Raw genomic sequence first — 134,195 nt, forward strand, 5'->3', positions numbered from 1 at the left:
CGGAAAGAGAGGATTTGATAGTTTCGATTTTTGGTCCCATCCGACGAACTACTTTAGGTCCTTATATTCTGTGTCCTTTCCTTCCTTCCTTTAATATCCCATATTTTCAAATATTATTATTATAATTATTTGGAATTATTTAAGTGAATTTTATGTGAATTTTTGTGAATTATCTGGTAATTGGAATTGATGCTTTGGATGTTTATATATGATATTATTTGAGTATTTTAATTTTTACATGTTTAGAATAAAATATAGATAATTGTGATATTTTCTAGTAATTTTTGGACTATTATATGATTTTATAATGATTTATGGATTTATTAATTATTTTATGAATAATTACAAAAATTATTTTATAAAGCCGAGAATCGTTCAAATTCAACCGTTTTTGCATTTTTACAACCCGAAACTCTTCCGAAAACTCCTTTCTAACCTAATCTGGTAATTCTGGACATTTTCCGTGTTTTGACTTTTTCGATCCGGATTACGGTTTAACCCGTGCGCGGCCCGGCGCAAGATTTTCGGTACGTTAACCATTTCGATAAATCAACAAAACCCGTATTCTCGAGAGACGGGATATTTTTACATTATTTTCGTATATGGTGTTTTATGAAAAGCTCGGTTTTGATAATTATCCAAATCTGGTATTAAATTGTATCGTTTTATAGTTACTTAACGGCTAAGTAAACTATTTTGGATCGTTTTGTAGTTACTTAGCGGCTAAGCAACTAATTTATCGATCCAAAATGAACCAATATTCCGTAAATATAAATAGCATATTTCTTATTTCGTTTATTCATTTGCAACCAGTTAAAATACAGTAAATGCAGAGAAAAACCCTAGAAACCGATACGTCCTAAAAATCAATCGTACGAATGAAGGCGTTATCGAACTCCGATTCGGGCGTGCAGCATATCAAAACGAAGCTCTCGAAATCTTCTTTCTGAATCAATCATCAATTTCAACCCAGAAACATCAGGTAATTTTCTGTTTAATTATTTTAATTCGAATTTATTAAGGATTTATATATGAATTTTTGTTCTTGAAGTTTTGATATGATTTGATGGCATAATCGTGTAGATAATATTTTTCTGATCATTTTGGTATATAATATGTGAGATTTTGAGCTTCGCATCACGTAGAATAGTGATTTTGATTCTCGGATTATGAAATTTAGGGGTTATATTCAAGAATATTTTCAATTAGAAATTAGGCGTTTTTGAATGGAGGGTTATTAGATGAAATTGAGGTTACAACTTGTAGATCGTCGAAAGACGAATCGAATGGTACCACTGGTTTTAACAGACGATCACTGGAAGGCTTTGATCGGAAAATTGGACCCAACCGGCGGCGGGATTTTTCCCATTCGTTTTCCCGTCGATTGGCTGAACGGTTTCCTGATTTGATAATATATTTGAGTTCCTGGTAAACTAAGCTACAAATCTGCACGTTCTTGTTAAGTTCTGGGTTCGTAGGAGATTTTCCGGCGAGCTCGAAGTCGCCGGCAATGGCGACGCCGGCGAACGTTGGGGAAGGTGGCAAAATTGCTACTTTGCCCCTGTAGTTTTGTAAATGTTACAAACCAGTCCTTCCTGTTTTCAAATTTATAAAAAAACGGATTTCTGTTTATAAAAACTTTAAAACTGATATTCTGTTTATTTTTAATTTTAGGAAAATTGTTTTAATTATTTTGAATTATAAAAATCATTATTTTTAATTCTGAATTTTTTTTTAATTCAAAAATAAATCCAAATTAATTAATTAATTAATTTTAGTTGATAACTAATTATTTAATTAATTAATTTAAATAATAATTGATTAATTAATTTAATTAGTTATTAATTAATTTTAATTGATTATTTAATTAGATTTAATTATTTATTTTTGATTTAAAAATTTCCGAAAAATAGTGTCGAGCTTTAAAATATTATTTTAAATTATTTTCCAGGCTCGATAATTCTTATAAAATTATTTTCGGGTGTTCTAGCCCTATTATGTAATTATTAAATGATTCAGAGTCCAATTTTTACTCCGAAAATGTTCAAAAATTCATAATAAATAAACCGTTCGTCCGTTTAATACGAAACGAACGCCTCTAGACTTAGAAAAATATTCCGCTTTCAATAAAAAATACTTTCAAGACCCAAATCCTTTTGTTTCGAAAGGTCATTTGTTTTACAAGTTATTCTGAGTCAAGTTTTGATCGATAAATTATATTTTTGACCCGATTTCAGTTTTAAGCATACCGACTCGACCCTTTTGATGAAACGAGACATGTGTTATATGAATTATGTGATACGTGAGTTATGTGTTTATGTGCTATGTGAATTACATGTGTATGTGGGTCAAGATTCCTGTATTTTATTATTATAGTTATGTGTGGGCTATCGTATGGGTAGACGATAAGCTGTTGAAGCGATGTTCGTTGAGTAATTATCGTTTAAACGATTAAAGTTGTATCTTTTAATTATAGATACGGATCGTTCGAGTGATCAGGACAGAGTGTTGAATAAAGAATGAGATGGAATAACATTGGATATCTGGCTTCTAGCAATCGCAGGAGCAGCATATCGGTGAAGTGTTGAAAAGAAAGACAGTGATATTTTAAGACAGAATGTCAGAATAGATGCGTCATTGCGAGTGTGACTAACTGCTAAAACCCAAAGGCAAGTACCCCTGACTTCACTTATCGTTCAAGTAACGTTTATTTCGAATCATACTATGCAAGTATCCATATCATCACTTATTGTTCAAGTGATATTTATCTTGAATCATATTATGCAAGTATTGCTTTCCCTATTCAGTTTATAATAGATAAATGTTTTACATATCGCTCAATTAAATAATTCTGTTTATGCAAATACTCATCTGCTATTATGTTCAGAATAGTCAAGTGATTTTACTTATCCAATTATCGGATTTATAAATGTTTTGGATTTTGAGAAAAGTGATTTGGTTGCGAATATTCCTACCCAAAAATTGGGGGAATAAAATTATTTCGGGTGTCGATTATTATGACCCCATTTCAATAAAAGGTTTTAAGATTAGATCATAATTGCGTAAGTGACCGGGACGGACGGTCCAACGGAGGGCTATTTCTAAGTGCCATATGGAATAATATGACACATTTTTTGCCACAAGCAGGTATATTGCCTTTTGTTTGAGTACTCGTGTTTTTTTGGGGTCACGTTTCTACGAATCATGACCTTATGCTATCACATGGGCTGATCAGCATGTGATAGTACGTCCGTCGGAGGATGATCCCAATCTAAATTATCATATCATTTTTTATATTCATAAGAATAAATGATTTATCAACTGTTTCTGTTTTGGAATAATGGTAAAATGCAGTTTTGATTCAGATTCTGATTTATGCTGATACTTACATTGTTGTTAAATATCAAAGGTGGTATTAGTATAGATGATTGATGTTGACTTCAGTATGGAATGTTGTGAGCATCAAAGTTCGTATTGATATCTAATTTGATATGATAGCAAAATAAGTATTAATTTTAAGAGTTCAGTTTTGAGTAAAGTTTATGATTCAATCCATAATCATTGTTTCATGTTATTGTGGTTTACGATATTTCCGTAAACACTGTTTTACGAGTTTTATTCTCGTCAAGATTCAAAGTATTGTTGAAGCATTTCGCTCAAAAATATCAAAATGGTTTGAATACAATTAAGGAATCAATTCTGGGATTCCTCAACTAAATTATTCTATTTCAACAATTATGATTTTAAAATATTCTGCACTATTGCAGATGTCGATTTTATATCAAAATGACCCGATATTTACTATAATGAACTTGCTGAGCATTTCTTCCGCTCATACTTGCCTATTTTTAAATTTAACCTCCAGTGAGGATTAGCTTGCGCTGTTTAGCTGCGTAATTCGAGGAAGTAAAGAATAAGCTTTTGGAAGGTGGTTGGTCCAGGGTTTGCGAACTAGTGTAAGTTCTATTGTGTAAAGTTGTTTATATTATATTATAATTGTGTTATTTTATAGTTGGGCCTAGTATACTTCTTTTCGAAGTTTTACTAGCGGGTTAATATTGAATTGGAATTTGTTGAAAAGAGTTTTAAAAGAAAGTAAAAGATTTATTTGTGAAATTTGGAATTCTTGTTTCTAGAACTGTAACCTTAAAAGATCTTGGATTAGTTTGGGGTCATAAATGATAAATATCTTCGGCTGACATTTATTTATTAATTTAACAGGTTAATTTGGATTGAGGTTTTATAGTGACGACCAAATACTCTGACCCCGGATTTGGGGGCGTTACACTTCCGGATTCCAGGTTTCTGAAGGAGTAGCGGCCTAAGCTAGAACTACACATGCGTGAATTCTTTGAAACGCAGGAGTTGAATGGTATACAAGACTATCGGCCTAAAGGAAAGTGTTTTCAAAAGGTATCCCTCTTCTATTTCGGTTTATGCTGCTTTTCTAGTTGAAACTGCCTGGAGATTCAAATCATTTTCATTCTCAACATCAAGAGAGATAAATCGTTTTTGTGTGGAAATGACGGGTTATGTGATTAATGATAAAATATATAAGGAATAAAAAATTATGAATTTATTATAATATAACTTTTTTCGATTATAATAGAAATGGGGTGACAGAGTAAGTAATATTTAGCGGAATCACATAATATGTAAGTTTTTTGTTATGTTAGTATTATAAATGAGAGTTTTTGAATGTCAATATTTAAAGTGAGTTGACAGCCAAACTTTAGGTACACTAAATATTTTATTTTTATCAGTATAAATTGAAAGAAAATCTCAATTATATGACAGAGGTGAAATATGAAATTGTTTCAATCATATAAAACATAACCATGTAGAATACCTTGTGTAAAAGTATTATTCAGGCTTTACAATTACAAATTATAATGTGTTAATTACATATTAAATCTTATTATTAAAAATATTTAATTGTTTTTCGAAATAAAAAATATATAATTTGTTAGGAAATACTCCCTCAATCCCGTCCAATTTTTATCATTTCTGAGAGAGTGTGCGACACACATTTTAAGATAAATATAAAGTATAGTTCTATAACGTTTTTTTAAAACTTTTTTTCTCTGAATAAAAATAAAATGTTTAAACTTATATTGAGATTTTTTTAAAGTTAAATTTTAATTCATCTCTGAAAACTACAACAAATTGGGAGGGTGGATTATAAGTAGAGCTGGCCAAATGGGCGGGTTTGAACCGCTCATTCGGGACCGGTTCGTACGGAAACCGTAAAAAATTCGGACCGAACCGGGCCGGTTCAAACCCGCACAGCTCGGTAAATTAGGTGAACCGAATACGATTACCAATTTTAGAACCAGGGACCGCACGAGCCCGCACGAGCCAAGCCCGCACGAGTCGCACGACCAGCCAACTCGCACAGACGAGCCCGCACAACACGCCCGCGGGTGTGCCTCACGCGCCAACGTCTTCCTCCTCTGCCCTACTTTCTGCCATGGCTCCAACGTTACACTCTGATTTCTGCAGGTTAACGTTACACCTGACTCCACCTCCAACTTCAAGGCTCCAACGGTACTCTAATTTCCTTATAAATATATACAAATAAACAATACTTTTATTCACAGTTTCTTCGACCTCTCTGTTTCTCTCAATCTCAATTTCTCCGACTTCTTTCTCCTTTCTCCGACTTTTTTCTCCTTTCTCCATCTACAAACATAACCCATTCGAATATAAAATTTACAATTCAATCCCCATTCGCAATTTTCAATTCAACAACAAAAATTCGAATATAAAAAAAGGTAACAGATATTCGCGAACAGGAAAATGAAACAGGGAAGAGGTAGCATTTCTTCTCAAGGTTCAACCCCGTCGGCTTCGATGCTCCCGCCTCGACCCGAATCCACGTTTAATACCGAAGAAGGTATGTTATTTTCCTGTCGATTTTAACCAAAAACTATGGGTTTCTGCTTCTGTGATGTTAGATTTTGTGTGTTTTTGATTGTATATATAAGGCGGCGCCGCGGCGGTTTTGTATCTATAGATTATAACTTATAAGTTTCTGATTCTGTTTGTTGGTGAACTGAATTCAGCTTACTAGTTACTACTAATTCAGCTTCTATAGTTTTATTCGTGTATTATATTTATAATAAATTGTTTATTCGTTTTGTAAATTTATTTTTTTAATTGATGGTTGTAATTTCGTTTTCTATTCGTTTTTATTCGTTTAATTGATGATTGTAATTTTTTTAATTGATGATTGTAATTTTTTTAATAGATTATAATTTTTTTATTCAATTTTAATTTTATTCATTTTTTAATTTCCGTAGGTGCTACGAGTTCGAGACAATCATCGCACGTGTGGACATATTTTTCGAAAGACGCTATGCCGGATAATCCGAATAGATTTAAAGTACATTGTTTGATTTGTGTACAAAATGGTAGACCACAACCACCATTTAGTTATGCTCGAGGGACCGGCACGGGAACACTAAGCCGACATTTGGAGAATATTCACTCTATTACGAAGGCGAGTCACGAAAGCGGAGAAGCACGAAGAGGTCCACAACAATCACAACTCGGTGGTTTTATGACATCAACGGGAGGTGGAGTTATGCCTTTTTTCTATAGTAGAGATAGAATGATATAAAGTTTTGCTACTTTTGTTACACTAGACGAGTTACCATTTTCTCACGGTGAAAGTGATAATTTAGAATATATGATGAAAACTACGATAAATCCGGCATTTAGAAAAATTCCTAGAAACACACTAAACCGGCACACAATAACACAATATCATTGCGCTAGAGCACAATTAATTGAATTTTTTCGAGAATTTGATGGTATGGTTTCGTTAACTAGTGATTGTTGGAGTTCGAGTTAAGGCGAGCCTTATATATGTGTCACCGTTCATTGGATTGGTGTCGATTATATGTTACAAAAACGAATTATTGCATTTGATGTTATGAACGAATCACACACCGGTTATAATATTATGTCTAGAATTTTAGATACAATTAAAGAATTTAATTTGTTTAACAAGGTATTCACAATTTCCTTAGATAATGCTGCTAATAACAACAAATATATTAATTATATTAGGACCGAAATTCCTTTAGTTTTTAGATGGAGTATTTTTACACATTTGATGTTGTGCTCACATAGTTACGGCTCAAGTAGGAATTCAACAAATAACTAATTTATTAGAACATATTAGGAAGGTAATTAAGTATTTACGTTTGACGGGTAAATATAGGTGTAGGTACAAGAAATTGTGTAAAAAAATGGACTAATGCAAAAAAAAATGGGGTATCAATTGTGCTGCAAAATAGAGTTCGACATATAAATTAGTTGTTGAAATTAAATATAAACCCATTATTACCGTCTTGTATAACGATCCAATTCACCAATACGGAAGAGGACGAGGAAGGGGGAGAGAGGAGACGAAAAGAGGCGGGGGGATGTCGACGAAGGTGGCGGTCGGATGTGAGGCGGTGGTGGGAAGCTTGACGCCTTCGAAGAAGAAAGAATACAGAGTTACTAACAGACTTCAAGAGGGTAAGAGACCTCTTTACGCCGTCGTTTTTAACTTCCTCGACGCTCGTTACTTCAATCTCTTCGCTACCGTCGGCGGCAATCGGGTAATATCTCACCCCTTCTTCATGTATATAAATCTCTCTCCCCCTCTCCTCTTTCTCCATTGTTAAGCACTTTGTTTTCTCACCTGCATATATAAATTGCTTTCAAACTGTTCGAATTTTACTAGGGAAATTGTGATTCAATGCAGTCTACTAAAAACTGTATTTATATAATTATACTGCAATGGGTTTTGCTGGAAAATGTTGGCACAAATCAGGATCAATCAGCCAAAATAAGTCATCAGAATCTATAGGCCAAAGTTTGGAGACTAATTATTCTATGTAGTAATGACCAATATGATTAAATAAATAACTATACTAGTAGGCCTAAGGGATTTTTTTATGCGTTTCTTCTTCGAAAGATTCTAATATCCATTATCGGTTATTGTCCACTCATAAATCATAATTTCCACTTTTCTGTACTTTGATGATTGTTGGACGCAAACATTAAGTTGCTGATTACGATTCCAAACCTTATATCCACGTCCCAATTCATACTGCCCGGTTACTTCTTATTAAATGTATTACATTTTCATTTTTAAACCTTACATTTATTGACTCCATTAGTTGAACTTCGGTTAGTGAAAATTCATTATCAAAAACTTTATATTTGTAATTTAATTATTTTTTTAAAAAACAAAATTTTCTTGCAATAAATAAAAGTGTGATTCTTAGAGTTTAATTTTGTTATCTAGTCCTACTTTTAATTTTGTTATCTAGTTCTATTTAAGTAGCAGAACCATGACCATGTGAATCTTTAATTAAATAATCTAAATCCGATGTTCCTACAGTGTACGAGAGTGATCGGTCTCTAATTAAATCGTAATTCTTAATATTTCTTTTTTTGAGCGTGAAAAGTGTGATTTGCTGCTTTTTTGGTGTAAAATAACAATCAGGGCTAACATGGCTAATTAAAACAAATGATCTATTTCTATATAAAAATAACTAAGAGTAGTACATCCTATTAGTGCTACCGCGTTCTGATAAGCCAATTAATTTCCAAAAGGCATCTTCACTGTTTGAAACACTGACTAGAAGGCACTGACTGATGTAGCTCGCACTGCTATAGAAGGGTGCAGCTGCAATTTACATTTTTGTCTATGTTTATGTCGTTAACTATTGTATGAAGTGCTCAGGTTAGAAATCACTTTTTTTTTCCTTGGAATTTTTTTCATTTCTGAGTTCTTTTTCTCTAAGATTTTTCTAGTATTATCTAGTTCTACCGTTTGGTTCCATTGTTTTCTCGCTTTTATTGGGAATGGCGTTATTATCTTATTTGGAATATTTCTTCTTCTTTTTTTCTAATTGCTATTTCCAGTTTGAAAGTATTTGATAATACATTTTGATTTTGATCCTCTATCCCAATTTATAAATTTATTTTTTTTTCCTAAATTTTTTATATGTTTACTTGTAAAAGGAGAGCTGCTCCCATCATTAAAAATTAACAGCATGTATTTATTTTACGGAATATTATAGGATTTATGTGCGTTTGGGTGTGCAGTGAGGGAGAGTATTGTATGTTTGATAATTAGGGTGGAATAGTTGTTTTTGTATACGTAGGATTTTTTTAATATTTTTCTATTTGTCTCTTTAGTTTTCATGTGCCGAAAGAGAGCCGAAAGAGAGGGATCTAAATTTCAGGCCTCTGTTTCTTTTTCTTAAGAAGAAGAAAGAAAAGAGAAGATGTGTATTTCAGGGGCTTAAATAAATGCATATGTTATAGAGGAAAGCAATGGAAGGAAAAGGGGTGGTGATTTTTAAGGGAGAGGACGAAGGATGATGTAGGATGTGAGGTGGTGAGGGTAAGCTCTACATCGTCGTAGAAGAGGAATAACAGACTGATAGAGAAGCCTTTGGATGGCAAGCGACCTCTTTACAACATCATTTAGTGAAACACCTAGAGGGGAGTGAATAGGTGTTATGGCTACCTATACCCAATTATAATAATTTAGCGAGTATTTAAGAACTGTGGAGACAACTTGCTCTTAAGATAATTATATGACAGTCGATATGCAATGCAGAAAATAAATAACAAGTGAATAACACATATAGTTTTAGCGAGGTTCGACCCGTAACCCTAGCAATCTACGTCCTGGTCTCTTAAAAACTCGGTCAGAGAATATATTATTAATCACTGATATGATACGATTACAGGATTCAATAATAAATCTCTTTTATGCCCTTGTCACTGAAAGTAGCTTCTGCAAGCCTGTTCACTTGAATCAAATGCTACCTAAGGTCTATACTAACCCAAGTATAATCTCCTCTTGCAAACTAATTCCCCGAACCCTTGTTTCCGAGGCTCAATAATCCAACCAACACTTGCACCTTGAACAATATAATTCGAATAGAAAAAATGTTAGTCAAACTATGAACTCCATATAAATATACGTAATTATAAACTAGAGCTCAAAATAAAAGATATTCAATTGATGCGAGTTGTGTTTTCAGAAAGTTATGGTGTATATCAGTTGTAAGAATGACTAGACCATAATATATTTATAGGCTATTTTAACTTTCGATAGTTAAGTATTTTACGTGTTCATATTTTTTTTTGTTGACCTACACGTAAAATACTCTTGTAAAAAATTTTCACTACATGTTTGTAACGTTGTTATAAGAAAACTCAATTCTGAATTTGAGAGCATGGTAGAAGAAATTGGAGAGTAAATTTGTAAGAGAGAATTTTAAATATTGATCTTTATGAGTCATACTTTTCCTATATATATGTATATATTATTAACAATTACAACCGAAAGATCAGGCAACAAATAAATTCAAAACCCGAGATTCTGAAAATGTATTGATATACTCTTTGGGTTAGCTTCTTTTCTAATTATTTATTCTTGGTTTTTTGTGTGTGTAGCTTATACTTTTCTTTTGTGGTAGGTGACTGTTTACCAATGCCTTGAAGGGGGTGTTATTGCTGTTCTGCAGTCGTATGTTGACGATGATGTAAGTAAATAGACGTTAAGTTATCAAGGTTTATATTTCGCAGCACATGTTTATATGTCCTTAGTTCCTGCATCAGATTATGTTCTAGTGTGAAAGTTCTGAGTAATTAACTTGCTTTGTTGAGTAGAAGGATGAATCTTTTTACACAGTGACCTGGGCTTGTACCCTTGATGGGGCACCATTATTGGTTGCTGGAGGAATTAATGGTATAATTCGAGTCATCGATGTTGGCAATGAGAAGATACACAAGGTATGTACATTTATATTTTCTCTTAATATTATACTTCTACAAGTGTGTACAAAACTGCATTTGCTATTTACCTACTAAATTAGCAATACCTAAACCTCAAAGCCCCAAAGTTTAAACTATTTTTGTATTGCCAATGGGAAAAAAATATATCCTTGTTTTAATTATTTGCTTTTTTTTCTTTTAAGAAAGTTATCTTGCGAAATTTTAACTTACCAGGCCCGATAAGTGTTTCATCCTTCCCACAACCATGTCATATCATGACCTTAAGAGATGAACGGGGACTTCTATCTTGGGACTGAACTAGTATTTAACACAGAAGAGTGTAGGTAGTCTATCATGTTTTGGGCATGGTTAAAGTAATTTGGACCCTTATATTGTTTGGAACATGGAAATATGTCAAGAGGAATCTGTTAGGTGTTAGAATTTCGATACTAGTATAGTTTCTGCACATCTACCCGAAGAGGGGAGAGACAGGTAATCTTCATACCATTTTATTTAATAATAAGAGAAGAGATCCTATTTCTTGACACATGCCCTTTGTTTACATGCTTGTTTATATGTGAATTTTCACCCACTCGCAGTCCTTTGTCGGTCATGGTGACTCAATAAATGAAATCAGAACCCAGATGTTGAAACCATCACTTGTGTTGTCTGCAAGCAAAGTAAGCATTGTGACTTTTGTCCTCTTTTCTATTTATCGACCTTTTTAACACCTTCTAAATAGTTCTCATAAATGTCATGTCTGATATTTTGGAATAGGATGAATCTGTTCGGCTATGGAATGTCCATACCGGAATATGCATTCTAATATTTGCTGGAGCTGGAGGACATCGAAATGAAGTCTTGAGTGTGGTATTGTGGGAATGCAATGACTTTTAGTCTCAATAAATTTGAATTACACGTCACTATCCTTTATTGAACCTATATATTTCCTATTGAGAGATGACTTTTGATTAACTTATGGTGGGTCTGGTGCTATTATTTCAGGACTTTCATCCTTCAGATATATATCGCATTGCAAGTTGCGGTATGGACAATACTGTCAAAATTTGGTCGATGAAGGGTAAGTCATCATGTTACTGTTTTTATCATATTATCATATTATAATATGTCAGAATATCAAACATCTCTTTACAATATCTCTTTACAGAAGGTTCTCTCTTATTTACATACATGCACACATAGAGTCCGCTAGATACAACCTTGTATATCAACAATATATAGAAGAATATATACTTTGTAATTATCAATAGCTAATACATGTCAAATAATAATATTTTTACTAATCTAAAATTCTATGTAGAAAAAACTCAATTTTTGATGTCCAAATATATATGTTACCCAAATTCCTTTTTATGCTATCTAGACTCCTAATTTTAGAAGTTTACACTTCTTTTAACCCGAAATAAAAATTATACTCTCTAGAATTATATTTAGAGTAATACATTCTTTTGAACTCAATTATATCTACAATCTAGACTTCTACTATAAAATTTTCATATTTATTTTGTAAGCCAATTATTTTAGCCGAATAATTTAAAGCGGCTTATAGGTCCAAATTATGCACGACCCATGATTGAAGATCTCCGGTCCACCAATAATAATATACTAGCCGATAATCCAAGATTAAAATAATAATATTAAAAATTTAAAAAATTTAAATTGCCGAGGATAAATATAATTAATAGTATTATTTAAATAGGTAGTTGAAGAGAATTGAACTTGAAATTAGGATGAAAGTCTATAACAAATATGCATTTGTAGTTATAAAGAATCGAACCTGGTGAAACCAAAGAAGTTTAAATTAAATATATAGATCTTGTATAATTATGCAGTTGCAGGGATTCAAACCCGAGTTTGAAGTGAAACTAATTAATTAAATATATAGTGATAACCAAAATTTGGTACGTTGGAACTATTGTTTTACTCCGAACAGTGTTTCACTTGTTAATATAGAGTATAGATTATATTTAGTATGGATAAAAGATAGATCTATGTGCTGGTATATGGGTTGCAACATATACATGTATACTGTCGAAGTATCAAAGTGTGTTAATTGTTACACTGTTAACTTCGTATTCCCACCGGGAAGAATTTATATGGTTTTACTTGTCCCAAATAGATGCTTTTTCATCATTAACTGATTTTATTATTCATAAGTCATGCTTTAACATCTTCCCAGTAAGCTACCTTAAGGTTTGAAATATATACCTATAATCTTACATATGAAAATGCCCTCCCTTAAATTATTGGGACAAATATTTGGAAATATATAAAATCAAACAAGGAGAATTGAATGACTTTTGTTGAGTCCAAAGGGACATTAAGAAAGTAATAAAGGAATTTGGCAAATAGGGAACAAAGTAAGTATAAAATGGTTGTGGGTGATTTGTCTGCTAGACAAACTTGCAAGAAAATAAATTTGTACCTAGACTCTTTTGTTGTCTGTGTTTGTTAGATGTTATATCTCTGCCTAACAACGATTTTACTCAAATAATTTTTGTAAGTTAATGGTTCTCACTGTCTGTGTCATGTTTTCATGTATTGCTGAATTTACAATTTCTACATAGGTTGGTGGTGTTAAGCACAAGCATAATCGTTACAGGCATGTCCAAACCTAATTGATGGGACATAAATATAGTAAATTACTTTCAAAATGAATCGAAGTGGTTGTCTACATCCTTATGGTTTTGGGTGAATAGTAGAAGTTTCGTCCAGAGGATCAAAACAAACATTCAAAAGATAAAGCTGAAAGTTTACCTACTCCACAGATGATGGAATAATCATACAAGATTCTTAGATGTATATTTATTTTTATTATCAATTATCTGTTGATTAGCGCTTTCCATTCATGAATTTATCTTTATGTAGAGTTCTGGACTTATGTGGAGAAATCTTTCACATGGACGGACCTTCCATCAAAGTTCCCTACTAAATATGTGCAGTTTCCAGTATGCTTCTCTTTCTATCTTTTTTTTCCTTCCCCACCCACATCAAGATGTTCACTAAAACAAATCTGACGTCATTTTATTGTTCCAGGTGTTTATAGCCTCAATACATACAAACTATGTTGACTGCAATAGGTGGCTTGGCGATTTTATCATGTCCAAGGTGCAATTGTAGTTCTATTTCATATTTCAAGTTCATAACTTTCAAGTTTGAGGGTATCAAGTAGTTTTGGTTACGAACTTTCTTACATGTCATTACAGAGTGTTGACAATGAAATTGTATTATGGGAGCCAATAATGAAAGATCAGTCACCAGGGGAGGTTAGACGCTTGTAATTATTATTTTCTCTTTTGTTTAGCAGAAGCGGATCTATTTGACATTTATACATGATAATTAAAATTTTTACTGTTCTAAATGCTTTTAGTTCATTCTGTGTAGGGTTCTGTTGACATCCTCCAAAAATACCCTGTTCCGGAATGTGACATATGGTTCATTAAGTTTTCATGTGATTTCCATTACAATACTGCCGCTATAGGTCAATACTAAAACAAGTTTTTAAACTTCCATGTTTTTCTAATACATCTTTAAAACACGGTAATATCAGAATTATTGAGTATATAACCTGTTTGCCAGGAAATAGAGAGGGGAAGATTTTTGTTTGGGAATTGCAGTCTAGCCCCCCTGTTCTCGTTGCAAGGTTGATATAAAGTTGTTATAGCTTCTTTGATATAGCATATATTTGAGAAACTTACTTAGTAGCAATAAGTTTAGGCATCTCTGATAACATACTTATGTGATTGTCAGGTTGTCTCATGGACAATCAAAATCTCCAATTAGGCAGACTGCAATGTCCTTTGATGGAAGGTAAGCGATATGCAGCTCCCCTGAACTGCATTCTAAAAATATTAGTGAGACCCGAGTCCTACAAAATGAATTAACATATCGTTTTCTTAGCTCACTATTGAATGTCTGCACTTGTTTAATTCAGCACAATCCTCAGCTGCTGTGAAGATGGAACAATATGGCGTTGGGATGTAGTTGCAACTTCATAGGCTCGCCTGGTATTAGATAACCAGAAATCGTCATTATTGTCAATTATGTTGGTCAAATTTTTTCAGTTTTTGTTGGAGCAGGCGATTATCCTGTGTGTGTTTGTTAATTGGTAGCAATTAATGTTTATAACTTAAATTATGTGGAGAGCAACCACCCAGGTTCCAAGGTAGTAAGGTTTACTAATCACATTCTTTAACCTAAACATCGACAAGCAATTTATGTGATCCGATCCAGGTAGTTATGTGAAAACAGCCTAGGCAGATGCCCCGAGGTAATTAATTTGTAAGTAGTAAAACCTTGCTACCTTAGAACTTAGAGTAGCTTTCCTGAGTTTAGATGTAGTTGCCAAACCACGGGCATGATGACTCATGAGCATAATAAGATGCTAATGACCGAAACTTTATCAAATAAACGGAAAGTCAGTGATACTAATTTATACAGGCACAAGTTAGCGGTAGGTAAGTAGTATTAGATTAGTAGTTTTGAGTATTGTTTGTTTTTTTGAACTATCGAGTTCTAAGTCGTTCGCCTTGTCAAAAAAAGTGGTTAGCTGTTCTAGAATTTCAACGTTACCGCATTTATCGACCCGCTTTTTTTCCCTGTTATTACACAGTTATTTTTATAATTAATTCCACCCGTTAAGCAAAGATCTTGACATTTAACTTTTTTACAAATTGAAATTTGATAAAGTAATAATATAGTTAAAATAATATTTTTTTCCGGTTCAAATATAATAAACACAATATACTATTGATAAAATAATAAATTTACTAAATTAATATTTTTTACTGATCTCTAACCCACCCTATTATCTTAAAAAGATTTAAGTGTGGTATCATTTAAAAACCAAAACTAATTTGATCAACCTGGGTGCATGCCGTTAATAAGATATTTATTCCTTTAAACTGAAATATCCAATTGTACGAAATTTTAACTCATTCTGAAATTGATATATTATGATTATTTTATGTCCATTATTTTAAAAATCGGTAATAAATTGGCCGACGGTATCCCACTTGTTGGATTATATTAAAATTGGAAATAGAAAATGTCTTATACAAAAAATCTTGAATCAGTCAAAGAGTTGGGTAAAAAATTAATGAACCGATAAAATTAGGAGAGTATGCAAGGAAAAAAGTTACTGTAAAAGGTGGATATAATTTTTTATTTTTTTAATCATTAAGTTAATAATAATAATAATAATATACTTATATTTCATCCTACATTTGTTTGACACATTTTCCTGGTCAACCCAAATTGTGAACGCGTCCGCCTCTCTGTTTACTCTGTTGCTTCCTCCTTTTTTTTTTTTTTTCTTTTTTGGTTTTAATTAATATGTTGGATCTAGTCTTATATTACACCTTAATTAATAGTTGATTGATCGCCTATTACAAACCCAGCAGAAACATACTTTAATTCTCTTCTTTGGAGCTATTATTCTTATTAAGTTGTAACCTGGTTGGGTTTTGATTCTATAAGTTGGCAGCCCATTTTTGGTTCAAATTCTTGCATCGAAGTCTTTCTTTCTGGGTTTTGTTTGCAAACTTTTATATTCACAAGATTCTTTGACTTGGATTACTAAGATTCAATCTTTTTATTCAGCTATTTAGATGCTAATTATATCAGTGACATGATTGACAATTCACTTAGTATGATGATTCAACAACATATGGGTTTAACAAGAGTTGTTTGTTTCATCGTGTTGATTCTTTTGCCTTTAGCTTTCTCATCGCCAGCTCATCAGACTCTTCAGGAACTTACACTGCCGCTGTTAAATCAGGAGGATGTGGTAATTTTCTCGTTTTTTTCTCATATATTATGTAATTAGGATTTATCTGTTTTCAATTAATTTTGTTTTCTCAGTTGAGTAATTTTATCATGAATTATGCCTTGTTATGCATTTTCCAATTGTCCATACGATTCAGTATAGCTATAATCAGTCATACGAAAATTGTTCAATATTGCGTATTCCATAGAATTGAGTATTAGGGTGTGCGTATGTGTTTTTACTAAACAAGGAAGTGCATGTTCAGTAATGTCATCTCGCGCACCCAATAGAATTTTAGAAGCAAGTTGATGATTCTTAATGTCATCTCGGACACCCAATTTGTCCCAGATAGCGGACACTAGATCTTATATGTTCTTATATTTGTGATTCATCTCTTTGCATTATGAGCTTACAATATAGGAGCTATCATTTAGATCTTTGTTGACATAGTAGTGTATTGAATGAATTCAATACCTCTAGCTTGTTAGTGAGATTAGAATAAGATGACTCACGGTTGCTGGATAGTTAAGGAATTTGGCTTGCAATAAAATATTGAGTACATGGAACATTACCAATGGTTTATGTCAAGAACGGTGGTATAGATATATTCGGAGAGAAGTAGAGAGAGTACATATCAATAATAAAAGAAAAGAAAGTTCAAGACTTGGAAGTATAGGATTTAAAGATTTGAGGACAGAAAGCACCACAAAGGGAAGTAAAATTGAGATTGGACAATGGACTGGACTAGATCTAGTCTTCTTTTATCAACTGTTTGAAGAAAACCACATTTTTATCCTCCTGAACCATTTATTAGTAGTTGCTAAACATACCATTCCTTCTTATCCTTCTCCCTACTATTAATTACTGAGCTTAATGTAGAACATTAATTGAAATTCCCCGCGCAGTATAACAAGGAGCAAGACAACAAAATAACATATGTGCAGATCAGACTTTAACAAATGGACTGAAGGCTACTTACTGCTAGCATTCCTTACCCCTACGTTTCATCTATGTGCAATTCAGTTTTTTATTCTATTTTATTTTTGTCGACTCCTTCCTTCCTTTAAGTGCGTGCCCATAAAGGCCAGGTTGAGAACAAAAATGAAGAACTTGACAAGGAGAATTTTCTCTAGAAAATTCCTGCCTCTGCATTTGTTGCAGAGCTTAAACGCACTTATATTTACTCCCTTTGCCGCTTGGCTGTTAATAAACTTCTCCTCGAATATAGTCCGTTATTCTTCTGCACTAATTATCCAACGATAAGCAAATTTATGATTCAGTTCTTTTATCTTAGGCATGGAGCAGGTTCAAAACAGAGAGCTAAGTATTTGCTAATTCCCTTAGCATGAATTCTAGTAATGATTTTGCGCATCTACAAAACATCCAAAATAGTGTCCCCCTTCCCAAATTCATGCTTAAACCTGTTTTATTTACTGCCACCACTATATCTATGTATCAAAATAAAAACTTGTAGGTTTTAAGTTTTGGTTACAAGTCTTGATGTGTTATTATTATTTTTTTGGGTAAATGAGGTCGAGCCTCGTAAAATTATATTAAGAGAGAAAGAATATACAAAAGAGTTAAAGTCTTTTGGAGCAACACCAAAAGACACAAACAAAAACAAACTACCTAAAAACTAGGCAAACAAACCCATAAAAAAACAACTAAACAAATACAAAGCTCCAGAATAAAGAAAATCCAGAAGCCAAATAGAACCAGAACTAAACCAACACCAAAAAGCAAAACATGAACCCCAAAGACACCAAGCCAGCCTAGCGACTTCAACTTGGAACCAACATCTTGAAGAAGAGAATAAACCGTGCAAAAATATCCACCATGCTCGAATCTGTGGCCCATCCCCTTCTGAACACCACCACCTTCCCATCTCTTTACAGCACCGAGACCTGAACAAACCTCCAGCAAATACTCCAGACCTGCGAAAAAAAACCACCCCAGGCCAGCTTCACGTAAAAGTCCAGACCAGAGGACACAGCACGCACGGAAATACAGCAACACATCTATGGCACAGGATAAACTAGGGACCCAGGAAGAGATCTTCACTAACACCGATTCGAAATGGAAGAAGTAAACCTTGCCACCATCAAACGAAAAACCTAACCAAAAACAAGCGACTGCTGAAGCAACCGAGAAAAAATAACTCCCTGAAAAAGAAAAATACTCCCCTGCTTCTAGCTGCTTCGGCCTACTGCACCTCCGCCACACAACCAAACCAACCTCCAACCCAATTCCAAACTCCTCCTTTCCACCTGCATCCAACACCAAATGGACAGTAGAACCCCAGAAGACGCAACCATAAAAACTCCCCAGCCAAAAACCACACTAAAATACATCTTTAAACAAAACCCAAGCAACAAAGCCCAGACAAGACTATCCCTCCCCTTCAAAATGCACACCAACCTCTTCACAGCAGAACCCAACTCTGAACTACCTACTCCCCCCCAAATAACATACCAAAAACTCCTACCCTCGAACACCCCACGATACTTCACCCTCCCCTGCCTCCTCCAAAAACACCAGCACAAACAAAACCCAAAGAACCTTCCACCAGCAGCTCAGACCCACCAAAACTACCCCAAGAATGACAACCAAACCTAATAAAACTACCCAAATATAACAAACCCCTCCCAAGAACACACACGCACTCACCCCACACACACACACACCACAAACACACACTCCATGTCGAGAAGCAGAACACCCACAGAAGCAAGAAAAACAAACTAAAAATCCGAGAAAACTGCAGCACAGAAGAAACCACAGTAGCAGCCAACTTAACATCTCTGCCATCTACGATTGCTTCTTTTAATCAGTCAGAATCTGAAATAATTTTGTGCAGATTCTTTTGTGTGACTGAACCGTATGTCTAGATCCAATGCATTGTAGGAGAGTACATGAACTGAAGAGACTATTTCGAAATATCTTTACGACATTTTAGGACCCACCGCTTATATTTCTATGTCCAAGATTTCTGCAAACAGATACTGTTGTTAACTAACATATACTGATATGCCTACTGGTTTTCTATTCAGTCATTATATAGCAGTGAAAGGTTGCAGTATTTTGTATATAAGGTTGAATATATTGGTTTATGCTTCCGAGTCCTAACTGTCGAGACATATGTCAAGCAGCATCTGCATTCTGTTTTCCTTATGCTTATAGGCCTTTGATGCTTATAATGCATGTACTTTTTGCAGACTACTTAAATTAATATTGTGGGATTGTTAATCTTGTGTAGTACTGTACTACTTAACCTTTTACTTTATGGGGCTGTTATAAGTCCCTCTGTCCCACCTAACTCGTTATGTTTGGGTTGGGCATGGATATTAAGAAAGTAAAAGAAAGTGGAACCACTCAATATTTAACGCAAAGTACAATAGATTAGAACGATGGAGGGAAGTAATCTTTACTACGTTGGAAATTTTAGAAAAGTAAAGAATTAAGAGGGACATCCCAAAATAGAAAATGTAAAGAATTGGGTGTTACGGAGAGAGCTTTTATTTAGTATGACACTCACTCTGCCCATGTATTTTGCATTTGCAACTGCTGCTCCCTCTTAACATACTAAGGTTCTTAAATTGCTTAATCACAGGCTAAGCTTTTATGGACCAATTGTGGGCTGGAGTTGAATCATGTCAAGGAAGCTGTTGAAAATCTTAAACTAAATTCTAAACCAAGTGACCGTATAACAATTAGTATGTTTTTCGAAAAAACAAACATACAAATAGCTCCCAAAATCCTTGATCCTCTGATTAAGCAAACTCTTCTGAATTGTTTAAGGAAGATGAATCTCATGATCTTGGAGTCAGGTGAAGAGAAAAGTTCTGGGAGTTGGCTTGTGAAGTATGTTGATTCCTTCTTTTATAAATCCAGTGCTCATAGACGTAGAAAACTAATTCAGGATTCAGCACCATCTCCATCTCCATCTCCAGCCCCTGCTGTTGAATCACCTTCGTTCAGTCCAACTCCTTCAGGTTCAGGGGACAGTTTTCATGGTCGTGCAGCTCCTGGCAATTTTTTCCCTACAGATGCTGGTGAACCAAGTCCAAATTCTTATATGAACGAGCAGTCAAACAAGAATAATAGCAACCACAAAACAGTTGTTATTGCTGTTGCAGTTACTGCAGCAGTTACATTCGTAATTGTAGCAGTACTGTTCTATTGCTATTATAGAGTTTGCGGGACTCGGCCCAGGGCTGGACAGAGTGATGAGGGGCCTCTTCTTCGCATAAGCTTAAGCAATTATTCCATTGGTATGTGTTCTCGGTTCTGGTACCAGTAATTTAAGGTTTAATTTGTTCAATTTTTCATTGCTGACATTACTCAACACATGATCTTTCAGATGCTCCAGACAAGTCTTATGTTTCTGACAACTCAAGAAACAAGCACATGCCTGGTAATCTTTCCTTCAATAACTCGAGTCAGTATATTGACTCTGGTGTTCTTAGTACTACGAAACTCGGAATTCCTCTAAAAACAGCTACCAGTGTTCCGATGACTACTTATGAGGAATCTTCTCAGAAATACCCTTCTTCACTGAAGCCCCCTCCTGGAAAGTTTGTAACTACAGACCTGCCTCCTCCAAAGCATCCTTCAGAATCTGCAGCCTCTGAACTTCCTCCTAACAAGAGAGCTCCTCCCCCTCCTCCTCCCCTCAAAGGTGCTCCTCCTCCTCCACCACCTCCTAGGAAAGGACCTCCTCCACCTCCTGTATTGCCGACCTCGCAGGGATTTTTTTCTGTTCCAAAGAATCCGGGAGGACCACCACCTCCTATACCTTCTGCAATCAGGACCGGTCCTTCCCCACCACCGCCCCCAGTTGCTGGTGTGCCACCACCTCGGCCTCCCACCTTGGGCTTGAGACCTCCTCGTCCTTCAACTCATGGACCCCATCATCAGTCATCTTCTGCTTCGGCTGAAGGGGATGAAGCTGGTGCACCTAAAGCTAAGTTAAAGCCGTTTTTCTGGGATAAGGTTCTTGCGAATCCTGACCATTCAATGGTTTGGCATCAAATAAAGTCAGGGTCTTTCCAGTAAGTTTCCCTTTTTAACATTCATTTTTATATTGATTTTCTAAGTACTCCCCTAGAGCCTGCTATGAAAGCAGGATAAACTGGGTATTTTCTTCGCCTTTTATTTTCTGGGAACCAGAATATTGATATGTTACAGTGCTAAGAAGAAACAACGCTTGTTTGACTAGGTTTGATGAAGATATGATAGAGTCACTGTTTGGTGCCCCTGCTGGAAAGAACAAGAAGGAGACGAAAACAGACGCTTCACCTCAAGGTCCTCCAACACAGTATGTTCAGATTATTGATCCAAAGAAAGCACAGAATTTATCAATACTCTTGAAGGCACTGAATGTGACAACCGAGGAAGTCTGTGATGCACTTCAAGAAGGTAAAATTTTTGCCCTTCTCTCACAGTACCCAGATACACATATTTTAATTATATGCCACATCTGAAGTTACTCCTTTGGCCTTGACTAAATAAATTTTGAATTGACATTAATAGACATACAGTTTAGGTTTGTTGTTCAATATAGGACATACTTTTTGTCAGATTATAGTAAGAGATGAGGAAACGAAAAGACTTGAGGTTAAAATGTTTATTGAAGAACTCTTTACTTGTATACTATATATATTATATTAAATAAGAGGATTGGGCTTATAAAGTTTAATGGAGTACTAGGTAGTATAGAAACTAATCGTGTAGAAAAAAAAGGCTTAAAAGGGGGTCGTCTGGCCATGAAGTTTTATCAAATTTGGTAATCAAACCGTGGTAGTTTAGATTTAAGAAAATAAAACCTCTAAGTATTACATTGTTGAATATAAGACCTGACATATAATTAGCTTGACAACAATGTGCACACATATTTTTTTCTTCAAAAAATAAAATTTTAACAATATGATTACTGCACACACCAAATCCTTTTTTATGTTCAAAAAGAAATCTATATAATATACTAGTGACCTGTAAAACTAATTGGGTTAAATTATAAAATCAAATTAGATAAAATATTGTACTCTAAAGATAGGATCCTGGATAGTTTAAACAAAATCTAGAAAATAAAAGCCTTTATAGTATCTCAAAAATAATTGGATAAAAAAAGACGGTTTTGATAATAGGATCCTAGATATATATAATATACTAGTGGGTTAAAGTACAAATGGAATCTGAACATGGGAGCCTAGATGGTATAAAAAAATTTATTTAGGTTTAAATCTACTATATATTTGGATTTTTTTTCTAAATATGGAATTACATAAAACAATATTTACAACAATATTCAAAATTATAATATAAATATAAGAATGTTTTACATTTTTTAATATAAAGCCCTTTCCTTGCACGGGCCCTACACATGTTTGTATATACATACGACTATACTAGTGGCTTGCATCCTTTATTGCTATGTATTATCTTGTTTCTTTTATAGAGGTGAGAGGTTCAGAATAGAACTTCCTGATCACTAGCTGTATTTTCTTCTCCATGTTTGTAATGTGCGTCCACTGAGTTCAAAATTCATTTGTCAAACCAACAGTAGTACAAGCACAAAACAGAAAGCATGCCATAGGACACTTACGTCCATGGTAATAATCAAGTACGAGTAAATATGCTTTGATGTGTCATTGACAAATTGTGATCTAATTGAAATACAAGTAAATATGGTTTGCTGTGTCATTGACGAATTGTGATGCTCTATTTCAATTTATTGTTATGCAATCTGAATATATCTTTTTGCAAATTTTATTGCATCACAGTGCATCACTAATTTATCTTAGTTAAATCAGGAATTGAGCTACCTTCTGAGCTCTTGGAAACTCTATTAAAGATGGCACCCACAACTGAAGAAGAACTGAAGCTGCGGCTTTACAGCGGGGATGTTTCTCGACTTGGAACTGCAGAGCGGTTTTTGAAAGTCTTAGTTGAGATACCCTTTGCATTTAAGAGGTTAGAGTCACTATTGTTCATGAGCACTCTCCAGGAGGAGGCAGGAATTGTCAAAGAAGCATTCACAACATTAGAGGTAAGATTAGAACTTTGGCTTGCATTTTCAGCTTATATTTGTTTCTAATAGTTGTCCCGCCCTTCAAATCGTACAAACACAACATGTTTGTTGGTTCTTTATGTACAAACCAGAATATATAGGGTGCCACTGCAGAGTGTTCAATTTAATACCAAGAAAATATATGTTAATTCTACAGAGTACAGACTAGATCCTTAGTGAGTAGATAACCCTTTTCACTTGGTAACAACAAGAGGCTGAGGGTATGAACCTCAGTGGAGGTAGGGTGTGTGAGTATTTTAAATTTTGCAATTGACCATTACCCTAAAATAAATGACAGAATACAAATATATTATCAACATTATTTGCAACTGATATATCTCTTATTTCATCCTCCTGTCATATTAAGTTACTAATTACAATTAGAATGGGAAATTTTAAGTTTGATAATTAGCAGCTCCGCTATGATTTATTCATTGGCAAAAGTTCAGTGTAGGACCTTAAAGTTAGGACCATGTAGTTTTGTATATATACTGCAGCGTGTACTGCAGTATACCCTTTACAATCATAGCAGAGAACTGCAGTACCGTTTAATCAAACGTGGTGTAAATCTATGTTAAAATTATAAGTGAGGGCATTTTACAAATGATACATGAAAACTGAGACATGGAGGCATATCAACTCCCAAAGAACATCATCCTGGTAAAGGAATTATTAAAACTATTATCAGGTATGAAGTTTATGCAAAATCATCTAGATTTTCGATTTTTATAATCAAATGACAATTTATCATCTCCATTATAGTTTTGTTTATGCAGAAACATGCATGTGATATTGACCATTTTTCTGCAGGCTGCTTGCACAGATTTGAAAAAGAGTAGGCTGTTTCTGAAGCTCTTGGAAGCTGTTTTGAAAACTGGCAATCGCATGAACGATGGAACATTCCGTGGCGGTGCACAAGCATTTAAACTTGACACACTTCTGAAGCTATCAGATGTAAAAGGAACTGATGGGAAAACTACACTTTTACATTTTGTGGTTCAGGAAATTATTCGGTCAGAAGGAGTTCGAGCTGCTCGTGTAGCTCGAGAAATTCGGGGCGTCAAATCTGGCGATCTCGAGGCCACTTCACGTGATCTGGAAAGTCACTACCGAAGTCTTGGTCTTGAGGTGGTCTCAGGCTTGGCTGATGAGCTTGTAAACATTAAAAAAGCTGCAAGTATAGATGCAGATAGCTTAACAGGAACAGTTTCGAAGCTTGGCCGTGGACTCGTTAAAGCGAAAGATTTTCTAAATTCAGATATGAAGAAGATTGACGAAGAAAATAGGTTTCATCAAGTTCTTAAAAGTTTTGTGCAGAATGCCGAGGTAGATGTGATGTGGTTACTGGAGGAAGAGAAGAGAATTACAGCACTGGTGAAAAGTACAGCTGATTACTTCCATGGAAATGCCGGAAAAGATGAGGGCTTGCGTTTATTTGTTATAGTCCGGGACTTCCTGTTAATTTTGAATAAGTCGTGCAAAGAGGTAAAAGATGCTGAAAAGAAGATGACCAAGACACCAAGGAAAGAAGAAACAGTAGTAGCACCATCTTCAGAACCCCGACAAGGTCCATCAGCTGATCCTCGAGAGCGCCTTTTTCCGGCTATCAGAGACAGGCGGATGAGTAATAGTTCTAGTTCATCAGATGAAGATAGTTCGTAATAAGATGGTATGGGTTTATCTTGAGTATGAGGACTCTCATCATTATCTCGTGTTTGCCAAAGGTGGAGTTACTGGTAGCAGTAGTTAGAAACCTAGAATGACTACATTTTTTGATTGTTTGAAATCAATCACCCCCTGTTCAGAATTTTAATTTAAAGAGTTATTTTAAAGCATGTAACACACAAAACACAGAACCAGAATTTTGTATATTCTTTATCTCCCTAAAATATATAACAATTTCCTATGACGGTGTCCTTGAGATGGATATATCAAAATATTACTCCCTCCGTCCCTAATACTTTTCCGTTTGTGTTATATTTGTTAATGTATATTTTTGATTGTTAATATCTTTAATTTCGTATTAGTATTAAATATAAAATATTTATTATATTAAAGTACTTATAAATACGAATCCAACAAGATTACTTGTAACTATATTTGATCTTATAAATTATACGTAAATTAGTAGTGAATCGCTTATCATTAGGGGAGTATGTATGCTTTGATATTAGCAGGGTAGAAGTAGCAACTTGTTGGCTATTAGCACTATAAACAGTTGATCTTGTCCCTGTACAAATTCGTTGCATTTACCCAAGTATATAGGCCATAGGGCACTCAAATGGGGTCACCTGCAAGCCTTTTGGGACCTACTCTTCTGATTTATATTTTATCGGATTAGATTTTCGGTTACAAACAACAAATAATCCCGTCGGTTCATGGTAAAGAACTCGAACAAATGTTTGGACCTTAACAGTTTCAACAAAATATAACTCAAACAAATATTTATATTTGATAAGAACTCGAGACGTTCTGAGGTGGTAGGTAAACATGTTTCAGACTTGTGATGCTTCTAAAGTTTGCAATTCAAAAGAAGGTGCTGTAATAAATTTTTAAATGTACTGCTACATTACATGGAGCAGCAGCAGCCAGCAGCAGCAGTGTCAATGTGTAATATTCAATTTAGCGGTGTCTCTTTGTGATTATTTTTACTTTTTATCCCAGCTGCAATTACTGCCATTTATTAGAGCCACTGAACCAAAATACAATCTGCTTGCTTGTCATTATCCTCCAGCACCCAAGATTCTCATTTTCTTGATTTCTTCCTACAACTCTTCCTTTATACATTTTGTGTGTGCTCTTGCTTTGTCTTAATCTTTAGTCTTTTCTTCACCACATGGCCACCTGTTCTCTTTTTTCTTGTTAATTGCTTGCCAGAATTTATTAGTTGAGAAATTCGGTTTGAATATAGTTTGAAAACACATCATGTGATGAGAAGCATAGCATAAGTATTAAGCTGTTTTAGAGTACCATAATAAGGCTGCTATACTCCTACCTTGAAGGAAGAAGAAAAGGAAAAGAAGATGCCAACAGTTTGGTTCTCCTTGAAGAAATCTATGCATTGTAAATCAGAGGCATCAGATGTTCATGACCCAAAAACCAAGAAACATTTGAGCACAATCCTCACCAAAAGAGCAGGCAGGTCAGGATGTTCAAGGTCTATAGCAAATCTCAAAGATGTGATACATGGAAGCAAAAGACATTTAGAAAAGCCTGTAAGTTGTAGTCCAAGATCTATTGGGAGTAGTGAGTTCCTCAATCCTATCACCCATGAAGTGATTTTGAGTAATTCTACCTGTGAACTCAAAATCACTGGTTTTGGCGGATTTCAAGAAGGCGGTGGCCTAAGCAGCAACTCCACTTATGTGGGAACTCTCAGGCCTGGTACACCTGGGCCTGGGGGGCATCCTACCATGCAATATTTTAACCCTTCTTTCAGGAATTCAGCAACTCCTCCAAGAAAGACTGTTCTTTTAGCAGAAAGGAAGGATAAGTCTGTTTTCGGAACTTCTGCTACTGAAAATGGTGTAATACATTGTAAGCACAGGGCATCAACTGAGACAGAAACTAATGCAGTTACATGCCACAAGTGTGGGGAGCAGTTTGGAAAGTGGGAAGTTTTGGAAGCACATCATCTATCCAAGCATGCTGGTAAACTAGTCCTTGTGCATTTTAATCCCTTGCTATTAAATCAATTTTAGATCATTTAAAAGTTATTCCATTTTGTTTCATAGTTTTATTACACAATCGTTGTTTCATAATACAAGGGTAGCTTTCCATATCCTAATATATGATATGCTCTTTTTCCCAGTTACTGAACTTGTAGAAGGAGACTCATCTAGAAAAATTGTTGAAATTATTTGCCGCTCAAGCTGGTTAAAATCTGAGAGTCATTGTGGGAAAATTGAGAAGGTTTTAAAAGTTCACAACATGCAGAAGAGTTTGGCTCGATTTGAAGAATACAGGGAGATTGTAAAGATCAAGGCCAGCAAACTCCATAAAAAACATCCACGCTGCATAGCAGATGGTAACGAACTTCTGAGATTTTATGGTACAACTATAGCATGCTCAATTGGCATGAATGGAAGTTCTAGTCTCTGTATATCGGACAGATGCTGCGTTTGTCGAATTATACGAAATGGTTTCTCCACAAAGAAGGAACTTAAGGATGGAGTGGGAGTTTTTACAACATCCACAAGTGGTAGAGCATTTGAGTCTATAGAAATCTTTAAAGATGATTCAACCCTGAGGAAAGCTTTAATAGTTTGCAGAGTTATAGCAGGAAGAGTACATAGACCTCTGGAGAACATACAAGAAATAGCTGGACAGTCGGGGTTTGATTCATTAGCTGGAAAAGTCGGTCTTTATTCAAACATTGAAGAACTTTATTTGCTCAATCACAAAGCTCTTCTTCCTTGCTTTGTGGTAGTTTGTAAGACGTGAACAACTAAACTTCAGATATTTGACCTTCCATGTTTCAGATATGTGCTAAACATTTTATCCTCGATGTTTAGAAATTTGTTAGAACATTTACAATTTCAAATTGTTTAAGAGATCTGCAGAGGCAAAATTCATGAATGCTGCAGCTTTAGATATAATTACTGAGAGAGCCATCATTTCCGATCAGTATTTTCTATTTTGCAATTTTTACAAATTAAACTGTTTGAGATTCCTATATATTACTGTGTATGCATACGTACAAGAATGTTATTGTTAAGGAATCTGTCGATCTAAAACCGAAGGTGTTAAAGGAAGATACTTTCCAGGATCTTATATTATTATAGAATTCTAACACGGTAACACCCCGTTACTCAAAAACCTATTTATGGGTCGAAGAGTGGAACACGAGCGCCCATCTTCTCTAACATCTTAAGGTTTTAGAGCGACTAGTTACTTAACAGCTATACACGATCTGGCTTTCAGTTTGAAACCTGATCTTGATAAGTTCCTTCAGGTTTTTCATTTTACTCCCCAGAATTTTCAATTTTGTCTCTCAAAACTTAGAGGGTCTTGACTTGATAACCCGTCCCCTCTCGAAAGTACGAAAAACTTATGGGTAAAGTGCAACATCCTGCACCTGCTTTCGAGTGAGACATACTGATTATCGTCTTTGTTTGCTACAGATTTGGCAAGTCCTCACCAAAGTGCACAAAGCTAACCAGTTCCACAGAACAACACAAGAAATTGAGCTCAAAGCCTTACTTCCACATGGTAGCCTCCTCAACATTGGCCTTGAATTGATGTCATAATCCTTGATTAACTATCTATTTAAGGTGCCATGTGATTAAAAGGGACCATCACATACTATCTATCTTAAATGTTTTGAAGTTGTTAGGTGGAATCTAATGAATATATAAGCACTCCTATGTGACTAGTGGCATCAATTAAATTGAAATAGGCTAGTGGTCCTAGTTGGATGGCCAAGTATTTACTGAGATTAGTCCAAAGCAAGTGACAAAATCTACTTCAAGTATTCTATATATATGTCAGATATGATTACTTTTATGGAGCCCATTGTTATAAGGACAAGTAACAACAAAGATAAAATTTGGGACCCTTATATCTCACTGTTGTATGGGCAAGTTTGGCTGTTTGAGGGCACTTCAATCTGGGTATGGAATTATTAATATCTGTTCTCATTTTAATGCTCACTACAGTCTACAGATAGAGTGTGCATGCCATGCCAACTCATTTACATTTCTATCTCTTGTTACACTTTCCAAGTCTTGAATATATATCTCCAGTATTCTGGATTGGCAGCTACAGATTGATTGAATTCAGTTCACATTAGCTCAGATTGTACTGTCTGGAGCTTAGATATAATAAGTATAATTACTGCAAAAGAAACTAATTTATTCATAATTGTATCTGTGTCTAATTGAACTGAAGCAAACAGCTAATTCCAAAGGAGTAGCTTTTGCATTTTAAAGTCTGGAGTCTTTTATGGGAACAACATCCTCTACTCCTTGAAGCAGCCGAGCAGGGGTAAGGTCTGCATACATAACACTTCTCATTCCCTGCTTCCTTCTCGATATAGCGGGTAAAGTTGGTTCAGCAAACTAAGTTGCTTGTTATGTTTCTACATAGGTGCTACAAAGATTTCAAATCTTTCAGTCACCTAGCACTAACAGTGCATGCATTTATTGTAATTACGGATTACTTGTGTATGGCTAATATGATTCATTAAACTTATACAGTTCAACCGATCACAAATGATCTACTGGTTCAGTTATATCGGTGTTCCATATATAGATTACCTTCAAAATATATTGTTCAAGTTTGTTCTTTGGAGGGTGACAATCATGCGTTTTGTTGAGGGGAAAAAAATCAATGCATCCTAGATGCTTAAAAATAATCACAGTCCAATAGATGTAATAAGATCATACTCCTTTATTTTCTCAGAATCATAGTTTCACGCCCATGAATCACCCCGTTATGCAGTTGCTACTTAGTAGCTATGACATATATTAGTAAACAGTGAACCAGTCTTACTTACTAATAGGTTGTAAAAACCCATGATCAATACAATGGGTGACAGTTTGATGTATTATATCTTGCAGATCAAACTTGTAACTAAAGCCCAAGTCTTTCATTTTCTTCGAGGATATCTTGGATGGTGCTGGACGCTGATCTCTTGCCATCAGCCTGAGTACAAAAGAAAATTAGATTCTATCATTAAAACTAGCAACCGCTTTTAATATAACACATTACCTCTGTATATTAGGGCAAGGGTAAACTTTGGCGAGCCGATGAATCAAATCCGACAGCTCAGAACTTTCTGAGCAGCATATGTACCGACCTTGTGCTTTACTATGCTCCATCAAAAATATATGGGCGTTGCATACATCTTCTATGTGGACTACAGCAATTGACCCCATTCTTGAATTTACAGCAGATAGTATTGGAAAGAATTCTGGATCGCCTAAATCAGTCAGATCTAATCAGTAAAATTTATTTAAACATGATACTGCATTATTTTTAATATATTGGTACTGATGGTGTTTAAAGCAAACTACTTGTTAATGGTGATAGGAGAACTCGAATGCTTGAAGGGATAGTTGAAGTAAGGAATGGACCAGCCACAGTTGTTGTTACTACTGAAACAAGATCAAATCCTTTGTCATGGGCAAATTGAAATGCAGCATTTTCTGTTAAAAGTTTTGAAAGTACGTAAACCTGCATCATTGAATAGATAGAACTAACTGAGAAGATTGATCACCAGCAATACTAGTGAGGAAAATTTAAACAGTATTACCCATCCACTTGCTTTAGTGTTCCAGACATGATCAATAGGAGTCTGGCAAGATTCATCGACAACTTCTTTCCAGTTTCCATCCGTATCTTTGGCGGTTAAGGTACTAATTGAAGATGTAAAAACAACCTTCTTAACTGATTTTGATTTCAAGCAAGATTTAATGACATTTAAAGTTCCTTTGATTGCAGGATCAATAACTTTTGACTGAACATAACTGTCTGCAAGTTCAAACATGGATTTTTTTTACTTAGATATGTTTGTTAGCTTAACTAGCTACAAATTTAATTTAGACACACATGCATTACCTATATTGTCCTTCTCCGGAACACTGAATTGCATTGATGCTGCAACATGGAACACGCCAATGCAACCTTTGACAGCCTCGTCAAAGCTCCCTTCTTCCAGCAAATCAGCTTCAAATATTCTCAACCGATCATGGGCACCCCACAATTTCGATAGATGCAAAGATTTAGCTGAGGATTATCTTTGATGTTAAGACAAGAGTGACATGTTCTACTTTTTTTGTCACAGTACAGATGAATTATTTCAGTTCCACATATCTATGTGAAATCTTTAATTCAAACTTTATAATGCATATATGATATTGATATCTTAGTATATGGTGCAGTTTATATTGCCATATAAGTGTCGGACACTGGACTTGAACACTTATTATAGGCCGTGTATAATTTTCAAAATGTTACCGAGTCCGAATAACGTATGAATAACTTAGATAGAAAATACTAAAAGAAGTTTACATGTTTCAGATTTTAGTTCATATATTCATTGCTCATACGTTTGTGCACATATATGGATCAGCAATAGGGCAATAGCAAGATCAGGCTGCTTCTCTTAAGAATATGGTCTGAGAGATTATTGGTTACCGAGTCCGATACTTGGACACGTGTATCCATCGTAGACACTTAAATCGAGTCCGAATAACATAGATATAAAGTACTAAAACATTTTTTAGTTCATGCAGGGGACACGTTTTTCCGCAAAGACCGCAACAGTAGAATAATGTTATATCCAGAGCTATTTGTAGCATATTCCCCCTGCATTCACAATTTAAGAATTCTGAAACAAATCTACATCAAAGTGGAGAGTAGCATACAGTACCAAGATCGCGAACAGTGGCATGAACATAGCAGTTGTTGCGAAGAAGAGAGTTGACGAGCCATGAAGCTATGTATCCTGTCGATCCTGTAACGCAGTACCTTTTCTCCCCTTCTTCTCTTACTCCTTTTTGTTCCATGAATTATTTCTCTACAGATCGATCTTGCTCCCTCTGCTAGATAGGTGCACTGCAGACAAACATGCACACCATAGAGTTGCTCCACACAACAATTACAAAGGTTTTATTTGAATCGCAAAGTTCCTAGTAGTTCAGGAACCAGATAGCAAAAAGATTCAGTTTAGCTGTTTTACAAACAAAAATGAGATGTGCAGAAACAGAAATTAGGCCAGGGTAGATAGAGGTTAGTGGAGCATTCATACAAGACACATTCACTGTGATATCATACCAAAGTTATATTAAATTCTCTTCCAAGAAAACGACAGAAACCTTAACAGAAATAGCATATAAACAAAGACGCCTCAACCAAAAAACAACAAATTAGTACGTGAAATACGAGATATTCCCCAAAGTGCTTAGTTTGTAACTTTAGTTTCATTTCAAATTCTGGGTGTATTCATTTCATATTTTAAATGATCGTTAATAATTTATGGATTTTAAAAGATTTTCGTTGATATTAATTTTTTTGGATTTTGATGGAATTCATCCAAAATCTCGTAAAATTTTGCAGATTTTGTGGAGTTTTTCAGAAGTTCATCAAAATTTCATTAAAGAGATTTTAAGATATTAAAAATGTACTAGTAAATCCATCAAAATCCACAACTTTTTTAAATAAAAGAAAATTCATGCATTTTTGAATACCATCATATTTTGATAAATTTTTTAAAATCCAAATTGAATACCACCAAATTTTAATTGACTTTTTAAAATCTAAATTGAATACACATTTTAAAGAATTATTTAAAATTCAAATTTAATACCCCATAATTTCTAAAATCTATAAAAATCTTTCAAAATCCCAATTGAATACACCCACTTAAGACAAATGTTTGGATAATTAAAAGAATTGAGTTTCATTTCAAATTCGGAAATTAGACAAATATTTGGATAATCAAAAGGACTTAGATTAAGATTTGACTCAGTTTCAAGTCATTAATCATCGTGTCATTTAAAATTAGTTGTAATAATTTGCATGTTCATACATAATATCTCAATTTCGTGTCATTTGAAGTCCGTCGTGACACAATCTAACATTATAATATGTGTTTGTGGCTTAGGTGATGTGGGTTGGGTATACTAAAAAATCCGATTATAATAGTATAACGAAAGAGATGTCTTAAGTTTGATCATTATCTCATCTTAAAATTGTAGGCTATAATTTGTTAATTAAAGCATCCCACAGCTTAAACTTCTTTAGAATTATGAATGTGTGGATCAAAAATACAAAATGAAATGAGCAACTACTCGGAAATTTCACCCTTCCTCTCTCACAATTGCAGACTAAAAAGATTGATAACCCTGAGCTAAAATGTCTTCAGCTAGTTTTTTCAAGTGAAAGATTGATAACCCGGTTATCTTCAGCTGAGGCAGGACTGAAGATATAGCAATGGCTATAACTCAAACATTATGACAGTAAAATATAATTCAGTCCACCTAAATAGCAAAAGCTAGCAAAAAACCACAACCCAATCTTAACCAAAAGGATGACAATTTAAAAATAAACTTTAAGATAAATAAAATCATACTCAACAAATAAAATCATACTCAACAAATAATCAGTTCTAAAGATGCCAACAATACTAAGTATCCTCTTGTTACCACACTAAAAGATAATAAAACAAAAGCCAAGCTTCGATAGAAATTTGACTAAGCCTTGTCTGCCTTGGAAGCAGTAGCAGCAGCCTGTCCACGGAGACGACCAGTCCTCCTGGCAGCAATAAGCCCAACCTTTTGACCAGGGGGTGCATCACGACGAACGGTACTAGCGTGACCAATATGTTGATGGTTACCACCACCATGGGGATGCTCCACAGGATTCATAGCAACACCACGAACCTTGGGCCAGCAGTTACGTTTGACACGATACTTGTGATATGCATTTCCGGCCTTAAGCATAGGCTTTTCTGTTCTTCCACCTCCAGCAACCTGACCAATCATGGCCCGACAACCACTAGGAACAATTTTCTTCGATCCAGATGGGAGTTTAATCCTATCAAAACACATCAAATTTCAAATTTCATCCACCGATAGGAGAAAAGACAATGAAAAACATGATGAGCACAAGAAAATGGATACATAAACATAGTTAATCACTAACAATAATAACAGCATCAACTCATCAGCATGCAACTGAATCAAAATTATCGAAAAACCAAGGCGAAGATAAACTTTAGACGGATATAGATGAACAAATAATCAAACAATAAACATCAAGACAAGAGTATAATAACCTAACTACAGACAGAACACAAAAGAGTAGAGTTCTTGTAAAAACAAGTAGCCTGTCTTATCAGCCCCTAAACAAAAATCACCCAATTACTAACCACCATAAAATTCCATGATCGTTTCCACATACTCAAAAAAAATAAAAAAATAATGCAAAGAAAAAGGGGCATAACATAAAAGCATTGTACAATTACTTATTCTATTAGCATCAGCGTTAATAAGAAGAGTGTAAACAAAATGACATGGAAACAGGGGATAAGCCGATGAACAAATAATCAAACAATAAATACCAAGACAAGAGTATAATGGTAACTTAACTAGAGACAGAACACAAAAAGAGTAAAAATTCTTGTAAAAAAAACAAGTAGCGTATCTGGTAACAGTAGCAAATGCATCATCAAGAAACCAACAACCCGAAAAATAACATTAGATATTACCCTAAACAACAATCAGCCGATTACTAACCAACAATGCTAGTATACAAGAGGGTGTAAATGAAATAAAAAGGAGGAAAAGGTGAATAGGATTAGAAATACCTAGAGGTACCATTATCAGGATTATGACTGATAACAATAGCGTAATCACCGGAAGCTCTAGCAAGAGTACCACGATCACCAACATGATGTTCGACATTACAAACAACAGCACCTTCAGGTATAGATCTCAACGGCAACACATTTCCAACCATTAAATTAGCCTTTTTACCACAAAAGATAAACTGACCTGTATACATTCCTTCAGCAGCCACAAACAGCTCTTTCTGATGCTTGTAGCGGAATGGATGTCTGAATGTAACGCGAGCAAGAGGTGCGCCACGTCCAGGGTCATGAATGATTTCAGTGACCACGCCTTTGAGATAACCGTTTCGCTCCCCGAAATCCAGACTGCGGAAACGAGCAGGGCCTTTGCGATGGTGTGTGTGGGACTTGAATACTGAACCTGCTCCTTTACGCTGTGCTCTTATTACGCGACCCATCGATGCGGCGCCGCCTGCCTTGCAATGCTTGCCTACCAAAATCGATCGAATATATTTTTATTTATTTATTTCCTTCGTATATACCACCAAAAACTGTCATTTTGTATTTAGGGTTTACGAGAACCCCTCTGGGTTGGGCTTTTTTCCTATTGGACCATGCCCCAGTTCTTGTAAGAATTCTATTATCAAGGCCCGCTCCTTCAATCCAATACTACATTGTCTTACAAGAAGAATTTTACAATAGAACCACTAATTTGTCTCTCACCTAATTTACATACTTCTATTTAAATTTATAAACTTCTAGACTCTGTTTGGTATTGTTGTCGCTGACAGCTACAACAGTTTTTTGCTAAAAAGTTGTCAGAAAAGTGTCTGGTAAATTCTAAAAGTTGTTGTGTAGAAAAGCGTTTTTGGTCTAAAAGCTGCCGTTAGCAAAATCATGTCCCACATACTTTTGGAAAAAGTTGTTTTTAGCTTTTAGAGGAAGTAGTTATAAGTTTCACCATCAAAACTTCTCAAAAATATTATTTTTATATATTATATCTCCAAATATGCATAAATTAAAAAAATTACCAAACAGTTATCTAATTTTCGTAACAACACTTTTTCCATCAACACTTTTTCTCATAGCACGACATTTTTCAACGACACTCCCAAACAGAATCCAAATGTGTCATAATTACCCAAGACTTTATATCTTGCCATCGAGTTTCGATTTTTAATCATCCCGGATATTGGTTAATTAGAACAGTTACTCAATGTAATTTGTATAAGAATATTTATATTTTACTTTTATGAAAGATATCTCAACATTAAAATTAAATTAAACAAAATTCTGTACATTTGATTAATATCAAATGTTAGAAGCTGGTTTTTTGCTTTTGCCCATTTAATATTTTATAAAGCTTAATCTAAATTTAAGATATTAACAAATTATTATTAAAACTTCAATAGATCCCTTAAAACTCCATCTAAATAAATTTGAATTCAATACATTGTGTTCCGAGAAGTTTTATTGGAGATTAAAGAAAATAATCGTAAAGAATTAATTTCTTTGTTTTGTTTCCGAAATTTTCTATGAAAGGAAGACAAAGAAAGCCGCAAATTTGAAAAGAAATACGTTTGGCAAAACAAAAGCTTTCGCTACTAGAAAAAAGACATTACACATCGGGTAAAAACGGATATCTATGAGTGAAAAAGAACCAATGTAATTCTAGTAGTGTTTCTTTTGTTTACTGTGGATCTGCATGTAGCTAAGTTGTTTCTCAAACCACATCCATTTGTGTCAACTAAATATCCAACTGTCTGTAAACCATTAATCCAATAAAAAAAACTAGATGTACCCTCAAACATATCAACATTATAAGTTTGTCACAAGCAAAGCACTTAAAGAAAAACAAAACACCTCAGCAGATCCTATGACAAGTTGTCATAAACTATTTCAAAGGAAATCACCTCCTAACTTTATCAACCAACGTAGCCTGAATGAGTACTTTCTCGATCGGGCCTTTATGGTCGATCAAGCACAACCACCAGCATAACCATAACTGCTAATCCCATAAAAGATGCACTCATAGCCTTATCCTTGTCCATGGTATTAGTGACTATGGATCCATCAGGAGCCATTGTACCACCAAAAAGATTCTGAAAATAATCAGACAAGCTATTCATCATCTCCACTACCGTATCCTTCATGTTCAGAACTATATTTTCAATAGTATTCATGTCCTCAGAGTTACAAGAGTCAAGTTCATCCGAGTCCTCCGCAGACTTCTCAGAACTGGCATCCATTTCTGAGCCTGAGAGAGACAAATAATAATGAAATATATATCTAGCATATATAGTAAAAACATTAAAGAACAGAGCCATAGTATGCTTACTGTTCTTTTGTGACCGAAGGAACCCTACAAGTGCCTCATTTTGCAGTACAGCATTCCACACATTTGGATCACAAGCAATAGAAGCAACAACTTTCTACAAAAAAAATTAAAAATAAATACAAATATGGTATATGTAGGCATCGTTGCAACTTATAAAAAAACAGGAGCGGGATACAGATTGCTCATATATATAATCAAAGAGAGTACTCTGTTCCAATATATACTATCAACCCTGTTTAGCGGACTGCAATTCTAGTGGAATCATATGTTAGTTTATCTTGTCGACAATATCGACTCCAAGTCTCCAACCATACCCCCTCTGCCTATATTTTTACCACCTAGATCAAATACACATGGATTGCATATTTGTATGTGAAAAAGCTTATTCACTGCAAGAAAGTCAAGGCATTTTCAACCAATTAAATTCGACTCCGGGTAACTAAAATAGATAACATGGTTAAAGAAGCTCTCGAACAAATGTTTGATTGGTACGTATAAAGTTCTGGACTGATGAATGATTTTTAAACAGACAAAAAATGCAATAAAAACGTATGAGATAGAAATAAAGAAGGAACCTGAGCAGCAGTATTTTCATTGAGTAACCTAAATGCTTGCATAGCTTGGGTTGAAAGAATTGGTGAGGTTGAATCTTTCACAGCACAAGTTTTACTCTCCAAATCTTCAGAGTTGAGAAGTGCCACAATGCCAGACTCCTCGTTTGAAAAAACATCATCTGTTGACAGATAGGCCCTGCAATAGGCATGGAAAGTAGATAAATCCAGTAAACCTTAATTTAATTATCATATATTAAAAATGCTTAAAGAAATCACCTAAATAAAAAGAACCCTACACAGTACACATACACTGGTTTGTATATGTTATACACTCGATTAAACAAACTAAGCGTTCTATAATTCATGTAACAAACATCAAAATGCTAATCGAAACCTGCACTTCAGGATCAAATACATATACACATACACATAAAAAAAGGATAAATACATGCATAATATCATGAAAAATGGATACAAATTTTTGACTGCTACTTAGTATCGGCAATCGGTGCATCGTTGTATCGGTAATAGGCCTGAAAAAGTATCTATTTAGATATTTGAAGTAAGTATATTGATAAATGATAGTAAAACTAAATAACACAAAACATCATATATACTGTACAAATACACTCCAAAAAAGCACATACTTATTGACGGCTTCTTTGAGTTGAAAGGTAGCATCTTGAGCTTCTTTAACAGTAGGTGCATCACCAAACACAAGCCTAGCCTCTTCCGACATCAGTTCCTCCTCGCCTCCCGCAAGTTCCCATTCGTCAATATTACCATTCTTATAATTACTATCATCCCAGTAAGGCCGAGTTTGACTGGTTTCGGAACTATTAAACAAGGCCTTGACGGGAGAAACCGCTTTGCGAGCAGCGGCAGCGAATGGATGCTCCGCCCCAGGAGCACCACGCAACCCCATGTTCATACCGGCGACCTTTGCGGCGGCTCTCATCGCTGCTCCACCACCCATTACGTACCAAGATATGTTTAGGGTTTCGGTTTAGTTGCAGGGCTACGTAGGGTTTTCTATGAAATGGTCTCTACGTTCTTTTACGTTTTTATATATAGAGACTTAATCATATACTCAGTTTGTTTTATTTTTAACAACTAGATCCATTTTGATTTTTTTACAGAAATATATCATTGGATTATCATCAAACTAATCTTCTGTATACAGATTACCAAACGTACGTTTTTCATTCCGAAAACATTATTCAATTAATATTCTGATCCCATGTTTTTATTATTCATTAATAAAATACGTATGTTAGTAAATGGTACTAAAAATCATTGTTTCATTTAAAAAGAAATATTCACATTAATAATAATAAGTTGTTAACCAAATATAAAATTTTAGTTATATCATAAAAAGTATCTTTTCGCCACCGTTTACATTGTTTTACTTTGAAAAATGTAGTTGTTATCACTCCAACAAAGCAGCCCATTTACGATAAAACACACATAAATTATCAAATTGATCCATTACGAAGGATTTTTTTTTTCATTTTTTGTCAAAGTCTCAAATTCTAATTTCCACAAGTAAAAACTTTATTTTAAGTTCCAAATATTGTCACGAGTACAGCTTTTTCCTTTAGAAAATACCCGCATAATTTTGATTTATTATGACAGAAAAAATTGTAGTAATTTAAATAGAACGAATTGTGTATGTCCTTCATATGCACATAATTTAGGACAAATTCCATGGTAAATTATTAGCGCAGGGACACAAGGTAACCAAAATTGTGTATTAAATAGGTTTGAAAATAAAAAACCCTGAAAAAAGCAGTTTAAATTAAAAACAGAGTCAATCAAATGTCAAATTATGTTATATTTGTTTAATCACTACAGTGGACAGTAAGAGTACAATTGAATAACTCAAGTGGTAACAAGTTTATTCTTCATCGTCCCAAATTTTGCTGGTGGATTGTTGCAGCAGCTAAATATTACAATTTGGAAGTCGGAAAACATTATTATGGATTTTATGACCCATTTACCGAGAACTTTCAAGAAGAATGATGTCATATGGGTGGTCGTTGATAGAACTGCTAAGTCCGCTCACTTATTGCCTATTAGAGAGACTACTCATGTTCATGAGTTGGCATATATTTTTTAGAGAAATTTTGTTAGACTTCATTGTGTTCTCGTGTCAATAGTTTCTTACAGGATACGAGATTTACATCATGTTTTTGGAAGGGGTTTCAATAAATTTAGGGTACGAGACTTAATTTAGTACAGCTTATCATCTGCAGACCGATGGACAGTCATAGCGGACGATTCATACATTGGAAGATATGGTGAGGGCTTGTGCATTGGAGTGAACAGGTGATTAAGATAAATATTTATATCTTGTTAAGTTTGCATATCATAATAATTGACATGAGTATTTATATGCCACTATTTGAGACTTTGTATGATAATTGATAGGACGTGTAGGACACCATCTTGTTGGGATGAGGTTTGTGCTGGCTAGATTCCGAATTGGTGTTGGTGTGAGAAAGTTATTATAATCCTTTTTATTTTAAAAATTCTTATTTTATTTATTAAGAAATTTGAAAATAAAACGGTTATTTTTTTAGTTCGTTTATTTATTTCCCGTTGTATTTAACAAAAAAAATTGCTAACAAGTTCTTGCTATGTAAAAAAATAGAAAAATGTAGTTGAAAAGAAGTGGTGGACGAAAATATGCCATGGAGTTGTACCCTATTGCTAACAAAACTCTTGGGGCACATCCATGGTGCCAACCGGGCCAATTATAAAGGCTAGGCCCGCAAGGAAACAAAGAAGATATGATGCACGTGCGGATATGGCCCATTAAAAGTCAACGGTCAAATTTCTGGTTTCAAAAGAGAAGAGGTGACCATCTCGAGCTTGGAACACACACGTGTGAGGTGACACACTCTTTCGTGCATGCATGTCGCCTATATGTTGAGCGTTACCGACATCAACATGGCTAACGTCTGTGTACATGAATTATTGCTGGAAACAGGTACGGGCGAAAACGTAATTAAATTACTAATTTTAACTATTTTTTTCAGGAGCAGTGCTAAGAATCAAAAATTGGGTGCAAAACATAATTTCAAAAAATTGACGAGAGTGATGAAAATACATGTGAGCTCAATCTTATTATTTTACGTGTCATTTTGAGATCTAATTTTAGATATTTTGCTGTTCTCATATCTCAATATCATGACTAGTTATTAGCTAAAATATCAATTCTTAACCGTTCTTATTTTTATTTTCAAAATTTTCTTGGTTATTTTTTTGTCGGGTTCTTGGTCTAATTTTTAATTCAATATAAATTTTTTAATTTATCTAATATATAAATTAAATATGTGAGTGTACCCAGTGCGCATCCGAAGGGTTGCGGCTGCAGATTATCTACGATAAAAAAAAGTGAGTGTACGTGCTTAATTATGAGGAAAAGATGTGCAAAAATAATTGATATTTAATTTAAAATCGATGAAATTCATTCAAAAAATGCGAGATATTCAAACTGGATTTAAAGATACTTTTTTTTTTAAAATATTTTAGGGAACCCATTTGAAACAGGATGTCTTTAAGTAATACAGGCTGCACATGATTGTTGCTATAATTAAAATAATTAATCTAAGAGTTGGTATATATATTGACATTGTCCCAGCCATAATAACATAACAGTCAACACACACATTGTATTAAACCTAATCAATGGTTTTTGTCTACAGGTAGGCTTCTATCGCGGTCACAACATTTTATAATTATATCCTATTTGTTAGATTCAAAAAACAAAGTTAGTGATATGTGGTCAGCAGTTTTGTTGTTGGTCAAGATCAGTTCATAATTTTAATATTTTTATTTAAGAGTTGAAAAGAAAGAGAACCTTTATATTATTTTTTATATTAAATTTGTGGAGTTCAAATAAAAAAATCTTTTAATTATTTCCTATATTTGGGGCATGGCATGTTCTCTGCTGTCACATTTGCCGCCAATTACATGCTCAGTCCGGGTTAGCGGGAATTAATTTATTTCTTTTTCTGTAAAATAATTGATATGGTAAGATAGGGCTTAAATAATGCATGTTTAATTCGGACAATCTATTGTGTATATATATATATATTAGAATAAAAATTAAGGCGCACATAAAATGACGTGGCCTCCTATATTCACGAAATTTTTTGACAGGCAAATGTTACCAATACCGATAACTAAAGACATACATTAATAGTTGGATTGGATCGGATCGAATTAGATTTTTGATTTATGAATCACATTCCTGACCTTTTACTTTATTTTTACGAATGTTTGACAATCCTCTGTTAGCTTGAGAAAAAATTATAAAAAAATACTGGATCATAAAATTAGATAAAAAAAAATTCACAAGATGACATGAACAAAGGTTAATTGTAATGATTCCCTAAATTCATATAAATGTCGTCAATTAAACCACAACTCATTTATCACAATTGTGCATGTAGAGCTACTCAAATTATAATCGTCACACTCAGCGTTTTATAAACACATATACCCCTTACAGGGGCCATTGTCGTTTGAAACATACCTCATGAGAGCTGCTGGTTTATCATTTCCGGCTAGTATTATTAAGAAATTTAAATGATTCTACCCAAAGATTTAAATGATAGCTACGAGTTGTACTGGCATGCATTAATATATTAACAAATAATGGGAGTTGAAGAAATAGTCAATATGAAAAACCAACTGCAGGTCTGCTATTGTTTTCAATTTTGTACATGGCTGATTCATAGTTCACTACTAAATATGATGCTAATTATAGAGATAAAAGATGTGTTTTTTCAACAGATCACGAAAAACTAAACAAGGAAGACTTAATTATGAGGGGATGCTAACTTAAACTAAGATCAGGGGAGTTATAATTCTAAGGAGATGATCAGAAAAGCAGCAGCTCATTTTGGATGTCTAATGGGAGCTTAAACTGAATTAGCTGAATCTAGCTTAAGTTGATGTTGTTCCATTGCTTATGTCCGGGAGCCCATTTGGGGCATTTTGGACTGAAATAGCTAGACACAACCTTTGAGTTCAACAGCTCGACATGAGGTGCAAATGTCACACACCGTGGAGTCTTGTACTGGTTAATTGAAGCACCTAAGCAGATCGCGTAGTCCATAAGCTTATCAAATGTTCCAGATTCAACAATCTTGATCTCTAAAGGACCAATTGACTTGTCTGAGACTCGTCCTTGACGATACACACTGTTTAAAGACTCTTCTACAGCGAAACAACAGTCTTCAAACACAGATGGAGGAACTGGGATTGTTCCATCTGTATTAAGCTCCCAGAATAGAACATAGTGACCTGGAATCGTGGTTGTGTCTGCATAACTTGTGTATTCGAGAAGAGTTGTATCAAATGGCATTAAATGGTTCATCGCATTCTTGACAGCATTTTGCAGCTCAACTTCATCTGTTTTGTCTGAATCGATGCTCAACACCACATTTTTCCTGCATATGAAATTGAATTGTGGGGCCTTGTTCTTGAATCCAGCTACTCTTAGCAAATCCCCCACTCTATATCTATAAAGACCTGCAATCACCAAAGTACCATTTAAAACATCAGAAACAAGACATCCAGAGTTATCAAAATGTGCTAGACAAAACTAAGTTAATAAAATTGAATCATTACAATGTTATTCTATAAAAACTAAACTCACCAGCATAAGTAGTGACAACAAGCTCGTACTCTTTTCCCAGCTCAACATCTACAAGGTCCACCAATTCCTGTTGTTCATTCTCATTCAGAGATTCTGGCATGGTAATAGAATTTGTGTCACCGCTCTCATTGTTCCTCCGAACAGGCAAGAACTCAAAATAGGCCATGTTTGGAATGAGGGTATAACACACTTCATCAGGCTTGCAAAGAGGGTTAAGATTGACACCAAAATAGCACTCAGACGAAGCATACATGGTGCAAACAAGAGGCAATCGATTGCTATAGTAATCAAGAGTTGGTATATACTGGGACATCGTCCCAGTCACAATAACATCAACATACTTTGTATTAGGCCAAATCCTCGGTATAATCCCGTGCCATGATTTCTTAGTACATTCACCTTCAATAAAGTCTGCGAGTTTAGAGTTAGGCTTCAAGATTTTCAGTACTGATTCTCTGACAGAAATATCAGTAATCTCGGAATTAAGTGTTCCAGTTCGAATGTCATGACAAAGAACAGACCAGTACTTTTCAAGAAAGCGGATGGCCCTGATAAAACCGGAGGCAAAAACAGCCCCCACACGGAGAACTTCCTGGTTAAAACAAAGGCCACAAAGCATCTGAGAGTACATGCTTTGATAGGAATCAGGGCAAAGAATGGCTTCATTTGGGCTAGTGTAGTTAGTGTAAGGATCATGAGGCCTGTTTTTAAAATGCGAACTTTTGTAGTAACTCGTTAAAACTGGACGAGCTAACAAACCACCTGGAGTTTTAGCTTCGGATTTGACAAACAAAAAATACATACCCTTGCCTTTATCTAGACCAGGAACAACTTGGTTCATCACAGGCATCAACAAACTATATAGTAGTGATCTCCTTTCAAGTTCTTCTTCGATGGTTGGCATCAGTTTTCTCTCTCCCCCAGATGTACCAGAGCTGTCACGTAAATCAAACACTACTTGTCAAACAATATATATGGAGAGTAGAAGAACACCATAGACTATAGAAGAAGCAATGACAAACCTGGTGAGGAATTCAGAAATGGGATGAGAGCAGAGGATGGGAGAATTGTCACCATTGGCGATACGGTTAATATAAGGCTGAAGATCTTCATATTTGACGACTGGTATGATTTTCTTGAATGTCAAGCGATCAGTTCTACCAGCCAGACCCTGGCGTTGAAGGTATTCAACGTGTGAGCTGCGTGTGAGGATCTCTGAGAGCACTTTTAGCTGAATCTCATCTGGGCTTGAAGTAACTTGTTCAATGAACTCAAGTGTTTTCTTGTTCTCACACTCCTTTCTACTAGTATCACTTATCTCTGACACTCTCATTTTCTGTTGAGCTTCAGGCATTATTTTTCTTTTGTCCTTTAATAATATTAACACTACACTACTACTACTACTACTCAATGCAAACAATAAATATATTTTAAAGATGAAAATAATAAAAGAAGAAATGCAGGCCAGAAATTAGGGAGAGAAGATGGAAATGGAGTGTGGGGGAGAGAGGAAAGAAAGGAGATAGCTTTAAATAGAAGAAATGAGGCATTGTAATTTGTAGTAAATGTGGTCCACACTCTTAAGCAAACAATTATTAAATCAAATTAGGAAGGGTATCGAAACAAGTTATATTTAAAATTTAGAATTGGTTAATTTATTTGCCAGTTGCCATGCAATACTGAATGCGACTTCCCAATTACAGTAAACAATTGGGGCCTAATTCAACACTTTTGGATAGCTGTACAATATTTTTGGTTAGGTTTCAGTAATGCAGTTGGCATGTTAGTACATCAGGGAATTTTGTATCTGCAGGCAAGAATTGCCAATTCCTACGCACAATATGTGTGTGTACTGTCTCTGTAAATTGCAGTATTTTAGTACCAAGATGTATATATTGTGATTACTGATTTACTGTACATTGCTGCAAAAGTTAATTATTGGTTGTTTATTACTATCATAAGATAGGATTAGACTCAAATGAGAACTAGTTACATATCCCGGATAATTGTTATATTCTGAAACTGCAATTTTTTTCACTTTTTTTCATGAGTTGCATCAAAAATTCTGATAAATATATTTTAATTTTACATAACATGTCAAAATTTTAATAAATATTGTCATGATTACTATAGAATACTAAATATAAAAATATAGTATGTTCTATAATTTGGGCATAACATATGTATATGTTCTGTAAAAAAATTCTGATATTTTTTTTTATCTATATACAAATTTTTATTTTCATTAACATAACATATGCATTTTGAATAAGATATACAAAAAAATATAAGAAAAATGAAATATTTTCGAGGGTTATTCATGGAACCCAACCCTCACAAGATAAGCTGGTAATAACGATGGTTTATAGCGGGGTAGTCAAAATCGACTAAAATAAATTTGATCGGTAATAACAGTTATTAACGTTAAATCATTATCATTTTTTATCAAGCGACACAAATAAAATTGACCGATATGAGTTTTAAGGCTTAAATTATATGTTAAATATATGATCCTATTGGGGTCTTCCTCTAACACCTTAAGGTTTTAAATGAGCTGGTTACTCAATATGGTATCAGAGTTTAGGCTAGCGGGAGAACTAAGGTTATCGTAGCTCTTTTTTAAATGCAGAGTTATTTGTCGCATATTGCATTAGAATATGCTACATATTGTGAATATAGAAGAACATGCAACACTTATTACTTGGAAAATTATAAAACAGCTCTGAAAATAATATTTACACCTTTTATTAATCATTCATATTTTTTTTATCGTGAGTGATTGAAATAGATAAAAGCAATGCCTAACTAATGAATAATTTTGGGTGCTATAAGAAAATGAAATAATTTTAAAACATATATGTTTAGGTAAGTTTAGTAATTTGGTTTGGTATGTTAATTAATAAAGGAGGAAACTGGCATGTTTAGGCTAAAGATGCCATCCTTAAGCATAATACACAAACTAAGTAAATACATACAGATATGGTAGCATAATGCTACCGACATGTAACTAAAATCATGTAATATGCTAATTTAGTAATTTTAGCACGGAAGCTATATATAGTTCGTGATTTACAAGATATGTGTTTTAATTATTAAGTTGCAAATGCAAATGTTGTTCGAGTAAAATCTTTCATGTTCATGTTACAGATATTTTTCTTAACACTCGACTAAAAGCATTCATACATCTTTTATATTGACTTATTTTGTACATAAATTAATTCTATCAAAATAAATAACATTTCTTCCTTCAAAAATTCATTGTGTAATAAAAGGTATGCGATATGTCTCAAAATTTAGATAATAAATTAATTTTTCTGCTAATACCTGAAATCACTTTAGATAATAAATTGATTTTTCCGCTAATACCTGAAATCACAAAATCAGAATAATAAATCGCAACATTGTTGCGGTCACTATCCTATATACTGAAATTAATAATCTAACTAAAGAGAATTTTCTTTGATTAGATACATCATTAACAAAAACATTACTAACTTTTTTGAATTTCTATACCAATATTTGCGAGAATTTTCTATTCATAAGATGTAAAAACCAGTGATTCACGACCTCCTGCCCAAAATCTGTGAAGTTTTCTAAACGCTTTATACAGAAAAATATTGTTAGGTATTCCACTAGAATGTTGTTTATCTCACCATGATGGTACTTTTACAGGCAATGATTTTATGAAAATTTTGTACATGAACTCTTCGTCAAGATTAACGTGGTAAAAATAACACTTGAATTCATCCAACTACATCTTTTCTAACAATTGACGACTTAGAACTTGAACCAACTTCAACTTATTAAAACCCATTAACTATGGTACCAAATATTGCACATTTGAAATATAGATTCAAGTCACGCTTATCCTCCAACGGACACAAAACATAATTACCATCATTATTTATTATTTATGAAGTAAATTGTTGTTTCCATATTTTTTCACATAATGCCTGAGATAAGTTTCAATGTTGCATATCATCCACTGACTTAAAATCGTCGAAAGACTTAAAACTTGCTGAAAGACAGTATTAATACAACTTTAACATGATGTTCGTGATCGTTCCCATCTTTATAAGCTTCATCAAGTTTTTCCTCAAGGTATTATTTTGCATTCTCGTTCTTGTCTGTTGCTTAACCTTGTCAAGTATGTCAAAATGCGTATGACACCAATTTCAGCACGACCTATCTTACACCCATCTAAATATTTCACAAAAATTTTAACACTTACATAATCAAATTTTTTTTCTCTCCCTCACCTAACAAGCTACCCAAGTTTGGTTGAGGACAATCATCAACACGTTGTCTACATGACCAGGTTCAAAAAGTTCAATTGTATCATCATCATACTTAACCACAATATGCATCTTAGACTCATAGCCCTCCAGTAAAAACCTTCCATCATCAATTGTCTCATCCTCCACTATGTTCTAACGGGTTTCTTCATTTGCTTCTCCCTCTGTATAATAAGTTCATCCCACTATATAGAAGCAACACTCTTTAACCTGATAGTAGGGGTGTAAATGAGTCAAACTGTTCGTGAGTTACTCGAGCTCGGCTCGTAAAAAATTCAAATTCGGCTCGGAAATAATCGAGCCGAGCTCGAGCTCGAGCTTTTCTAATTTTTAACCGAGTCGAGCTCGAGTTTTAAATTATTCGGCTCAGAAGGTTCGCGAGTCTTATCGCGCCTCTATTATTTTTTATTTTTTTATTATAAATATAATTTTACGTAAATATTTAATATCTTTTTATATATTATTTATTTTTATCGAGTCGAACTCGAGCCGAACCGATCAAATTTCGAATTTTTGTTAATATTTAGTGAATTAATTCGAGTTTTCGAGCCGAACTCGAGGCTACCGAACCAAAGGCTCGGTCGAGTTTGAGCTCGAACCCGAACTATTTTAATCGAGCTCGAGCCGGGCAGTATTCGACTCGGCTCGGCTCGATTACACCCCTACCTGATAGCCATTATCGTCACCTGCTTACTCTCAGGTGTACACCCATAATATCAAAAAAATTATCATGATAAAAAGAAATAAAACAAATCCTAATTAAAAAATAAATAATAATTGAAAGCGGCGTGATCGTGCGGGATTTTATCATCGTAGTGCAATCTTCTCTCCTCGAACATTGAAACTACTGGTGGATTGGCATGATCTTGTCATCAACAGCATGATCATGCAATCTACAGCGTGATCATGCCTCTCCTCTTCTCGCATTCAACACAACCTCGATATACACCCAAAATCCTCCACATCATAACTACACCTAAAATTTTATACATTTATTTTGTATATAAAACATTAATTGATCCCATTAATTATACTTGCTTTTCTTGCTTTTATTACTTTCTTCCATCATTATATTTTTTTTCCATCTCCATGCCCGATGCCCAATCGAAATGTATGTAAAACAACGGGAGATCGATACTTGATAAAAGTATTTATAGTTTCAGGCGCCAAATTTAAAATTTTGACTTATTATTAAAATCTTAAAGAAATATTTGAGAAATGATCTCAGCTGAATTGTCGTAATTTTATTGGGTGTTTCCTTATTAATAAAATAAATTCCTCATTCATTAATATAAATTTTACGAATAAAATTAATTCATGTGTTGTTTGACAATATTTTGAGTTTCTTCTCGAGTACTATAATTGTTCTAAAAATTTTGAGACTTCATATACCAAAACCAAACGAGTAAAATGTTTCGAGTTCAAACACCAAAAAACAAGCTTAACTAGGTTGTAGCTCCATATCATTTATGTAATTTTATGGTATTTTATCCCGTAAACTATATCAAAAATTCTTTACATGATTGTATAGATTATAAATATAACTCAGATTGTGTTCAACATGACTTAAAGAGAATAAAACTAGAATCATGAGTAGGATTAAAATAGAAGGTGATATACTAAAAAAGTGCACATTTCTGATCACATGTTTAATTGGTTTTGGCCTAATTGGTTGATTATGAGTTGGGTCCGATGGAAGATATGTTTAATTGGTTTTGGCCTAATTGGTTGATTATGAGTTGGGTCCGATGGAAGATGATTATGAGTTGGGTCAGACGGAAGATATAATGTGGCTATGACTCTTATATAAAATTTGGTCGATTTTGATGTAGTTGGTTGCTTATAACTAAGTGACGCGGATATTGGGATCAATGATTTCATAACGACCGGTGTCAATTGGTTATAATATTATTTTCGAACTATGTGGGTTGATTGTTTCGGTCGTTTATATCTTTTCCCCATCATTTTTCGTTGGTAGGAAATAGTTAGATCAGAATGGTTCGTTTTTCCTATATTGATAGAAATGGTTTGAGCTCTAGAATATAGAGAAGAAAATTGTGAACAAAGATCGAGTGTAAACAATTGTGAGTGTAAACAAAACTCACCAAACTCTCCCAGCATCATCCATCTATCTCCTCCGTCCCCGATCATTAAAACTCACCAAAACTCTCCCCAGTTCAACAATAATAAAACCCCCTTCTCTTCCCCTTTCCCCTTCTCCGTCTCCATCATCTACCACCACCGCCGTTGTCATGCGGCCGGTGATGGACTCCACTGAGACCCCCAAATTCTCCGGTTAACATATACATCGCAAACCCACAAATCTCCAAATTTTCGATCAAATCCATCACAAATCCCCAAATTTCCGATCACATTGAGTGTATGTATAGCTTGTATGTCTTGTTGTTGTTGTTTAGGATTTAGTTATGTATGCACTTAATATGTTTGAATTTCTCGAAAAAGATCACGGGTTAGGCGTTGTTGACGATTTTTAGGGTTTTGACTTCGGCGAGAGATGGAAAGGGAAGGAGCGCGGCGATTATTAAGAGGAGGAAAAGATAGATCAGAGATGAAATTCTAAATAAGGGTGAAGTGGGGGATTTAGGGGGGGATGAAGTTGGGGACGGGGGCAAGCGTGCAGACACATGATTATTGTATTCTTTTTATTATTTATTTTTCTTAAACACAGATGTAATTTTACCTTTATACCCCTGTAATTTACATTTTTTAATTGGGTTAACAGTGCAAACTTAACGGTCTTGAGGGGAGGCACATTTTTGAAATGTAAAAATGAAATTCAGCCACCATTTTATGAATTTGAAAATCCAGTTAGTATTTTGAAAATGAGTGTAAACGTTAGTCACACCCTGTAATTTACTCAAAGTTTGGTCGATTTTAATGTAGTTGGTTGCTTATAACTAAGTGACGCGAATATTGGGATCAATGATTTCATAACCACCAGTGTCAATTGGTTATAATATTATTTTCGACATGTTATGTTGGTTGATTGTTGCGGTCGTTTATATCTTTTCCCCATCACTTTTTGTTGGTCGGAAAGAGTTAGATCAGAATGGTTCGATTTTCCTATATTGATAGAAATGGTTTAAGCTCTAGAATATAGAGAAGAAAATTGTGAACATAGATGAGTGTAAACAATTGTTATGATATAATTTGTAGGGAAAAGGACAATATTTTCATCATAAAAGAGTATACTTCTCATTTTATTTCTTTCTAACTAAACACTTTCTTGATCGAGCTAGGGTTTATATATATGTTCAATTTCTTCCACTGCTTTGTGACAATGTTGCGCTTGCATTTTGTTTTAAATAGCGTGCTGATTATAGGTATACATAAATTGATCATCATAATATCTATATGTGTATAATCACATCCGATATTTAGGTAAAGAAAAGTTTGCCTTGAATCTACATCTGTGCATTATAGACTAAAGAAACTGGAAGTCAATTAACACTTGAACTGTAATATTCAAATAAATTTCCTCAGGCCCTCCACATGGATGATCATATCAGCAACATCATATGAGACATCTTTCTATTTTGTGAATTTGGCTTGGAGCAAATCTGGTGTATTTGTGGCTTGTACATATGGCCCTGGCTAGTGAATGTGTAAACCACATAATGTCATTCAGAAGACAAGACACTACAAAGTAAAGTTGTGGTTATCATAATACAATATATATTTGGCCTCTACTAATTATGTTTTTGTCCCTTTTTATACTGAACGTTGTATGCACGGTATCTGGACTAGAACACCCTAATTATACATCAGGGTTTAATTTGGACTACTACAAAAACACCTTAATAATTCAATCAAGTTATCTCCACCACATGCAATATGTTTTTGTTTCTGTTTACGTGAAAAACTAGACATACTCACAAACAAATCTATCTCTCACACACACATACACATGATCAGCTCTAAATCAGAATTCTACATATATATGATATCTCAGCACGCATCTTGTTGATTAAGCACCAAATTACTGTTAGATTTTCTCATTTCATTATATTTATAAATCCTACTCATTTCATTCCCTTCCATATATTTTTTCAACCAAACGCAACATAATTGCAAACAACTTTGGTGATGTAGCTAGGTTATGGGCTAGCTGGAGACCTTTAAGGGCATTTTTTCATGTCGAGAATTTAGGGTATCCAGTAGGACCTGCACTGTATTTCAAGCGAAAACTCGGTTGATCACGAGTTCGATTCTGGTGTGTGTGATTAATTATTAAAAAAAAAAGAAAAAGAAAAAGAAAACCCGGTTGACCACTCCATCAGGAGCCTTCTTATAATGTTCTAACTAGAGTCATCTAAAAATTAATAATTATGCCTAACACCCTCTTTCTCTTTTTTCACAGGATAATACAAGGCCATATGGGATGCGGGCTTTAGTCAATTCATTTATATATTATTATAGTACTTTTCAATTGTTTTATTATAATTTTAAAACCAAAAAAAGAAGAAATGGGTGAACGTAATCAGAAGTCATCAGAAGAATGAAGAAGAAGATGAGATGATGCACACAAAAGTAAAGGCTGGGGGATGACACGAGACCAAGGGATGTGGGGAGCACACTCATGCAGAGTTTGAATAATAATTCATATATGAGTTATTTGCAAAATGCATCTATGTGATTTGGCCCAAACGTGTTTTTCACCTATATTTTATATAACTGTATTTTGCATACCCTGACTATTTTTGGAGTGATAAATGACACTTTTTTCGTTAATTTTGTTAAAATATCAGGGGTATTTTAGGAAATTAAAATATTAAATTATTTTCAAATTTTTATTTAATATTTTTAACCCTCTAAACTATACATTCTGAAAAAATTTAAAAAACGAAAGTTGTAGATAATAAAAAGATCTCCTCGAAATGAAAAGGTTCAAAATTGATTTTTTTTAATAAATTCATTATGTGCAGACTTTATTTAATTTTGGCTTTGTAAATTTTTTGATAATTATAAATATTATTATTTTGAAAAGATTTTTTCGTTCTCTACAACTTTTGTACTTTAAATTTTTTCGAAAATTACGTCAAAAAACTTAAATAAAAATCTGAAAAAAAATTAATATTTTAATTTCTTAAAATACCCCTGAAAATTTTAACAAAATTAACGAAAAGGGCGCAATTTGTCGCGCCGAAAATAGTAAGAAGATGCAAAGTGCAGTTATATAAAGTATAGACAAAAAACGCATTTGGGACAAACCATGCATTTTCCAAAATAACTCTTCATATATACATAAAAATTATAAACAACGATCAAATAGAAGAATCAATTGGAATTGACCGGATAATTCCGATCGAAGGACAAAAAAGACCGGTATACGTAATTTATCGACCGATTATTCCAACCATTGTCAAAAACGTGTTTTTAGATATAACTTGCAAGTTATATTTTTAAAATTTATTGGAGGTAGGAGGGCCAGAGAACCTCATGTTTAGACCTTAATATTAATGTTTTTTTTATATAATTTTGTGTAATATTAACGCAATACAAATCAGGAATTTAATGGTGATGATGGTGTTGGAACTTGGAAGGGCATTAGTTTACAACAGGATTTACAAACAGAAAAAAATGACACAAAGAGGGAGAGTGGAGGGTTGACAATACATGTGTCTATATTTGGGTTGACGGGCAATTATTTATTCGCGAAAAATTTTCGCGAATAAATTTAACACTAAAATTTGATTAAAATTCAATGGAACACATGTATTAATACTAAAGTTTTTGAAAATTTTTCCTATCGTAAAAACATTTCGCTGATAAATGATTTGTCAACCATCGCTTGCTAGATGTATACGCACCATAAATATATAATTATGGTCCTACCATGTATGTTCGTAAATGCAACCAAGTGTGTCATGTCTTCCCAACAATTGACCAGCATGAATAATAATGGAATAGTGAAGGAGAATATGCATTATACACAGATAATTGTCTGTTTTGTCTACATATCTTTCTGGCCCCTCTTTCTTGTTGACAAAGCTCAGATTATCATAAAAGCAAAGAAGGATCTGAATATTAGAAATAGCACAAAGGTCTTAATGTTCCGTCTGAGAATGCAAGCTAACACTCCAATGATATATATGGAGGAATTTAGGTGAATTGATAAGACAGCAACTAACATACGACAAATCAAAATAACTAACTATTACGGGTGCTAGTGGTCCATGTGTAGACAACTGTTCTACTACTAGGTAGGTCCCTGAAATACTGAAACAGTTGCATAGTATGTCTCTCTCTTATTACTCCCCCTCAAGCTAGCGAGTGAATTTGGAATAAGAAGCTCCTAGCTTGCTGCAATGATCTGAATGTAGTTTGACAGAGAGTGGTTTAGTCATGATGTCTGCAACTTGAGTTTGTGAAGAGACCTTTGCTGTTTTGATTTGTCCTGCCTTCAGTTGGTCTCTCACATAGTGACAATCGATTTCGACATGTTTTGTCTTTTCATGGAGTACTGGATTTGCAGCAATGGCAAGTGCTGCTTGATTGTCACATTTTAGTATGGCTGGTGGCAGGTTCTTAAGTCCCAGGTCCTTTAACAGTGCAGTCAACCAGGTTACTTCACAGGTGGTTAGAGCTAAGGCCCTGTACTCTGCTTCAGCTGATGATCGAGCTACCACATGCTGCTTCTTTGTTTTCCATGATATAGGGGAATCTCCAAGAAATATACAGTATCCAGTTGTTGATCTTCTTGTAATTGGACAGCTTGCCCAGTCACTGTCACAGTATGCTGTTAGCTGTGCTGCTGAGGAAGAGGCAAGGAGCAATCCTTGGTCTGGTGTGCCAATTAAGTATCTGAGAACTCTTCTTGCAGTCTGCATGTGAACAGTTGTAGGTGCCTGCATAAATTGAGTTAGTAACTGTACTGAAAACATGATATCTGGTCTAGTTATTGTCAAGTATATGAGTTTCCCAAGCAATCTTTGATACACATTAGGATCAGGTAGAGGATCTCCCTTGTCTGGAGTTAATTTGAGATGACTATCAAGGGGTACTTGAAGAGGTTTTGAGTTAGTCATGCCAAATTCTTGGAGTATGTCTGCAGTATACTTTTTCTGGGACAGGAAGAAACCAGTGGTGGATCTGCATATCTCAATTCCCAAAAAATAATGAATGGGACCAAGATCCTTCATGTGAAATGATTGAGACAACATTTGTTTGAGGTATGTGATCTGGGAGTTGTGATTGCCACATATCATCAGGTCATCCACATACACCAACACAAGTGTAATCTCAGATTGGGTGTGATAGATGAATAGGCTGTAATCTGATTTTGACTGATAATATCCAAGATTAAGTAGTGTTTGAGATAGTTTATGGAACCACAGTCTTGGTGACTGTTTCAGTCCATACAGTGACTTTCTCAGTTTGCAGACCAGTGTGGAATCACTGGTAGAATTCAAAGAATCAGATGTTATCCTGCAACCTTTGTAAAAATAACCCTGAGGTAATTTCATGTAAATGGTTTCTTGCAGTTCTCCATGTAAGAAGGCATTTGTTACATCCATTTGTAGAGTTTCCCAGTTCTCCATTGCAGCAACAGCAAGCAATGCTCTCACTGTGGTCATCTTGGCCACAGGAGCATATGTTTCAAAGTAGTCTTTCCCAAATTTCTGTTTGTACCCCAGTGCCACCAGTCTAGCCTTGTGCCTCTCTATAGTACCATCTGGTAGATATTTAGTTTTAAATATCCATTTGCATCCTATTGCATTTTTCCCGGTTGGTAGAGCTATGACATCCCAGGTATTATTCAATTCCAGAGCTTCTAGTTCAGTGTTCATTGCCATCACCCAATGTGACTCCTTCACAGCCTCTTTAAATAGGATAGGGTCCACATTTTTGTTCATATTGGCTAGCATACATCTAAATTCAGGTTGGATATTTGTGTAGGCTAGGTTTGATATATGAGGTGTAAATGTAGGTTTTTTAATAATATAGTCTTCTTGCCAGTTAGGGGGTCTGTGCAATCTGGTCGATCTTCTCAGAACAGGTGTTACTTGAGGTGAAGGTTGAGTTGGTTCAGTAGGTTCAAGTGGTGTTGGTTCTTGGTTGGCTTCAGGTTCAAGTTGAATTGTAGGGTCATTATTTTCAGGAAACAAGGGAAATAGGTCATCTGTTGGTATGGAGGCTGGGTTGTTGGTTGAGACTTGAGGTATAGGTTGCATATAACAGTTAGGAGTACTGCAGTTGAATGGAAATATTTGTTCCCTGAATGTTACATCTCTGGACACAAAGGTCTATTTGGAGAGGAGGTTATACAGTCTGTAGCCCTTTTGACTCACAGGATAGCCCAGAAGGACACAAGGTACTCCTCTAGGAGCAAATTTATCGGTTGGAGAGGTTGTGTTGTAAGCGAAAGCAAGGCAACCAAAGACTTTTAGGTGATCATAGGTTGCTGGTTCTTTGTGGAGAATTTCATATGGGGTTTTGTTATTGAGAATAGGGGTTGGTAATCTATTTATTAAGTGAACCGCAGTTAGTACACAGTCTCCCCAAAAACTCAATGGTAACCCAGCTTGGAATCTAAGGGCTCTGGAAATCTCCAAGATATGCCTGTGTTTTCTTTCTACACGGGCATTCTGTTGTGGTCTTTGAACACATGAGGTTTGGTGTTTAATACCATGTTTAGAGAAGAAGGTTCTGCAGCTCCCAGTGTCAAATTCTAGAGCATTATCAGACCTGATTGTCTTGATAGATGATTTGAAATGTATGTCAACATAGTTCATGAATTCTTCTATAATTGTGAGTGAGTCAGATTTGTGTTCTAGCAGATAAACCCAAGTATTTCTACTGTGGTCATCAACTATGGTCATGAAGTATCTAAATTTGTTTCTTGTACAAACTTTATAAGGGCCCCATATATCTAAATGCACAAGATCAAACTTTGAACTAGCATGTGATTTACTCAATTCAAAAGGAAGTTTAGTAAATTTAGAGAGGGGACAAGTGATGCAGACCTTGGCAATGTGAGTATCAGCAATTGTAATTTCCTTTATCTGTTTGATCCTGGCTATGGGGGCATGACCAAGTCTGTTGTGCCACTACTCCAAATTATCAGCATTGTTGACTCCATTACTGGTTGCTGTGTTGACTGCAGGGGCTCTGTTGACAGGTTCATAAGGAAGCTTTAACCATTCACTGGGCACTTGTTGCTTCAGATGATTTATCAGGTAATACAACCCATTCTTTGCTCCACCTATTCCTCTGATTTTGTTGCTTCCCGATTCTAAGATGACACAATGGCTTGGGTGGAAGATCACTTGTACATTGCAATCCTTCACCAGCTTCTGTACTGACATCAAGTTGTGTTTGAAGTATGGCACACATAGTACACCTTCTAGTTTCAGTCCATTTTCTAGATTTACACTGCCTGTGTGAGTGACTTTGGCTTGATCTCCTGTGGGTAGGTTTATGGTTGTGGATTTTGTTTTTTCAACAGTGTGGGAGAGGTTTTGAAGTGAGTATGTCATATGGTCAGAGGCTCCAGAGTCTATGATCCACTCATTGTTCAATTTCATGACAGTGTTGCAATTAGTCATTCCTGAAAAATGATAATCTATTTCCTCATCAGTTTCTGACCCTTTGGCTTGATGCATCAGCTGTGGCATCATCTTGGCTAGTTGTTCTAACTGTTGAGGGCTAAAACTGGGTCCTTCAATTTCTGTTTTTTCAGCTTGAGCATTAGCTGCCATCTTGGAGTTGTTGTTTCTGTTTGAGGTATTCCATTTGGGGTTTGAGTTGTATGGTTTAGGTTTGGAGGGATAAGGTTGGTTTGTGTTATGTGAGTTGCATTTGGGATGCCACCTGGGGTAGCCAATTACAGTCCAGCATTTATCACCTCTGTGCCCCTTCATTCCGCAAGCTGTACATACTATAACTCTGTCCTGATTAGTTTTGCTGAACATTGCAGATGCATCAGAGATGTCTCTGTTTATGTTGAGAAGATCTCTTTGTGCCTCTTCTTGCTGTAAAGCAGACGAGGCTTCTTCAACAGAAGGAAGTGGGTTTTGCATCAGAAGATGGCTTCTTTGTGGGTTGTAGATTTCATTCAATCCATTTAAGAACTGAAATAGTTTGGTTTCTTCTTTTTGTTGGTGGATTTTGTTGAGTAAGGTTTGGGTCTCAGTGCTTATGGTGGTGATTGTAGGCAGTATATTCATGGCATCTAACTCTTCCCACAGTACTTTCATGGCAGTATAATAATCATTCACATATAAAGAGTTTTGTTTTAGCTCATATAACTCTCTATTGATTTTATATTTCCTCGATCCATTTGTGACAGAGAAACGTGTCTCAAGATTTGACCATATATCTTTAGCATTAGTCATGAACATCACAGATTTTTTAATTGAAGGAGATACATTACAGGTTAACCAGGCGATTACCATGTTGTTGCAGGTCTCCCATAGCTCAGCTTGTATTGGATCATCAGTGGACTTGGCTGTTGTTCCGGTTACGAAACCCAGTTTTCTCTTGGAGGCTAGATTGATTTCCATCGATCGTTTCCAGGCTCTGTAATCTGTAGATCCCTGGAGTTTATCCACCAATATGGATGTTGGCCCATCTGAGGGGTGTAGGAAAATGGGGTTTAGCATATCTTGGTAGGTGATTCGACCAGCTGCCATTGTAAAAGAAAATAGATCTGAAAGACTTTTTGTCCTTTTTTTTGAGTTCTTGATTTAGGGTTTAAGCTGAGTGGTTTTTTTTATGGGTTTTAGAGATCAAAGAGATGGGTACTGATTTTATTCATTCCTTATTTGCAGTTATGTTGCTCTGATACCATGTTGACAAAGCTCAGATTATCATAAAAGCAAAGAAGGATCTGAATATTAGAAATAGCACAAAGGTCTTAATGTTCCGTCTGAGAATGCAAGCTAACACTCCAATGATATATATGGAGGAATTTAGGTGAATTGATAAGACAGCAACTAACATACGACAAATCAAAATAACTAACTATTACGGGTGCTAGTGGTCCATGTGTAGACAACTGTTCTACTACTAGGTAGGTCCCTGAAATACTGAAACAGTTGCATAGTATGTCTCTCTCTTATTATTTCTCTTGTTGAAATTTTCTTCCTTTAGACACAAAATTATGATATATGCATGACAGTAGTTCAGTTTCAAATAATCGCAAGGGTGTCCCCAAAGTAATCATAGCTTTTGTTTGTTTTCCTGTCGTCTTCTCCAGTGGGTTATCAGTACTTGGACATACTCTGATGCACATTCCCAATCTGACTAACACCCTTTTTTTGGAAACTCTGTGTGGAGTACATTTACAGGGTATCTAAGAATCTGCTTCTGCAACTATTCAAGAATGTGATAGATGTACATATGTCCCATTCTGTTCTCTATCATTATGCGTATACCACTTTCGGACATTTCGACAATTTTTCCTGTTCATATCCATTCCTTGCCTCTCTCGGAATATTCTAATTAGTTCAATTAAATATCTTTTATGTATCTAAGAATCGAGGAATATTAGTGCAGTATAGCCTAACGGCAAAATCTTATCCCCGTCTTGTTCAGTGACATCATGTTTACTGTACAACTACAAGTACTAAAGAATTGAGATACAATAACATTGAACAGAATCTAAGAACTTAATCCAGATATATAACTGGGGTGAAAGGGCAATATTGATCCATGCAAGACTAAAACATGATGAAATCTTCATCTTTCAAGTACGTACAGGATGCTATTATAGTTGAGATAAACCCAACTGGTTGATGTCGGAACTTTAGGGACTTACCATTTCAAAAATCTTAGGTTCGATTTCAAATGAAAGCTCAGATAAGTTGAGATTATTTCAGGAATGGTATGCTAGTTCTCTTCAAGATTAATCAAGGATAAACTAAAAAAGAATCAAAGAGGTCGCTTAAACCGGCATGGATACATGATTATTAAAAAAAACATATCATGCCGACTCGAACAACTTGAAATTCAGTATATAACATAACAGATGTTTAAACGGGCTTTTGTATACTGGATTGGGCCTCTCATCCGATGTAATGATGATAGAAGCAATTGGGTTCATCCACACGCATTATAGGGCTCAGTCTGAATCCACTTATTTCCTAGCGGACTTATTTGTGGAACCAACCACCTAGCTCTGAGCATAGGACTTGAATGCTAACAAGTCAATGAAAAATGCCTAAATAAATCCTAGGGCCTTAACACTAGTTTTTTTTTCTAATTAATTACAGAAGTCGAACTACTTGTCTCCCGCAAGAGGACACAAGAACTCAATTACTGCGCCAACCTAGTTACAATTAAGATAAGGGCAACTCAGACTCAAGTTCCTCTCATTTATTTGAATACGCAGTCCCCAGTCAATAAAACCTGCAAAGTTACTAGCATCAGGACCAGTATAGATAAGGGCCACTGGAGACTTTGTCAACTTATAGTTTGATCAGTTAGGATATTGAATTATCTTGTCAACGTTAATTATTGATGCAGACACCACTGAACCCCATCAATACAATGGCTACATGCTAACAGTGTGAAAGGCAGAGGAGGTGGTCAATATAATACACTACAACTCAGTCTTACTAGTTCTAAAATTAGTATCTTCAGTTGTATATGATGTAATAATTACAGTATTTGGGATTCCTTGCAATTCATTTTTAAGTTGAAAAATAATTTCATTTTTCATTTATAAGTTACTTATAACACGTAAGATACCGAATTACGAACCATTTTGAAATAAAATTAAGTTGTGAAACACGGCAACCAAGTTTTTCTTTCTTTTGTTTTTGACAAAGCCAAGTTTGTTTCAATAGTACGAGAACATCTTTGACTGAATTTCATTAATGCACCTGTTCTGACAAATTTACTAACTTCATTCTCCCCAGTCGGTGCCGGGACAAAACAATCGTGTGCCCGGTACGAAATCACAAAATTGGATCCGTAATTTTTTATTCTAATATAAATTTAAAGAAGATATATTCCATCAACTATCAAAATAGGTAAACAAGTAATATATTCCGACAATTGAGTTAAGTTTCTGCTAGAAGGACAACATATGGTCCTTGTGGTTAATTTTGTTAATTATCTAGTTTAATGTTATTTAACTGTATTTTTTTTTACCTTATCTTTATTCTCAAAATTCTTTAAAATAGTTAACAAACAATTTGAAACATATAATCGGGATAAATATTTTAAAAGCCCTTTCAAAGTATAAGTCCTATTCGAATGATTATATATACTAAGCTCTTGTCTGTTAAATTTATCATAAGTTGAGGTAGGACTAACTAAGGCAAGGCCGAGGAGGTGGTAGATGAGCAACTAGGTTACTCAGGACAGAATCAGTCTGAATTTTTGCGATCAATTCACATAGGTTTGTTATGCGTCCAACAAGATCCAGGAGAAAGACCAAACATGTCATACGTTGTTATGATGTTGGGTAGTGATATTATACTACCTCAGCCTAAACAGCCAGGTTTTTTCACAGAAAGAAACAATTTCGTTTCTGACGATTCATCAACCCAACAAGTATCAACTACTACCAATGAAATCAGTGTTACTCTACTAGACGCCCGATAAAAAAAAATATTTTGTAACGTTAATAATCTGTGAAACTTTCGGTTCCCAGATAACATCCATTCTGACAAAAGATAGCTACCAAGTATCACACGGTTTCAATGTATCAAATTAGCTCAGAATCCGGTTGTTCAACTCATTCTTATACAATTTTCAAATTTTCACTTGCTGACAGACAAAAGTTACCAGAGTACTTTGAAATAGATGGAAACGTGTTAATATAAGATTCTGAAAAGAGTCTTCTTCTAACACTTCGAGATTCTAGAGCGACTGGTTCCTTGACGTGGTATCAGATATGCTGGTAATGAAAGATCCGTCGCCAAAGTAATGTTATTTCTAAATGTACGGAAGTAGTGAAGTGTTAGCAGCGCAGCTTGTTACTCTTTGGTCATTCTTCGGTGCTCCGGTCAATAATTGAAATTTTCAAGTTATCCCTTAAAACGAAATTTATACTAGTACGAAATTTATACTACTACTAAGAATGCAGTTGTCTCCTTACAGTATTGAAGAGTCCTTGGACCAAAACTAATGATCTTCAGTCAGTGCAGTTATTTTGTAGGAAATAGTCCTGAACAATGATTACCATTCACCAACTACATTTCAATTTCATTGTTAGACGCCAAAATTCACATAGTTGACAATCTAGATGCCCCTCAACTAGATAGGCATTGTATACTAACTTCGTTGTACATTATCCTTTTACAAGAGATTATATAAATGGGGTCCGGTCTACGTTAAACGCAGCATATTGTACAGTCATAAGAAATTGAGGAACGTGTAAAGAATTGAGGTACGTGTAAAGTAAGTTTTTTAGTGTAGGTTGCACAAATTGCACTATTTATATTCTATCATTTTCAAGGTTTATAATTATATTGCAGGTCAAAGATGCTACAGGTGACAACATCAAACAAAATATTTTCAACTCTAGTATGGTGAATAACTGAATATAGAAGAATAAACAGATAGTGCCAAGAACAAACAGTTTTTCTAAAAGAGGTCATCAGTCCCGTCGTAGTTGGGCTACATATAAATCTTTCGGATTTGGAATTATTTAAATAAAAGAAATGAAGAATATCAAGTGCCATTGCGTGACAGTGTGATCAGTTCACACTATAGGTAGGTTCACATTTGTTTTTGTTTTCTGGTCTCATGTATGAAACGGTCTTGGCCTTTCTTTAATATTTTTCATTTCTTATATAATACAATTGTCTCCGATGTGCAAGAGCAACATGTTAAGATTTAGTAACATTCTGCTCACCGGTATGTTCTACACTAAAAACGAAAACCAAACACTGATGAAAGAATTAATACTTGTTTTATTCTGTTACATCTTTGTATCAGGAAACATCAAAGTTCTGGTAGCTCAAGACACCATAAAAACAAGTCAGCTACTTGAAGATGATCAAACCATAGTTTCTGCTGGAAGAAATTTTGAACTGGGATTCTTTAGTCCTAAAAATTCCGGAAATCGATATGTTGGAATATGGTACAAGAAGGTAAGTACGGGAACTGTGGTTTGGGTTGCCAACAGAAACCATCCTATAAATGAAACATCTGGAGTTTTAACACTTACTGCTCAAGGAAACTTGAACATCATAGTCAATCTTACAAGTAATGTTATTTGGTCTTCAAATTCATCGACATCTGACAAGAAGATCGATGCAGTTGCACAGCTTCTTGATACAGGGAATCTTGTTGTGAAAGATGTGAATAGTAATAACGTTCTCTGGCAGAGTTTTGATTATCCAACTGATACTTTATTAGCTGGAATGAAGTTTGGAATTGATAAGGTTACTGGATTAGACAGGTATTTGACGTCTTGGAGAAGTGATGATGATCCAGGTACAGGTGATTATACTTATAGATGTCATCCTCAAGGTTTCCCTCAGTTTTTCATTACAGATGGTTCTAAAAAGATTTACAGGCTCGGAAACTGGAATGGGTTCATATTTAGCGGAATTCCAAGAGAGATCAGCAACCTTAGTCTAAGTTTTGTGTCTACTGACAAGGAGGTTTACTATATGTATAATCTTGTTAACACCTCTATTTTTACAAGATTGGTGCTAACTCAGAATGGTGTTGCTGTGCGACAGGTATGGGCTGAAAAAACTAAAAATTGGATTTCCTTTTTAAACGGACCAACAGATATCTGTGATAATTATGGGAAATGTGGTAAATTTGGTAGCTGTAACATTGCAAATGCTAAAGTTTGTGAGTGTTTGAATAAATTTAAGCCAAGGTCTCCCAAGGATTGGAATGTGGGTGACTTTTCTGATGGTTGTGTTCGGGAAACATCTTTAGATTGTCAAAATGGGGATGGATTTCTCCAGTATTCGAACATTAAATTGCCAGACACGGGGAGTTGCAGGAGTTATGAGAGCATGAACCTTAAGGATTGTGAAGCATTATGCTCAAAGAACTGCTCTTGTACTGCCTACACAACTTTAGACATAAGTAAAGGAAGTGGCTGTTTGCTTTGGTTTGATGAACTGATCGACATCAGGCAAGCCCCTAAAGGAGGTGGTCAATACATTTACATTAGAATGGCAGCTTCGGAGTTGGGTATGTTGTCTATATTGTAACCTAATATGATTCTTTTGCTTTTAATATTTAGATCACAAATTGCTCAAATTTGCTAACAAGAGTAGTTTGCTGCTTAATATTCGTACAAACTGCAAACTGCAGCAAGTCCTAATTTCAGTTGTCAAATGGTGTACAGTAAGTGCATAACTAGAAATGAGTTCTGACATAGTCTGAGACAGCATTGGTTTAACACTATATGTTTCTGAAAAATCAGTATAATTACATATCTCTAGACCAATATTAGACAAGCTTGCAACATATGAATTTATGTATGACTTGGAGCACCCTTTCATTTTCCCTTATAGGTGGTTCTAAGGGAAAGAAAAAGAAGATGGTCATAATAGTCAGTTTGATATTCTCAATCGGTGCGCTTATGCTAGGCCTGAGCCTGATAATTTACATGTTGAAGAAACAGAAGGAAAAACAGGAAGGTACTTTTCATAAGAACAACTCTTTATTACAAAGAGACATACACTATTTGACTATCTTATCTGTATAAATGTACTCATCTTGTACGATGTTCTTCGCGTACACAGGGAGGTTGGCGCTTGATACCGAGCAATACCAATCCAAGGAAAGCCAGCTGGAAGATCTAGAGCTACCACTAATTGACTTGCTCACAATTGAGAAAGCTACAAATTACTTTTCTGTGAACAATATTCTTGGAGAGGGTGGATTTGGCCCTGTATATAAGGTAAAATTAATACTCTATGACTTTCATATTAGTTCAATATAAGATCAAAGAATCATGATGATTGATGAGTTCCAGGGATTACTGGAAGATGGAAGAGAGGTAGCTGTGAAGAGACTCTCAAAGACTTCTAGGCAAGGAACCGATGAATTTAAGAATGAAGTTGTCTGCATTGCAAAACTTCAACATCGAAATCTTGTTAAGCTTTTAGGATGCTGCATTCAAGAAGAAGAAATGATGTTGATCTATGAGTATCTTCCAAACAAAAGCTTGGACTTCTTTATCTTTGGTATGCATAAGTTTTGTTAATCATGATGTTAATACATCACAAAGCACTATACTTGAGCTCAAGCTAGCAGTCCACTGGAGTTGGCTCTTTCGTGTTTATATTTTTGGAGTTAATTACGCGATAGGGGGTAATAATTTAAACGTTCACTACAATATCGAGCTCAAACTAATATTACAGAATTATGGACAGATGAAAAGCGAAGCAAATTACTTGACTGGCCAACCAGGTTCAACATCATCAATGGGATTGCTCGAGGCCTTCTTTATCTCCATCAGGACTCCAGACTACGAATCATCCATAGAGATCTTAAAGTGAGCAATATTTTGTTAGACAAAGACTTGAACCCAAAGATCTCTGACTTTGGCATGGCTAGAATTTTTGGAGGAGACGAGACACAAGCAAATACAAGAAGAGTTGTTGGCACGTAGTAAGAATCTGCGCCTTAGCTTAAACCTTATGATAAAAGAAACAAATATAATCTCATTTCATTAACCTGTTTTTCTTGCAGTGGATACATGTCCCCTGAATATCAACTAGATGGCCTTTTCTCGACAAAATCAGATGTTTTTAGTTTCGGTGTTTTAGTGCTGGAGATTGTAAGTGGGAAAAGAAATCGAGAATTCTTTCATACAGCTCACCATCACAATCTTCTAGGACATGTAAGTTTCCTTTCTTTCATTATTCTTCGTAAATCAGTGTCAACAACTAATAAAAATATGTACCACTATTAGGCATGGAACCTCTTCAAAGAAGGAATGCCAGAGGAACTGATAGATGCTACAATAAGCTTCACAGGCCATCTCTCCGAAGTTCTGCGATCAATCCACATTGGCCTGTTATGCGTTCAGCAAGATCCGGAAGACAGACCGAGCATGTCGTATGTTGTTATGACTTTGGGTAGTGAGGTTGTACTGCCACAACCCAAACAACCAGGCTTTTTCCTGGAAAGGAATAAGTTCGTATCTGAAACTTCATCAAGCCAAAATATGTCATTGTCATGCAATGACATGAGCATTACATTACTAGATCCACGATAGGAAAGGTTTAATTCTATTGTCATGTGGTCCACAGATGTATAAATTTAACTATTGCTACCAAATGGCATTATTTATATACACAGTGTGCATAATAGATGTGAAGGCTTTGATGATCTGTGCCTGCAAACTGCAATTGCATTTTTTCATGCTACATCTATAGACCGAACTCATTATCAAGCAACGATTATTATTATTAAGTCCGAGTAAGAAGAGTGAACCTAAAAACTTGTCCGGCACCAAGGCACTGGTTACTTTTTAGATCGTCAAAAAATGAGCTAAATTTAGTCTGTCAAACAGGGACCAAATGACGTAATCAATAAAAATTGTCTTTTTTTGAATTCCAAGTGAATATTAGAAGCAAGCTTGAGGAAAATTACAGATTATGTATGTTTATCGTTTAGGAAATTATATTTTTTTAATTGGCATGGTGTCACATTGTTAGTTCACATGTTGCCCCGAAACTCACTAAAGACCAAAGTAGTTACAGGTTGGCTGACCATTTCTTTGTTTTCTAGTCTCATGTATGAAACTGTCTTCGCCTCTCTTTCTTATTTCTATTGTGATTGGGTCTACGCAGCTTACCATACAGTGGTCACTTTTCACGTCTAAAATAAGGCATTTGGTGTGAATGCATCGGAGGTCAATATTTAGACGTAATAATAGGTTACAGAAATCGTTTGAACTGGACCATTAGACGGTTTTAGTTAAATAATACATTATTCTACTGTGTGCAAGAGCAGCATATTAAAGATTTAATAGCATCCGCTCACTTTGTTTTTTCTACGCTAAACACAAAAACCAAACACTAATGAGAGAATTAATACTTGTTATGTTCTGTTACTCTTTTGTATCAGGAAACATTAAAGTTCTGGTAGCTGAAGACACCATAAGAACAAGTCAACTACTTGAAGATGGTGAAACCGTAGTTTCTGCTGCCGGAAACTTTGAACTGGGATTCTTTAGTCCTAAAAATTCTGTAAATCGATATGTTGGAATATGGTACAAGAAGGTAAGTACTGGAACTGTGGTCTGGGTTGCCAACAGAAACAATCCTGTAGACGAAAAATCCGGAGTTTTAACACTCACTGCTCAAGGAAATTTGAACATCATTGTCAATCTTACAAGTGATGTTGTTTGGTCTTCAAATTCATCGACATCAGGAAAGAAGATTGATGCAGTTGCACAGCTTCTTGATACAGGGAATCTTGTTGTGAAAGATGTGAATAGTAATAACGTTCTCTGGCAGAGTTTTGATTATCCAACTGATACTTTATTAGCTGGAATGAAGTTTGGAATTGATAAGGTTACTGGATTAGACAGGTATTTGACGTCTTGGAAAAGCGATGATAATCCAGGTACAGGTGATTATATTTATAGATGTCATCCTCAAGGCTTCCCTCAATTTTTCATTACAGATGGTTCTAAAAAGATTTACAGGCTTGGAAATTGGAATGGATTCATATTTAGCGGATTTCCAAGACCGATAAGCAACATTAGTCTAAGTTTTGTGTTCACGGACAAGGAGGTCTACTACATGTATAATCTTGCTAACACTTCTATTTTTACAAGATTGGTGCTAACTCAAAATGGCGTTGCTGTGCGACAGACCTGGGCCGAGAAAAGTAAGGAATGGGTTGCTTTCCTCAACGGGCCAACGGATATTTGCGATAATTATGGAAAATGTGGTAAATTTGGTAGCTGTAACATTGCAAATGCTGAAGTTTGTGAGTGTTTAAAAGAATTTAAGCCAAAGTCTCCCAAAGATTGGAACGTTGGCGACTTTTCTGATGGTTGTGTTCGGGAGACATCTTTAGACTGTCAAAAAGGAGATGGATTTATCGAGTATTCAAACATAAAATTGCCAGACACGGGGAGTTGCAGGAGTTATGAGAGCATGAACCTTAAGGATTGTGAAGTATTATGCTCAAAGAACTGCTCTTGTACTGCCTACACAACTTTAGACATAAGTAAAGGAAGTGGCTGTTTGGTTTGGTTTGATGAGCTGATTGACATCAGGCAAGCGCCTCAAGGAGGTGGTCAATTCATCTACCTAAGAATGGCAGCTTCGGAGTTAGGTATGTCATGTATAGTGTAATCTTATATGATTCCTTTCCTTATAGTATCTGGATCACAACTTGCTCAGATTTGCTAAAAAAGGGTAGTTCGCCTGCTTAATTTTTCATACAATCTGCAACAGGTGGCACTTTCAACTTATCACATGGTTGGTGTAGAGTAAGTTCATAACTGAGTTTTGATACATTTCTTGCCTAAAACAGCACTGGTTTGAAAATTCTATGTTTTCTGGAAAATGAGTTTATGTTTAGACCAATATTAGACGAGCAATTACACATGAAATATATATATGACTTGTAGAACATTCCTTAATTTTCAGACCTAGGCGGTTCAAAGGGAAAGACAAAGGAGACGGTCATTATAGTGAGTGTGATATTCTCAGTAGGCGCGCTAATGCTAGGCCTCAGCCTGATAATTTACATTTTAAAGAAAAAGAAGAACAAAAGGCAGCAAGGTAGTTCCCAGAAGAACTTTTTTTATTTCAAAGAGACATTAACTATTTGAGTATTAGATCTGTATAAATGCACGCTTCTTGTTTGTTGTGTCCACCATTCACAGGGAGGTTCACGCTTGATACTGAGCAATTCCAATCTAGGGAAAGTCAGCAGGAAGATCTAGAGCTACCACTAATCGACTTACTTGCAATAGAGAAAGCAACAAATTACTTTTCTCTGGACAATATTCTTGGAGAGGGTGGATTTGGCCCTGTGTACAAGGTAAAACTATCAGGTTTATAAATTTTCATATGAGTTCAATACAACAGTTAAAAATCAGGATAAATTCCAGGGAATATTGGAAGATGGAAGGGAGATAGCTGTGAAGAGACTCTCGAAGACTTCTAGGCAAGGAACCAATGAATTTAAGAACGAAATTGTCTGCATTGCAAAACTTCAACATCGAAATCTTGTGAAGCTTTTAGGATGCTGCATTCAAGAAGAAGAAATGATGCTGGTCTATGAGTATCTTCCAAACAAAGGCTTGGACTTTTTTATCTTTGGTATGCATTTGTTTTTTTATTCATGATGCTAATTGATCACCAGGCACTGCAGTGATCTTTCATGTTTAAATTTTGGACTTAATTGAACTAATAGTATTAAAAAAATTGTGGACAGATGAAAAGCAAAGCAAATTACTTGACTGGCCAACCAGGTTCAACATCATCAATGGGATTGCTCGAGGCCTTCTTTATCTCCATCAGGACTCCAGACTACGAATCATCCATAGAGATCTTAAAGTGAGCAATATTTTGCTAGACAAAGACTTGAACCCGAAGATATCTGACTTTGGCATGGCTAGAATTTTTGGAGGAGACGAGACACAAGCAAATACAAGAAGAGTTGTTGGCACGTAGTAAGAATCATCTTCTTAGCTTAACACTTGCGATAAAAATAGACAAGTTAAGTTTAATCTCAATTCTGTTAACCTATTTTTTCTTGCAGTGGATACATGTCGCCTGAGTATCAGCTAGATGGCCTTTTCTCGACAAAATCAGATGTTTTTAGTTTCGGTGTTTTAGTGCTGGAGATTGTAAGTGGGAAAAGAAATCGAGGATTCTTTCATAAAGACCACCATCACAATCTTCTAGGACATGTAAATTCCATGTTTTCACTCCTCTTCTGGTTTTTTAAAGCGACTCCTCTTCTGAAATTAATGTCAACAACTAATAAAAACATGTACCACTATTAGGCATGGAACCTCTTCAAAGAAGGAATGCCAGAGGAACTGATAGATGCTACAATAAGCTTCACAGGCCATCTCTCCGAAGTTCTGCGATCAATCCACATTGGCCTGTTATGCGTTCAGCAAGATCCGGAAGACAGACCGAGCATGTCTTACGTCGTTATGACGTTAGGGAGTGAGGTTGTGCTGCCACAACCCAAACAACCAGGTTTTTTCCTGGAAAGGAATAAGTTTGTATCTGAAACTTCATCAAGCCAAAATATGTCATTGTCATGCAATGACATGAGCATTACATTACTAGATGCCAGATAATAAGCGGCTCGGGGTGTGGACCTGTGCGGATTGGCACCAAGGCCAAAGCCCGGGCTTTAGAAATGCTCGTGGAGACGCCGCCATCGTGTTGATTGTGGTGGCAGCACGCGCCTCATGGTGTGCCTCGACAGGCTCCTGGCAAGCAGTCGGGCACCCGAATCCCCATTTTTTTGAAATTTACCGAATTCCCCTACCGCGCATTCACGCACCAGCACCGTGTTTCACGGACAGTAGATACTTGATTTATTGTTATGTTGTCTCCATATGTGAACATAGTTTGGTGCGAAGTGTTCATACATTTATTTACTTAGGGCATGTTTGGCAACTTACTTATAAGCCACTTATGGTTTATAAGCCCGTAACAACTTATCGACGAGTGTTTGTCGACCCAACTTATAAGCTGAATTTACAACTTATAAGCTGATAAGTTGAAAGTTGGCAGTGACGTACTTTTTTCCAATTTATTTTCATTTTTTCACTTTTTTCTAAAGTTTTGATTTTAAAATATAAATTTTTAAATATTTTTTAATTTAAGATTCATGAACTAAGATAATTGTAGTTAATAATTATTTGTTTTAATTTATTTAAGTAAAAAAACTTCTGACTTATAAGTAAATTTATCCAAACACTTATAGAACTTATAAGTATTTATCAACTTATCACTTATTTCGCACTTAATCATTTTAAGTCATAAGTTACTTATTTTAAGATTTCCCAAACGGGCACTTATATTTTATTTAGCCAAAAGAAAAATAATTGGGCTTATGAATTAGCTAAAAGAAAAACAAACGGCCCACTTACCAGCATAGATGTTGTACCATACAATTGCAGGAGACGCCGGGAGAGACTAAGAGCTAATATTATTCGAAATGACTTATTTATTTATTAAATTCTAATCCCACTTGAGACATGAGTTCACGCTCAAGTAAGTGTCATCTGCATTATATTCTATGAAAAATGTCAGGTCATCAAATTTTAAGAGATCCGCGGGCGTAAATATGCGTTCATAAATTAGAATTCGTCATATATAAATTACGTTATTTGATAAAATATTTGAAAAATAATTTTGAAAACCTAACACTAATTCATACTCCATCCGTCCCTAAAAACGTTTCCTATTTGTGTTGGACACGTTTGACAATGCATACTTTTGATTGTTAATATCTTTAATTTTAATTGTTAATATCTTTAATTTTGTATTAGTATTAAATATAACAACTTCATTGTATTAAAGTACTCATAAATACGAATCCAACAAAATCACTCATGACTATATATGATCTTATAGATTAGACGTAAATTAGTAGTCAATCAATTAATATGAACAGTACGAAAAATTAAAACGGGAAGAATATTACGGGACGGAGGGAGTATCCTTTTTCCTCTGACATTCCCTGACCAACACGATTGTAATAAGTCAAATTGGGTACATGTGGGTTGAATTTGTAGGGCAGAAAATTCTTGACGAAGACAGGAGTAGGTGCGGAGACTTGAATTTTTTAGAAAAAGAAATCACAAGTCTACGATTTTGCTATTATATTCAAACTTGTCACCTTAGCCCTACTCATTTCAACCTCTCGTCAATTCTTTAATCATAAGCAAGAATGACTAATGTCTTTTCTCTTATAGCATTATTTCTTCATTAAAGACTAGAGTTATCAAAGGCACCACTCATTAAATAAACGAGTTCGTATATACATAGAATATATAGATAGAGGGTGTTGTTCGCATGGGTCCGAAATTAAAAGTAATATTAAATTAATATTTATATAAAATTAAATTTCACAATCTGTGCGAAACATGTATCGAAATATAATAAATAATTGTTGTTAAATTATATAATTAAAAAAAGCGAAGTAAAATGTAATTATGAACTTCCAGTTCTAATTATGTACCTAATTATTTTATTTATATAAATTTACGCTTAGATGAATACTAAGAGTATCTACAATAGTTCAATCACTTGGCTAAAAAAATTCATGTGACATATCATAATTATAATTATAGAGATTATCTAAAAATAGTATGTCCTCCAATGGTTCAAAAACATTAACTAAAATTTTAGATTACCCAGCAATATTAGCCATATTTGTTGAATCTCCAAAGACTTATAACAATATTACAAATCGTTTGGTTACCATGTTAAAATTAAACATTCAATTTATATATAACAAAAATAATTATTACATACTATTTTTAAAATATAGTCAACCATTATAACCAACTCTGCTAAGTACAATCTCTACAATTCAGTAAAATTTTAGATAATCGATATTTTATTTAGCCAACAACCATTGGAGATACTCTAACAAACAGAAATTAAAGTGAAAAGGAGAAGTAAATTCCAGTTAGTTGAGATTTTATTATATAAAATTTTAACAATAGTTGTATACTTTTCAGTGAGTTCATCATTTTCTACGGAGAGGAGTTGATTCGAGTTAGTTGAGATTCAATTTAATAAAATTTTAAAAATAGTTGTATAATTTTCTAGTGGGTACCTGATAGGGAATAAATAAATCATGATTACGTAGTTAATATTGCATTAATTACATATGAATTGGGCTGCAAGGCCCAATAAGAAGATGTATGATATTCAGACCAAAAAGGTTAACACGTTGATCAGGCCTGATGGACCAGATCAGGCCTGATGGAATAAAGAAGACCCAAAACCCTGATTATTAATTAATTTTGTAATTAATTAATAAGGGAGAAAAACAACTATTAAGATAAGTCCTAGTGGGGATATAAATCCTTGTAGATTGGCCTCCAAGGAACCTCATAGGATAAGGAACCAGCTTCCTACTTCCTAGGACTCCAAAGTCCATTCTAATTCAGAGACTTGACCACTAAGTCTCCTATACCAAGTCCAATTCAAGGACTTCCAGCATCTATATAAGGGGCCTCACCCCACATATCAGAACTACGTTTTTTAACTTGATCCTTGGCAATCAGCAAGGTACGGAGGCATCTTGTTAAGGCAGATTAAGTCACGAAACACAAGAGCAGTCAAATCGAGTCTCGAAACTCACGTTCCTTAGTAATAAATACAACAATCATATATATTAGTTTTTAATCCATAACAGTACTAATTGATACTTGTGTGTTTTAATAGAACATTTTTTCACTTATTAGCATCAATAGTTGATAATTCGTGCGAAGCAGGCGCCCGAGATTAAAAATATCGAATTATATTTATAGAAAATGGAACTCATGGTCCGTGCTAAACAAACTGAAACTAATATATTAATATCGAATGTTAAATTGGTACTTGTCAAGAATACTTCCGTAGTTAAATAGAATCGAATCAGTTATGAAATTTTCCAGTTATGCATTATTTTACTTGTTATATGAATCTAATGTATTAGTTTTGTTTGTGTGAAACGAGTTGTATATTTATTTATGAACAAAATATTTGTTATTTTTAGATCATTCAATATTAATTGAAAATTATCTTATAATTAGATTTTCAATATAGTTTATTTATCTTACTAAAAAATTGATAAAAATATTTTTTAAATAAAACGTAAATAGATGTTATTATACTTAATTTAATATTACTTAATATAATTTAAATATAACCCATAAATCTGTTACTGTAATTTTTTTTTTAACTTAAAGGTAAATAAATGTTGTGATGGACTGTAACAAATATATCGTTAAATTAATGATTTTCAATTTATAAATTAGTAAATATCACTAAAGTCATTTACTATTATATAATTATTTTTAAAATAATATTTTCTAATTTAAAAGTAAATTGACGCTATGATGGACACTAACTAACTGAAAATAAAGTCCATAGAGAATATAATTCAATTCATGTTAGTAGTTTTTTAAATTAAAAGTAAATATGTGTGATTCCGCTTAATTTAACGTAACTTAATAAAATCTATTCTGATTCATAAGTTCGTTTAAAAAATATTATTTCTATTTTATAAAGTAAATAGACGCTTGGATGTGGACTAACTAATAAAAAATAAAGTTTATAGAGTATACAAGTCAATTTGTGTTGAAAACAAAGTTTACGAACAATAGAAGTCAATTTGTGTTCGTGAGTACCAAATTTGATACTTTAGTACTTTGATACTTTTGTGCTGCATTAAAACATATTTTCGCTTATTAATAAAGAGTTCAAATTAATGTAACTTAATAAAATCTTATATATTATGTATTTCATTTAAAAAATGTTTTTTCTATTTTTTAAAGTAAATAGACACTTGGATGGTCAATAACTAATAAAAAATAAAGTTTGTAGAAAATAGAAGTTAATTTGTGTTGAAAACAAAGTTTACCGAGAATAGAAGTCAATTTGTGTTGGATGGATACCAAAATTTGGTACTTGAGTACTTTGGTAATTTGGTACTTTTGTACTGCATTAAAACATAGTTTCACTTATTAATAAAAAGTATAGATTAGAAATTAGCTTAATTTTTTCCCAAATTAGAATCGTCCAGTCCATTAAATCAGTCTCAATTACATATTAAAAATACATGCTTGATATATATATATATGACAATGATACATATCACCAATACAAACCCATGCTTCATTTCTGATCATTATCTTCATCTTTCATTACAACTAGTCAATCAAATTCACCATCTTCAGTCTACCTCCTGTTAGTGTAGGTGTCCTAGAGGCAATACATTATTCTTTTATAATCTTTATGTCAGTTGATCATTCAATAAATGTATTTATTATGACCTTAATTACTGCGATATTTTGTTAGCATAATAAATGTCCTTAGAATCATGATACAAATTGTATAATTTAAGTACATGACTTGAACTTGAGATTATATAATATATCATATTCTTAAAGGTCCCTAGTCGAGTATTATTATATAGGACAATAATAATACATAGATAGACTAGTATGTTGTTTGACAAGATAACCACATCTCATTGGTTATAAGTATGGGGATACTAAAGTCAATACATAGGTACATGTGAGAGTACATGGTACTGGACAGACCCACAGTGATATTCTTCATGTTTAATAAAGTCATAAGAAAGACTCACAGTGATAATGGTGTAACGATCCTTTGACTTGAAATCATTATATTTCTATACGAGGATTAATATATTTTGACTACATTAAAAGTTCCTTTTGATCGGGTGATGATAAAAGTGGACATCGGGTATATCATGAGTCGTATGAGAAATATGAATGATAGATAAAGGATTTAACCCTCCTATAATTAGGAGAGATATTATTGGCCTCTTGATTGAGTGAGATTATAAAAGCATGGTCATGCTCAAATAATGATTTGTCTCTTTAATCTACTCATGGATCAAGTAAACCCGGATTAAATGTTGAAGAGGATGACTAAATATATGCCTCGAGTTTAATCTATAATATGTATGGTTAAAGGGATTATATTACACGAAAAACATTAATCACGAAAGGTTTTATCTAATCACGATTTAATTATTGTTTAATTGGGTAACAATGATGTATTACTAGATACCGCTCATTGTTTATAATTTTATTAGAGAATAAAATTATTGCCAATTAAATAATAGCCTATAGGGTCGCACAAATAGAGCACTTAATGTAATAGTTAATTTAAATTATGGATTTAAATTAATTGATGATTTTTTGAATTTTATTATAATTAAGTAAGACTTAATTGAGATAATATAAATTCGAATTAAAAGGAATGTTTTTGCCCATAATAATTAAGTATGACTTAGTTATTAATTAAATAATAGAAATTCGTTTTTATTATTTAATCCAATACCTACTAGGGTTGGGCTTTGCTATTATGGGCCTTTTTAATCAACCATTATAAATAGATAATGATAGGTTAAAGAGGCTTGTACGTTTCTTAATAAAACCCTAGCAGCAAAGAGAGGCAGAGGCAATTCAGATCTTCAAGAAGGAGGCTAGTACATCCATTCCGTAGTCAAGTTCGTGAGACGTTCTTGAAGGTGCTCGTGTGGATACCATAAAGGTGTTTCTCCGAGAGGTAGACACAAAGCGTGATAGCTAGGATCTCCGTTGAGTTCGTGAAAGTTAAGCTCTTGAAAGGTATGATTCGTTATATCCATAATCTGCCCATAATTATACATGGATCCTGTTTTTGGGTTTTGAAATTTTTGTTTTATTTACGTTTATCCGCTGCGTTTTATGCCTTCGGAACCCAACACCTCCACCATCATCTCTGGTCTATTCTCGTCCGCCACCATGACATAACACTAAACTTTCAGATCTCAAGCGCGGATTATATTACAGAAATCACTAACTTGCAGAATATGAAATTATCAAAATTGAATGTACAGGCCACAAATGTGTTGGTGGGTGAAGTTTTGAATGATTAATGTGAAATAAATAAGAGGGGGAAATATATGAAATTTAAAATTATTGCAATTATGAACAACCACCCGTATTTCAATAAAACTCAACTGATCTGAAATTTGAACATGATATATGAAAACAAATACCAAATTTTATGAAATAAATCACAAGATCTATACTTTAGTCACTCAATTATACGACGACATTCACCTCTAAATTATACGACAATAATCACTGAATTGTATAACACAAATCATCAACTTGTATTATAAAGATTTCCAAATAGTAATACGAGATACATACATGAGTATATTATTTTCACATATATCGATGATATCGTCAATCTTGTTGGCCAGAAAAGTTAGTGATTTATTGCAACTGGAGGTATATATAATTTATTAAGAAGGAGAAGTGAATAAGGTGATTGGGTGAGTTTGATCGGATATGAATGATGGATGACGGGGAAAAGAGGTGGGAAGCTGGGAAAGAGATACAATAGTGGACCACTTGTCGGGGGCAGGATGGCTGTGTAAAATAGGAATGTAAATATGTTATTTATGAATGGTTTCTAGTTTTTATTTTAAACTTGGTTTCTATTTGACCATAAGCCTATATACATATACATTTTCAACTAAAGGATGACAAAATTATCATATCCGAGCGATATTCGACCCGAAACCCGAAATTTTAGATTTACCGAATCTGATTATGTTATTTGATTTTTATTTTGAACATGGTTTCTATTTGGATATGGATTTAATTTTCAAATCCAAATTTTTTTGAATTTGAAATTAAATTTTAGATATACCGATCCAAAACCTAATACGAAATCCAAAACCCAATAAAAATCTAATTCGAACTCGAAATCCGGAAAAACCAAATATATATAATATTTTAAATATATGTGTATATATAAATATAAAATATTTTAATTATATATATAATTTTATATATTACACATTATATTATATTATATTATATATACTTAAATATTATTTTATATACTACTCCCTCTGTCCCATTGAGTTGTGTGCGTTGAAGAACGAGTTTCGACTCCTTTAAATTATAGTATCATAAATTATTTTAATTATTTTTTCTTCTACACAAAAATTTAATAATTAAAGCTTAATATGAAGAATCGGGGATCGAAACGAGGAGACACTAGTCCCCGTCCCCGCCCCCGTCTCGATCCCATAACTCCTCGAATCCCCGACTCTAACAGGTCAAGGATCAGATCGGGTTCAGATGAGATGGGGAATGCCCATCTCTGCTTGGTATAACCGCAGTGTGCTTGATATAACCTCATTTAGAGCGGTGTCTAAGTAGGGTAAATTTGGGTAAGAAAATAAAAAAAAATTGTGTTGGTGTATTAAAATATAAAAAAGATTCTTTATATAATTACTCGTTATAAACATTTAAAGTTGAAGTAAACTCGTATGTGAACTTAACCATATTAAAACTCGATTATGTCACGTGTACTTTTAAATGCCATTTTAGGGTTACATTCATGTATACAACGGTGTTAATTGTGTTTAGATAGATTAAACATAAAAATTCAACCATAAATTTAAGTTAATTTAAACTTTCATCCAGAATTTTGTAAGTATAATAAGAATGATGCAAAATCATACAAAATTTCTATAAAATTATAAATCATATAAAGTTGATAATAAAATATATGGGTCATGTTTTTTTTTGAGAAAAAAAGGATATTTCATTAATAAACTGAACTTTCTGACAATAATATCTCCAACAATTGACTCGGAGGAGACGAGATAATCATGAAACCATTAACTTCACAGGGTATTCTAGCCATACAATGAGCTACCCTGTTAGCTTGGTTTCTAGAAAAAGATAAAGATAACCTACTATTCTCTTGAAGAATATCCTTGCACTGCTGCATAAGATCACCAATCTCTAACAAGTTTTCCTTTGCTTGAAGTACATTTTGAACACTGATCAACGAATCACTCTCCACAACTACATCTCCTAATATACCATCAATAGCCCACGACATAGCTTCGGAGATACCCACCATCTCTGCCTCCACAACCGACACCCTTCCTGCCAGCTTCATCGTTTTTCCACCCAGAAAATGCCCCAGATGATTCCTAGCCACCATCCCTATAGCAAACCAATCCTGACCTTCCTTCACAGCAGCATCCATATTTATTTTTATGCAACCCATTTCTGGAGCCTTCCATTTACAGTCTGAGGTACTCGTGTTTTCCTGAACCTCCAGACTATTAATAGGCTTTGCATTTGCTTCCTGCCAATCGGTGAATTGCTTTCTACTCCACTCCATTACTGCTTCTGGAGACATTGATCTTTGTTCAAAGATATGTTTGTTTCTTCTGAACCAAATGCCCCATAGCACCATTGAAATTTTAAGCAATTCTTGTTTTGGCCCATCCGCTAACTTCCTGAGTAACCATTCAGTACTATCTTCAATATACCACCTATTAACATCCACTCCCATATAGTTCCAACAACTTCTAGCATACTGACATTCAAAAAATAAATGTCTCAAGTATTCAATATCCCCAGTGCACATCGAGCATACTATTGGTAATGAGATTCCTCTTCCTCGCAGCAGAATCCTTACTGGCAAAGTATTACGACAAAACCTCCAAAGAAACACTTTAACCTTATGAGGTATTGCAAGTTTCCAGATCACACTCCAACCTTTTGAGCTTTGCACTGCATCCACAGGCAAGTGATTTTCACACCCTTGAAAATAACCTGATTTCACCGTATACGTCCCATTCTTGGAATGAGTCCAGACCACCCTGTCTGCTGTATACCTTTGGGGAATTCGAGTCTTCACAATAGCTGCAACATCATCACTGCAGAAGTGCTCATTTAACTTAACAACGTCCCAAGTTCTCGTGTTCTCCAGAAAAAAATCACTAATAGTTAAATGCTCCACATCGCCAACCACACTACTCCTATTAACACAGTAATCCTCCTTCGATCTCAACCATCTGTCTTCACTGATTTTAATAGATTTTCCGTCACCAAGTACCCACCTGAGCCCATTCTTCATTTCCTCCTTGGCTTCCCAAATACCAGCCCATGTATAGCTAACGCCCCCCTTCCTGTCAGATTGTAAAAAGTGGCTATTCGGGTAATATTTAGCTTTAAGCATTCTGGCCATCAAAGAGGTTGGTTCATTAACTAGCTTCCAGCATTGCTTACTTAACAGAGCTATATTAAAACCTCTAATATCTCTGAACCCCAAACCACCACATCCCTTTGACATACACATTTTCTGCCACCTTAGCCATTTGATACCTTTGTTGTTTGCTGAATTATTCTGCCACCAAAAATCATTCATAACTCGTTGAATTTCTTCACATATTGATTTGGGCAACAAGAAACATGACATTGCATAGGACGGAATAGCTTGTAAAACATTTTTTAACATAACCAGTTTACCAGCACGTGATAATAACCTAGAACTCCATCCTTCCATTTTCTTGATCACTTGCTCTTTAAGATATCTAAATACCTTCTTCTTAGAACGACCAACCAGGGAAGGGAGACCCAAGTACTTGCTTTCACCAATATCTTTCATAACACCTAGGATTTCCTTGATCTCTTCTTGTTTATCCATTCGAACATTTGAGCTAAAAAATATAGCTGATTTTTGATAATTAACTGCTTGCTCCGAATAATTCTCATAAACACTCAACACCCTTTTTATTTCATGAGCTTCAGTACTCGATGCATTAAAGAACAGGAAGCTATCATCAGCGAAAAGCAAGTGCATGATCTCTGGGGCTGAATTACAGATCCTGCAACCCTTAATAGTACCACTACCAGCAGCTGAGCTTAGAGCTTCTGACAAACCTTCTACGCACAAGAGGAATAAATAAGGGGATAAGGGATTCCCTTGTCGAAGTCCTCGAGTAGGATTTATAGGTCCTATCATTGAGCCTTGAAATGATATAGAATAGGAAACAGTATTGACACATAACATTACCCACGCAATCCATTTTCTGGAGAAGCCCATTACAATCATTCTATGACGAAGATATTCCCAACTTACTCGATCATAAGCTTTACTTATATCAAGTTTCAGAGCCACTACTCCATCTTGCCCACTGTTCTTCCTTTTCATGTAATGCAGAATTTCGAAAGCTACTAACACATTGTCCGTGATATGTCTACCAGGGACAAACGCAGATTGCTCCTCTGAAATAATTTGGGGGAGGATTTTTTGCAATCTATTTGCTAGTACTTTAGCAATAATTTTATAGAGTACATTACATAAAGCTATAGGTCTGAGATCCTTGGGGTCATCCACTAGTTCTTTTTTAGGAATAAGAACTAAAGTTGTGTCATTAACACCAAGTGAGAACTTACCTTCATTAATCCATTGACAAAAACATTTAAAAACTTCTTTACCAAGGAGTTTCCAAAAGTGCTGGAAGAATGCCGGATTTAGTCCATCTGGCCCACTAGCTTTATCTGGATGCATATCTTTAACAGCCTTAGTAAATTCAGCAAAAGTTAGCTCAGCTGTAAGCAAATCATTCTGACTATCCGTTATAACAGATGTATCAGTGCTAATCGGGGGAATACTGCAATTATTAGACTTCATGAAAATATAGCTAAAGTACCTTTGCAAAATGTTGCACATCTCCACTTGATTGGAGACCAGTGTCCCTTCCTCTGATTTTAGAGATGCAATGTGGTTCAATTTCTTTCTTTTCGATGTTGCTGCATGAAAGAAACATGAATTAAAATCACCCTCCTTAAGCCATAACTTTTTTGCTCTCTGTTGCCAGTACACTTCCTCATGTATTAATAGCTCGTTCAATCTTTCTTTCTCCTCAAAGTACAACTGAATGTCGTCATCATCCTCTCTAACTTTAAGCTCATCAATAACTTTTTTCTGCCGTATGACTTTTTCTCTGAATTTATTAAAAAATTCTCTTCCCCAATGCGACATATATCTGGATAGCTCAACAAGTTTTGGGAGCAAGTGAATAGCTGGAAGCTGTTGCCAAAAGCTCGAAACCTCTGCATGGAAATTGGGTTCCTTCAACCACGTACTTTCAAAACGGAACCTGAACTGCTTCTTAGAAATAGATGTACACATAAGCTCAAGTTTTATTGGATCATGGTCTGAAGCTGTCACATGGAAAACAGATAACATACATAACGGGAATTTGCTCCACCAAGCTTCAGTTGCAAAACATCTATCCAATTTTTCCTGGACCCAACTTGTCGTACTCCTACTTTTCTCCCAAGTAAATTCACCATCTTTAAGCTCCAATTCAATCAGTGACGCATCATCAACGGCCTTACGGAAACCTTCCATCAAGCTATAAGGATGTTCATTCTTTCCTCTTTTGTCACTACTATAAAGCAAGTCATTAAAATCCCCAAACACGCACCATGCTAAATGAGAAACAGAAGATAAGTGACGAAGAAGGTTCCATGACTTTTGTCTCCTCTCCCTTTCTGGAAACCCATAAAAGCAAGTCAACCTCCACTTATAACCTGAATTTTCCTGGATTATGATATCAATATGGTTATCAGAAGAACCAAAGACAGAAACATTAATTTTATTACTCCAAAAAACTACAAGCCCTCCTCCTCTACCATGCTTCTCTACTGAAAAAAAAATTACAAAACCAATTTTTGCTGCAAGACAATCAATCTTGTTATTATCTGCTAAAGTTTCTGATAAGAATAAAACATCAGGCTTGTGAGACTTAATCATCTCCTTCAATAAACGAACTGTACGAGGTGAGCCCACACCTCGACAGTTCCAAGCAATGGCATTCATTTTGAATTGCTGGCTTGCTTAGCAAGCTCAACCGGACTGTGTTGAAAAGCGTCTGCCAAATCCCCATCAGAAATGTCAGCCTCTTGTTGGCACTGTTCTGTCTGAATACCCAAAAATTTCTCTCCTGAGTCAACATCCATTTGACGCACTTGGTTAGATAATCCTCTCCGCCTTTTTCGATCCTCCAGTTGTATGATTTCACTCTCCTCCTCATTTAAATCATAAACCAGATTTGAGGTTGTTGTAAATCCCTTTAAAACTGTTTCATTTAAATTCAAATGTTTTTCCTTACCACTTCTGCGATCTGTTACAACTTCTTTCCTAATATCACTCCCTTCCCTATTTTCTTGCCCCTGATTTGAAAATTTCCCCCCGAAAAACTCTGTTTGTTGAACTCTCCATCAACCCTAGCTTCCCACGTGTCATCGTTCTCGTTCCTCAACCACTTACTCTGCGTCTGCCCCGCCACCCTACGTGGTGGTGCTCGGGGCCAGCTACCCCAGTCTTTCCCCATTCCTTCATTTCCAACCACATTCAGTCTGCAGAAACGATCAGTATGACTCACTAACCCACATGAAAAACAAAATTCTCCTAACCTTTCATACTTGCACTCCACCGTAAACTCCGTACCATCCTTTTTAACAATCTTCTTTCGACGTTTAAGGGGCTTACGAACGTCAATTCTTATTCTAATTCGCATACAATCTCTCCAGATGGACGAATTGTTCCTTGCATCATATTCTATAAATTCCCCAAAAAAATTACCCAGTTGCTTTCCTACTGTTTCGAGCATGTAACCCATTGGCAAATTATATAACTGAATCCAAATACTCAGAAAACATGGATTAACCTTTGCTGGGTTCTCACCTACTTCTATCTTCTCCAGAACCAACATGGCATTATCAAATGACCATGGACCACCATTTGTAACCCATTGCATATCCTCTTTTCGAAAGAATTGAAATAAGAACATGCCCTACTCCAGATCCTTTATAATTATTCCCATAGTCGGCCTCCAGACATCTGCAATTCTTGATTTCATAATCTTCGTGTTAACGTTCTTCTCAGTAAGCAATCTTCCAACAAGACAGAGTTCGTATCTATTGAAACTTTCATCCACGTCTCCTTACAACACAAAAACTGCATTCTCCTCATCCTCAATACCCATACTTTCCATCCGTTGGTTGATATCTTCATTAGTCTCCATTGAAACTCAGAAAGAGAACTCTCACAATATCCTAAAGGTTATGAATATGGAGAGAAAAAGAAAAAAGCTCTCACATGGAGGTGGAGAGAAAAAAATTAGCTGAAATTTGTGGTCATATTAATTTTATCTATTATATATGGGTCATGTTAAAATTGGCTGTTTATATATAAAAACTTAACCCAATCCATTTATTTGATTTTAATAATATTTAACTCAATTAAAATTAATTTTAAATTATGTCTAATAAAAAAATTAAATTTTAAATTTTTTCGAATCAATTCAGGTCGGATAAAGTCTGTTTGGTTGGATTTTGGAACCATCCGTAATCGAAATTCGAAAGTATTCCGCAACCATCGCCTCTACGTTGGATGACCTGCAGTTACATCACGTTCACGAGATGTAATGCGCCACTGGCCTTTTATATGAACAAATAACTTGCCTTGACCCTCACATTGACTTTGAAATTATTGTCAATAGATTATAATATTTCTACGCGTTAGTCATTTGACTAGTTCTAGTTCTATTAATTTTTTGCAACTTGGGGCTACAATTGATTGCTTCTGTGGTTTGCTGTGATTTGTGAACTCAAATATGTTTGAAGCTTTTTTAAGAAAAAGATGAATATACGGTGTCATTAATTGCGACGAAAATGCTATATATTTTTAGAAAAGTTAGTTTTTCTGAAATACCGATTTAGTAACTTTTCTAGTAATAATATAAAAATTTATATATATACATATTTTTTTTAAATTGAAATTTTCATAATATCTAGACTCGCAGACTGGTCCGCCTTATAATTCACTTTAAAAATTAAGATCAATCAATATGTAATACACGTACATAAAAAATTTATTTTATAATAAATTTTGAAATATTGACCATTTCTTTATCCACTAAATCGAACCACTCCTTGTCTGGGACGTGACATGATTTTAAATGTCAAGATTTAAGACTAAGAATACATAATATTTGGACGGTAATTTGACGTGACATGTTTTTAAATGTCAAGATTTAAGAATAAGAATAAATGATATTTGGACGATAATTTTAAATCGAAATCTGAATTGAAATCAAAATAACGACTAAGAGCAAATGGGATGGGAAATGAGAATGAAAATAATATGAAATTCTAAAGTACTTATAAATTACGCACCTTAAGATGATGAGGTTTTTATTATGTATAACAAAATTACTAATTCAAACACTAATACTTAAGACTCAAATTTCATTTTTTATTAACCATACTCAATAATCATGTTTAGAACGGGCCGTTAGAGTACTTCGTTTGGTAACCAAAATTCACAAATTATTTAGCTACATATATAAAATTTAGTTACCTATATTACAATTTCATTACAATTTATATAATAAAAAAATATAAACTAATAATAAATGTAGTTGTACACAACGGCATGTTGTGCCCGCTACATACTTGTATTTAAATACGTACCTTAAACTTCAAGAAATCCAAAAAATCATCCTAGACTATTCAAAAAGTATACATTTTCTAATATTCCAGAACCTCGTGAGGTGACTCAAGTAGTAAATTACAAAGAGAATTGAGTTTGCATATAACTTGGTCAACATTTTGAATTGCTTCCATTTACATTTTTTAAACATACAAACCCAAAAAATTATCAGAGCATCAATGAAAGAATTAACTATCCTTTTATTGTGCTCATGTTTACTCTTGATCATAGCTTTCTCTTCTGCAGCAGACAGTATATCTGCAAATCAAACCATAAGTGATAATGGACAAACGATTGTTTCAGCACGCGGAGAATTTGAAATGGGATTTTTCAGCATCCAAGGCAAACCGCAGAATCGATATTTTGGTATCTGGTACAAGAAAATATCAAACGGAACTGTTATATGGATTGCTAATAGAGTGTCTCCGATTTCTAATACTTCAGGCGTTGTAAGGGTCAGTAGCAGGGGAATTGTTGTCAGTACTAATCAGAGTGCTGACAGCATATGGACGTCGAATTCTTCGAGATCAGTAAAGAATCCAGTGGCTCAGCTGTTAGATACTGGGAACCTTGTTTTCCGGGATGCAAATGAGCAGCAAAATATCGTGTGGCAGAGTTTTGATCATCCGGTGGATAATTTTCTGCCAGGCATGAGATTTGGATATGATTTAGCAACTGGCGTAGACAGGTACTTTTTACCATGGAAAAGTAACGATGATCCGGCCCCTGGTAATTTTATTCATCGAGTTGATAAAAATGGTTATCCGCAACTACTTCTGTGGAAAGGTTCAGTTCCTTGGTACAGAACTGGACCTTGGATTGGCTCGAGATTTAGCGGCATTCCTGTTCTGAAGCCTAATGGAATCTACACATCAAGATTTGTCATCACCGAGACGGAAGTCTATTATGTTTTCGATCTTGTCAATCCTTCTGAATCTAGTGCTATTACAAGGTTGACACTGACACCAGGCGGCGAATCAACTCGTTATATATGGAACAGAGATAAAAACGACTGGACACAATATCTGACCTTACAAGTGAGCGATTGTGATCGTTATGGAATTTGTGGAACAAATGGTGTTTGCAATGTTAACAAGTCTCCTAGATGTGAATGTATGGAAGGGTTTGATCCGAAAAGCCCAGAAGACTGGGGACAAGCAGATTGGACTGATGGTTGTTCGCGCAAAGTTCAACTAGAATGTGGGAATGGAGATGGTTTCATGAAGTATACTGGTGTAAAATTGCCAGACACGCGATGGTCATGGTATAACATGAGCATGAACCTTGAAGAATGCGCGGACAAGTGCTTGAAGGATTGCAATTGTACAGCTTATTCAAATACAGATATTCGAGATGGGGGAAGTGGATGCTTGTTATGGTTTGGTGGCTTGAATGATATGCGAGGCTACTCAGATGATGGACAAGATCTTTATGTAAGAATGCCTGCGTCTGAATTAAGTAAGTGACCTTTTAAGCTATTATGAGTTTGTGTCATTCAATATTTTCTTGTTATGAGAATAGTTTTCATTTAATAATAATGTTTTATCTGCATAGAGGGGAACAAAAATTCCAGACAAAAGACGCGTGTGTGGATCATATTGATTCCTGTTTTTGCAGTACTGGCAGCTATACTTTGCCTCTTCCTGTTGTACAGAATCCGCAGAAGAAGAATTAACAGAGAAGGTAAATTTCCAAGGGTACAACATTTACACCTTTTTGATTTGTTGGCTTCACTGAGCAATTTAGTTTCTTGCTGAATCTGGCAGCTGAAAGTAAAAAAAGAAAATTGGTAGACTCGTTAACCGATTGCTTAAAAAGTTAAAAGTTATATTTCTGTTTTTTGTAAGCATGTGTTCAGATTGTTCATTGTTCCCATATTCTTCTCACTTGTTCAGGACCGGTGCAACTCAACTCAATTAATGCTGCTACTGACAGAGAGGAGAGCCAAGATTTTGATTTACCTTTGCTTGACTTCGTACAAATTGCAAACGCAACTGATAATTTCTCCCCTAGTAACAAGCTTGGTGAAGGAGGTTTTGGTGCTGTTTACAAGGTGACTATGTTGATACATAACTTAGCATTTCTTAGTATTCTTTTGAGTTTTGCAATGTAGATGCAGTATATCTGTTTTTGCTTAATACACGAACCTATGAGTCTGAAATCTGAATGCATGCTTGAGCTTACCTCGAACAGAATTACTGTTAAAGATTAATATGCACCACGGCACTGAGTATATCTTAAAGTTAAAGGTGAGAACAATTTCTGCAGGTGACATGTAAAAGCATTATCAGTCATTTGGTTCTGCAGAAAGAATCTGACTTGTATCTAGTCTTTGTTTCAGAAAACAAAACCACTGTTGATTGATTTTAGGAAAAGATGATTTAGATGTAATCATATCAACAAGTTATAATTCATAATGTTACCTGTAAAGTTTACTGTTTTGTGGAATGTCAAGGAGTTCCAAAATGTAATGCATGCTACTGTTATCATAGTATGTTTGATCTACTATGTTTAGATTAGAGGAATCATTGGATATTATATTAACTGATTTGAGTTTATGCTAACAAATATTAGGATCACAACAAGGGATATATAGATTTCATGATATATGAAAACGGAAACATTGATCTAAAACATTCAATTGCAGGGAGTGTTGGAAGAGGGACAAGAAGTAGCTGTAAAGAGGCTCTCAAAAGACTCAAGACAAGGAGTCAATGAGTTCATGAATGAAGTTTCATGCATTGCTAAACTTCAGCACCGGAATCTTGTCAGGCTTATTGCATGCTGCATTGAGGAAGGAGAAAGGATGTTGATCTATGAATATATGCCTAACAAAGGCTTAGATTCATTTATTTTTGGTATGATCCTAACTGAAATTTTTAAAAACTTCTTATAAAACTTGGTTGTGTTAGAATTATCAAGTTACTGAAATGAATTATTTGTACAAACAAGATATATGATCAAATTTAGCTATACTATGCCCGGACTTCTAACTTGGACTGACAAATTGACAGATAAAGAGAAGTGCAAATCATTTGATTGGCCAAAGCGCTACAATATTATAAATGGCATTGCAAGAGGGCTACTCTACCTGCACCAGGATTCAAGACTGAGGATCATTCATAGAGATCTCAAAGCCAGTAATATTTTACTTGACTATGAGATGGATCCGAAGATATCAGACTTTGGATTGGCAAGAATTTTCGGGGGTAGTGAAACTCAAGCCAGTACAACAAGAGTAGTGGGGACATAGTAAGACTCTGTGCAGCATTTTCGATTATTAGTTAAATACATATCATAGCTCAGTAAATGATGTTCTTTATCCATCTGTCTTCTTATAGCGGATACATGCCCCCTGAGTACGCGATTGATGGATTGTTCTCGACTAAATCAGATGTCTACAGCTTTGGTGTTTTACTACTGGAGATAATAAGTGGGAAGAAAAACAGAGGTTTTCATCATCCAGATCACAATCTTAATCTTGTTGGTCATGTGAGTTCATCTGTATAGTGTTTAATTTCTTGAACTGCTAGTTTAGCGATTTCTGTGAACTGACACCAACTAATTTCTCAGACATGGAGAAGCTACAATGAAGACAATCTTTTGGACATAGCTGATAAAGTGATCTTGGATTCAAGTAATGAACATGAAGTGTTTCGAGTGATTGAAATTGGTTTATTATGCGTGCAAGAATATCCAGAAGACAGGCCAAACATGTCATCAGTAGTTCTGATGCTGAGTAGTAAAATTGCATTGCCTACTCCAAAAAAGCCCGGATTTTACTCAGAGAGAAGAAAACCAAATGACACAACATCTTCATCAACCAACCATACATCTTCTAGCATCAATGGCTATAGTGTCTCGTTCTTTGCACCTAGATAGTACTGTTAATATTAGTTTGATTATCAACTTTGTTCTGAATTATCAATAGAAGTTATGTGAAAAATGAGTTATTAGGTTGAACTACAGCGTGATTGTACTCTCGATAATTTGTAAAAGTCTGTACATGAAAAATTTTAAGAGAGTTTAGCTGCCAATGTCATCAGTGACATATTACCTCGAGAATCTTGTCACAATTCAAGAGGTGACAGGTAATTTTTTTTTTAAAATCGACTTTTTACCAATTTACTATTTCAAAGTGACGCGGTTTTTTTGCTGGTGGCTCATGTAATATTAACGCTCTTATCCGTGTCCATCTGAATGGGAACACGGGTTAAAAATCATTAATTCGAGTCTTTGATATAAAAAACGTCAAATTTTGGTATGACCAGAAGCTAGTAACATTCTTTATGATTATAATATGAATCCGAAAATCTCAGATTTTGGTATGGCCAGAAGTTATGGAGATAGTGAAACGGAATCAAAAAGGTGGTCTGAACATAAAAGAGTCCCTACAACATTGCCGTTCTTTACAAGTCATTCAAAAGTCACATTGGAGAACAACCAACTTATTATGGAGAAAATTCAATTTGGATAAACAGTTGGAAATTCAAACACTTGAAATTTCAACAAGGTTCCACCAAGTCTATTCAACCAGCCAAACATTTGTTTAAAGATCCAACACCCACCATTTGGTACAGTTGGAGATGAAAAATAAATTACAGGTTTACAACAAAACTATATGAAATTTTGATACTTTAACGAACAAAGACTGAGGCCTTAAATGATTTGTTGTCTGCATTATACAGGTCAGAACTACTTCTACTCTTGAGAACATAATGCCATTCATATCCACCAAACTCTTAGGCATGAGTAAGATGTCGAAATGTTTCTTTTTTATAATCTTCTACTCATTTTTCATAGTTAGCATCAGTGCAAGAGACATACTTTCTGCAAATCAGAGCATCCAAACCGGAGAAACCATTGTTTCAGCTAGCGGTGAGTTTGAACTTGGTTTTTTCAGTCTCGGAAGCTCAAAGAATCAGTACTTGAGCATACGATACAAGAATGCAGGTGGGATTACCATATGGATTGCCAATGGAGGAACTCCTGTCACTGATGCATCAGGCACGCTAACTTTTAGCAGCGAGGGCACTCTGATAATTCTCAGTGGAACAAACAGCACAATTTGGTCATCAAACTCGTCAAAATCTGTAGTAAATCCTGTGGCACAGTTATTAGACACAGGAAATCTTGTTATCAGGACAGAAAATGAGGCTGATCAAGGAGGTTTTCTTTGGCAAAGTTTCGATTTTCCTGACAACACCTTCCTACCAGGCATGAAGCTTGGAAAGAACTTGGGAACTGGCCTTGATTGGTCCTTTAGTTCTTGGAAAAGCAATGACGATCCTTCTCTTGGTAATTTCCATGTCAAGCTTGATATTAGTGGCTATCCACAACTATTCTTATGGAATGGTTCAGCTATATATCTCAGGATTGGTCCTTGGAATGGTGTTACATGGAGCGGTATTCCTGATTCAGGTCCAAATAATGCATATTTGGAAGATCTTGTCTTTAAAGACGATGAGATATATTTTGAGAATGAACCTACTAATGATTCAATGATTCTAAGGACAGTCATAGAGCCTGATGGGCGAGTTATACGTTATACATGGACCGATCAAACTAATAAGTGGGAGCCAACTATATTTCTTCAGGCAGATTACTGTGATGATTACGGACGCTGTGGAGCTTATGGCAGCTGTAACATTAACTCTCTTTGTAGATGTTTAGATGAATTTCAGCCCCAAAATGTTGAGGCCTGGCTTAGTTTGAACTTTTCGGAGGGGTGCGTTCGAAAAAGACAGTTAAATTGTAGCATAAGGGATGATTTTGTACTGCAGTCAAAAACGAAATTGCCAGATACACGGGGCTCATCATATAATTTGAGCATGAACCTTGAGGATTGTAAGAAAAAGTGCCTGGAGAACTGCTCTTGTACAGCATATGCAAATACAAACATCACCGGAAATGGAAGTGGATGCTTGCTTTGGTTTGGTGACCTTATTGACATCAGAGATCAAGAACAAAGTGTGCATGATTTTTATGTAAGGGTTGTTGCCTCAGGTTCAGGTAAAATAAAAACTGGCCCAAAATAGTGCCTTTTTACTTGCATATTATCAAATAAAAAGATCGTAAATATGAAATTGAGATTAGATTTAAATTTTAAGAAGTTAATGTTGTTTTATGGGCTATTCAGGTTCAAGTACTAGTTCCAGAGCAAGGAGAATCGTCCTGATTGTACTTCTCCCCATTTTATCGGTTTTAACAGTTGTGCTTGGCTTCTACCTGTGGCATGTATGCAAGTACAGGAAGAAAACAACAGAAGGTAGTATATATAAATACAGGTGGAAATTTATTTTAGGTACTATCGCAGGATCAAGGGTGCTAAGTGGCAACACTTGCGACCAAAAGGCATATGCCTAGGATTGACCTTAATCTATATGTCTTGTTACTTTCTAGGGGGACTGATAGAGCATGAAACCAACCATGGGAGGGAAGATTTAGCAGTGTTCGACTTCAGAACTGTTGCTAATGCCACCACCAACTTCTCGTATAGCAATAAAATTGGGGAAGGTGGCTTTGGACCTGTCTACAAGGTGGCTCACTCGTTTACAAATTTTATTCATATAATCAGGTTTTCGGTGTTGTAACTCACTATAAGTTTAAGTTGTTAAAAGCAATTTTAAGTAAAAAATAGTAATCTTTACTGCATAGCATGAATGATGCTCACGCTATCTAGTTCTCATATCTCAACGCTTATTTCTCTTTGCCTTAATGAATTAATCTCTAACACAATCAGAATATATAAATTCGGGAGAAGTAGATGAAAATAAGAACTGTTTTAAGAAGTGTTGTATTAACAATCACGGACTGTAGGGTGTTCTGGAAAATGGGCAGGAAATTGCTGTTAAGAGGCATTCAACAAATTCGACACAGGGAGCAGAAGAGTTCAGAAATGAAGTATTATGCATTGCAAAGCTCCAGCATCGGAATCTGGTTAGGCTTCTTGGTTGGTCCACCACTGTGGAAGGAGAAAGGATGTTAGTCTACGAATATATGCCCAACAAAAGCTTAGATTACTTCATCTTTGGAGGTACAGTTATCTCCAACATTCACAAGTCTGATAAATGGAGAACCTATTCTATATTAGTTTACTCTTTTTACATTCTTATAAGATAATCTGAATGTGTAGAACATGAATGACTTGTCAAACATGGCAGATATTAAGCATAGAACATCACTAGATTGGCCTACGCGTTACAACATTATAAATGGGATTGCTAAAGGGATACTTTACCTTCATGAAGACTCCAGATTAAGGGTCATCCATAGAGATCTTAAAGCTAGTAACATCCTTCTTGATTTTAATATGAATCCAAAGATCTCAGATTTTGGTATGGCAAGAAGTTTTGGAGATAGCGAAACTGAATTAAACACAGCAAGGGTGGTTGGAACATAGTAATAGTTTCTACACCAATACTAATTTTCATTTCCTTTTCTATATTCTCAACAATAAAATCATATTTTTAATTCAATTTGCAGCGGCTACATGTCACCTGAGTATGCTATTGAAGGCGCATTTTCTGTTAAATCAGATATTTATAGCTTCGGTGTACTGGTGATTGAGATTGTGACTGGTATAAAGTGCAGATTCTTTAATCATCCGAGCCACAACCTTAATCTTATGGGTCATGTATGTAAAAATCTGATACTAATATGATGGAAACATTTTGTACATTATTAACTTAAAAGCTTACTTGAAATTGGCAACATCTACTTGTCCAGGTATGGGAGAGTTATAAAGAAGACAGGCTTCTGGAATTGATTGATGTATCAATCCTGGAGTCAAGTGATCAACATGAAGTGTTTCGAGTTATTCTAATAGCGTTATTATGTGTTCAACAATATCCAGAAGACAGACCTAACATGTCATCTGTACTCATGATGCTGACTAGTAAGGTTTCCCTGCCTCAACCGAAACAACCTGGTTTCTTCACCGAAAGAAAATTAGATGAAACGTATTCTTCATCGTTGTCTAACCAAACTGTTACAATTGTTACTCCACGATAGTAATTTCATTCTTTTAGTTCTTTGGAAATTAACATTCTATAACAATAACAAAAATGTATGCTGTATAAAGTACTGTTTATTGTCTATAAATGGATAAATGTTGATTACCTTTCTTCTAGTTAAGTTATTCTTTTAATCAACACCAGCTACCGCTGTTTGCATTTAGGCTGCAAACAGACTCTAAATCATTAATTCTACAATGGAGAATAATATTGTTTGAACTTGGTTTCTTTAGTCTGGGAAGCTCAAAGCATCAGTGCTAGAGCATGCGATAGAAGGACGCATGTATAATAATAGCATGGGTTTCCAGTGCAACTTCTCTCACTGATGCATCAAGCAGGCTAACTTGAATGCGGTTTCCATGGCACAAACATCACTGGAAAAGGAAGCGTTTGTTTGCTTTGGTTCGATGACCTTTTTCATATCCGAGATCAAGAACGGTGTGTGCATGATTTTTATGCATACTGACCTAAACTTAGTACCTTTTACTTGCATAATATCAACTAATAATATTGCAAATATAAAATTAAGATTAGATTGTCTTTTAAGAAGGTACTGTTTTTTATGGCTATTCAAGTTCAAGTACCAGTTTCAGAGCAAGGAGAAATCGTGTATATGGTAGTCACTTTGGCAGCTACAATTAAGTAGTAATTAGGTTGCATCGTTGAATAGTATAAGATCCAGTTGGGGCCTTCCTCTAAGCCTCAAGGTTTTAAATGACTAGGTTATTTAAGCCTTCCTCTAACACCTTAAGTTTTAGAAGAACATGTTACTTAACATGCATCCAAAAATTGTGGAGTATCTGACATTCCTGAGTTTCTTGTATGAATGACATCTGTCTCTCAACATTTATACATCATTAATGTGTGATTGAACAAGTAAATGACAGTGCTTAGCAAAAAAAATTACAGCAGCTACTACCAGGTAGCATCTGTGGCTAGACAGCGGCTACCACCAGGCAGCAGCTGAGGCTATAGCCTGGCAGCGGGCAGGCCACTTTTGCAGGTTGTATATGAAGATCCATGTTACATATATCGCGTTAAGATGATTTGATCATTTAAGTGTTCTTAACAAACAAAAAAGCCACAATTGTCTTGTGTTGAAGACTTCTGAATATTCCCATTATTGTTTAATTACAGTTTAGAACTCTATCGTGGTTCAACAGCTGTAACAGTTTGAGTTGATGAAGACGAATCAAGCAAGTTATACAAAGCATCTGCTTCGTTGCCTGACAAATTGTACTCTTCATCAAGTTTTCTTTCAGTGAAAAATCCAGGTTGTTTTGGATGAGGCAGCGAGTTGTTACTAGTCAACATCATGAGCACAGATGACATGTTCGGTCTGTCTTCTGGGTATTGTTGCACGCATAGTAATCCAATCAGAATTACCCTATACGCTTGATATTGGTCAATTGACTCCAGAATTGATTCATCAATTAGCTCCACAAGCCTGTCTTCTTTATAGCTCATCCATGCCTACACAAGCAGATGTTGCCATCTTGTTGTAAACTTTTATAAAAGTAATGTCCATAAATTGCCCGGATATGAGTGTGGAATTTGTACTTACATGGCCCATAAGATTCAGGTTGTGGTCTGGATGATTGAAGAATCTGCTTTTCTTCCCACTCACAATCTCTATCATCAGTACACCAAAGCTATAAACATCCGACTTAACTGAAAAGGCGCCTTCAATTGCATACTCCGGGGACATGTACCCACTACAAGTTGTATAAAGAAATGATTGAGCTTTAAGAAACCAAAAAGGGAAATGGAAATCTACAATGTGGTAAAATCTCTTACTATGTTCCGACCACCCTTGCAGTGTTAGCTTCAGTTTCAGTATCTCCAAAACTTCTAGCCATGCCAAAATCTGATATTTTTGGATTCATACTATAATCGAGAAGGATGTTGCTAGCTTTTAGATCTCTATGGATGACCCTTAATCTAGAGTCTTCATGAAGATAAAGCAGCCCTTTAGCAATCCCGTTTATTATGTTGTAACGCTTAGCCCAGTCTAATGATGCTCTCTCTTTTTTATCTGCCAAATTTGAAGGGTTATGTTTTTATCATTCAGGTTAGTTATGTTTAGAGTAAGATATGTACTCCAGATGTTAGACCAGGTAAATGATGGAGATAACTGTACCTCCAAAGATAAAGAAATTTAAGCTTTTGTTGGGCATATATTCATAGACTAACATCCTTTCTCCTTCCTCAGTGGTGGACCAACCAAGAAGCCTGACCAGATTCCGGTGCTGAAGCTTTGCTATGCATGATACTTCATTTTTGAACTCTTCTACTCCTTGTGTGGAACGTGTTGAACGCCTCTTTACAGCTATTTCCTTTCCATCTTCCAAAATTCCCTACAGTTTATTATTGTTAAAACTTAAACCAAGACTCTCTATATATGGTACATATTTCAATCTTTTCCTTCTACTTCTCCTGAATTTGACGAGTGTGATGAAGATAACTTCAGCAAGGGAAACAGAAACTGGAACTGACATATCAGAATTATGTACATTGAGCAGAATTATGTGCTAAGAAAACCTAGCAGCTTTTTTTGACAGTATGATTACCTTGTATACAGGTCCAAAGCCACCTTCCCCAAGTTTATTATTGTTAGAGAAGTTGTTTGTGGCATTAGCAATGGTCCTGAAGTCAAACAATGGTAAATCCTTCCCGTCGTTGTCAATCTCACCTTCTATCAGTTCTCCTGTAAAATTATGAAACATATAAATACAGGCAAAACCTAAGCAAATGCAGTTGGAGGCAGGTATTGCTTGTTAAACCATATGTACTTGATTCACATGACTACTTTTATACTTCAGAGAGCATTAAGATTCTTAAAAAGTATACTAACCACCTTCCCCATTATTCTTCCTGTACTTGCAAAAATGCCAAAGATAAATGCCAAGTACCACTGTCAAAATTGATATAATGGGTAAAACTACAATCAGGATGATTCGCCTTGCTCCAGAGCTACTACTTGCTAAGGAACTACTACCTGAACCTGGAGCCAAAAATGCCATTAACTTCATGAAAGTTAATTTGACAGGAAATTAAATTTCTTGATTGGAGATATGGATAGTATAAGATACTAGTTATAGGTCAAAATGTATTATTTACCTGAACCTGAGCCTGAACCTGAGGCAGCAACTCTTACATATAAAACTTGGCCACTCTGTTCTTGATCTCTGATATCAATAAGACCCCCGAACCAAAGCAAGCATCCACTTCCTTTTCCAGTGATGTTTGTATTTGCATATGCTGTACAAGAGCAGTTCTCCAGGCACTTTTTTTTACAATCCTCAAGGTTCATGCTCAAATTATACAATGATCTCTGTGTATCTGGCAATTTCTTGTTTGAATGCGGTACAAAATCATCCCTATCACTACAAATATATTCAGTAGCTCGAACACAACCCTCTGAAAAGTTTAAACCACCCCAAGCCTCAAGGTTTTGGGGCGTAAATCCATTTAAACAACTGCAGAGATTGTTGCCGTTACAGCTACCATATGCCCCACAGCGTGCATAATCATCACAGTAATCTGCCTGAATTAACGTAGCTGGCTCCCATTTATTACTTTGATTAGTCCATGCATAGCGTATTAATCGCCCATCAGGCTCTATGACTAGCCTTATAAGTACTGAGTTACTGAAAAGTTCATACTTATAATAGACTTCTTCTTCTTCTTTAAAGTGAAACTCATCCACAAATATGTTATTTAGACCTGCAATAGGAATACCACTCCATGTAACACCATTCCAGGGACCAGCTCGGATATATCTAGCTGAAGTATTGTATATGAATAGTTGTGGGTAGCCAGTGATATCAAGTTTAACATGGAACGTCCCAGGAGAAGGATCATCGTTGCTTTTCCAAGAATTGAAGGACCAAAATAGGCCAGTTGCCGAGTTCTTCCCTATCTTGCTTCCGATTTTCATGCCTGGTAGGAGAGTATTGTCAGGAAAATCAAAACTTTGCCACAGAAAATCTCCTTGATCAGGGTCATTCTCTGTTCTGATAACAAGATTCCCGGTGTCTAATAACTGAGCCACAGGATTTTTTAAAGATCTTGTCGAGTTTGATGACCAAATTATGGTGTTTGAGCCGTTAAAAAGTTTGAGAGTTCCCTCGCTACTTAACGTTAGTGCACCTGATGCATTAGTAAGGGGTGCATCTCGATTGGCAATCCATGCAATCACCCCATCCGCCTTCTTGTACCGTATGCTTAAGTACTGATTCGTTGAGCTTTCGAGACTAAAAAATCCAAGTTCGTATACACCATTAGCTGAAACAATAGATTCTCCGTTTTTGATGGGCTGATTTGCAGAAAAGATGTCTTCTGCCCCAGAGCATACATTGAAAATGTAGCTGAAGAATATTAAGGCAAAATATAGAGCTATCTTACTCATGTTTATAAGCCCTGTGAACACTAATGTAATGCTCTCACCTAGACAAAAGAATGAATATACTTCTACTACAATGCAGACTCGGAGGTGCCTCTCATCTGCAGAAAGTCAAGACATTCTTCTTTAAACAGCTATTAATTACTTCTGTCTTGCACATGCTGAGGTAAGGCTTGGTAGAAAATGAGCTTGTGGAGTTGAATATACAAAATAGACTTTTTCAACCACATTCTCGGAAGAAATTAGATTAGTTAAACAAGGTAATTAAGCTTTTTCTTTCATATAATCAACACCAGAACTGCGTGACTACTATTCTAGTCTTGCACTCCTTCTGACTTCCCAGTTCCCAGCTGTGTGCGTTGAGTCTGCAAAAAAACTTTAAATCGTAATTCTAAATAAATAAAAAAAACACAATTAAGTCATCTTTATGCTAACATAAACAACATTGCAGTTGCTTTAACAGTTTTTTTTCTAAGTTTAGTCTCCTCTCTTAAGAGTAACCGAAATTTGCTGGCTTATTTCATTGCAATAATAAAAATATCTGAAGAAAGTCTATTCTGAGTAGGTTAAGTATTTCTACGTAGTTTAGCTATCACTGTTAGTGAAGCATCATGGCAGTTCAACTTTCTTAAACAATCTAGATTAATTGACTAAGTGCTTAGAAAACACTTAAATGAATTAGCAATTCAACATTCTTGATATTTATTCAGTTTGACATAGTACTCCACAATCTTACCTCGCCTTGTGGTAGACGGTACTAAATAATTGCATTTCAGAACAAACGTGTTGACATTTGAGGCGTCAAAGGTAGAAGTGTTCACGCAACAGTTGAGACTTCATTCTGTTGGAATAATCTTAAATTTAGTTATTAATTATTTGTTTATTTAATTATTTGATATTTAGCAATAGATTAATTATTAGAGAAAAATATTATTTTAGAATTATTTAGTAAATGTTGGAATAATCTTAAATTTAGTTATTAATTATTTGTTTATTTAATTATTTGATATTTAGCAATAGATTAATTATTAGAGAAAAATATTATTTTAGAATTGTTTAGTAGTGGGCTAGTGGAGTTATGGAGTAAATTATGGACATGTAATTTACCCATTAATTAGTAGTGGTTAGTTTTAGTAGTAGTTAGTTTTAATATGTTTGTAAAGCCTATATAATGGCTAGTTTACCTTCAGTTTTAAAGAGAGGAAAAGAAAACAAGAAATATAGCAGTACATGTAGGTGTCTTTTTTCTCTAAGTTTTTTCAACACATTCTTGCAACTACGCAGACGCATAATGCAATTAGAATTTACAGGGCTCATGAACATTGAGTGTGCCTCCTTGGTAGTAAGCTCTAATGCACAAACCGTAGAACTTGTGCAGACCAAATTGCAAGATGTTTCTTGAATTCTAACTCTGGTGTGAATGCGTATATAATTAAGCAATAACAGTGTCATCTGATCTTATATGATAATTCTGGCAAGTCAAGCTGCATATAACCTGATAACGGGCAATCGTGTCGTGTAATTTGGTGTCGTGTAATTTCGTGTTTCGTGTACTTAAACATGAAACTCATATCCGATCCGAAATGATTTCGTGTACCCATATGTGAAACCCATATCCGATTCGAAACGTGTCATGTACTTTCCGTGTACTTTTCGTGTATATTAAATAAAAAATTAATATAATATATATATATATATATATATATAATATATTAAAAATTCTATTTTAATGTATAATTTAATGAAATATGGAGTGTATATATATATATATTTACATAATATTCTATAAAAACTTGTAAATATTTATATTATATACATAAATATATGCATGTGTTATATATATATTAACTTATAAATATATTTATCTAATGTAATTTCGTATACTTTCGTGTACCCAAATTAAAACGCATATCCGAAACTAAATCTATCATGTAATTTCGTGTTCGTGTACATTCGTGTTTCGTGTACCAAAAATTAAAACTCATATCCGAATTTTTCGTGTCGTGTTCACGTGTCGTGTACCAAATTATACTGATAACATAAATAATCCTGCAGTTGCGTGAACAAATTTCTATTAGTAATCCAAGTTTGTTTATTATTTCATCTGCACTAACAAAATCCTAGAGATGATATTGTAACATACGTGAATTTAATAATAATAATAATAATAATAATAATAATAATAATATTAAGATTGTGAATAAAATTAGAATAAGAATAAGTGATTTTAATATTTACTAATTAGAATAGAAAAATAACTTGTTTAGTTGTTCATTAAAACTCAAATTATATAAAACATAGGATATTCAGTGCTATGTATATATCGATTATTGGTTATTATTTAAGTACCGTGACAAATAAATAAAAAGAAGAAAACCCTAAAGAAAATCAAGGCTGCGCAGAGAGAGGGAAGTGAAAGAAAATAGAGGATAAAACTGAAGCGCTCAGCTCCGCAGAAAAAATGACAAAAATAGCCGATTTTTGAAAAAATTTAACAAAAATAGTCATCCTGAAAAAAGTGGCCAATTTTGGCCGATTGAATACTCCACTGTCAGTTGGGTATCCCAATTTGTATAAGATACTCCACTGGTAGTTGGGTATTTCATATATGGGATACTCCACTGTCAGTTGGGTATCTTGTATAAAATGGATACTCCACTGACAGTTGGCTATCCCATCGGCTAAAGTTGACCAACTTTTCAGAAATTGGTTATTTTTGTCAATTTTGTGTAAAAATAGGCTAAATTTGTACTTCACCGGCTGTGCACTGATTCTGTGTCCAAAAGATTAGGTGATTGTTTACTTTCTATCATCACAACTAATAAGATAGCTGTACAAATTATGTACATGATAAATTCTCTATTTTTGATTTTATATAATAAATATTGGTTTGGGAAGCTATTGAGAGAGACTACACGTGCGTGCTTATATATTAATATTATAATGATAAAATTGATTGTCCTGTACAAGTAACACGTGGAACCAGGTGTTAAAAATTTAAAGGTTTTATAATACATGAACGTGACAATTATGTATATTCACGTTGAAATCAGTTGCTGCTTTGTCCAACTAATATTATATAATAATATCTTACTTATCTATTTCTCTAAAAATAATGAATACTTATTTGTTTTGTTTTTGCGTGTATGTGGTTAGGACTCTAATTTTATAATGTTAATAAGGTCATTTAACTTGTGACATGTTTTATAATTTTATCAAGATCTGGAATTATGAAATATAATCAATTCATGATTTACCTCATGTGTTTTCAAATCCTTCCTGATGCATGGATAAGTACATGATTTATAATCTAGTGAATTATTAATTAATAGATTATGTATTATGTTATTTATTTTATTTTTACAGCACAAAATATTTTGGAGCATAGTGTTTTAATACAAGCTCAATAATTCCGGTGCATTGATATATAAATAGTTTGGAGTTTATGAGGGGTGTGCAACATGAACTACTAAAAATATAAATCTTGTTGCATATGATTGACATCTCCCTGAGCATTTTTAAGGTTTATGTTACGGGATACTCCATCTGTCCCATTAAATTCTATACGTTACTTTTCGGCACGCTTTTCAATATTCATTTAAAACATAATTCCACAATATTTTTTTTTTTAAAAAAAATTCTGAAAAAAAGTTTCATGTTTAAACTTTTATTCAAAAAAAAAATTTGAAAAAAACATTACGGAACTATATTTTATAGAGATCTCGAAATACGTGTAAATAGTAAACGTATAGAAATCAACGGGACAGAGGGAGTATATAATAATGTTAGTACATATCATTTACGTTTTCATGTTAATACATATCATTTATGTTATATTTGATCATGTGTGGCCCCTAGTCTTGTTAGTCTAATTTGCATCATTAAATTGTTAGCATTATTAACTAAATAGGTTTATGGTCAATAAATTCAAGAAGAGTAAATTACATAATTTATATAAAATATTTGTCTAATGTATATATCTCTAAAAGAATTCGGTTATAATTATAATAGGTCGGGAGCCAGGAAACTCATATCCGATTCGAATCGTGTCGTGTACTTTCCGTGTAATTTTCGTGTATATTAAATAAAAAATTAATATAATATATATATACATATAATATATAAAAAATCTATTTTAATGTATAATTTAATGAAATATGGAGTATATATATATATATATTTACATAGTACTCTATAAAAACTTATAAATATTTATATTATATACATAAATATATGCATATGTTATATATATTAACTTATAAATATATTTATCTCGTGTAATTTCGTGTACCAAAATTAAAACCCATATCTGAAACTAAATCTATCGTGTAATTTCGTGTTCGTGTACATTCGTGTTTCGTGTACCAAAAATTAAAACTCATATCCGTATTTTTCGTGTCGTTTCGTGTCGTGTTCACGTGTCGTGTACCAAATTGTCCGTTCTACTGATAACATAAATAATCATGTAGTTGCGTGAACAAATTTATTTTAGGCCTCGTTTGGTTCAATGTAACCCAGCTAAGGAACTTTAAATACCTGGGAACCTAAATGGGTTACGCCGTTTGATTATATAACTTTCAAAATCTAGTGTGTAACTCATCTAGTGTGTAACTCAGACTTCCCGTAGGTTACTCCAAAATGTAGTAACCTAGTTACACAGCAGAAGGGTGGTCAACTTTGAAGTTCCGTATTACAATTCCTTAACTTGCTATTTTTTTAATTTTTTTATTCATGATTATAAATTCTCTATTTTTATTAATTTTTTTCTTCTTTAGTATTAATTATTTAAAATTTTTAATTTTCTTGTAGTAAAATAGTTTTATATATTTTATTTTGTATTTATAATTATATTATGGGTTTTTTTTATTTTGTCATCATAATTCATTGTTCAAAAATACTTTTTTTAATAGTTTCTATTAGATATATATTTATTTAATATGTCATATTTAAATATCTTTGTTTATATTTTTTATGTAGCAATTTTATAATAATTCATATTCAGTATAATATATATTTGTATGTCAGTATAATCAATATTTAATGTTAAATATAAAAATTTTAATATGTAATTTTTAGAAAAGTGATAGTGAAGTTAAATTGAATAATGACCAAACAAACACATGTCTTTTTTTTGCCAGAAAGGAATATGATTTTATTACTCTTTCAAATCATCAAGCAAAACATGAAGCAAATCGGGATGGACATTTTCCCTATCCCAACTACGATCAGCTATTGAACTTGAGTATCTCGCTAAATAGTGAGCTACTTTTAAAGACACATTTCGTGACTCTAAATCATCAAGTAATTTTCTGCACTCATCAACTACTCGACCCAAGTACGAGAGATTTATTGATGAACACCTAATAGCCTGAATTGCTCCCAGACAATTAGACTCCACAACCGTCGATGACCAGTTTTTATTCTTTATCCAACTCAGAGCTTCCCTTATACCAATGATTTCTGCAAGTTCTGGATGTAAGCTTCCTGGTCGACAACTTGAGGCAGCCTCCAGCATTGTTCCTTCATGATCTCTAGCTACCATTGCAAAACTGAAACAGTTGGAATGCTCAAACAAAGCCGCATCAGTGTTCACCTTAACAGTTCCAATCTGTGGGTGTTTCCAATGCACATCACCATCCGATTGAGTTACAAACCCAATAGTATTGTCGAAGGACTTATCTTGTGCATTCTCCCAGTTGTTAAGGACTTGTAATGCTGATGTTACAATGTCGTCGTATTCCTTACTTTTCTGATTCCATACAATGTCGTTACGATTCTTCCATAAAGCCCATGCCACCATAAACACCTTATTTACCTCACTACGCCTTCTGTGTTGCAAGTTTTTTGCTGTCCAGTCCACCATACAACTGCTAATACCAGAGAAATGACCCAACTTTTGCCAACATAGTTGTGCTACAGGACAAACTACTAGTGTATGATAGGTTGTTTCTTCCTGTAAATTACAAACTGGGCATCTATTGTCCACATTTACCTTTCTGCAAATCAGTCGATCCTTAGTAGGTAAACAATCACGAACTGCTCGCCAGACAAAATGCTTCACTTTTAACGGAATTTTCAAGTTCCATATTTTGTTCCAAAAACCAGAGTTACTACTTGCCTGATTATGCGCTACACTGACTCTTACATTATCATAAGCACTTCTGACTGTATAATGGCCCAACTTGTCGAATCTCCAAAACCATGAATCATTGTCATTGCGATTTATTGGTATCGAAAGAATTAAACTGATATCTCTCTGAACAAAAATATCTTTCAATAACTCTTCATCCCATCTGTCTTGATCCATCTCCATTAAAGAAGAAACCATACTGTCTTTTAATGCTTCGTGTTCTGTATGAATATAAGGGTCCTCAACACAGGGAAGCCAAGGATCCTTGGTTATATCTACTGTACTTCCATTTCCAACCCTCCTAGCTATCCCCTTTCTTACCAACTCCTGTGCTTCCAAAATGCTCCTCCACACGTAACTTGGGTTAGGTCCCAGCTTCGCTGTCAAAAAACTACCCGTAGGATAGTATCTCGCTTTGTACACCTTGCTCACCATACTATCCTGTCTAGTAACTAACCTCCAAGCTTGTTTCCCCAAGAGTGCTAAATTGAAATCTTGCATATTTCTAAATCCCAGACCCCCTTCAGATTTTTTCGTGCACATACGATCCCACGACATCCAATGTAAGCCTCTCATTTTCTTAGTTGAAGATCTCCACCAAAATTTGCACATCAAACTCTCCAATTCAGTGCAAACCTGCTTAGGAATCAGAAAAACGCTCATAGCATACGTTGGAAGTGCTTGAGAGACTGTTTTAATAATCAATTCTTTACCTCCCTTTGAAAGATATTTCTTGTCCCAGCCTTCAATTCTATTCTGCATTCGACTTTTAAGATAACCAAACGCTGCAGTTTTGTTTCTTCCTATAACATTAGGAAGGCCAAGATAAGTTGTTTGCTCTGTTGCTTCTTGAAAATCAAGCATATTGCAGACTGCTTCCTTTACCTCATGATCTGTGTTGCTACTAAAAAAGACAGACGAGTTCGCTTTGTTGATCTTTTGCCCTGAAGCTCTTTCGTATGTTTGAAGCATTAAATTAATCTGATCTGCAGAATCACCATTAGCTTTGCAATAAATATACGAGTCATCTGCAAAGAACATGTGCGTCAAACTCGGAGCACCCCTTGCCACCCTGATACCAGCTAGTAAACGTCTTCTCTCAGCATCTTGAATTAAGGCTGTCAAGCCCTCCATGCACACTAGAAATAAATACGATGAGAGTGGGTCTCCCTGCCTGATCCCTCGACTAGGCACAATTAAACCAAACTCCGTCCCTGAATGCGTTATCTTATATCGAGCCGAAGTAACACATTCTAACATCAGATTTACCAACTTCCTGTCAAAACCCGGCTTCTCCAGCATAGCTCTCAAAAAATTCCATTCTACACGGTCATATGCCTTGCTCATGTCCAACTTTAAAGCCATCCATCCCGTTTTACCAGTCACTTTACGTTTCATGTAATACATAACTTCATAGGAAAGCATTATATTATCAGAAATCAACCTCCCCGGTATGAAAGCACTTTGTATTTCCGATATTACATCCCCTAAAAGACCCTTAATCCTGTTTGCCAAGACCTTCAAAATTATTTTATATACAACATTGCAAAGCGAGATTGGACGAAGATCATCCATAGTAGTCGGGTCATTCTTCTTAGGGATTAAGACAATGTTAGTATCCGTTACGCTTTCCTCAAACTTGCCAGTAACAAAGAACTGTTGAGTCATGTGCACTATGTCCTCTTCCACTACCTTCCAGTACTTCTGATAGAACCCTGGGCTCATTCCATCTGGCCCAGGTGATTTATCTGGGTGCATACTGAATAGAGCCGATTTTACCTCCTTAGCTTGAACTGGTGCAGTCAACATAAGATTCTGCTCTTCCTTAATCTGACTTGAAACACATCCAACAACCTCTGTCCATTCCGTATCTGTGGCCGAGAACAATTGAGAGAAATAATTAACCATAGTTTCTTCGATCCCCTTACCCCATTCCACCTGCTCACCATTATCATTAACCAGCATAGTAATCTTATTTGCCCTTCGTCTTGATTTTGTAGCTGCATGAAAGAATTTACTATTACTGTCCCCCTCTTTTAACCAAAGCTGTTTGCATCTCTGCCGCCAAAAAACTTCTTGCTCACTGTATATTTCCAACAGCTTTTTGGAACTATCTTGGTACATTCTTACTGAATACTCGTCTTTCCTCCAAACACATGTTTTTGATTATCCAAGAAACTGTTATATTGTAATTTGGTTTCTGGGATTCCCTGTTCCCGTGCAACTGCAAAATTCATATAACGAAATGAGGCCTTAGTAATCCAAGTTTGTTTATTATTTCATCTGCACTAACAAAATCCTAGAGATGATATGCTCTCTGATGATACATTTGCTGATTTGCACTTGATGAAATTTATCTTTCTCAGTAGACCATACACTTGAAGTATTTGTGCAATTATCTCTTGAGGCTTGATAAAGCCTCATGCTCCTCTCTCCTTTTTTTTCATAATTGACCGGTTATTATAACGGGTTAATTATCAAGTTGGTTACTGAAGCCGTCTTAATATATTAGATATATATTTGATTTCGTCGTATTAAAATTTTACCGGATTTTATATTTACTCTTAAATTCCTATTTTGTGAAAAATTTTATGTTACTTTTGAATTAAATATAAAATTGTTCGAATATTAAAATTACATATAATTTTATGTTACTTTTTAATTAAATATTAAAATTGTTTAGCCCGACCCCTTTTAGTGGTAATTGGTTTCACCGTATTTTATTTCCATCCCAAGATTCCTATTTTACATACAATTATATTTTACTTTTTAATAAAATAAAAAAATTGTTGAACTCATATTATACTTTAATTATTGTTACTTCTCGTAAAATTTTATATATTATTTTTTATTCAAATAATAAAATTAGAAAAAAATTTATTTAAATCGAAATTATGTTTACAATACTAAAATTCCTTAGAACTTAATAATTTTTTAACGTATTCTGATTATATCAATAAAATAAATTTAATAAATTTTATGGGGGTTATTTCGAGTCAGAATCAAGGAAGGATTTATTATAATTTTTCTTTAGGTTTATTATAATTTTTCTTGCTTCCGTTATAACATATTTTTTGTGTAACTTTTTCACTGCAATTTTGATGTGAACCGAAAATATGACTTAATTAGGTGATTCAAAACTTTTGATAACTACAAGTGTGGATCAAACAACAAAGCTCTGGGATGTTCAAACTGGGGCTGAGCTGTTTACGTTTCGGTTACAATCGACTGCCAAATCGGTGGAATTTAGTGTTGGAGACAAGCTCACTGTCATTGCAACAGACTCCTTTCGTGACACATTGCCTTCTGCTATTCATGTTAAACGCATTGCCAGCGATCCTAGTGAACAGTGCAATGAATCTGTGGTCAAAATCTCACCTGGAGGAAGAAGTAATAGAGCTGTTTGGGGACCTTTAAATAGGACTATAATAAGTGGTGGTGAAGATGGTGTTGTTCGTGTCTGGGACGTCGAGACAAAGGCAGTGATGCATGAGTCAGATTAGGAAACTGGTCATCAAGAGGCTGTTACATCGCTTACAAAATCAGTAGATGGATCACAATTACTTACTAGTTCTATCGATAAATTAGCTAAGCTTTGGGACATCAGATCAATGAAACTTGTCAGGACTTATAAGACTGAAAGCCCTGTTAATGCAGCTGCACTCTCTCCACTACTTGATCATGTCGTGCTTGGAGGTGGTCAGGAAGCATCGACTGTTACAAATGATCCTCGTGCTGGGAAGTTTGAGGCTAAGTTTTATCACAAGGTCCTTGAAGAAGAAATTGGAGCTGTGAAAGGACACTTTGGTCCCATAAATGCATTGGCATTCAACCCTGATGGAAAAAGTTTCGCAAGTGGAGGTGAAGATGGGTATGTACGATTACATCACTTTGATCATGACTACTTCAACATTGCTATTTGAATCCAATTATACCTAGTAAGGTTCCTAAGTTTTTCTTTATATTCAGCAGTTCAGTCATTTTACGGCTTTTATGTTGATGTTATGTTCTATATTTTTATAAATACAAATGCAGTTCTGTTTTGAAACAGTTTACATTATTTTGTGGATTCTATGCTTGCAAGTCCCCCGTTCTCATGGGCGTATAGGAATTCTGGCCATCATGAGTTAAAGTTCCGAGTCTAAATTTTATAGATTCAGATATGTTTAATTTGATTTTTAGGCTTCTTGTAAGATTCTAGTACGTTAAGTAGCAATGCTTGCTGCCAAGTTACAAATGCCTAGGTTTCACTAGAGAAACTATATAGAGTGAGATTGATAGTAGTTAAGATTTACCTTTGTTTGCAAACTGTTAGAAGTTAGACAGGATCCCTGGGTTTGGAAGTTAGATGAAAGTGGGATGTTCACGGTTAAGAGTTGTTACCGTAAGTTAAGTTGCAAGGTGAACATGATATGTCACAATGTAGCTTTTGGAAAAAGTTGTGCACCTGTGGTCGATTAAGCTGCCAGGGAAGGTGGTAAATTTCATGTGGCGTGCGTGTAATTCTTGTCTCCTAACAGCAGCAGCATTGATAACTAAGAGAGTTCAGATTGATGTCAAGTGCCTGTGGTGTCGTATTGAGAATGAAGATGCGGTTCATGTGCTCTTTACATGTTCTTTTGCGAGGTCAGTGTGGCTAGAAGCTGGCTTTCAATCCATTATTCAGGTATTACCAGATGACAGTGTAATGGCTGTGTTTAAACGTGTGTTTGCTGTGGCTAGTAAGGAACAAGTTGTTCAAGTAACTCTTCCGTGCTGGAATATTTGGAATCGAAGAAACAAGTGGGTTTGGGATAAAATAAATATGTCAGCGTTTAGAGTACAAGCAGCAGCCACGAGTTTGTTACTTGACTGGAGAAAGGAAAATCAGGTGGGGGTACAGAATAGGCCAGGTATGAATATAAACTCGAGGCGGTGGAATAGGCCTGGCCTCTCCACGGTTGGGTTAAAATTAACATCGATGCTGCCAGGTTCGAGTGATCAAGGGAATTTTCTGCGCGCTAGAAGTAAAAGAACTGGAAGTCTGTTGCAACCACGAGAAGCAGAGGTGTTAAGTCTTAAGGAGGCAATGTCTTGGGTTAAAGAAATGGGCTTTCAGGTCAGGAAGTGTGTTTTTGAAACGGATGCAAAGCAATTGGCAGATGCGTGCAAGGGAGTCCAAGACGAATCGTATTTTCATACTAATGGTTGGATTGTGAATTTTTTAAGCACTTTGAACATGTGCTAGACTGCTAGTTGATTTTACTCATAGATCGATCTGCGAATGGTATGACTCATATGTTAGCTCGAGCTACGTATTCTATGTTAAATGTACGGGAGTGGATTAGTACCTTCCTATTTTATCTCGGAAAGTATTCTGTATGATTCAATTTAAGTAATGCAATTGCTTTAATTTTCAAAAAAAAAGAAGCATAATGCAATTCCTAGTTTATGTACATTGGTAGTTTAAGAACTTGCAGTAGAATTGCCACATCGAAAGAAAGTTGGATGAAGCAGCTTCGTCACTTAGTAAGCGACTAAGCGTGCAGTAGATTCTTTAGACAGCGTGTTCTATATGTCTTCCTTGAGCCAAACTGTTACGGTCTATGTTACTCCGACTCGGCTAGAAGTGTCCGACATGAATACGTGTCTAAGTATCGAACTTGGGAACATATTGAACAATTAAGTGTCAAAGGCCGACACAGCTACTCGAAGGACATAGGTTACTGCACCTCCATATTATTCCTAATCATTTATGCAAAAGCTCTGCATTTTTTATTTCAGTTATGCTTTCCTGCTCTTGGACCTTTATGTGTCTGTTGTTGTTGTTCAAGTAATGGGCTTCAATGCCTTGGGCCTTCTCGGGTGCACTTTTGTGTCATCAACTCATCATGTATGAAGTCGTCTTAAGTCAAGAGATCTCACCTGCTAAACATAAATTAATCCTTGCGTGGGAGTTAATAACGCTTCTTTTTAACGTTTAGTCCTTTCTTGTCGACTCTAAGTAATCTAAACATGCTTGATTATTGACTCTTGCTCGTGTTTATACTGGACTATAATACACGCTAATGCAATGTTTGTTGGGAGATTAATCTCATATTTAATATTATTATATTCCTTTTGATGTAGCACTATTAGCTAATATCAACCATGTATTATTTAATATCCTCCTACAGGCTTACAGCTCATATCTTTGTCATTCTAAATTCACAGATCTTAAGTTTCTGTATAATTTAACTGCTATTGTTTGTGTTTAATATTCAATTTTTAATAAAATGACATAAACTTGATTTAATATTTTAAAATTTTAATTTATCCAATTTTTGTATATTTAAACATGTGATTTTAAAGTTTAATCAATTTTAAAATAATTTAAATGTAAGCAAAAAGTAATTATTTTTGAAATGATAATATGTTATTTAAATTGAACTCTTGTTCCTTGTTGAATATCTAGTCGTTGTAGGTGTCTCATCAGAGTCCAGTCAACTTGCTGGGCTTGTAGATTTGTAGTAACAACCCAACCAACCCACTGCTGTGAAGCACCAAAGAAGCTCATATTTAATTTAGCCTCTACTTTTTGCCATAATTCACTAACCAGTTGTTAAATTAACGAGTAGCGTTAGATGTCCAGAATTTTGTATAAAAAAGTTAAGAATGAAATCAATTGATGTGTAATGTTTTAATTATTTTAATTGAGCTTATTGATGTGAATACATGGGTTCATTCCAATTAAAACTCACCCCATGTCGTTATGTACAAAATTTTGTATACAATTATAAATATCAAACGTTTTCCTAAATTAATATAAGATGCATGTTAGGCGTACTCCCGAGACCTTAATATATTAGATAAACTGATTACTTAACATATGATATTAGATTTCGCCCCCATCTACTTTTCGACCCCAACAAATTTAATCATTCAAATCAGGCCGGTTGATCTGGAACAAGAATACTAGTGGTATACAATAATGGCATATTAGAAAAGAATGACTTGACTTTTAGAAGAAAAAGTTAAATAAAATGATTAGGTAAGGAGTATATTCACATTGTCTAACTAGCTGAGAGCATTCAAATTCACAGAGCTCGTTAACATGAGCAACATGGCAAATTGCTTTGTTAAAATCTTCTTGTGCTCCTTTTTCATAGGAAGCTCCTTGGCAGCAGACACTCTTTATCCAAATGAATCCATCAAAGTTGAAGAAACCATTGATTCAGCTGATGGTGTGTTTGAACTTGGTTTCTTTAGTCCAGGAGGCTCAAAGAATCTCTACTTGTGCATACGCTACAAAAAGGCTAGCAGTACGATCGCATGGCTTGCCAATCGCGATGCACCGCTTACTGATGCTTCAGGATTGCTAAATTTAAGCAGCCGGGGGACTCTGCAAATTTTTGATGGAAGTAGTACCAGAATTTGGTCAACGAACTCATCGAAATCTTTAAACAATCCTGTAGTGCAGTTATTGAACACTGGAAATCTTGTCATCAGAAGCGATGATGATCGTGATTCAAAAGTTAATCTCTGGCAGAGTTTCGATTATCCTGGCAATACTTTAGTACCAGGAATGAAGATCGGGAAAAATTTGGAAGCTGGCATAGTTTGGTCCTTCAATTCCTGGAAAAGCACTGATGATCCTTCTCCAGGAAATTTCCAGGTTAGGCTTGATATCATCGGTTATCCGCAACTAGTACTATATAATGGTTCATCTATTCTGATCCGAATTGGTCCATGGAATGGTGCTAGATTTAGTGGTATTCCTAGTTCCGGTCCAAATAGTATATTTCGGGATGAGTTTGCCATTACAGCAGAAGAGATCTATTATAAGTATGATCTTATCGATAAATCAGTGCTTATAAGGACTACTATAGAACCGGATGGGCGAGTAATACGTTATTCGTCGACTGGCCAAAGTAATACATGGCAGGCGACTATTTTTCTCCAGCCAGATTATTGTGATGCTTATGCACGCTGTGGGCCAAATGGCATCTGTAATGTCAACACTCTTTGTAGGTGTTTAGATGGATTCAAGCCCAGAAATGATCATGCCTGGAGCAAATTAAATTTTTCAGAGGGTTGTGTTCAAGAGTCACAATTGAATTGTAGTATTAGGGATGAATTTGTTCCGCGGCTAAACATGAAATGGCCAGATACACGGAACTCATCGTATGACTTGAGCATGAACCTTGAGGATTGCAAAAAGAAGTGTCTCAGAAATTGCTCTTGTGCAGCATATGCTTATGCAAACAACACTGTAAACGGAAGGGGATGCTTGTTTTGGTCCGGTGGCCTAATTGATATTAGAGATCAAGAACAGAGCGGGCTTGGTTTTTATGTTAGAGTAGCTGGCTCAGGTTCAGGTAATGTACATTAACCGGTAACTTTAGCCTTATACGCGCTGTTCATCAATAAAAATATAGAATTGTTGCAATTAGATTAAATAAACTTACACCAAGGTTTTGGCAATGCAGGTTCAAGTAGCAGATCAAGATCAAGGCAAATTGCTTTGTTTGTACTTGTACCCATTGCATCATTTTTAACAGTGATACTTGCCTTCTATCTGAGGAACGTATGCAAGCACAGAAAAAAATGTCAAGAAGGTAGTTCTGAATATATTATTTGATGATCTTATTGCCTTTTTAGGTTCAAATGTAAATACCTAGGCTCACCTGCATATCTACCTCATTATTTCACAGGAGAAATGATGGAGATTGAGATTGATAAGGGGAAGGAAGATTTACCATTGTTCGACTTCAGAACTATTGCTTATGCCACAAACAACTTCTCTCACGGTAATAAACTTGGGCAAGGTGGCTTTGGACCTGTATACAAGGTAATCACATTGTTCCAACTTTAAGTACTAATTTTACATATGATTGAACTTCTGTAACTCGATAGAGTTCTCTATTGGAACCTGCAGTAATCATGAAAGTAAATTGTATGAAAGTAGATAAGGTTCGACTGCCTGTTTACAAAATTTACTCAAATAATCAGGTTTTGATGTCTGTAAGTAATCATAATCTATCCCAAAAAATCTTGCTGTAAAATAGTGGCCAGTGCATAGTATGAATGGTGCTTTTGGGGAAGTTATCTTCAACAAATTTAGTAGAAACAGAAGAAAAACATAAAAATTATGAATCGTTTTAGATTATGTTGTCCTGAAATAAACAAGCTGTAGGGTATTCTGGAAGACGGGCTGGAAGTAGCTGTAAAGAGGCGCTCAACATGTTCAACACAAGGAGTAGAAGAATTCGGAAATGAAGTGTCTTGCATTGCAAAGCTTCAACACCGGAATCTGGTTAGGCTTCTTGGTTGGTCCACCACTGAGGAAGGAGAAAGGTTGTTAGTCTATGAATATATGCCCAATAAAAGCTTAGATCACTTCATATTTGGAGGTATAATTATATCCATCATTTACTCCTATATTAGTTCACTCCTCTTACCTTTTTATAAGGATAATGTGAACATACAACACATGAATGAACTTGTCAAACTTGGCAGATATCAAGCAGAGAGCATCACTAGATTGGCATAAGCGTTACAAGATAATAAACGGGATTGCCAAGGGACTACTTTACCTTCATGAGGACTCCAGATTAAGGGTCATTCATAGAGATCTCAAAGCTAGCAACATCCTTCTTGATTATAATATGAATCCAAAAATCTCAGATTTTGGCATGGCAAGAAGTTTTGGGGATGGTGAAGCTGAAGCAAACACAGCAAGGGTGGTTGGAACATAGTAAGTGTTTGTACCGCAATGCAGGTTACTATTCCAATTTCCTCAAAAATGAATAATTTATTTTGTCAACTTGCAGCGGCTATATGGCCCCTGAGTATGCTGTTGAAGGTGTGTTTTCTGTTAAATCGGATGTTTATAGTTTCGGTGTGCTGGTAATCGAGATTTTGAGTGGGAAGAAAAGCAGATTCTTTAGTCATCCAGGGCACAACCTTAATCTCATTGGCCATGTAAGTACAAACATGAAACTTATAATTTCTGGAATTAACTGTACATTACTAGTTCAAAAGCTTACAACAGAATGGTAACATCTACTTGTTTAGGCATGGACGAGTTATAACGAAGATAGGCTTTCAGAACTGATTGATGTATCAATCCTGAAGATAGGTGACCGATCTGAAGCTTTCCGAGCTATTCAAATAGGATTACTATGCGTTCAACAATATCCAGAAGACAGACCAAACATGTCATCTGTACTTATGATGTTAACTAGTAAAGGTTCGCTTCCTCATCCAAAACAACCTGGTTTCTTCATTGAAAGGAAATTTGATAAAGAGTATAGTTCATCAAGGAAGCATGAAGAATATTCTTCCAGTAGTATGCTTGATTCTTCTTCGTCAAACCAAACTATTACAATTGTTCAACCTCGGTAGTGTCCTCAGTCTTCTACTGCCTTTGATGTTCCGCGAAGTTTTAGGAGTCTTGAGCACTAGTGCACTGTAATTTGTGATGTATTTTTGTGAATATCATTTTGAAAACTCAAAGCATCTGACCACTATACATAAGAAAATCATATATCTACTTTCCAAGCCACCAGTTTTGTTTTTAGTTAAATTTTTCCAATTTATCTCCTCTTTTATGATTGGCAACTGGTACGCGGAACTGGAAACAGAGAGATGGCTTCAAAAAACAGGGCACCACCTTGAAATTTAAATTGTCTGTGCTTTGCCAGAAGTACAATTTACGATATGAAGTGAATTATTATTATTTTTTTGCTAACTTAGGAAGCGCATTCTCATGCGTCATCAAACAGACACTATTGCTGCATATGACAAGAATGAAATTTTTTTAGAAACTGCCTTCTTCTACCAGTTCAGGGTTTGAAAACTTTCTTATAGAGACAAATGAAGTGCAGAGGTGTTATCAAAGACATTCACTTTCTTACAGGCTTATAAAAGCCTGGAAAAACAATAAAAACTCTAGAAATGAAATGCCTATCCTGGACTTTACAAGTAAAAAGAAATTTACACAGACCTCTGTGAGATAAGTAGTCGTCGTTGTGCAATTCCAAATGTGAAGTACATGTTTGTACGCTATTTGTGAAACTCAGCCTCAAACTGTGCTCATCTTGCTTGGTCGGTCAATTCTGTTATGTCCCTGCAAGCCCTCCGGTGGCCTAAGCGTTACAACATAATCATCGGGATTGCTAAGGGGCTACTTTATCTTCGTGAAGACTCCAGATTAAGGGTCATTCATAGAGATCTCAAAGCTAGCAACATCCTTCTTGATTATAATATGAATCCAAAAATATCAGATTTTGGCATGGCTAGAAGTTTTGGAGATACTGAAACTGAAGCAAACACTGCAAGGGTAGTCGGGTGTTTATACCTTTGGTGTACTGATGATAGAGATCATGAGTGGGAAGAAAAGCAGATTCTTTAATCATCCAGGCCACAACCGGAATCTTATGGGCCATGTAAGTACAAATTCCACACTCATATCCGGGCATTTCTGTACATTACTAGTTTAAAATTTTACAACAAAATGGCAACATCTTCTTTTGTAGGCATGGATGAGCTATAAAGAATGCAGCATCAATCTTGTTTGCTTATTTTCTCCGAGGTGAAAAATGATCCACCATGTTTACACCAGATATCCCCCAAGGTTTCAGAAACCATGCTGCTATATCATGATACTTATTATATAAAAAAAATCCTCTTGATGGTCTATAAAAATCCCTGATATATGCCTATTCCTCTTGAAGATCTATTAAAGAAGACTTTTCTTTGTTGACTCTACAAATTTGCTTTCATGTTACTGTTTGACAGGCTAAAGAGTCGCTGATAATTAAAAAATTAGTTAAGTAATTTATCATAGGGTTGAAGATTCAACACTTGCAGTTAATTTACTAATATTTAGCTTCCAGGGTGTTGAAGATCATACTCTAGCAACTAAAATATATTACAAATTTTGACATTACTTTGATGAAAGGTTCAAGTAAAATGTAAGTTCCTACGTTGAATCTGCACAAGTACTTCAACTGGGCTGTTAATATTGACTCAGCTACTTATCAAAACAATCACAGGGCTCTCAAGCATTACGAAGATGATAAAAAGTTTTGCCTTACTCTTCTTTTGCTTCACGCTGTTGTCTTTCTTACAAAGTTTCGATGCAGGAGACATCCTTTCTGCAAATCAGAGCATTCAAAGTGGAAAATCCATTGTTTCAGCTGGTGGTGAGTTTGAGCTAGGGTTCTTTAGTCCTGGAACTTCAAACAATCGGTACTTGAGCATACGATACAAGAAAAGGGGTAGTGGGGAAATAGTGTGGGTTGCCAATAGAGAAAGGCCACTTGCTGAAGCATCAGGCGTGCTAACGTTGAGCAGAGAGGGAAATCTTAATCTTCTCAATGGCAATAACAGCATTATTTGGTCATCCAATTCCAACTCATCAATAAGAAATCCCGTGGCACAGTTACTAGACACAGGAAATCTTGTTATCAGAGCAGATAATGACCCTGATTTACGAAATCTTCTTTGGCAAAGTTTTGATTTTCCTGACAATACTCTCCTACCAGGCATGAAGCTAGGAATGAACTTGAAAACTGGGATGGTTTGGTCTACAAATTCATGGAAAAGCAAAGATGATCCTTCTCCAGGGAATTTCAGCGTCGGGCTTGATACTAGTGGTTACCCTCAACTATTCGAAAGGAATGGTAAAGCAATGCATTTCCGGTTTGGTTCCTGGAATGGTATTAGATTCAGTGGTGTTCCTTCTTTAGGTCCAAACACAATTTATACGTATCAGTTTGTTTTTAACGAGGATGAGATATATTATACTTATCAACAGGCTGATATTTCAGTCCTTACAAGGTTGATAACGGAGCCTGATGGACAAGTGTTGCGCTATAGATGGACTAACCAAACTAATAAATGGGAGCAGGCTGTATATCTGCAGGTAGATATCTGTGGTTATTATGCAAGCTGTGGGGCATTTAGTAGCTGTAACATTAACAATCCCTCTCGTTGCGAGTGTTTAAATGAATTTAAGCCTCAAAACTTAAAGGCCTGGAAAAGTTTAGATTTTTCAAATGGTTGTATTCCAGAGACACAGTTAAGTTGTACTGATAAGGACATATTCAAGAAGTACACCAACAAGAAATTTCCAGATACACGAAACTCTACATATGATTTTAGCATGAGTCTAAAGGATTGTGAGAAGATGTGTCTGAAGAACTGTTCCTGTACAGCTTATGCAAATACTAATATTACTGGGAAAGGAAGCGGGTGTTTGCTTTGGTTTGGTGAGTTAATTGATGTTAGAGATCAAGAGGAAAGTGGGCAAATTCTTTTCGTGAGACTGGCTCCCTCAGGCTCAGGTAAAATGATAAATGCAGCAGTGATTGTAAACACTTGTAAAGAACTGAATACTGATATAAAAAATGTATATGACTTGAATCGCCTTATTGTTCATTGAATCGATGTTCTTTAATGTCTTTGCAGCTGCAAGTAGTTCCACCACACGGAAAATCGCACTGATGATAATGTTGCCCGTTGTAATTATTTTTACTGTGGTACTAGTCTGCTATATGTGGTATGTTCGAAGGTACAAGAAGCAAAACAGAGAAGGTAATGGTAATGCTTACCCTGATCGATGATTAGTGTAGTACATCAGTGCCTATGTGAATTAGTCTAACTGTGTTCAAGTCTTCAATCTTCAAGTTTAACAATTTGCAGCTGTCAAAATTTATGTCTTGGCTTACCTAAATGGATGTCTTTCATCAATTTACAGGAGAAATGAGACTTGGAGAGGGAGATTTGCCATTTTTCGAGTTTAAAACTCTAGCTAATGCTACCAACAACTTCTCTTTCGACTGTAAACTTGGAGAAGGTGGCTTTGGACCAGTGTACAAGGTAATCATATTGTTCCAATTTTTTTAAAAAATCACATTATAAAGATTTCTGCTCTTTCTATACATTTCCGAAATCCTGATAGTCTTTTATACTTAATTTTTTTCCAAGCATATAAAATTCAGGAGATCAGAAGCAAAAACAGTGAAGACATGTTCTCAGTTTCTGTAATTGTTTGCCTAACAATGGTGATTGTAGGGTATTTTGCGTGACGGACAGGAAATAGCTGTAAAAAGGCACTCTTCAGATTCAACACAAGGAACAGAAGAGTTCAAAAATGAAGTCTCGTGCATTGCAAAGCTTCAACACCGGAATCTGGTGAGGCTTCTCGGTTGGTCCACTAAGGAAGGAGAAAGAATGTTAATCTATGAATATATGCCCAACAAAAGCTTAGATTACTTCATATTTGGAGGTACAGAGATATGCATCAATCAGTTATCTTGGAGAACCTTGATTGGTCTCCGCTTCTTACTTTACTTCAAAATCAATCTAAAGATGAAAACATGAATGGAACTGTGAAATTTTACAGATGTTGAGCAAAGGGCATTGCTAGATTGGCCCAAACGCCACGACATAATAATTGGCATTGCTAGGGGGCTGCTCTATCTTCATCAAGACTCCAGATTACGGGTCATTCATAGAGATCTCAAAGCTAGCAACATTCTTCTAGATTGTGACATGAATCCTAAAATTTCAGATTTTGGCATGGCTAGAAGTTTTGGAGGCAGTGAAACTGAAGCAAACACAGCTAGGGTGGTTGGTACATTGTAAGAGTTTCTACTTAACAATGCAGGTATCCAATTCTCTACATGTTACTGCTTCATTACAAGTTGATCTGAATTTTAATTGACTCTTGCAGCGGGTACATGTCCCCTGAGTATGCCCTCGAAGGAGCTTTCTCAGTTAAATCTGATGTTTATAGCTTTGGTGTACTGGTGATAGAGATGGTGAGTGGGAAGAAAAACAGATTCTTCAATCATCCTGACCACAATCTTAATCTTCTTGGCCATGTAAGTACAACTTTTTACATTTTTATGTTGTGTTACCGTTTTGTGCTTAAAAGCTTGCAACCAATTACCAAATCTACTTCTCTTAGGCATGGACAAGTTTTAAAGAAGATAGGCTTTCAGCACTAATCGATGGATCCATCTTAGCGTCAAAGTCAAGTGATCAACATGAAGTGTTTCGAGTTATTTTAATAGCATTACTATGCGTTCAACAATATCCAGAAGACAGACCTAACATGTCATCTGTACTCATGATGCTGACTAGTAAAGTTTCGGTGCCTCATCCTAAGCAACCTGGTTTTTTCACTGAGAGAAAACTGGATGAAACATTTTCTTCACTAGTTAAACCTGGAGCAGAGTACTTCCATGGCAGGTCTGTTACATCAACGTCTTCTAGCCAAACAGTCACATTTTTCGCACCTCGATAGTACTTGTACATAGTATCAAGTACTTGTACATATTCAGTTCTGCACTTTAATCACTTGTAATGACTTTTAAGATCATCTCAATGTTTATGCATGGTCAGGCATGTTTTGATATTTTTAATAAGGACTAATTAGGCAATGTATTTACTGAATCAATCACAGAAAATCAACAAAGATCCGGGATGAAAAATGTGAGAAAATAGGAAAATGAGAAAATTTTATGTCTGCGTATGACCTGGTTTTAAGAATTTACAGAAGTACATATCTACTTCAAATCATCTGAAAATATTCTTAAACTCACTATCTTGCATCCACGGTTGTAGCTGTTAATTGATCTGCTTGAAATTGTTCAATAAAGAAACCTGGTTTTTTAGGCTCGGGTTTTGCCACGTCTTCATTTTCAAGCATAGAAATAACTGATGACATTGTAGGCCTATAACTACACATCTACGTAACAAAAAAGTTAAGGAGAAAACTCAAATCTCTCAGGGAAGAGATTTCGCGAACGTAAAACTCGAAAAACTTCCACCACATTTGAAAAACGTATTTATGAATGATAAATTATTTCTTTTTTAAGTTTGTCATAATAATGTGTTGAGAAGATGAATTACCGATGATAATATAGAAGTCGAAAACCGGGTCAAGTCCCGATTTTGAGTCCGAAATAAGTCGAAATTTAGTGTCCCGAATGCAGCCAACTTGGGTAAACAATAATCCCACCACATGCCCCCAAAAGATCATGACTGGTTGGTGCACTTAGTAGTAGTATTTTATCTTATAAACTAAACAGAAGTCCCAAATCTCCTCGATGTGGGACGGGGTGTTACAAACTCCCGCACTTAAACTCCTGACGTCCTCGTCAGGCCCGAACAGACAACCCATAGGAACAAGATCGTACATCTCTAGTCATTGTGGGATAATATCGGCTGGCTTCGTATCCCCACCTCCGGACCTCTTGCCATTGTGGGATAATACCACCAGTTTTTGTGTCCCCACCTCCGACAATTTGATGCATCAAACTTTCGAGAGTCGGCTCTGATACCATATGTGACAACCCGGGTCAAATCCCGAGCCTTTTTCGAAAACCGGGTCAAGTCCCGATTCCGAGTCCGAAATAAGTCGAAGCATACTGTCCCGAGTGCAGCCAACTTGGGTAAACAACAAGCCCACCGCAGGCCCCCAAAAGATCATGATATGTTGGTGCACATAGTAGTAGTACTTTGCCTTATAAACTAAACAGAAGTCCCAAATCTCCTCGATGTAGAACTGGGGTGTTACAAATGTCCCCGCCTCCAGCAACTCGACGCATCAAGCTTTCGAGAACCTGGCTCTGATACCATATGTGAGGGAGATAAACACCTTAGAGGTAGGGCTGAGCAAAACCGAACCGAAACCGAAAAACCGAACCGAACCGAGACATTTTGGTTCAGTTTGGTTTCATTTTTTTTAAAATTCCGGTCAATTCGGTTTTTCAGTTAATACCGAAATTAAAATGGTTTGGTTCGATTTTTCAGACTATTAATTCGGTTTAACCGAAATAACCGAAATATATATATATATATATGTATATATTATTTTATATAGTATATAATTTAGTAAAACATAAATATCATACAAAATTAGACAACAATAGGCTAGATGACCTAATTGGCTAATTCACTCTTCAGCTTCAGCCTTCAGTCGTCATCGTCATTCATCCCATTGATGTCCGATTCAATTTGAACACCAACGACTAAATTCTTCTTCCATATCTATATTAAACTACTCTTCAGATTCTTCTTCAAACAAAGTCTTCAGCCAACACTCAACAGGTATAATTGATTAGGAGTCTATGTTGCTGAGCACATGTGGCTGTGCTACTGCTACTTTTTAATATTTTGTAAAATGGCATATGCCATTTAGCGACTTGCAGAGCTTGCTTTTCATTTACGAATATGTAATGCAAATTTTCTTTGGTTTTTTAAAAAAATTATATTATGCAAATTTTCTTTGGTTTATAAAAATTCGGTTTACAGGAACCGAACCGAATAAACCAGAATATTTCGGTTCGGTTTTGGACCGGTCCGAATTGATATTTCGGTCCGGTTCGGTTAAGAAAAATTTAGAATTTCGGTTTTCGGTTATTTCGGTTCGGTTCGGTCAAAACCGAACCGACCGAATGCTCAGCCCTACTTAAAGGTGTTAAGAAGAAAAAGAAAATCACAAACTAGACGGGTGGATGAACGAATTAATGTGAAAATGGATGAAGAAATTGATGTAAAGATTGATAGGAAAAAAAATTTGGAAGTGGGAAATTTGATCTTGACTATATGAATGGTTTTTCTGATAAGAACGATTCTATTCTTCTCTTGAAGCCGCCATGAAATTTAATTCAGAAGCGTCCAGCTAAACGACGTTAACGACAGTGCTTCTTGGGAGGCAACCCCTGATTTTTATAATATTAGTAATTTTATTATTTTATTATTTTGTATTTCTTTTATAATAGATATTTTTACTCCCGCAAGATACCTTGATGATTTGATCTAAAATGTTTCAAGAAAGAATTCTTAGTTCAAGCTTATTAATAGGATAATTATTTTCATGACCATGAATTTTTTCTTTAAGTTAAACATAGAATAGGAGTTGATGCTTATGCACTAGGGGAGTATTCTAACTATATTTTTATATTCTTTTGGTAATATTTTAGAATTGTATTAATTATATTATATATTTTTATTCATTGAGGACAATGAACCATTTAAATGTGGGGATATGTTCTTAATATTATAAAAAAATAAATAAATATATATATATATATATTTATAAAATCCAAAAAAAAATAAAAATTTATAAAAATTGTATATAATTGTCTTGTCTTAAGAGTATGTTAGCATGGATAAGTACACATTGTGTAGATTTATTTGGCATGATAATTTCGAGTTTTATATCCTTAAAAAATCATTTGATGCATGATAATTCCTTGAGTGCGCTTGTGAAAATTTTAAAACATGAGATACATCTTAACTAATTTTAGTGGGTCAAGCATGCTTTCACCTTGTGAGGATTTGAGTCTAATTTATGATTGGTAAATTTTATATCAATCTATTTTTTTATTGTGTGATGTTCATCATTTGATATATTGCTCTAGAACTTGTTTTAAATCGTTTTGAGACTACATGATATGTGTATGCATAAATATGATAAATGCACTAGGATTAATCTCATAGAACCTAAACAATACCTATGAAAAAATAATACTTAGTGAACCCCCTTGAGCTTATATCCGTTTCTTTCGTATATCACCAATCTAAAATTCTTGAGTCTACTTGTTCTTTCTTGTCTTGATTTACAGGTAGAGCATATTGATTCAACTTCAGGGTTAGTGAATATTTAGTGTACGGATTTCTTTATTTAAAGCGTAACAATTTGGTGGGAATTATTATGATGGAGCTACTTGATCTTAAAAAAATTGAAGTATGAAGTCCTCCTTTGAGATCAATGGGTGGTAAGTGCAATGTCATATGAATAGGACGATCCATGTACATGTGCTGGTATTAAGCGCAATCTTGGTGACTTTTCACTACCCTTGATTACTGGAGAATGACTTGACTTTAAAAAAAAGAAAAAAAGAAAAAAAAAAGATCAAGTAGGATTTGTGTTTATTGATTATTATAATGTGAAACTGGGGAAGTACATGGTTATATGTACTTAGGGTTTTATGCTTGTGAAAGCTTGATCAACTTTTACATGATTTACTTTTCATGTTGGGTGCTTAAATTAAAAGTGAACACTATGCTCTATTGGTTTATCAAATTTATTCATTTGTTAACTTATTTTTTTGATTCCATACCCTTTACCTAAGTCTCATCACAACCTTTGACAAAGACCTTTTGATTCATGTATGCATATATACGAAGTAGTGGAGATTTGGTGGACAACCAAGCATATGATAGCACATGTAAATTGATTGAACTTGAGTGAAACGCTTACACCTACACACTTGTGTGAGTTGAGAGTCATGTGAGATTTCTATCCATAGCGTGCTTTCTTACTGAATGCGGCTTTGATGTCTATTTCATGATATTTTTGTCTACCAAGACATTGTGTGCATACTTGGATTATTATGTGTTAATGATGTCTAAAGTGAAAGTACTTGTACTTTCAGACAATTTCAGGATGTTATGTGAATGTGATTTACAATGTGTGGAGTACTATGATATGTTTCATGCTTGAGAGACTCGGTGATTGAAAATATTTGATTTTGTGGGTATATCTTCTATAAATTCTCACGAGACAAAACTCGACCTACTAGCGCTGCCTAGGGGTTTAACGGCTTCTTGCATGTGCTCAATTCAATCGTGTCATCTACTAAAGTGGAGTTAGTTAGTTATTTAATATTAGTTTTTATTTCTTCTTTGCCTGAGGACGTGCAAAATGATAAGTGTGGGGATGTTTGATAGGGTATATATTTATATATATATTATATAATTTTATTCCTCATATTTGTTATATTTTGCATTGATTTGAATTTTTATTAATTAAATTTTAATATTTTATTAAACTTGGATGAATTGGAGAATAAGGGCTTAATTTGGAGAATTATTAGAAAAAAATCGGATTTGTTGGACTATATGCGCGTAATTCACTATTTGGGTCATATCTTGAGTTTCAGAAGTCAGAATTGGACGATTCAACGGCCCACGCGAAGATAACGGAATTATATTTCATTCTAGAGTGGTCCAATTATCAAATTACAACTAGAGCGGCCCATAATTACTAAAGAAAAGTCAGCTGCGAATTTTCCTTTGAAAACCCAATCAATTTAGAAAAGGGAAAAATCTTAAATTGGTCACTGAAGTGAAGCTGTAGTATCAAAATTTTGATTAATCTTAACAGGGTCTCAAGCGTACCACTATGGTAACCGATGATGACATTTCTGTTAGTTTGACCAGTTGACCAAACGGGAAGGTGTCGTGGCCAACGTTTCTTGGACAGAGTGGATTGTAACGGCTCTTTCAGCAGCTGAGGTGGATTGTAACGTTATAAATTAATCAAACACATCTCTTTTCTCTTCTCTAAACCAGTATATATATATATAGCTGCTTCTTACTAAAATCACAAGTTTTAGTTTGTAATAAACATGAGTACTTCTACCATGGAATCGAGCCAGAAAAGGGAGCAAAAATGGTGTTAGTGTGGTAAAAGAGTTAGGGTGAATACCTCATGGACTCACAATAAGCCATGAAGATGATTTTATACATGTGGTGCAGTGAAGGTAATTAGAACATTAATTAGAAATTATACATGTGGTACAATGTTGGTGTGGCTTGTTTGTGTACATTTTTATACTTGATTTGAAATTTTGATTTTTTGTTACTTCGAATTTTTTAGGAAGTTGGTGTTGGATGCCATTTTTGCGAATGGTTTGATTAAGATTTCAATGGAAGGGCATTTTATGTGATTACCCATTTAAATCACAAAAGAATTTATTTGGAGGAAAAATTGAAGCTTATGGAGGAAAATCTTGCAGAAAATGGTGAAAAAGGAACATCGTGAAAGAAGATGTGTGTGATCTGATGGTGGAGAATAATAGCTTGAAGACGCAGTTGAAAATTTATGTGATTGTTTGTTTATTAATGTTTGCAGTGGTGTTAATGTTCAAGTAGAGTAGTAGATGTTGAAGAATACCTTATCTTTGATCTGTCCACAGATCCAGTTTTATAGCCACCTTTGCTAGCTGAATTATACTGAGCTTTTGCTTTCCAATTATTGTTGTTGGAAGATTGTCCCTTGCCTTTGAAAAACCTTGGCTTCTTGACTCTTATGTTGGAAAATTTCCTAGCCAAGTAAGCCAGGATTGGTCCATTTCATCTAGCTCATCCAAGGTGTAATATTCATCTTCCTCCAACTCGAATATAACTTACTTCTGAGGCCCTTTGTTCTTTTGTTCCATATCTTGAATAACTGGAACCTGATCATCTTGTTCATCTTCACTTTCTTCTCTGTCATTTACAATCAAAACACTTGAAACATCAACAACATGTTGTGATTTTAATGATTTTCTTTGCAGCATTTCAAGTTCATAAGTTTTCAAGATACCATATAGAACTTCCAAAGTCATTCTGCTTAGATCTCTTCCTTCTCTAATAACCATGTCTCCATCTGTAGATTCCTCAACTCTTACCATGGGTGTGAAAGGCCCATTCTTGAGGATCTGAATATATAATGGGTTGACCATCCTTATGAACATCATCATTTTCTTTTTCCATAGTGTGTAGTTAGATCTGTCAAATGTAGGGATTTTGATACCGCTAAGCTTCTGTGTATTCATTCTTCCAAGATCTTTAATATGTTTTCTTTCAGATTTTGCTCTGATACCTTTAAATTACTTAAGAAATGTCTTACAAAAGCATTTGGAAATAGCTTACAAATGACCAAATAAAAGTCTGCAAAATACCATATTATCCAAAATAACAGTACAAACAATAATCTCCAAAATACTTAACCAAAAGTGAAAGGGGTTCAAAATACTAGTAAAAGACATTCAAGATGCAATTAATCTGCAATTGTGAGTGGATCATCTTAACGGTTCTTGAACTTGAACTGCTTCTTTGCTCAAAGTCTGGTTGAGGTCCTTTGGTCACTCCAGCTGCAGATTGAGAGGTTCTTGGTGGTTTGAACTGGGACACCCCAGGTTGTGGGAGTAGCAGAGCCTTGTCACCCACAGCTTCCCCCAGATTTTCTTCCAGCTCCTTTGACTTATCCCCAGTTAAGCAAAAAGCTTTACCTGCAGGGTTGTCATTTTTCACAAAGGGAAATTTTCTTTTAGGAACTTTGATTGGTTCAACTGTGTTTTCTTGTGTGACCACTGGTTCTTCTGCTTGACTTTCCACAGGTGCTCCATCCTTTGTGCCCTTATCCGCCATCTTTACATTTCTCCTAACTTGAAACTTCTGCCTCTTGACATGTTTTGCTTTCACAGTTCTTGTGTCTTCTTGTGTGACCACTGGGTCTTGAGCCTCAGTATGTACTGGATCTTCAACATGAGATTGTTGGCCCTTATCATTTTTTGACTTGTTTCCATAATTGAAGTTGCTTCCTCCTTAGCTCTTTAGTGCTCTTCTTCTTCACAACATTTTCAGAGTTCTTCACTGAAGATTGACCTTGGTCAGACTCTCTTGTGTGTGTTTCCTCAAGTGGCACTCCATTCTTATTTGGAAAATTAGACTTCATATGTGTTTCCTGGCCACATGTGCTGCAATGCATGTCCTCTTATTGCTATAACTTTACAGAATATGCCTTGATTGTGATGTTTGAGACCTATTACCACCCTCCCAGCTTTCCTTTCTCCTCATTGATTTTTGTCTTCCCCTTAATTTTTTTTGGAAGATCTGGTGGTAGTAGCTCTTCAGTGGAGTGTGTCTCCCAAAAATCCTCACCCTTTAAGGCTTCAAGTGGGAAGCTATAAGATGCCATAAATTTCTCTTTGTTGTAGAAATTAGATACATAGTCTACTGGATGGTGTCTTCTGTCATGGATTGCAGCTATGGCATGTTCACATGGTATACCAGTCAAGTCATAGACCCTGTAATCACAAGACATTGCATCTAGATCAACTGACACAACTCTGGTCCCAATTCTCACTGAATAAGTTGTTGAACCATTCCAGCTTGCTCTCCAATTCCTTAATTATGTGACTAGCACATCCAGCTTCTTCTTTATTTTAGGACACAACTAAGAGTCATACCTAATCATGGCATCTCTGTTCACTTTGATCCTAGTCAAGAGCTTGAAATGTATTTCCTGGATCATATTCAGTAAGGACATGTACCTACACATATTCACAAAGTACATTACACATTTGAAAGTAAATAACATATTCACTAAGGATATTACTCATTTGAAAGAAAATAACATATTCACCTTTCATGTATTATCCAGCTATTAAAGCATTCGCTCATATTATTCTCAACGTTATCATCCTTGTTGTGTGTTGAGAAGTGTGCCTTAGTCCATACCTTTGGAGGTAGTTTATAAAGGTGTTCATATGTAGGCTTGGACAACTTTTTCAATTCTTTCATTGCTCTAGTATGTGTTGCAGGGTATGTAGACATACAAGCATTCTAGAATGCTCTTTTAAGAAGCAAAGATGAGAATCTGAAATGAAATATAAGTGCATATAATAAGCTCTAATATATTTGCACATAGTTACAAATAAGAAATGTATCAATTATTGATGTCATACCTTTTCCTGTAGTTGTTGCATAGATGTCTAGCACAGAACCTGTGCTCAACTCCTGGTAACAAATCCTTTAAAGCATTGTCAAGTCCCTTTTGCTGATCAGATATAATGGTGTACCCAGTGCCATCACCAAGTCCAAGATCTTCAGTTAATAAGTCAGTAAACCATCTCCAGCTATCTGTATTCTCACTCTCAACAACTGCATAGGCTATTGGAAATATCTGATTATTACCATCCTACCCACAGCTGAAAGCAACTGGCCTCCGCAGATTATCTTCAAAAAACACCCATCAAAGCCTAGGACAGGTCTACACCCAGCCTTCCAGTCTTCCCTCAATGCATGATAAGATATATATATATATATATATATATATCCTCTTAAACTTATTTGGATCACCCTCATTAAGCCTACTAGTCCTGATCTGCACTGTGTTCTTGGGATTACTAAGTAAAATCTAATGCCCCATATCCATCAGCCTTGAGTACTGCTCCTTCAAAGCTTCATCCACACCTTCTAATGAAGCCTTTCTAACCCTCAATATTTTAATCCATGGCACCTCAATCTCTAATTCTTGTTTGATTGCCTCTGCCATTTCTTTGACTTTCCACTATGGGTTTCTCCTAACCCTTTTACCATAGATCTCAGTTAGATATTTCACACTAGTAAGCTGTTTGAATAGGATTTAGTGCAATTATGTTCATTCATCAAGATTTTAATGGTACAGTTCTCACCATCTTTGTCTTTGCTGCGCCATATGTAAAACTTGCAATCAGCCTCACAACATACTTGACACCTTTTAGAATCACTAGTCACAAATTGAATTCCCCTTCTATCCCTAATTCCATACTGCCTCACAGCATCTCTAAACTCTACCATAGACCCAAACTTCATCCTCACCTGCCACCTTATAATTTCATATTTTTGTCCATACCTAACAGTGGTCCTGGTTTTCTTCCTCTTCTTGGGGTTTGGATGCCCAACATAACCAATCCTAGCATTCTCATCTTCACTAGAAGATGACTCTGATCTTAGTTCATCAGAAGCAAAGTCAGAGTCATAATCACTCATATTGTTAGGATTGGTTACTCTAACATCAGACTTAGTTTTGTTAATGGTTAATAACTCTTTAAATTTTTTGTAATTCTCTCTATTAGTTCTGAGTTCATCATCACTCTCTCCAAACTCATTATATAGACTATCTTCATCAGACTCAGAGCTCTCTGTTTCCACATCATATTCAGGATCAGATGGATCACTGTCATCACTACATTATTTTTCTCCTCCCCCCCCCCCCATTATCAGTGCCATAAATCACCTCATCTAACTCATAATGATCTACATACAGATCAATTTGACCTAAACCTCTATGTATCTCAACCATCTCTCTCACTGAATTATCATCAAACAACAACCTTGTACCATTTTCCCTTATTTTCCCATCAGTTTTGAAGCACACTAACTCACTAGAGTGATACCTAAATTTACCAGCAAACTCATCCAAATATCTAAAAGGCAACAAATCAATGTCAAAATCCTCTACAACATCAACTTCACCACCCACATACTTGACATTAGGAATAGGCATAAAATGACCATGGTGGTGTATGTATAAAGACACCTTCGACATTGAACTGTAACATGCAAATAAATACAACAACTAAGCACGAAACACACAATTTCATATTAATCAAATTAAATACAACAACATAACTTACATAATCAGATTAAATACAACATAACTTACATATATGAACATGGTAAATCAAATATCAAAATGATATTACACATACATACCCAGAGAACACAACAGTCGAAGTTCAATATGCATACATAAGTGTTGTTAAGTTTCGATTGAACATACCTCTTCAGTTTTAGACGATTTGAACCATCTCCGAACAAGTTTCCGGACTCGATTTGATATTTAGGGTTTCTTTCACACCTCGATTGAACATATTAATCCCTAATTTGGTATGTGTCGAGTCAGTTTAGTTTTATTTCTAATTGTTATTTTGTTATTTAATTTTCTTTTGTTTTATTTTTAGTTATCAGGTCTGACTCACGTTCCACGTAACACCACCAAGCCACTCTGTCCAAGAAACGTTGGCCATGTCACCTTCCCGTCTAGTCAACCGGTCAAACTAACAGAAATGTCATTATCGGTTACTAGAATGGTACGCTTGAGACCCCGTTAAGTTTAATCAAAATTTTGATACTACAGTTTCACTTCAATGACCAATTTGAGATTTTTCCCATTTAGAACACGTACTTACATTTTCCTAGAAGCATTAAAATACTATCATTATATACATATGCAGAGATATACAGAGGGGGAGATCAATATTTTTCTTGTTGTAAAAGATTGAAGGTTTTCTTCTCTATTCTGATTAATATCCATTATGTGTTCTTATTATGTATTTTGTTAATCTAGTTATGAGTGAGTAGCTTTTTAATCTAGAGTTAAGTTGAACCGTAGTTATGATTGATGCATAATTTTCCCAATCCCCTAAATTTAGTTATATTACATGCTCTTGCTTATTGAGTTGTGCTTAATTAATAATTACATGTCAGACGTGATTATGTGTATTTTTTGAACCAATATCTATTTATCAACGAAAGTTGGACTTAGGTGGTTGTGATTTATCCAATAAGGACGTGAATTTCTCCATGAAAATAAGTTGAACGGATTGTTAGGAAGTTAGGATGTTGTGTTTAAGGTCTCTAAATTGCATGATACCATGAAAATATGATTGATTGTATTTTGGAGAAGCTATTAAAACTCGAGAGAGGTTATTTTAATTTTATAGGGTACGTCTTTCCTCTTAAATAGTATATGATTGATTGGGGGGGTCATAATTGCATTGATCTATGCTAATGGAGATACTGAACTCTGGAAGTTTTTAGTTATTTGAATAATACAACGTATTTTGCTTTAATATAATTTTTTTGTTAATCAATCTTTCAATTTTTATTTTGTTATTTGTTTAGTTAAATCGAGTCAAGAATTACTAGTGATTGATACCTTTGTCTCTGTGGGATCGACTCTGATATACCCTACTACATAGTTAGAAGGATTTGTTAGAAATTATTATTTGTTAGGAATTATTATTTTTATATTAAAAATTAACTTAAAATGAAAATTTAGTTAAGAAAAAAAAATGGTCAAGTTTTTCATAAAAAATATAAGAAATTTGGTTGAAATAGAAGAATTGTATCATTAAAGTTCATAAAAAAATCGTGCTTTCATAATGTAAAACTTATATACATAATTTTAATAAATATTCATGTTACCGTTGCACTTATAAAAAAGAGTTTTTCAAACTCAAGTTATAGAAATTTTATTTACGAAGAACTATGTCGTAAGAAAGACTAAATGTTGATGATTATTTCGTTGTCCGTATTCTTACATATATTTGAACATTTATTTAATATATTTAGGAAACAATCTTTGAAATTCCTCGTGAATTTCAGCAATAGACCAGAAAATTTTATATATATTTTTCATTAGAAAGTTAATTATAATATATGAAGGTTTACATATACATATATGTGCATGTGTATAAATTATTTATCGTTGACATGTCTATAAACATTCCATATGAAAAGATGGAGGTCATGGATAGTGTCGGCAAATGGAACCACAACATTATTCACTTTCCTGGTGCTCAACATCTTTTTCGTAACATGATGAGTATCCTTTCAACTCTTGTTTTCCATGTATATATTTTAAATATGTTTCCGTATAAGGAATGATCTACGGCGTTCCCTTCTACAATAATACATGTTTGATGTAGACGGCACTCATTGTAGTAGGCTGCACAGTAAGTCGGTATCTCATAACTTTGTCTTAGGTAAGTATGTTGTAACATACTATGCAAGTCGACACTACAAAATAAAATAAAATAATTAATAGAGCCAAATAATAAAATAAAGATAAAGAAAAATGAATATATTAAATTTTACATTGATTTTGATTTCAGAAAGTATTTTTTGAAGCTTCTATAAGCTGGCTTAGCAGTTCCGTTTCCGACAATAAAATTAAGAATGGTGGCTAGTTATTTTTGTTGCTCATGTAAAATATTACTTTGTTGAATAATCTCGGGCACATTTACAGGTATGCATCAAAATTTCAGCTGATTGTTGATTTGAACTAAACAGTCTGGGTCAAAGTTTACATGTATCTTTCCTTTAATTTCTAGTGTCATAGCCATTTCAACAATAAATCTGAAAAATAAAAGAAAAATAATTAAATTAAAAGAACTTGTACCTAGGAATTGTATATAAAAAATGAAGTTCTATATAATAGTGATTTTACCTGAACGCATGTTTCTGTCTATCTTCTAGGAATGGGTAAAAGACTTTGGTGTAGTTTTCCACTACTAAGATATTTTTCCCCCTCAATTTGGCAAGTTAGTATGCATTTTATGAAATATTTGTAGGATAATTTTGAAAAAGCTTGTGCAAAGTCCAAAATGGACTCTCTTGTTCCACAATCGACTAATCGATGATTTATGAGTATTTAGTCATCCTTTGATATTATTTTCATTGGAAACCTGCCATGATAATTTTATTTAAAAAGTTTAAATAATATTGTGTCTAGTTTTTACCTTTTACAGATTCATGATCTTAATATATATTTTTTATGTTTTCTAGACTTACTTTTATAACTGTGAGCTATTGTAAGTTGCAACATAGAGTTCACATTACAATCATATAAAAATATTTAATTAATCAAGTGTATATCAAGTTAGACTAGGTAAGCTTTGGTGAAAGATTTAAATAAAAAGTGAAGATATATTTATGAATACATACAACTAGATACATACGTACAAATTAAAAAATCACGAATGTGCATGTGTAGAATTGTGTGTCTTAATCTTCAATTACTAGTCTTTAATAGGGGTGGCAATTTCGGGTAATGAGTCAGGTTCGTGTCGGGTTAACCATACTTGATCCTATTTTTATTCCAACCCGAACCCGAACCGACCCGAAACAGGTTGGAACACGTGAATCCGAACCCGACATGTTCGGGTAACCCGATCCGGACACGAAATAATCCAACTTAGCTTACAAAATTACGCTTCCAATTACTGAAACCAGTTCCATCGAAAGGTTCACTGACTAATTTCATACCAAGACTATCCGAGTTTTGTAGCTAAAGAAGATTATCTTGTTGTTGTGACAAAATGTCAGTTTGTGTTTCATTATGTGTTTCATCATTGTTACCACGAGAATTGGATGTAGACATACTGAATTAGTAACAGATATAAGTGAACCAGATGACTGCACTTTAAGTGTTTGACAAAAGTCCTCAAAGGAAATTAAGAACTAAAACAGAGATAATCGTAAGTATCAATGTGTATATCTAATCGAAAATACTAGATATTATTTGCAGATGAAAATATCGAAAGTTTTATACGATTTTGATGTATAACAAAATATAAAACGAGATGATGATGACAAAAACAAGATTAAAAAGATCGATAAAAAAACATACCTAAAAGACGAAAATTGAGCGAAAATTGAGCTAGAGATGATGAAGATCCAATCGATGATGATCTTTACGATAAGCGCACTACTGATGTTGCAAACGCCACTGATGAAGACTCGAAAAACAGATCAGTACTGCTCTGATACCATGTTAATACTGTAATCGTAAAGCTCAGAAAACACAAGATGGAGAAGAAGAAGATCTCTAAGTTGTATATATTTACAGGAAAGAGTTTGTTACAAGTTGCAGAAGGTAAAATGAGAATACCAAGCTAACCTACATAAATACAAAATGGCGGGAAAAATTGTTACTAGTTGTTTGACTTTTTAATCTACATTGACTTTCTAATCTAAATAAAATTTTCTATAGTAAATTGTATCAAGTAACTCCAACAATGTCTTCCATATTTTATATTTGAAATAATAAGTAGGTGCTACAAGGAGTAACTGTAAGTCTCAAATCTCGTCAAGTATAAAAGGTGCATAGTTTCCACATATAGAAATGAAAAAAAAACAAAGGACTACTCACTCAATTCTAAAGCTGCGTCAATTTGATATAATTAATTACTAAATAATATATTTCTTAAAATAAATAGCGTACTCTCTAAAATTTATCCACATAATTTAATTTTGTGGAGAAAAACAACAGTGTTTTGATGCTTGAAATTCAATCAAATCTGAATTCTTTTTTTGACTATTCCTAATTCAGAATAACGCATGTCGCCATCGTAATACTAAATGATACGCCCTTCGTACGTATTTAATTGTACACTTTGCAAAAAATACACATATAAAAAAAATAATTAAATTCTTTATTTTCTTGTTTACCCCTAATAATTACATTAAATGAAGATGAGTTGTTAGTGTATATATATTAGTCAAACATTGGAAATAGTGGTACAATGGGTATTATTTAGAAAAATCTTCTAAAATTGATACATTTTTGGAGCAGAGACTTATTAAGACGCATTGTCTGCTCGCTTCATGGCATTTACTTGCACAAACGAAGACATAATATTGTGTAGATTGGAACAGGAAACGAACCAACCCACCTGTCCTGATCGGAACGATTGAAGAAAGAAATAGAATGGTGGCCCCTTTTGCCCAGTGGCGCCTGCCTAGAGAGAACTAATTACCCAATTGCAAGAAAGACGTGCTTGTAGGAAAATGAACGGTTTTTAATCAAGTAAAAAAATGGGTTGCCTCACAATAGGGGCATGAGATCTTTCTCATTCAGCGCAGTGTAGCTTATATAGAAGGGGCAAAGCGCTGTTCATGGCCTCCCCGGTAAACATCGGTGCAAAGGTTCTATTTCACCACCTCTATCTACCCAAGTAGTCTTATTTGGTTTGATCTAAAAAAATCAACCTGGAAACAGTATCGCCCCCCCCCCCCAGAAAACCCTTTATCTCCAAGCCCCTTGTATAGGCCTTGATCAAATATTTCTCCATGAAAAAATTAATCATAGTTTGAAGAAAGGAAAGGGGCCCTCGATCTGCAACAGATAGAGGAGGATTTATTTAGTCACATAGTTTGGGCTCCTAGAATATGGCACCCTCGGGGCATTCTATTTGATTGTATCGAACCTCAAGCCAGATTTGAATCTAGCCAAAGTGTAGCGAGGATCTTCAACAATTTGACTTCGAGTCTTGAGTTCGTGAAACCTTTGCTCGCACGTTCCACCACTTCTCCGTTCATTTCCAATACTAATCGTGAAACACCATAGGCAGCAGGATGTTGAGGTCCGAAATTCGAAGTGAAATTTTTGATTTGCTCGTTCCTAGTCGTCATGGGAATGAAAGGCATAAATAATAAAGAGATTTTTCTCTTAGAGATTTTCCAAT

At 34.9% G+C, this 134,195-nt stretch overlaps 16 protein-coding genes, 1 long non-coding RNA gene and 1 pseudogene across 26 annotated transcripts; 12 read left to right on the plus strand and 6 right to left on the minus strand.

Annotated features, from left to right (window-relative positions):
* The first annotated feature begins 7,338 nt into the window (after window positions 1-7,338).
* Window positions 7,339-15,043, plus strand: LOC141721612 (polycomb group protein FIE1-like). Its single transcript, XM_074524599.1, has 13 exons — window positions 7,339-7,613; window positions 10,500-10,565; window positions 10,693-10,815; window positions 11,397-11,477; window positions 11,575-11,667; window positions 11,803-11,878; window positions 13,687-13,766; window positions 13,855-13,926; window positions 14,025-14,084; window positions 14,203-14,299; window positions 14,398-14,461; window positions 14,569-14,628; window positions 14,753-15,043. Exons 1-13 carry the CDS (start codon window positions 7,434-7,436, stop codon window positions 14,814-14,816), a joined length of 1,116 nt encoding a protein of 371 aa, XP_074380700.1. The 5' UTR covers window positions 7,339-7,433; the 3' UTR covers window positions 14,817-15,043.
* A 1,008-nt stretch (window positions 15,044-16,051) lies between these two features.
* Window positions 16,052-25,560, plus strand: LOC141721611 (formin-like protein 5). The gene is made up of 6 exons (XM_074524598.1): window positions 16,052-16,606; window positions 20,196-20,856; window positions 20,946-21,636; window positions 21,804-22,003; window positions 23,398-23,633; window positions 24,465-25,560. Exons 1-6 carry the CDS (start codon window positions 16,448-16,450, stop codon window positions 25,314-25,316), a joined length of 2,799 nt encoding a protein of 932 aa, XP_074380699.1. The 5' UTR covers window positions 16,052-16,447; the 3' UTR covers window positions 25,317-25,560.
* Window positions 25,561-26,337: 777 nt separating this feature from the next.
* Window positions 26,338-28,252, plus strand: LOC141721613 (uncharacterized). The gene is made up of 2 exons (XM_074524602.1): window positions 26,338-27,305; window positions 27,466-28,252. The coding sequence occupies exons 1-2, from the start codon at window positions 26,678-26,680 to the stop codon at window positions 28,095-28,097; spliced, it is 1,260 nt and encodes a 419-aa protein (XP_074380703.1). The 5' UTR covers window positions 26,338-26,677; the 3' UTR covers window positions 28,098-28,252.
* A 635-nt stretch (window positions 28,253-28,887) lies between these two features.
* LOC141721615 (uncharacterized) lies at window positions 28,888-31,237 on the plus strand. Of its 2 annotated transcripts, none has more exons than XR_012574795.1 (4): window positions 28,888-29,644; window positions 30,215-30,598; window positions 30,687-31,009; window positions 31,098-31,237. It is a non-coding gene; the product is annotated as an uncharacterized LOC141721615 (long non-coding RNA). The 2 variants fall into 2 exon arrangements; XR_012574794.1 differs by having other exon boundaries at window positions 28,888-29,639.
* Window positions 30,021-32,389, minus strand: LOC141721614 (putative anthocyanidin reductase). The gene is made up of 6 exons (XM_074524603.1): window positions 32,029-32,389; window positions 31,215-31,382; window positions 30,910-31,127; window positions 30,671-30,830; window positions 30,366-30,576; window positions 30,021-30,299 (listed from the first exon to the last, which is right to left on the minus strand). Exons 1-6 carry the CDS (start codon window positions 32,162-32,164, stop codon window positions 30,143-30,145), a joined length of 1,050 nt encoding a protein of 349 aa, XP_074380704.1. The 5' UTR covers window positions 32,165-32,389; the 3' UTR covers window positions 30,021-30,142.
* Window positions 32,390-33,675: 1,286 nt separating this feature from the next.
* Window positions 33,676-35,474, minus strand: LOC141721616 (large ribosomal subunit protein uL2). Its single transcript, XM_074524604.1, has 2 exons — window positions 34,966-35,474; window positions 33,676-34,193 (listed from the first exon to the last, which is right to left on the minus strand). The coding sequence occupies exons 1-2, from the start codon at window positions 35,403-35,405 to the stop codon at window positions 33,851-33,853; spliced, it is 783 nt and encodes a 260-aa protein (XP_074380705.1). The 5' UTR covers window positions 35,406-35,474; the 3' UTR covers window positions 33,676-33,850.
* Window positions 35,475-36,692: 1,218 nt separating this feature from the next.
* LOC141717308 (uncharacterized) lies at window positions 36,693-38,910 on the minus strand. Its single transcript, XM_074519391.1, has 4 exons — window positions 38,487-38,910; window positions 37,861-38,035; window positions 37,286-37,379; window positions 36,693-37,204 (listed from the first exon to the last, which is right to left on the minus strand). Exons 1-4 carry the CDS (start codon window positions 38,813-38,815, stop codon window positions 36,915-36,917), a joined length of 888 nt encoding a protein of 295 aa, XP_074375492.1. The 5' UTR covers window positions 38,816-38,910; the 3' UTR covers window positions 36,693-36,914.
* A 3,619-nt stretch (window positions 38,911-42,529) lies between these two features.
* LOC141721617 (indole-3-acetic acid-amido synthetase GH3.6-like) lies at window positions 42,530-44,995 on the minus strand. The gene is made up of 3 exons (XM_074524605.1): window positions 44,533-44,995; window positions 43,511-44,445; window positions 42,530-43,383 (listed from the first exon to the last, which is right to left on the minus strand). Exons 1-3 carry the CDS (start codon window positions 44,862-44,864, stop codon window positions 42,791-42,793), a joined length of 1,860 nt encoding a protein of 619 aa, XP_074380706.1. The 5' UTR covers window positions 44,865-44,995; the 3' UTR covers window positions 42,530-42,790.
* Window positions 44,996-56,876: 11,881 nt separating this feature from the next.
* On the minus strand, window positions 56,877-58,460 carry LOC141720061 (uncharacterized). The gene has a single exon (XM_074522417.1). The coding sequence runs from the start codon at window positions 58,458-58,460 to the stop codon at window positions 56,877-56,879; it is 1,584 nt and encodes a 527-aa protein (XP_074378518.1).
* A 4,096-nt stretch (window positions 58,461-62,556) lies between these two features.
* LOC141721618 (G-type lectin S-receptor-like serine/threonine-protein kinase At4g27290) lies at window positions 62,557-66,055 on the plus strand. The gene is made up of 7 exons (XM_074524606.1): window positions 62,557-63,939; window positions 64,266-64,391; window positions 64,497-64,654; window positions 64,730-64,940; window positions 65,130-65,367; window positions 65,449-65,599; window positions 65,672-66,055. The coding sequence occupies exons 1-7, from the start codon at window positions 62,592-62,594 to the stop codon at window positions 65,975-65,977; spliced, it is 2,538 nt and encodes an 845-aa protein (XP_074380707.1). The 5' UTR covers window positions 62,557-62,591; the 3' UTR covers window positions 65,978-66,055.
* Window positions 66,056-66,585: 530 nt separating this feature from the next.
* LOC141721619 (G-type lectin S-receptor-like serine/threonine-protein kinase At4g27290) lies at window positions 66,586-70,348 on the plus strand. 2 transcript variants are annotated; one of them, XM_074524607.1, is made up of 7 exons: window positions 66,586-68,052; window positions 68,370-68,504; window positions 68,609-68,766; window positions 68,825-69,047; window positions 69,163-69,400; window positions 69,490-69,640; window positions 69,737-70,348. In XM_074524607.1, the coding sequence occupies exons 1-7, from the start codon at window positions 66,786-66,788 to the stop codon at window positions 70,040-70,042; spliced, it is 2,478 nt and encodes an 825-aa protein (XP_074380708.1). In that variant the 5' UTR covers window positions 66,586-66,785; the 3' UTR covers window positions 70,043-70,348. The 2 variants fall into 2 exon arrangements, with proteins under 2 accessions (XP_074380708.1, XP_074380710.1); XM_074524609.1 differs by having other exon boundaries at window positions 66,588-68,052; window positions 68,837-69,047.
* Window positions 70,349-84,859: 14,511 nt separating this feature from the next.
* On the plus strand, window positions 84,860-88,855 carry LOC141721620 (G-type lectin S-receptor-like serine/threonine-protein kinase At4g27290). Of its 2 annotated transcripts, none has more exons than XM_074524611.1 (7): window positions 84,860-86,276; window positions 86,436-86,501; window positions 86,714-86,871; window positions 87,466-87,676; window positions 87,833-88,070; window positions 88,160-88,310; window positions 88,392-88,855. In XM_074524611.1, the coding sequence occupies exons 1-7, from the start codon at window positions 84,998-85,000 to the stop codon at window positions 88,698-88,700; spliced, it is 2,412 nt and encodes an 803-aa protein (XP_074380712.1). In that variant the 5' UTR covers window positions 84,860-84,997; the 3' UTR covers window positions 88,701-88,855. The 2 variants fall into 2 exon arrangements, with proteins under 2 accessions (XP_074380712.1, XP_074380711.1); XM_074524610.1 differs by having other exon boundaries at window positions 84,862-86,276; window positions 86,373-86,501.
* Window positions 88,856-89,324: 469 nt separating this feature from the next.
* On the plus strand, window positions 89,325-92,919 carry LOC141721624 (G-type lectin S-receptor-like serine/threonine-protein kinase At4g27290). 6 transcript variants are annotated; one of them, XM_074524621.1, is made up of 9 exons: window positions 89,325-89,506; window positions 89,622-89,696; window positions 89,772-90,830; window positions 90,958-91,086; window positions 91,221-91,357; window positions 91,638-91,854; window positions 91,982-92,219; window positions 92,304-92,454; window positions 92,547-92,919. In XM_074524621.1, the coding sequence occupies exons 1-9, from the start codon at window positions 89,482-89,484 to the stop codon at window positions 92,829-92,831; spliced, it is 2,316 nt and encodes a 771-aa protein (XP_074380722.1). In that variant the 5' UTR covers window positions 89,325-89,481; the 3' UTR covers window positions 92,832-92,919. The 6 variants fall into 6 exon arrangements, 5 of the variants coding, with proteins under 5 accessions (XP_074380722.1, XP_074380720.1, XP_074380719.1 ...); XM_074524619.1 differs by having other exon boundaries at window positions 89,326-89,506; window positions 89,622-90,830; XM_074524620.1 differs by having other exon boundaries at window positions 89,332-89,696.
* Window positions 92,920-93,696: 777 nt separating this feature from the next.
* LOC141721621 (G-type lectin S-receptor-like serine/threonine-protein kinase At4g27290) lies at window positions 93,697-97,625 on the minus strand. The gene is made up of 7 exons (XM_074524612.1): window positions 95,954-97,625; window positions 95,688-95,837; window positions 95,404-95,540; window positions 94,974-95,190; window positions 94,631-94,868; window positions 94,398-94,548; window positions 93,697-94,306 (listed from the first exon to the last, which is right to left on the minus strand). The coding sequence occupies exons 1-7, from the start codon at window positions 97,242-97,244 to the stop codon at window positions 93,980-93,982; spliced, it is 2,511 nt and encodes an 836-aa protein (XP_074380713.1). The 5' UTR covers window positions 97,245-97,625; the 3' UTR covers window positions 93,697-93,979.
* Window positions 97,626-106,347: 8,722 nt separating this feature from the next.
* On the plus strand, window positions 106,348-107,291 carry LOC141720062 (eukaryotic translation initiation factor 3 subunit I-like; annotated as a pseudogene).
* A 563-nt stretch (window positions 107,292-107,854) lies between these two features.
* On the plus strand, window positions 107,855-108,595 carry LOC141720064 (uncharacterized). Its single transcript, XM_074522418.1, has one exon. The coding sequence runs from the start codon at window positions 107,855-107,857 to the stop codon at window positions 108,593-108,595; it is 741 nt and encodes a 246-aa protein (XP_074378519.1).
* Window positions 108,596-110,360: 1,765 nt separating this feature from the next.
* Window positions 110,361-113,914, plus strand: LOC141721622 (G-type lectin S-receptor-like serine/threonine-protein kinase At4g27290). Its single transcript, XM_074524613.1, has 7 exons — window positions 110,361-111,704; window positions 111,816-111,944; window positions 112,041-112,177; window positions 112,523-112,739; window positions 112,846-113,083; window positions 113,160-113,310; window positions 113,404-113,914. Exons 1-7 carry the CDS (start codon window positions 110,441-110,443, stop codon window positions 113,731-113,733), a joined length of 2,466 nt encoding a protein of 821 aa, XP_074380714.1. The 5' UTR covers window positions 110,361-110,440; the 3' UTR covers window positions 113,734-113,914.
* Window positions 113,915-114,055: 141 nt separating this feature from the next.
* Window positions 114,056-118,739, plus strand: LOC141721623 (G-type lectin S-receptor-like serine/threonine-protein kinase At4g27290). Of its 2 annotated transcripts, XM_074524615.1 has the most exons (9): window positions 114,056-114,776; window positions 114,867-114,964; window positions 115,476-116,678; window positions 116,803-116,928; window positions 117,092-117,213; window positions 117,409-117,622; window positions 117,740-117,977; window positions 118,070-118,220; window positions 118,307-118,739. In XM_074524615.1, exons 2-9 carry the CDS (start codon window positions 114,940-114,942, stop codon window positions 118,643-118,645), a joined length of 2,418 nt encoding a protein of 805 aa, XP_074380716.1. In that variant the 5' UTR covers window positions 114,056-114,776; window positions 114,867-114,939; the 3' UTR covers window positions 118,646-118,739. The 2 variants fall into 2 exon arrangements, with proteins under 2 accessions (XP_074380716.1, XP_074380715.1); XM_074524614.1 differs by having other exon boundaries at window positions 114,056-116,678.
* The last annotated feature ends 15,456 nt before the right edge of the window (window positions 118,740-134,195 follow it).

The sequence above is a fragment of the Apium graveolens genome, chromosome 4 (assembly GCF_009905375.1).
Source record: "Apium graveolens cultivar Ventura chromosome 4, ASM990537v1, whole genome shotgun sequence".
Taxonomy (NCBI): Eukaryota; Viridiplantae; Streptophyta; class Magnoliopsida; order Apiales; family Apiaceae; genus Apium; species Apium graveolens.

Coding starts and splice junctions, on each gene's coding strand:
- LOC141721617 (XM_074524605.1), bottom strand. CDS start 44,864: ATGCCTGAAGCTCAACAGAAAATGAGAGTGTCAGAGATAAGTGATACT. Junction 44,446..44,532: donor ATTTCTGAATTCCTCACCAG/GTTTGTCATTGC, acceptor TTTACGTGACAG/CTCTGGTACATCTGGGGGAG. Junction 43,384..43,510: donor TGTTGTCACTACTTATGCTG/GTGAGTTTAGTT, acceptor TGGTGATTGCAG/GTCTTTATAGATATAGAGTG.
- LOC141717308 (XM_074519391.1), bottom strand. CDS start 38,815: ATGGGTGGTGGAGCAGCGATGAGAGCCGCCGCAAAGGTCGCCGGTATG. Junction 38,036..38,486: donor CTCAAAGAAGCCGTCAATAA/GTATGTGCTTTT, acceptor TGCCTATTGCAG/GGCCTATCTGTCAACAGATG. Junction 37,380..37,860: donor ATGAAAATACTGCTGCTCAG/GTTCCTTCTTTA, acceptor TTTTTTTTGTAG/AAAGTTGTTGCTTCTATTGC.
- LOC141720061 (XM_074522417.1), bottom strand. CDS start 58,460: ATGGCAGCTGGTCGAATCACCTACCAAGATATGCTAAACCCCATTTTC.
- LOC141721620 (XM_074524610.1), top strand. CDS start 84,998: ATGAAAGAATTAACTATCCTTTTATTGTGCTCATGTTTACTCTTGATC. Junction 86,872..87,465: donor GTTTTGGTGCTGTTTACAAG/GTGACTATGTTG, acceptor ATTCAATTGCAG/GGAGTGTTGGAAGAGGGACA. Junction 87,677..87,832: donor CTTAGATTCATTTATTTTTG/GTATGATCCTAA, acceptor ACAAATTGACAG/ATAAAGAGAAGTGCAAATCA.
- LOC141721612 (XM_074524599.1), top strand. CDS start 7,434: ATGTCGACGAAGGTGGCGGTCGGATGTGAGGCGGTGGTGGGAAGCTTG. Junction 13,767..13,854: donor CTAAATATGTGCAGTTTCCA/GTATGCTTCTCT, acceptor TTATTGTTCCAG/GTGTTTATAGCCTCAATACA. Junction 13,927..14,024: donor GCGATTTTATCATGTCCAAG/GTGCAATTGTAG, acceptor ATGTCATTACAG/AGTGTTGACAATGAAATTGT.
- LOC141721611 (XM_074524598.1), top strand. CDS start 16,448: ATGATTGACAATTCACTTAGTATGATGATTCAACAACATATGGGTTTA. Junction 16,607..20,195: donor TGTTAAATCAGGAGGATGTG/GTAATTTTCTCG, acceptor GCTTAATCACAG/GCTAAGCTTTTATGGACCAA. Junction 23,634..24,464: donor AAGCATTCACAACATTAGAG/GTAAGATTAGAA, acceptor ATTTTTCTGCAG/GCTGCTTGCACAGATTTGAA.
- LOC141721619 (XM_074524607.1), top strand. CDS start 66,786: ATGAGAGAATTAATACTTGTTATGTTCTGTTACTCTTTTGTATCAGGA. Junction 68,767..68,824: donor GATTTGGCCCTGTGTACAAG/GTAAAACTATCA, acceptor GTTAAAAATCAG/GATAAATTCCAGGGAATATT. Junction 69,048..69,162: donor CTTGGACTTTTTTATCTTTG/GTATGCATTTGT, acceptor AATTGTGGACAG/ATGAAAAGCAAAGCAAATTA.
- LOC141721618 (XM_074524606.1), top strand. CDS start 62,592: ATGTGCAAGAGCAACATGTTAAGATTTAGTAACATTCTGCTCACCGGT. Junction 64,392..64,496: donor ACAGAAGGAAAAACAGGAAG/GTACTTTTCATA, acceptor TCGCGTACACAG/GGAGGTTGGCGCTTGATACC. Junction 65,600..65,671: donor ATCACAATCTTCTAGGACAT/GTAAGTTTCCTT, acceptor TACCACTATTAG/GCATGGAACCTCTTCAAAGA.
- LOC141721614 (XM_074524603.1), bottom strand. CDS start 32,164: ATGGAACAAAAAGGAGTAAGAGAAGAAGGGGAGAAAAGGTACTGCGTT. Junction 31,128..31,214: donor TCCGGAGAAGGACAATATAG/GTAATGCATGTG, acceptor TTGAACTTGCAG/ACAGTTATGTTCAGTCAAAA. Junction 30,831..30,909: donor ACACTAAAGCAAGTGGATGG/GTAATACTGTTT, acceptor TCAATGATGCAG/GTTTACGTACTTTCAAAACT.
- LOC141720064 (XM_074522418.1), top strand. CDS start 107,855: ATGTGGCGTGCGTGTAATTCTTGTCTCCTAACAGCAGCAGCATTGATA.
- LOC141721623 (XM_074524614.1), top strand. CDS start 115,406: ATGATAAAAAGTTTTGCCTTACTCTTCTTTTGCTTCACGCTGTTGTCT. Junction 116,679..116,802: donor ACTGGCTCCCTCAGGCTCAG/GTAAAATGATAA, acceptor ATGTCTTTGCAG/CTGCAAGTAGTTCCACCACA. Junction 117,214..117,408: donor GCTTTGGACCAGTGTACAAG/GTAATCATATTG, acceptor TGGTGATTGTAG/GGTATTTTGCGTGACGGACA.
- LOC141721616 (XM_074524604.1), bottom strand. CDS start 35,405: ATGGGTCGCGTAATAAGAGCACAGCGTAAAGGAGCAGGTTCAGTATTC. Junction 34,194..34,965: donor CCTGATAATGGTACCTCTAG/GTATTTCTAATC, acceptor GTGTTTTGATAG/GATTAAACTCCCATCTGGAT.
- LOC141721622 (XM_074524613.1), top strand. CDS start 110,441: ATGAGCAACATGGCAAATTGCTTTGTTAAAATCTTCTTGTGCTCCTTT. Junction 111,945..112,040: donor CAGAAAAAAATGTCAAGAAG/GTAGTTCTGAAT, acceptor ATTATTTCACAG/GAGAAATGATGGAGATTGAG. Junction 112,178..112,522: donor GCTTTGGACCTGTATACAAG/GTAATCACATTG, acceptor AACAAGCTGTAG/GGTATTCTGGAAGACGGGCT.
- LOC141721624 (XM_074524617.1), top strand. CDS start 89,537: ATGCCATTCATATCCACCAAACTCTTAGGCATGAGTAAGATGTCGAAA. Junction 91,087..91,220: donor CAGGAAGAAAACAACAGAAG/GTAGTATATATA, acceptor GTTACTTTCTAG/GGGGACTGATAGAGCATGAA. Junction 92,220..92,303: donor GCAAGGGTGGTTGGAACATA/GTAATAGTTTCT, acceptor TTCAATTTGCAG/CGGCTACATGTCACCTGAGT.
- LOC141721621 (XM_074524612.1), bottom strand. CDS start 97,244: ATGAGTAAGATAGCTCTATATTTTGCCTTAATATTCTTCAGCTACATT. Junction 95,541..95,687: donor GAAGAATAATGGGGAAGGTG/GTTAGTATACTT, acceptor ATAATTTTACAG/GAGAACTGATAGAAGGTGAG. Junction 94,307..94,397: donor ACCTGAATCTTATGGGCCAT/GTAAGTACAAAT, acceptor CTGCTTGTGTAG/GCATGGATGAGCTATAAAGA.
- LOC141721613 (XM_074524602.1), top strand. CDS start 26,678: ATGCCAACAGTTTGGTTCTCCTTGAAGAAATCTATGCATTGTAAATCA. Junction 27,306..27,465: donor TCATCTATCCAAGCATGCTG/GTAAACTAGTCC, acceptor TCTTTTTCCCAG/TTACTGAACTTGTAGAAGGA.